The 138,798-nt window shown below is 39.9% G+C and overlaps 9 protein-coding genes, 1 long non-coding RNA gene and 2 pseudogenes across 11 annotated transcripts; 6 read left to right on the top strand and 6 right to left on the bottom strand.

Annotated features, from left to right (window-relative positions):
- Nucleotides 1-6,340: 6,340 nt before the first annotated feature.
- On the bottom strand, nucleotides 6,341-8,948 carry LOC115675646 (uncharacterized). Its single transcript, XM_056318211.1, is given in 4 exon segments — nucleotides 6,341-6,692; nucleotides 6,694-7,134; nucleotides 7,707-7,925; nucleotides 8,838-8,948. Coding segments are annotated over 4 exon segments (978 nt in total). The 3' UTR covers nucleotides 6,341-6,485.
- A 3,450-nt stretch (nucleotides 8,949-12,398) lies between these two features.
- On the top strand, nucleotides 12,399-17,565 carry LOC115675605 (uncharacterized). The gene is made up of 5 exons (XM_030598326.2): nucleotides 12,399-12,909; nucleotides 13,290-13,367; nucleotides 15,173-15,254; nucleotides 16,796-16,938; nucleotides 17,192-17,565. Exons 1-5 carry the CDS (start codon nucleotides 12,589-12,591, stop codon nucleotides 17,399-17,401), a joined length of 834 nt encoding a protein of 277 aa, XP_030454186.2. The 5' UTR covers nucleotides 12,399-12,588; the 3' UTR covers nucleotides 17,402-17,565.
- Nucleotides 17,566-21,337: 3,772 nt separating this feature from the next.
- LOC115675444 (long-chain-alcohol oxidase FAO4A) lies at nucleotides 21,338-56,538 on the top strand. The gene is made up of 4 exons (XM_056318609.1): nucleotides 21,338-21,372; nucleotides 49,309-49,636; nucleotides 50,378-50,647; nucleotides 54,585-56,538. Exons 2-4 carry the CDS (start codon nucleotides 49,316-49,318, stop codon nucleotides 56,442-56,444), a joined length of 2,451 nt encoding a protein of 816 aa, XP_056174584.1. The 5' UTR covers nucleotides 21,338-21,372; nucleotides 49,309-49,315; the 3' UTR covers nucleotides 56,445-56,538.
- Nucleotides 56,539-59,692: 3,154 nt separating this feature from the next.
- On the top strand, nucleotides 59,693-63,397 carry LOC115675443 (pentatricopeptide repeat-containing protein At4g19220, mitochondrial). Its single transcript, XM_030598097.2, has one exon. The coding sequence runs from the start codon at nucleotides 59,919-59,921 to the stop codon at nucleotides 62,871-62,873; it is 2,955 nt and encodes a 984-aa protein (XP_030453957.2). The 5' UTR covers nucleotides 59,693-59,918; the 3' UTR covers nucleotides 62,874-63,397.
- A 1,396-nt stretch (nucleotides 63,398-64,793) lies between these two features.
- On the bottom strand, nucleotides 64,794-71,286 carry LOC115675445 (ABC transporter E family member 2). The gene is made up of 13 exons (XM_030598099.2): nucleotides 71,138-71,286; nucleotides 70,873-71,012; nucleotides 69,378-69,463; nucleotides 69,201-69,298; nucleotides 68,980-69,097; nucleotides 68,807-68,896; nucleotides 68,094-68,398; nucleotides 67,809-68,004; nucleotides 67,539-67,724; nucleotides 67,163-67,432; nucleotides 65,886-66,131; nucleotides 65,389-65,523; nucleotides 64,794-65,304 (listed from the first exon to the last, which is right to left on the bottom strand). Exons 2-12 carry the CDS (start codon nucleotides 70,973-70,975, stop codon nucleotides 65,404-65,406), a joined length of 1,818 nt encoding a protein of 605 aa, XP_030453959.1. The 5' UTR covers nucleotides 70,976-71,012; nucleotides 71,138-71,286; the 3' UTR covers nucleotides 64,794-65,304; nucleotides 65,389-65,403.
- Nucleotides 71,287-71,822: 536 nt separating this feature from the next.
- Nucleotides 71,823-78,317, top strand: LOC115662732 (fimbrin-5-like; annotated as a pseudogene).
- An 18,901-nt stretch (nucleotides 78,318-97,218) lies between these two features.
- Nucleotides 97,219-108,400, top strand: LOC115668945 (isocitrate lyase-like; annotated as a pseudogene).
- Nucleotides 108,401-109,852: 1,452 nt separating this feature from the next.
- Nucleotides 109,853-111,461, top strand: LOC115662734 (uncharacterized). Its single transcript, XR_004003317.2, has 3 exons — nucleotides 109,853-109,970; nucleotides 110,173-110,263; nucleotides 110,858-111,461. It is a non-coding gene; the product is annotated as an uncharacterized LOC115662734 (long non-coding RNA).
- A 590-nt stretch (nucleotides 111,462-112,051) lies between these two features.
- Nucleotides 112,052-114,519, bottom strand: LOC115662731 (BTB/POZ domain-containing protein At2g04740-like; the record flags this gene model as incomplete). The annotated part of the gene is made up of 4 exons (XM_030584835.2): nucleotides 112,052-112,555; nucleotides 113,351-113,484; nucleotides 113,560-113,596; nucleotides 113,876-114,519. Coding segments are annotated over 4 exons (1,170 nt in total), but the record flags the coding sequence as incomplete, so codon positions are not given.
- A 3,537-nt stretch (nucleotides 114,520-118,056) lies between these two features.
- LOC115675609 (glycine-rich protein A3) lies at nucleotides 118,057-120,588 on the bottom strand. Of its 2 annotated transcripts, XM_056318401.1 has the most exons (4): nucleotides 120,466-120,588; nucleotides 119,081-119,264; nucleotides 118,928-119,050; nucleotides 118,057-118,555 (listed from the first exon to the last, which is right to left on the bottom strand). In XM_056318401.1, the coding sequence occupies exons 2-4, from the start codon at nucleotides 119,235-119,237 to the stop codon at nucleotides 118,311-118,313; spliced, it is 525 nt and encodes a 174-aa protein (XP_056174376.1). In that variant the 5' UTR covers nucleotides 119,238-119,264; nucleotides 120,466-120,588; the 3' UTR covers nucleotides 118,057-118,310. The 2 variants fall into 2 exon arrangements, with proteins under 2 accessions (XP_056174376.1, XP_030454190.1); XM_030598330.2 differs by having other exon boundaries at nucleotides 118,928-119,264.
- A 4,036-nt stretch (nucleotides 120,589-124,624) lies between these two features.
- On the bottom strand, nucleotides 124,625-126,278 carry LOC115675388 (upstream activation factor subunit UAF30). The gene is made up of 2 exons (XM_030598015.2): nucleotides 125,922-126,278; nucleotides 124,625-124,953 (listed from the first exon to the last, which is right to left on the bottom strand). Exons 1-2 carry the CDS (start codon nucleotides 126,141-126,143, stop codon nucleotides 124,828-124,830), a joined length of 348 nt encoding a protein of 115 aa, XP_030453875.2. The 5' UTR covers nucleotides 126,144-126,278; the 3' UTR covers nucleotides 124,625-124,827.
- Nucleotides 126,279-128,397: 2,119 nt separating this feature from the next.
- LOC115675560 (uncharacterized zinc finger CCHC domain-containing protein At4g19190) lies at nucleotides 128,398-133,626 on the bottom strand. The gene is made up of 7 exons (XM_030598284.2): nucleotides 133,353-133,626; nucleotides 133,164-133,226; nucleotides 132,504-132,658; nucleotides 132,275-132,391; nucleotides 129,903-130,104; nucleotides 129,292-129,406; nucleotides 128,398-129,213 (listed from the first exon to the last, which is right to left on the bottom strand). Exons 1-7 carry the CDS (start codon nucleotides 133,581-133,583, stop codon nucleotides 128,720-128,722), a joined length of 1,377 nt encoding a protein of 458 aa, XP_030454144.1. The 5' UTR covers nucleotides 133,584-133,626; the 3' UTR covers nucleotides 128,398-128,719.
- Nucleotides 133,627-138,798: the final 5,172 nt, after the last annotated feature.

Here is a 138,798-nt window from a genome sequence, read left to right as displayed (position 1 = left end):
TGCTCATTGGCAGAGTGAACTTAGATTCGGCTTCCTCTCTACTATCGCCGTACAAAGACAATCAAAGCATGATGAATAAACACAAATCTAATTGTTGGAAGAGCAAATCTTCGTAGTTCAGCGAGACGGCAAACCTATTGCGATCACCATCGAAATTGGAGATAGAGGACCCATACACGGACAGAACACGGGGTATCGAATCCACGAAAACATTATTAAACTCTCATATCTAAATCGGGAGAGAATAGTTCCTAGATTTAGAACTAAATCGGAAGAGTTCAAACTCTCGCACCTAGAACTAAACTGAGAGAAGAGAAGGTTCAGAAAAAATAATAAACGACTCAAACAAAATCAACAAGAGAGGAAGGGTAGGGTATAATATATTAGCTCAAGCCCTTAAAAGACGATGAAGAGTGAAAAGAGAGGCAGAGAGAAAGACTTTTCGACCGGAAAGATAACCTGGCGAGTTGCTGCACACTTTTGCGTAGTGACTTTTGCATGGATAGTTTGCAGATACAAAAGTACAGATGCGACGCCCATTTCCTCGGGTTCGCACCGAATATAGAAATTGGCCATGCAAATCACGAACCCCGCTCTCGCGCCAGCCAATGCTAAAATCACGTCCTTGGATTGCGCGCGGACCGAGCGTGACTCGGGGTGAAGCACCACGCCTCCTTTCTTTGGTCAAAAACTATGATGGGGGCCATGTTTTTGACCAGATTCTTCCTCATTATTTTAAACCCTAATTTGGTCGATCACTTTCCATTTGTCTTATATTTCCACCCCCCCTAGATATTTTTAATCCCACACTAATCTTACGGATCATATTAAATGTCGTCGTCCCCGACGCTCGAATGAGTTGGAACACAAGAAGAGTGTTTACATCTTGGCAAAATGACCAAACAAGGTCGTGCCTCGTGCTGTAAAATCGCACGCGTGAGTGTGTTTAAGTATGTGAATCTGCGGAGTTCGAGCCGTCGAAAATTTAGGAAAAATTCTCGTTTTCGATTATGTATCTTCGCGCTCTCTGTCTAATTGAGTTCTTGTACTTTTTATTTGACTAATAAAATCCTCCTCCTCCTCCTCCTTCTACATATTTTCTAATCGAGTCCCTTCGACATTTGAATCCGGAAAAATCCAGCTGACATGGCGATGATTAGACGATATCGAAATACTTTTCGTGTGAACATTTCCATGAGCGTCCCATGTTAATTAAATCTTAAACACATCATACGGCATCTACAATGGCTAGTTTTGTCCTCACACACATTTTGCATTGGCGTCCTGACATATTTGAGCCGCATCATGCTTTGGTAGCGTTCTACGGCCATGTCAGCGGAATTTGATAAGATTTGCTATCGGAGGGACTTGATTAAAAATTTTGCGAAGATCGAAAAATTAAAAGAACTGTGTTTTTTTTAGAAAAAGTGTGAAAGTACAGGGACGACAGCTACAACCCTTTCATAATGTTGTAGATATTAAATCGTATTCAATCACGGCTTGTAATTAAATCAACGCCTAGCTAGCTAGATTATCGCATGTAGATCCCGCCCTCGCTAACTCAATTGATAATGACCTAAACTTTAAACGGGACTCTGCATTTTGCAAGAGACAAATAATCCCATTCAATAATTTCGTCAAGATTCAACGAACTTTGATTACCTACTAATCTTGGATTAGGCATGGTCATTCAGCCTAGACAAGGGATTTTCAACTCTTTAACTGATGAGCATTTACAGTGTACTTCTTGCCCTCTCTTGCCGACTTTTTCCCCCTCTTTTGAGAACAAAAAGATTTTGATAGAAATCATACAAGGTAACAAGGTTACTAGGGGTCTCCCGTAGATCATTGGTTTCTAATTATAAGGTAACCTCACCACAGGAGAGGAACCGAAGCTCCTATAGAGAGCTTTTGCGGCATGCCCGTTTGATATACAAGGACGACGGCCTCCATCAATGTATTCCTCATTGTAATGTGTCGGTTCCTGCACACCTTATGCCCCCAAGTTTATCATGTACCTTGACAGTGAATACCTTCTCGTTGTTTTACATCCTAATAATCCCAAAGTCCGAACGAAGATCGAGGTTTTTAAGGACTTGCTCAGGTCCTCACATCTCTCACATTAGAGACACGGATCAAACCATGTGAAATTTGTATTTCGCGTTGAAAAGAGTATTTGAGTTCTTCTTGAAATTTCTAGCGTAAGGTCCCAAAGGTCCAGCTAGCTGGAGAATTACTTGACAATTTTCGTGTTGAATGTAGTACAGATGAGAGGCCTCCATTGGAAATTCAAATTCTCAGAGAGCATTATTTATGAGAAGAGATTCTCTTTGTCGTGGGACAGAAGGACACCAAAGTTTCAAACGTTAGATGTCCTCTTGCTACATGTGTACATGAGGCAATGGATAGCGGCAATGAATGCTAAGTTTGGCATATTATAGACTTTTCCGAGCCTTTTGTTCCCCTTTTGCAAATCAGGGATCGAAAACAACCAAGAAACGTTTCGTTGTTTTCTCATGTCACCAATGCATGTGGTCCGGCTTTGCTTGTACATGATTGGTACCTTAGTCAAACCGCGGGGGAAAGAGAGACACATGCCATAGGATCGGCAAAATGTGACCGACAAGAAGTCAGTCATTATGTGGACAAATACCCGCCTGACCCATTCGCGATGGATCGAGTCGATCGTAGCCATTGACTGTTCCATGAATGGGTCACACAAAACTTAGTAGTCCTTATCGCACCTAGTTCACAGAGCACGGTCTAGACAAGTAATTTCCAATTGTATAGTAGCATGTAAACAGATTGCTCGAGAAAAGGTTTTGTTGCGACGATATTTTACTAGGGATAAAGCTCCAATTTGAGAAGTTACATTGTAACATAATTTAGTTTTTTGTCCGTACCATCAAGTGGAAGCAATTTCACTTGTGGACCGCCAATTGGAGGACTTCTAACTTGCATCTTAACCCAATCTATAAGTTTAGTAGTGTATTTCAAAAAGTTGGGCCGATTCTAATCTCCTCTAATTTCGACCATGCATATGTACGACATATATGTGTGTATCCTATGAGACACGGAAAAGGGGCCGTCCCTATGCATATTCAGATTGGGTTTGCACGACATCAGCCTTGTCGGCACGGCCCATCGCGGTGCCGTCGTGCTGGGCTGAGGGTCCAAACCCCTCGTAATTACATCGTGCTTTCGGCATTAGAAACATATATTATATTGAGATGCATGTGTGAACTGTATTAAATAAATCTCACATCGGAGAATTGATGTGGCGTGGAGCAGTTAATATATTCTAATTGGCCCATCACTCATTAGTTTAAGCTTTTACGTAAATGTGATGTACTACTCTCGAGAGAGCATAGTATTTGGCATGGAAAGAAGCGTGTGCCAATGGCATGAGAGCGACAAAACATATAAAGAACTTAACAGTAGTACTTTATGTTCGATCGCGAATCGAATTCCACACAACGTGACTTTCATTTTCAACGCAAAAGTACACACAATTCGGTCCCGGTTTCATGAGGGCAATGCACAAAAGTTCCTTCAAATTGGAAATTCAAGTCTTCCTTTTGCACTTCTTTGATCTTAAAAAAACCTTCCTCGGAAAGATGTCAATCTTCACATTCACTTCACCAAGAAGCACGCAAGAAATTAAGCGGACGTCTTAATGGGGGTGAAAGTAGTTGGTGCGTCCTTGTCCACCCAAGAAAATTCCAACCTTATCCAACTCACGAGGCCACCGTTTTGCAGAAGTTGAAGCACAAAACGACTGTTCCCTCCCTATCAGCTGAAAGGGACTCGGGCCAAAGTGGAGACCTCTTTCTAGAACGCACGAAAGAGAGAGAAGAGAAAGAGAAAGAAAAAGGGGGAGAAAAAGTGGGGAGGTAGAATCACAAGAGACGATCTAATAGGATTGAATTTGATAGACCATGGCTCTTTACGCACCACCCACTAATGGTCCCCCTAAAAAATACAAAGAGAATGCAATAAAAAGTGAGTCAGAATTGATTGGGGGCGAGAGAAAATGAAAAACCTGTTGCCATGATCGTGTCACGATGCGGTTCGTGTCTGTAGAGACTTTGTTCAGGTCGGGATTGTCGAGGGATGCGCCCGCCGCGGGAGCAGGCATGTCGTGTGCGGGAGAAGTTGCTACATTGGGCTTCACTTAGATGGACAGACACCATCATAGCCATTAATCACGTGGGTCCCGTTCACGCGATCAGCGGATATGATGAAGTCGGTTCGCGTAGACAAAGTTTATGTAATATTTGACCCCATGCAGAGAAGCTAATGTAGCCTCTGATCGGTATCAGTCGACTGTGGGAGAACGTGGAAAAGACCATTCGAGTCTTGGGGACTAAGTTTAGCGGCTCGAGGACTGCTTCATAAGGAGGCAGCTAGTATATAACTTCTTGTGGAGTGTGAAACACATGAATGGTAAAAAAATTCTAAATGAACTGAGCGGGTCTTGTCTAGTCTCGAGTCGAATTGGCAAATTTAAGAAATAGCCACATTGATCACGTTTACTAGATCTACTCAAGACATTTCGATCAAAATCTTGAAAAACGAGGACAGAATTGATTGCGAATGTTGTGGATGTGGGCTACATTTTAACGGGATTGATAGATAAGAGCAACGTGCATGCTACGTAATCTATGAGACTAGACACGACAAACTAGCTAAGCTGGATCGTTTCTTCTTTTCGAATAAATAAAAGCAGGAGAACATTTATAAAGAAGGAAGTGAAAAGCATGTGCTTGTTTTGAAATTCCCAACTATACAACTAGTAGAGTTTAATTTGTTCCGACGAAACTTAATATTTCTTGCGATGACCAAGCTAATTTTCTGAATTTCTCCGCCTGTTAAAATCATTTAGTAGGGGTGAGCATGGTTTTATGATAAAACTGAAACCAGACCGATTCTTATGGGTCCGATATTAGAATATGCAAGATAGGTTCCAGGTTCCAAAAATTGGGGAGTCGGTTCTAATGGTAACTTGGAACCTTGAATAAGTCTTTGTGTTTTTCTTGTTCTATGTCTTCGCGCAATCCTGCGATATTCCATAGTGTCCGATGATAAATGTGTAATCTGGAACCATTAGTCTGAGCTTCCATTTCCAGCGATATTTATGACTGAGAATTTTACTTTGTTAACATTTCATATTTTTCATGTGTCTAAATATGAGTTATGTAAGTGAATCGTAACAGCAAATGGTAGTCATTAGAGTTAATGATTCATTGTAATCGTTCAATTAAGGATACAAATAAAACTTGAGTAGATCTCGAAACCGACCTTGGACCTTGTGACGGGATAGGTTCCAAATTCCAAAAATTTGAGAACCGATTTCGATTTGATACCTGGATCGACCCTGGAACCGCTCACCCATATCATTTAGTTCTTCAGTGACGTTTTATGGTGTAGAATGCACAATAGAATGCACTTGGTTGTGTGGAATCGAACCTGTGCTACTTGCGCACGCGAAACATCTCTATCTTTTTTATTAGAATGGAAATCCAAATCCACATATGATTTGATTCGCCACCAAGCCCACCATCACATTTCACCAAAAGTCGAAGAATATATAGGGCCTCCAATAATGAAAATGCAGGTAATCTGTGGGAAGTTTTTGAACAAGGTCTGAGAGAAAATACAGATGGGTTTGGTTTCAGATGCATTACTTGGGAATGGCCTCAAGTGCAGAAAAATTGAGTTTTTCTCTAGATTCATCATTCAAATCCAGTCAAGGACCATGTCATCTCCATTCTCCAGTCATAAACATAACAATCAACGGTAAAAGAATGCAACCAACAGAGAATATAAGGCAAAACAGCAATGAAGACACCTCAACACCTGCACTTAGTACCCTTTTCTTTCACAATACACACTTTGCCCCCCCTGGATTTCAAGAGTTTTGCACTCGACAGTTAAACATAATGTGTGCAACTGTGCATTATGAGCGTGGCGAAGGCGAGAGTCTTCTGCTAAATGTGCAGGCACTCGAGGAAAGATAAGATTTTACTTCCTGCAATGCCGATCAAAGATAAAGTTAGAAGAACTCAATCGATTGGGCTTCGACATGAGAAGCGAAAGCCTCTAAGTGCTTCAACAAGGAGAAATGAGTATGAGATGGAGTGTCAGGTTAAGGGTAGTAAAACACCGTAAAAATGATTTTGAATGAGACTGTGCAGAAAGATAAGGAGTTTTTAGATCTAAAAAGAGACTTCATCATAATAGAGAATAACAGCGTTAAATAGCAAAGGACTGATTCTGTAATCCGGAAAGGAGATATGTTGATATGCTAACACAACCAACTGACCACATTTACAGATACTAAAGTACATATAAAATGTTGAAAACCTGTTTCTTTACCGCGTTACAAGATCATCTTGTATATAGCGACTGTCAAGGGAAGCAAACAGGAACAAAAGTAAAGCTTCTCCAAAATGCACAAAATACTCTTAAAACACGTACTTTAGCTATTGGGAAGAAGCACCAAGCCACCTTATTGTCCGGTCCAACATACTCACAATTGCGGGGACTAAAATTCGAGCAAACCTTGGAAGAGTCGGATAAGAAAGCGCGCCGAGTATGAACCAGTTCAAGCTCAAGAGAGCAACTGCATCAGAAGCAGGTTTGTTTTTTATAGTGGAGAAAAGCTGAACCACACTCACCAGTGACATGCGCGCCAACAACAGTGAAGAGCGCCATCACGAGCGGCATGCACGGGTCTCCAGCTTCCCAAATTGTCATGCCGACCATAAAAGATAACACCGAACTGAAGAGACTCCGCTTCAATGCAACTTCCCTCTGCTGGGCGAGAGCCCTGTTCATTTCCATATCGGGCGAAATAAAGCAGTCGGGACTCGTACTGCTTAGTACGTTGAGCAGTGAGTCTATGCTTTTCCTGTCCCCTTCCCATGAATCTTGGTGCATCAAAAGCTCCCGAAAGAATGCACTGCTTCCATTGTAGCTGGATTTTGATGGCGGGGTATCATGAGGAACACCGTAGTTGTCACCTCTGCGGCTGTTTAGGCCATTTCCAGATTCTGCCTGAACTCTAAAGTTCCAAAGTTCCTTGCCCTGAATTTCCTTTAACCGAAGATTTTCAGTTTTCATACATGGAAGCTGTCGAAAAGAAACCCGATTAAGATTGTCAAGAAGCACATATTGAAATATAGGTCGTAGTATAGAGGACAAATAGAAGTGATTTACAAGAAGAGCATGTATCTTCCAAAAAAGAAAACTCTCTATTAGCACCAATCAACCAGTTCCGGAAACAAAATTCTTATACAACTGCATAGAATCTGGTAAACACTCAGACAAAACCAAGATCCCAGAAAATATTTCAACCCTATCGACTTCATTATTTCATATAACACAGGCTTGACCAATCCTCTCGGATGCAATGCAATTCGCCGAATCCACATGCATTGGGCAGGGCGCACCCACACATTCATAAGTCTATCCTGTCATTTGGACACCTCCAGCAAATCTCATTATATTTCACAAATTCTAGGGAACCGCTCTTGGCTCTTGCATAAGAGAGATTCTACTAGGATTCTTAGGTACATTCATATATGTATATGTGCAACCAGCATGTTGCCACTTCCCATAGTTCATAAATTAACGGCACAACCAGTGATTGAGAACTTACAAAAGAAATCAAAGCCAGATAACAAGATTTATTATGGAAGAACAATCAGGCCAATTGCTTCAACATTGAAAAGGAAACAAACCTCGTCCTCTAACACTTCAAGTCTTGCCATGGTCTTCTCACGCTCGTCTTCAAGTTCAGATAAAATGAATTCCAACATTTTCCGTTCTTTGACTGCTTTACGGTAACGCTCCTCGAGTTCTTTCCTCTCTCACACAAGATTTTCCAACTCCATCTGCATTGCTAGTAAATTTACTTCCAGCTGCAGAACAGAATAACTATCATCTTGAAAGGAGAAGGAAAGAGAAGATAGATTTGTACATGAAGAACTGGATGACAAAGCAATCTTTTAACACAACATACAAAAGGAATTGACCAATTTTTGTTCAAGATAGAGAAGATAAAGATACAAGGATAGGGAGAAACTGATCATCTAGCAAACACATATATGTACAGGAATATTATAATTATAAATATTTTTGATCACTCCAAATTACTTAAAATATCCTAAAGACGAGCAAAAACAACTCTATTTGATCATGTTCTTTTAAACCAGGAGTGTATTCAACCCAAAATGAGTCCAGACATTGTGAGACTGTAGCTGTATAGGAGGTCATTCTCCTACTTTCAATCCTATCTTCGAATCCAAGCATCTTATGCAACTGATCAACATGACTCTGCAGGCTACACTAATTGCAACTGCCCAAGTTTAAGTTCGATTATATAACCAGTGACTACAATAGTGAACAATTAGAGGAAAAATCAAAATCCAAGTAAAATTAGACGATGGGAATAATATGATAAACGAAAGAGTTGTACACTTCCTCTATACAACAAACTAATATCAATAATGAGAAACTGCAAAAGAACTCCTATTCCCTCTCTCTGTTTTCTGTGTAAGTGGAGCCTATACTTTGTTCCTGTTCTTTCTCATTCTTCCTTCCTCCTTACCGACATTTTCAGGTCATAGTGCAGCAGTAGGTGCATAATTTCTATAGCAGTCCAGCTAAAAACACCCGATCTCCTATTTCCTTTTTAAATTTGATATTACACTCAGCTAGAACTTCATGAATTCATGGCAGTGGTTCATGGAAAATGCAAGAAGCAAGCAATTAGTATGTGCACACGAAGATAAAGAAGCACATTTAACAAGGGTATGCTCGAATAAACAAACCTGCCTTTCCCTCTGAATAGCAGTCAAAATTCGGAATGAAAGAGTTATAAGAGCAACCATCCATAGAATCACTTTCCAACATATGTTCACATGCAATGAGATTGCAGCCATTGTTAGCTCCATCCAGGTGTGAAGGATAATCAAGGTAGTCTTCACTCCAAACAGGCATATTAGCTTGAGTAGGGAGAACAGCTTTGTCACCAAGATTATTAAAGTGTTCACTAGCTCCGAAGCTGATGTCATTGGACGATATGTCTTATTCACCAACACTTCCAACTCCCCTGCAAATGGAACGTCTCTCTGTTCCTGAGTGGCCTTTTGATTTTTCCAAGAGTAACCTTATGTGGCAAACTATGAGTGCGTATTTTCGTAGGTTTTTAAACAAGTACGCCATATACAACGGCCAACAAGAGGTGAAGAGAAAGAACTGCTCACCTAATGCACCATTTGCACCTGACTAATGTCAGATCCAATTGTAAACTTTCCGAAAATATTTAAGGCCCAAATGATTGTTTCTTCAAGCTGGACCACTTATGCTAGGTTCATAGCACCAGCCATGTTGAAAACAAGCTTCTCCCACAAGCTAAAACATAACACTTAACTGAGTACCTCCACATGTTAACAGTAACAGCAGCGCTCTTTGTTTTATTGCATCTCATCAATCCGTCCTCCATGATTTGTTTGTTCTAAACGCCAGTCAGTCTAGTCCCTTAACCCTTTCTCGAATCTGTACGAGAGTAATGAAGCATCCATGTACACTAAAACATTATCTGTCCCCGCAAACAAACTTGGTTAATTTAACTTGGAGCAGACGTCCTAGACTTGCCATGGTGGAGCACTCATGTAAGCCAGGACATTTGCATGTTCGAGTTCAAAATTTTGCATGCTAATTAGCGGAATAACAAATCTTTCATGTTTAAGGATTGTTAGAAAGCAATGGGAACTCTCTTCCTTGCATTTGCTTTTCCAAATACAAAAGCTATCAACGCTCTATCATTACTAGGTAGTTTACAAGTACTGCACTTTGGAACTGAGTTCCACACCGAACCTAAATGACAAATCATCCGTCTCTTGCTTGTGAGAAATAGCAACAATTCTATACACGACCAGCAAACAGATTAATCAAAACTTCTCAAGCAAGTATGTTGCAAGACCCCAATTATTATTCCAATTAAAACACTCAAAGCTATCAGCTGGATAACTACACGTAAAGATCAGTATCAACCCAGCGACATTGAATGCGAGCCCCCACACGTTCAACATGAAAATAAATGACAAACTTAAAAAAAGAAGGCCCACCAAAGAACCTGCCTCAAAACAGAGCATGCGCACTTTCACATCATAATTTCTTCATACGGGAGAGCCACACAGATTAGTATATAGGATTAGCCGAAGAAAAAGAACCCAGAAACGAGGATGGTGAGAGAATCATAAAAGCACAGGCGTAGATAGAATTTGAACACCCTAATGATAGATGCACAAGAAGTTGAAACACTCACAAGGGGAAAAGCAAAGCAGCAAGGCACAGGCAGGCTTTCGACTCCGAGAGAGAGAGACAGAGAAAGAGTAGTGGACAAAGTAGCAGCAGCGGCCACACAAAGCATCTGCATGAACGCCACGTCAAAGCAGGAGGCAGGAAATTTGGAGGAACAACGCCACGATTTGTTTTCTCTTCTTCACATATCCTCGTGTTTTTCTTTTCTTGTTCACAATTATTATGTCCATGTCCACATTAATGTATAAATTCGTAATTCTATATTTACTCTGACATATTTCAATTTCATAATCTGATCCATTTGGATCGACTTATGCCTTTTGTATTCTGCTTCATCTAATTCACACGATTTATGTTCTTTCATTTATTTATTTTTTATGAAAGAGCGCATCTACTCACTCAGGAATATTTCTAAGGTACTTTTTTTGCAAGATCGTTTACCATGATTCATTGTAATATCACAAATTTAATCTGTAACAAGTTATGAAATTTGTGTATTTAATTACGACGATAAATCGTAATATCGCAGAGTGCACACGGTTATCATAAGTGCCCTGACTACGGGCACAACTTTGCTGATGGAAGGACAAAAATACCCTCAACGACCCTATTTTTTTTTTTGCCTTTGCAGATTATTCATATTTAAGGGTGAAGTTCAAATTTTTTTTTTTCTGTAGAAGTGCTTGATTTCACAATCCTTGTTTGGAATTAGTTTTGGAACGAGAAGGGAGAGACTTGGGAAGAACGTTCGACGCATCGCACTCGTGATAAGGCTCCTTCGAGTAAGAGTTCGGCCGTTCATGACGAGGTGGTTGTCGAGCTCTTCCGTCGTGGATTCAGAGCTCGACTTAACCCCAAGTTACACTTCTTGATCAAGTGACAAGTTTTCTTCTATTTGATGTGGGATTCAGGGTGTCACGTAAAACTCTTATATAGCTAATATTTCAAATACGAGTAAACTTTCCTAAAAAACTGTCAATCTCATATGAAACTACTTTGTCAATGATGAATCTCAACGACATTGCAAGTTAGGGTGTCATTAATTCGAGTCGGTATAGTCGACCAATCTTCATTTATCGAGCTCCGAATCGACTCAGAAGAAGTGTTTGAAGCTTGATGAGACTAGACCGAATTAACCAAAAAAAAATTCAGCCTTTAAGTATAACTTTAGCTTGACCTCTGACTTGAGTGTTACTACTGCATAATACATATTCAATTAATAACTTCCATTGGATTTGTTGAGTGGTTAGGCACTTTGGTTTGAGGGCGACATATCCCCCACTCAAATTTCAAGATTTCTCTCGTTTGAGTAGCATACTAATCTCAAAGGTCACACCCACTAGAGTGTGAATTAATAAATTTGGATGGAAGGCTCTCGACATGCATGTACTGAACATGTTGCTCGTGACGAAAGATCTATTTGATAAAAGCAGTTTCGAGCCCGAGCCCGACGACACAGGAGGTGAGCTACCCGAACCGGCCCGAGAATGGAGCCAAATTCGAACCTTGGCTTGTAAGTGAATTGACTCGGAATGTACCCATACAATGCACCTACTTGACGTTGCCTGGTTGTACCGTCCGGGAACGAGTGGAGCTTCAATGTCCACGGGCACGGGCGACGGCCCCTTGTCGTGCCGAATCATGTCCATAATAATTCGAAGATGTCGCGTCGCACCCATCAACGTCGGCCACGTCGACCCTTTTGTCATGAGTCGCGGAAACTGCCAATGGGCCAAAACAATGCAGAGGGAAAATATCTTTGCGATGCGAACCGCCCCACAAAAATCACCCCGAAATTCGATTTCCCCCGAACGAAGATCGTTCTTAATGAAGTCAAACTCACGAGGCCATCGAGCGATATGGTTCCTTTGGTTGCTCATTTCATTTAATCATGCCATTTTTGTTTTTCTTTGAGAGTGGGAAATGAGATACTTCTTCGCGACTAAATTTCAAAATCACGAAATCGATCAAACATGGACAAATTGATCCTATTTCACTTACCATCAGCCAACTTACACAGGTATTTAAGTAGGCGATCTGCGAATATCAAGAGCGTGCAGAGAACGGACCGTCCGGACCGGATCACGTGCAACGTTCCGAAGAGCGAGACTGTTCCTCCGTCGCTTCGCTTTTGAACTCTGCACCGCACCGGCCGCCATTAGCGCGTCGTCTTCCTCTCTTCGCGACGACGCTCGGTTTGATGCCGAGCCGCTGATATTTTCTCCCCCCACTTCGCAATCCTCCCCCCTTTTTGCCATGAATCCGCTGCGGCCTCCGATTCCGCGGCAATCGGAAATCGCCCCGCGGTCGACCCTCCTTCCCTCGCCGCCGCTCCGGCGCTCGGGCTCGAGCTCCCATGGCGAAATGGTGCCCCTCTCCCTGCCCTCCCGCGCTCGGTTCCCGGCCGCGAGGGACGCCACTTCGAGGACCGGGGGTGCTTCGTCGGCGGCCTCCGCGGTGCGGCCGTCGTCGTCGCCTTCTCCGGCGATCGCCTCCGACGTCGGCGCCGGCTCCGGCTCCGGATTGTTCCGCGACTCCCCCGGCAAGTCTGAAGTGTGGGAGGAGAACATAGAGAGGGTGATCGTTTGATCGAGCCGCTGTCTTTCGTTTATTTCACGTGTCTCTGTGTGTGTAGAGGCTGCAGCAGTTTATACTTGCGATGCGCGAAGTTTTTAAGATTATCCTTTTCGGTACTGGTGCTTGATTGACGGCCAATTGTCCGGATTTGATTATAGGAGTTTTGAAAGTGATGAGCGCCTCGCAATTGGCTTTAAACTGTATTCTTAGATTGAGCGCTGTTGTGTGAAGAAGAAAATGAAAAGTTGGTCTTTATGTTTAGGAATCGCAATTCCGAACGTCTTGTTTGAGATTGGTTGCGACACTTTGACGCGACTGGAGCATGACGAATTTCGCACTGTCCTGATGAGATTTTGTTTTTCGCTCGTGTGAATGTGTAGGTCATATATGGATGCCGGTTCATGACGCTTCTCGGAGTATCGGGCTCTTTGGTAGGATCATTTCTATGCTTTATCAAGGTATGCAATTTCAAATTGAGTAGATTGCAATTTTACATTCCCCGCACAATCTCAACTCTAGTTTCGTTTTCACTTGTGGAATTTCGGATATTTCCTCTTACTGTTGGCTGTCCTCATTGCCTTTTGAGAATTAGTTTCCTCTGGGGGAAAGGAAAGAGGAGCAATTTACGAGAGGTTTTGGAGTATATATCTTCATTCGTATATAACCCTTCCCCATGCATACCAACAGTAGTTCTTTATGTACGCCAGACAATGGGAAAAAATCTTGCATCATATGGATTGGCTAGAGCACAAGTCTTTAGATAGATACAGATGTTATAGCCAATGATCTCAAAGCTGGATAACCCGGTGGACCAGCTGCTGCTGGTTCAACCGTTTCAACCACAACTCGTGACAAGCTCTCTTTAAATCTTTCGACCATAGCAGTTCGGGATAAAGATTGAACTGGGTTGTGGACTAATCTGATCTTATCTATTCTAAGATGGCTCCACAAGAGCCATGTCACCTTCACCATCTTAGATATGTACGACCCCATGGCTTGGTCATACCTTGTATCCTGTAGCTCTACTGGTTGAATTAAGTTTGCTAAGTGAGTGAAATAGATAATGCAGGATGGTTTTTATGCTCTTCTACTTAGTCTTTTGCTGGAATAATGGTACAAAGAGAAGGAACAGGGAAGATTGGCTCACATGCTTGCACCCCCATCCTCGGCCGGCCACAGCGGGGGGGGGGGGGGAGAAGAGAGAGATGGTGAAGAAATGGTGCATGGAGCCTTGTTCCCCGTAGAAATACAATCTATGTCCAAGGGGTTAGGCTATAGAAGACATAGAAATGGGAAGAGATAAGGTTTTGTGAGGGCGGTGGTACTATGATATTGCCGAAAGTCCAATGGCGATTTATTAATATAGAGGCACTTGACTTCAATTTGTGGGTCAGGTGGCAAAATGGCCAAAACTTCTGCTTGCAAAAGATAAAGACATGTTGAGATTCTAACTAAAGCATTGGTGATTGAAGAGCATGCTCTGGACTACGTACTGAGCGTTGCTCTAGTACATCAGTTACTTAGAAGTTGCATTTTTAAAGTACTAATGACCTCCATGGTCAAATCAAAGGACAGATTAAACAGTACTCATTCATCTCTGGTTCTTTCTTCGTACTAGTTCTGTAATATTTGGTAAAAGGATATGTAGCACTAGCTTGTATATAATGAAAGCAGGAGACTTTTGTACTGCTTTTAATGATTGATCGTTTGACTAGGAGGAAGAATAGAACCATTGCAAATAATTGAAAGATGTGTGAATGGTGAAATGTTAAGTATAATGGATCTTGCTGTCAATGCTATAGATAATATGTCTTCTTTGTCAAGTTGTGGCTGGCTAAGTCTTGAGAGTTTTCTTTTTCTGTGGAAGTTGAAGTAGCTACTCCATTTCTGTGAAATATGGATGGCTTTTATAATGTTTTCAAGCTGTGTGTGTGTTAGTAAAGTCTTAATGTGGTCTACAGAGATGAGCACTGGCAAATTTCTATTAGCAACTTCTTTGATAATAGAATTTGAGCGGTTAGACAGGTCGGTCAGAGTATTTCCTTCAGCAAAAGTGATTATATTGTTAGAATGTTTAGACATCTTTGTCCATGTCGCAGCATGTGTCGGAGAAAATGAAAATCAGTTAGCGGAAGGTCAACTAATTTTCATCCTACATTCAAATGGCTACAATTTAATAATCCCAAATTTCTTGTTATTGCTGAATCATTGTTTGAATGTCCCATCTGCCTGGTTTTTTTACACGAATTAGTGCCATGTGCAGGGATGTACTTATGTGACCCAGTCTTTTATGGATTACTTTGTGAATCGCAGCAAAGTGATCTTCTTGCTAGTTGAGGCTATTGGTGAGTGAAAAGTATCTGTACATACTAGTTGTCATTATTTTTATGTTGCTGTTATGGTACCCTCTCTCAATTGTGCAGATGTGTTTAACATATTTTGTTTTATCATAGTTTTTTTTTTTTATCTTAATCTCTGTTTTTTGCCTCATTTCTGTCCCCTCCGTTAAAAATAGACTGGTGAAAAACTCGCGCTTTGCAGCAGGTGTCGTTTTTTCTTTAGTTTCTATGGATATTCACTAAATTTTGCTGTAACGATCACCTCACCCTATCCTTTCATACATATTTGGTCGTACATAGATGTTGAGAATAGTTGTTGTGTCAATAGAAGATCGTGATATCGAATCACGTAAGTGAATTATTTCTGATTAAATCAAGAACTATGAAAGTTTTAATTTCCCTTTATTGTATAAACTGCTCTCGGTTGCTAGGATTGATCTCTCGCCCCTTATCTCATGACCCTATGAAGCTTCCCCAAAGGACACCAAATAATGAAATGAGATGAATAGCAGCAAAATATACTTCGCTAAATAGTTGGCTTCATGCTTAAAATTGTGCGTTGTATATGAAAAATATCCAAAAAATAAAGGATGTCATTTCCTTCAAATAATGGAAACTTGTCTAGCAGTTTATGGCAGGAAAATATAAATTAATTTGGAGAAGAAAGATGTTTATCAACAAAAGAAAAGGGAATGAAACAAACAAAGAAAAGAATTAAAGAATGTTCAACTTTTACCATACTTAACGTAATTCATAAGGTGAACAAGTGTCAACACCATACATTTTTAAAACCCTCGTTTATATAATAGTAACGCCTTGAGCGTGACATAAAAATAACAGCTAAAAAGAAAATCCTGTCTGTTTGCATGTTCAATATGATGTACATGTGGAGAAATTGATTGTGAGACAATGATTTTAAAGTTATTGTTGGTGTATGTGTTGCATAGTGTTAAGAAACCAGTGGTTTCATTTTAGGAATATGTTGTGTGTATATGGTGGAGTAAACAGTTTTGAAGATGAAAGTTAAAACAAGCCAGCATGGGATAATGCAAGAAGAACTCCTCTGAGAGCACGAGTACTTAAGACATGGTTAATTTGAAATGGATAATTTCTATTGTATCGTTTGGATAAAAGAATTTGAGTTGTTTGGCCAATGGCGTAACATGACATGAATTATGAAACAAGATGGATGAAACAGCTTGTAATTGGCATCCTGTAGCATTTGCCACTATAGTTTAAAGGTAGATACTTGATTGCCTTTAACTTTCAACTTTCCTGTATTCATGTCGAAGGTACATGATTTAGTCAACAAAACTATTGGTGTCTAAAAAGATCAATTTCAGGGTTATCATATGCTGATATTGTTGATATCGTTACTTTATCTAAAGCGATAAAACCTGCATAGTTGACTAAAGTACATTTTCCAGATGACCGTCTACTCTGGTCAAGTTTACATGGTTTATGTAAATTTGATTTCTTTTTGTTTACTGTTGCTGTTTCGGCTACTTCATGTAATGTGACATGCAATTATTTTTTGGCAATATCAGATGTATATCTTTTAGGAACAGTGATGCTTGTATTTGGAATGGGTCTGTACGAGCTCTTTGTCAGCACTCTCGACATTGCAAAGTCAGTGTCAGGGGAAGGAAACCAACAGAAGTCAAATCTTTTTGGTTTATTCACTTTAAAGGTCAGTATTGTTTTACATATTGGGAATTTTTATTTTTTGATGACCCAGGTTCCTTTCACACTGTCTCAGTTTGTGGGGACAAAAATTTAATTTCTGTAGGGCTAAAAGTGAATTTGTGCTATAAATTGCTACCTGTCTCCTATCAGTTACCAAGAACTAAAAGTAAAGATGGAAGTGATATGTTGCTGCCTTCCCCTTAGACATATGGTCGAAGCGATTCTTTGTTTATGCCTGAATAGCCTTTAATTTGCAGGAGCGACCGAAATGGCTAGAAATAAAATCTGTCAACGAGCTGAAAACCAAGCTTGGCCATGTCATAGTGATGCTTCTTTTGATCGGCTTGTTTGACAAGAGCAAGAAGGCGGCTATACATACTCCGGTCGATCTGCTTTGTTTCTCCGCATCTGTCCTCCTGTCGTCTGGCTGCCTCTATCTGCTTTCCATGCTCAACGGTTCTAAATGAGAGAGTTCTTGTGCATGGTTCAGTGACGGCTAGCTAACGGAGTACTTCTACAAGAAAGATGATGTAATTTTGTGGAATAGGGAACAATACTTGATGTACATGCTTGTATCATACTACCCGTTTATTCGGGGTATCGTACTGCTGATATGTAATGCTATTTGTCCTGTTCTTGCTGTTTTCGAGCTGTAATTTCTTTGTCAATTCCTCCTTAAAGAAGGATGCAGTTGGCATTTTATTTGTCCTAACTTAAGCATGCGCAGCGGTATAGGAGCTAATATGCAAAGAGAAACAACGATGTAGTATCTGATGGAGTGGGGAAGTTCGATAGAGAAAAGTACAATTAAAGCTCATGGCTTTTATTGCTAATGACATAGATGTAATTTCCATCATAATTATGTATGCGTTAGACTCCTACTGTGTATTGGGGCAATGTTTTATGTAGTTAAATCCCGAAGCTTGTAGTGAAGAAATTGTCTAGTGCAGTACCGTGGTTCTCTCTTTTCTGATTTTGAAAGGGAGATTGTCTAGTACCGTGATTTTCTCTTTTTTGATTTTGAAAGGGTTTTTCATGTGAAAATTTGCTTGCCTTCTTCTCTATATTTTCACTTCAAATATTCGCGATCCTAACAATATCCAGAGTATATACGTACCATATGATACCACAAAGAACAATCCTTCATTAGTTTATGTTAAATCTGAGTGGTTTTCTTTGAAAGCTCTGGACTTTCTCCTTCCCGTTGTATTCCATATTTGAGTTTTCAAGGAAGTGGCTGTGATATCACTTCGTTAATTCGATTTGTTTTGCAATCTCCATGCTCTTATATATACGGGTGCGCACAACAGATCGATCAGACAGGGAATCGCCCGATTCGGATCGAAATGGCCAGTTTTGGGTGGTTCTTGAGAGCACCGATCTAATTCCCAAGAGATTTTCGGTTTGATTCCCGGTTTCATGTGTGGTATTGCCCACTTGGACCACCCTTACCAAACTGGCTATTTTTTTTTATTTATATTCTTGAAAATCTGTAAAACTAAAAAATAAAAATAAAAACCCCTCAAGCCTCAAAGTACTCTCTCGCACACAGCTTGAGTCATTCCCTTTCTCAAATCTAAACAAAACCCTAATCCGTGTCGCTTGCCTCACCTCCCTCTAGCTCAACTGTCACGACTCGCTCTGTCTCGCAATCTCACTCTCTCGCTTGACTCTCGCCTACCTCTCTTGCTCTGCTTTTGGCCACTCCACTCTCACTCTCACTCTCGCATCTCATCGAAGTAAATGCTGTTTTTTGCTATTCTTTGTACACCATTTTGGGATTATTTTGATCTCTTCTTGGAATTTTTGTGCTATCATCTGTCTCGCATCTCATCGACTCTCACTCTCTACTTTATTCTTTTCGTAGCTTTGTGACTACCTGCCTCAACAGTACTCTCTATTTTTTTCTTTTTGTAGCTTTCTGACTACCTGCCTCAACAGTCTTCGTACGTCTCATTCATGCCTCGTTACCCAGTTTGTCTTTTTGATGGAAGATTAAGGTCCATCATGAATCACTTGGCTATTTCCTCAGAGATTCGCCCGTCTTTTTTCATTGTCTTCTCTTCCTTTGCCTTGTTTCAATGTTGAAAAAAGAAAGAAACAAAATTCCATTAGTCCACCTGGGAACTAGACTAGATTTTCCGGTCTGATTTCCGGTCCCAAAAATTGGGAACTAGTCCCACAGCTCTGATTCCCGATTCTTGGACGGAAACTGATCATTCCTTGTCACACATTGAGAAAAAAACAAAAGAGAGGAGACAAAGAAGAGTGCTGAGCATCAGTTGTTTTGATTAGTAATTGGGAAAAGGGGGAGATTGCTGATGCTTAGGCACTTAGAAATGTCTTACCACGAGAAAGGAGGATTTGCGAGAGGAAGTTTCAAAAGACAAATGATGAGCTTGGACGTCACAAGGGTAATGGACACTAGGAGAGAGAGATGAAAGTAAAAAAATGATGCTTCACATGTCAACCAAGGTTGACCATTGACAACACCAGGAAAGATTTCCAAATCATTAACCGGAATCAGTGCCTTAAATCCAATCATTTCCCCCCAATAAGCTCAACCCAAAACTACTGCTGCGAGGGTGTTTTTTATTATCAAAGATCAGATTATTGCACCAAATTATGTCGGCGACGGAAAAAGTCATCTTTCACCAACGATTACTGTTACAAAGGCAAAGGAGATTTAGTTTGCATTTTGAAGAAATTGGGCATCAGCTACCTGAAAAGTTAGGTAGCTTTTGCTTGTATATGTACGCTAGTCGTGGTTATCGGATGGATTATGACCTGAGTGATTTCTGATTTTTTCTTCAATATTTAGTGAGGTTTATGGACTTTTTGTTTGTGCAATTTACTCTTTGAACTATCAAAGTTTCACTTAATATAGTCCTTCTATAAAAAACTCTCACCGTTAGTTGACGTGATTATATTTTACTGTTAACTCGACGTTGATTTGCCATCCTGACGTCCACGTGACTTACATATGGATACATCCCCAAAAGAAAGGACAAAAAGGGAAAGGGAAAGGATTTGCTGACTTCGAAAATAAATGTGATAGCCCACATCATAATTTAGTCCAAAATATACTGACATGGTACATGGTAGTCGACATAAAAAAAAATGTACGATATGTGGCGATATACTTAATGGAAATAGTACATTGAATGAAAATTTGGAAGCTCAAGGATTAGATTGAATAAGGAAAAATTATGGGCTGCATTTTTATAACTTTGAAGAAAAGTTCAAGGATAACTTATATCACTACCTCCTTTAAAATTGAACTTTTTAAATTATGCTAGACAGCTGCCCAAGCTGTGGGTATGACCAGTATTACTTTAGTGCGGCCTGTCCATAGGATAAAAAATGCTATGCTCCTTTGATTGCTTTCCATATGTTTCCGATCATAATTATTCCTATGTTGACTCATTAAAATGCTGATGTCACAACTGAAATCAATGCATTTTGACAGATCACTATAAGCAACATTTAGTATTGCCACTCATTATTCAAACATTAGCATGACTCACAAGCGTTTATGCCAATGAAATGTCATACAACAAAATCATGTCATTCGATCCTTTCATTTCGATTCCATTTCTATATTCCACTTATACAATTCAATGCTTTCGACACGGTAATAAAATCATCCACTTAATATTTTTTGACTCAAATAAAATTATATATAAGAATGTCCAGGAAAAGGACACTAGAAGTATTATGATTTTCGCACGGCGCTCATTTCAGTGCCAAAACATTTTGAGCGATCACTTGAGTGCCACTTTTGTAAAAAAACGATAACTTAAGTGTCATCGTTGATTTGTATGGCTAGAATATCATATGTGGCAATTTTTTAAGATCATCTGTCCGACGTGGCTCGCCAGCAAAGTGAGTCAGCTTAAATTAACCTAAAACGATGTCGTTTAATACATGTTTGCCCCAAATTAAGGAAATTGGGGCAAAATCAATTATGTTCTTCAAACCCTAACCCTAACAAATGGTTCTCGTGAAGGGGCTTGGAGTGATGCATGAAGATGCGTCTGTTTGTGCAAGCAAGAGACAAGGGATCCTCTGTTTTTGCAAGCAAGAAGATGCCCATTTAATCTCTCAGATTGACGATGTGCTGTATTGAAGAAGAAGAGAGCGGAGAGCACGAGAAGTCGGCAATCTGAGGCCACCACACTAGATGATGAGTCCTAGCAGATCATGGATGGGTTCAGCAACATCTGGTTGGCCATTGGTCGAGCTATGTGCCTCTGCCAATGCGAGTCACGGTGGCGGCGCAGTCGTCTTCTCAAGGTTGTAGTGGTGTGACCATTACTAGCAGTAGGAGCTCCAGTAAAGATGAAGAGCAAATTAAACTGATCGAGGAGAGAGAGAGAGAGAGAGAGAGAGAGAGAGAGAGAGAGAGAGAGAGAGAGAGAGAGAGAGAGAGAGAGATGTAGGTTGTTTGTTCCTTTCTCCACACACACACACACACACAAGCACCAAGCGTGCGCATGCCTGCACTGCACTCGACACTTGCACGAGAAGGAACAGGATGAGCTCAAAAGCGAAAAAAGAAGAAGCTCAGTTCTTCAACTCTGGAGCAGTAGTTCATTGTCTGCAAAGTTCATGCTTTTGCTCGTTCTTCATTTTGAGAAAGCAGGCCTTCGATCTGCTCCATGATTATAAAATCCTTTGTTGAACTCGTACTTTAGAGACTCAGATCAAAGCGTGATGATCTTTCCAGATCTTTCTTAGATGAAAACGAAGAAGAGGGAGAAGAGAAGACAAGTTGGGTGAGTTAATTAATCATTTAAGAGGTCATCTTGTCTTTTGTCCACATTGGACATTAATTTTTTTTTTAAGAAAGCCACGTAGGATTTAAAATTTTATTAAGAAAAGCCACGTATTCGTCGATGGAGGCACTCAAGCAATAGTTTTTTTTTTTTTTTCGATTTGGCACATAAGTAATTTGGCGAAAAGTTTTGGTACCAAAACAAACAGTCGTACGAAAGTTAGGGTACTTCTAATTCTAGTATTTTTTTCTAGAATGTCGATTATTGATTTCTTTTAATCATTGCAATCAGTAGTGGGGGTACAACGTGGGACGCCCACAACACTTCTTAAGCGTTCCCATTACTTTACAAAGCCAGATTTTGATTTTGATCATCAAGATCGGATTCTGGACAAAGCAGCTTATCCACGATATTTAATATTCAGTAAAAGCTAACGTCAATGAAAAGGACATGTAGCACAACAGCAACATTAACCCATAAAAAAACTGGGAACAAAAATAATTTTTTTTTAGGGTTTTATTGTATGGTGCTCTTAGTCGTGCAGATACAAAACGAACGTATGCATAAGCTTTTTTTTGGTACGCATAAGCTATGCATAAGGCATGTGGATGATGTCACACACCGTCAATTCACTAACATGTCGAGAAAGTTATTACAAAAATTAGGACATTTATCAACTCAGTTTAGAAATCAATCTTACCTATTAAGAAAATATATTCATTGATCAGGGATAAAAATTCCATGATTTAGGTAGACACACCCTAGGAGAAGTGAAACGCAATAATTAGTTTCTTGAATATAAGATATGTACACAGCCATGAACTTTTTAAAAAAGAGGAATATATACTTGGACGATCTACTCTTCCATTTAACTATGACCCCCAGAACCTGCAACAAGCTAACTTCTTGGAGCGAATATTGCATAAATTAAGTAATACCAAGTCAATCTTTTGGCCCACAAACTTATAAAAAAATAATCTTTTAACCAAAATAAAACCAAATCAATGAAATTTTTTTAAAATTTACAGCCACAGTAGGTCGCACTGAAAAGACAAGTTACTATAATGTTTGTGCAATCTAATAGATTCTATCCACGACATCGTATGCTCAACATTCTAAGTTTAGATGGTATTTTTCACATATTATTTCGTCCAATATTATGCTCAAGATTCTAAAAAAGTAGGAGAAATCTTATCATGTATAGGGAAGAGAAACATTAAAGACCAAATATAAGGGAAAACAATTCAAATCAGGAACAAATGCTAACCAAATTCAATTTACACAGTAAACTCTACCATGCGCGTCACCACACTTCTCCCTTGCATATATGATATTGGAAGAAGGCGAGCTACTTGAAAACCCTAACTCATTCGACGGTATAGGACCCACGAAAAAACAACAAGAGAAAGAGGAAGGAAACTAATATTCCTTTCTAGGAAAATTTGTTTATTCTCCTCCATCACATAGCAATCTCCTCACAATGGCTATATTGAACAACACGGTAGGCCTCAGAGCCACACCGCATCATGCACCGACTTGTCGAGACCAATTTCCTCACGGTGCACCCAGTGGCTTGTGGTGGCCAACTTCTTCATGGAGCGCTCGGTGGCTCCTGATGACCGACGCCAGGGCTGTGTCCGGGAGTTGTTGGCCTAAAAGCCTCGGTCTCCGTCTTCTTGTAACGATTTATCACGTACCTACCAATGGAAGGCGGCCTAGGCTTCATCAAATCGGACTTTCCAGGAATAACTCCCGGTGGATGAAATATTTCGAGAGGCCTTGATGCTTGTGCGTGGTCAAAGTTATTGTGTACGAGAAGAAGAAAAAGAAGACAACATGATTCTATTGTGAAGGTTTTGCATGCCATGATATTTTGAAAGTTCGGGAAGAAAATGAAGAAGAGGAGTGAGGAAAATATGAAAAAGACTAAATTTTTTCAATCTTCCTCACTCATTTGCAACCTAAGCTTACAATGCTGGTTGCAGTTTGTAGCTTCGTAGAGAGTGAGCTCTATTTATGATGATCTTGACACGGACCCACGTGTAGCATTGTTAAGTCTTTCAAAAAGTTCATTAAAAGAAAAGAAAAAAGAAGAGTTTTGCACTGTCTTTGTCAGGTATTAATGAATTCTTGAGGACGAGAGAGAGAAGCGAGCATGGGAATAATTTCCATTTTTGGCAGGGGAGAGTAATCTTAACACATTCCATTTTTGAAAGAGCTTTCTCACAGCCATTCATTGAAATGCCCATTTCACTTTTTTAAGGAGCAACCATGGATTTTGATATGACTACACCCAAATCACTTTTCTTTCTCACTTAATATTTTTTTGCTTGAGAGAGAGATGCAGAGAGAGACAGAGAGGCCAATGTCCGCAACAGTTTGCATAGTAAGGTTTTATAAAGAAAATGCTTCTTCCACTAAGCTCGGTATGGATTTGTTAAAGCAACTGATTTTGCTCCTTCTCGGCGCACGGTATGCACATGTTTAAGGTTTGTCGGTTTTTGATATCTTCACATGAGGCGTGAATATCACTATAACATGAATGTTGCCCGGGGGTTGAGCCGCCAGAATTTTTTTATAAATTTAGCCCGTATTTTATTAGTAGTTTGGATTTGGGCCCATGAATGACTGTTTCCTATATATAATCTCTTTCTTTTGTAATCAAGAGTTGTAACAGAAAAGAAAGAAATGTGCTAATTTTAGTTGAATTCTCTACTGGACGTAACTCTAATTTAAGGGTGAACAAAAATAGAATCTTGTATCTCGATTTCTCTTTCTCGCATGTACTTTCTATTTTGTTGTATTTGTGCGCCTAATCCTAACAATGAAAAACCTAGTATCTATTTCATAATCTCTCCTGAACGATGAAATTCGATTTTCAACGCTTAATATAATTTTTACAGTTAAGAAGTGTGTAATGTTCTCTTAAATAAGGAAATGTGGGATAAAGATCCTCTCCCACGATATGTCTTTCTCACTACCTATTTCATGCACTCGATATTGATATGTGTTCATCTTATCTAGTCTCTATCACATAGAATACGAAATTCTAACCAACAGAACGACCTCTGTCTCTATGCGTGCGCGCGGCCATGATTAGATCTGCTCGCCGCGGTCTATTGTTGTGACCACATGGCGCCAACATCACGATATTGCTCGCTCCTCATTGTGCCCAAATATACTTGCAGCTCTATCTTCACTCTTTTGCTAAGTAAGCAAGTGCGTTATTCCAAATCTATGTAGACAACCAGGAGGATTAGACTTGGTACAAATCCTTGCAAGCTATAAGCTCATATGAAACTTCTTGTAGTGAAGTTCTCCTACATACCTACGTGAATCACTATATGAATTTCCAATTCCACCAAACCTCAAAATCTTGTTGTCTAGACAAACTCCCGTTCGTAAGATCATGCATTCTCTACAACACATAAATATGAGTCCTTGAAAAAATGGTCCTGCTATTTAAGGAGGAATTTGTGTCATGCATCAATGAATTCCTCGCAATCCCAATATGATGTATGGCAGCACACCAGATAACATTGAAAAAGATAGCTGGAATAGCTTTTTCCTTCATGTGCTAAATTTAAGCTGTTAGATGAATGCACGGTTTAATATTTTAAGGGAAAATTTTAAAAATGGGCCCAAAGTGGAGTTATTTTCTTAAATAAGGATTTGAAGTAGATCTTATTTTAAAAAAGGGCTTGAAGTGAATCTTGTCTTAAATAAGAGTCTGAAATGGCCATATCAGTCTCAAATAAGGACTTGATCTCACCGGTCAAAGGGCATTTTTGTCTTTTACTTTTTTGAATTTTTTTTCCTTTTACTGCTTTTTTCTTTTCCTTTTCCTTTTCTTTATTTTTTTCCTCTCTTCCCTTCACCGGCCATCGCCGAGGCCGGCGGAGGTCGCCGGTCTCAGGTGGAGGCCGCCTTCGTAAGCGACGGGCGAGGGCCGCCCTCGTTTGGGCTAGCAAGGGTCGCCCTCGCAGGCGGCGAGGGTTGCCTCGCCTGGGCCGGGCGGGCGAGGGTGACCCTCGCCAGATCCGGCAAGGGCGAGGGCGAGTGAGGGCGGCCCTCGCCCAACGCCGGCGAGGGTGGCATCGCCTGAGGTGGCATAGTGAAGGCTAGGAGGGACGAAGAAAAAAGGAAAAAGAAAAAAGAAAAAGGAAAAGAAAAGGAAAAGAAAAAATACAAAAAAAATATACTTATAATGTTTTTGACTAAAATACCCCTTCTCCGACAACGAAATAATCACCAGTCGGCCAAAGGTCCTTTTCTAAGACGATTTGGCCACTTCAGGCCCTTATTTGAGAAAATGACTCCACTTCGGGCCCCTTTTTGGAATTTTCCCATATTTTAATATTCTATTACTGTCCCTCGTGCTTAGTCCGGTTTTTTTGCCAAGTACTAAGGCTCCGTTCGTTTGGCGGAAAATATTCTCCTTTTGGAAAATATTTTCCCGGAAGTCATTTTCCTGGAAAATGTTTTCCCGGAACATAATTTTCCGGTGTTTGGCGACCAATATGAAAAAGTTTCGAAAAATATTTTTCACCGGCGACCGGCGGCGGCGCGGGCGGCGGCGGCGGCGGCCGGCCGGCGACCGGCGGCGGCGGCGGGCGGGTGGGCGCGACCGGCGGCGGGCGGCCGACGGCGGCGGCGGGCGGGCGGCGGGCGACCGGCGGCGACGCGGGCGACCGACGGCCGGCGGCCAACGGTGGTGACCGGCGATCAACTTCCTCTCCCACGGAAAATATTTTCCCTCCCATGGGCAATTTTGCCTTCAATTTGAGGGAAAATGATTTCCTTTTTGTGAAAATGATTTCCTCTTTGTGAAAAGAGGAAATCATTTTCCTCAAAACAATGAAGGATTTGGGGTAGGGAAGGAAAATGTTTTCCCACGGAAAATATTTTCCGCCCCCGAACACCGGAAAACGCGGAAAATATTTTTCGGAAAAATATTTTTCCGCAAACGAACATAGCATAAGTGTAAAAATATTTTATTGGGGAGGTAAATAGGGGCTTGAAAAGATTTGAACTCGGGATCTCCTACTTTGATATCATATGAGAATTTTGTAGGATTACTATCAACTGTTCCAAAAGTTTAACTGTTAGATAAATGTATGATTTAATATTTTAATATTCTATCATCAAGGATCTTTCTCCGAACATAAGAGAAATTTGCATGAATTTCCTCAAGGTTGAGACCTCTAGGGTCGTGACCACCACATGAGCTCCCCCTTTGACCAATTTGGGTTTAGGGTTTAGGATGGAGGGAGGAAAGGTGTTCACTGATCAAGGATTTAGGTTTTCGAGATATGTTCTCATTAAAGCTGAGGAGTATTTTGGTCAAGTGAGATAAGTTTTGACCAACTTGAAAGGATCTCAAACCGAATGATACAATAGTACGCACACCGAAGTCACTCATTATATGGAATTATCGAAATTGCATAGGAGAAAATTTTAAAATTAGGCCAAAGTCTAAGCCTATTCAAGAAAAGGGGTGTTAAAATATTTAAATATATATATAAAACTACTTTTTTCTTCTATGAGTTTAAACTTTTGAAATAATTGACAATGATACCTAGCTAATTTTCCCTTGTACAATACTCCCAATCTCCATTTTGCTTCGTGCAAGTGAGCTAATTTTCTTGTGTAGCTGATTTTTTCATATATTAGGGTTAAGTGCCGCCATGAGCACTAACAGACTGTTATATTACAACTTAAGGCCACAGATTAATAAATTTTTCGATTGACTAAATTGCTGTTGAAATCATGATCACTTGGCTCATCTTTCACGTGATCGGTCCAAACCTCGGTGGCCTAGACTCCGTGCGCATTCTGATTTTTTTTTCTCCTTCTAACTTTGACTTTATATTACGAAAAATATAACTATTTCGAAAAATATCTTCTAGGAAGTCATTTTCCGGGAAAATTACAATATTTTCTTATATTTGACTAAAGAAAATGAACTAGAAAATATTTTCCGCCGTTTGATATGATGGATTTTCCTGAGGAAAATAACCAAAAAAATTCAAAATTTTAATTATTTATAATTAAATTTTATTTTTGTTTTATTTAATTTTTTTGTTTTCTTTCTTTTGCTTTTTCCTCCTTCCTTGGCCGATGGCTGGCCACGACAATTGGCCACAGGCGAGGGACAAGCTTGCTCAAGGCCGATGAGGCTTGAGCTCGACGTGACTTGCAAGGCCTCGAGCTTACCGCGACTCGCCGACCTATGGCGAGGCCTCGAACTTGCTGCCAATTTTTGAGGCCTCAAGCTCACCGCAACCCACGAGGCCTCAAGCTCGCTGACCTTGCCGAGGCGAGGTGGAGCTTGCCTGAGGCCAATGAGGCTCGGTTTGCTGGAAGCTAACAAGCTCGAGCCTCGCCGACCTTGTGCGAGCTCATCCCTCACCTGTGGTCGGTCGCCGATTGTCGCGGTGGCCGGCCAATGGCCAAGGAAGAAGGAAGAAGAAAAAAAAATTAATAATTTGATTTTTTTAAAAAATATAGTTTTATAACAACAAACGTTTTATTTAGTAAGTACTCAAGCTCGAGTGCTGAGGACTCACGCTCGACCTTTGCGAACCTAGGCTTGAGTGCCAAGGACCAGAGGTCGAGCATCGGGGACCAAAACACAACATTTATGGACTTAGGCTTGGGTGTCGGGACAATGGGCATGGGCACCAGAGCTTTGAGCCTAGCCTCGATGGACCCAAGCATGGGCGCCGGGGCACTGGGGTCCCGAACTTGGCCTCGATGGAGCCGGACCTGAGCGCCGGAGACCTGGTCTTGAACGCTGGGGACTCGAGAACCAATGCTGGAGTTTTCGTAACCAAATAGAGAGTTTCAGGTTCAAGTGTCGATACTTAGTCATATATTGAAATATATTTACTGGTTTTTCAAAGAGAAAATCATTTTTCTGAATTTAAGCATATATTTCCGTTCACTAGAAAGACATTTTCGGTCGATTCATTTTTCTAAGCAAACCAAATGCTAGAAAATGAGAACTCGAAACAAACGGAGCCTATGACGCTTTATATATGATATTTTAAGACCGCATGGCTATTACCTCCAACTTACGATGATTACTCCGTCCTGTTGCGATCGAGCAATTACAAGAAGGGAACCCCTCGTAAGAGGTAGGCCTTAAAAAGAAAATTTTAACTTTTGTTGAAACTCAATTGCACGAATATATGTCTGTTAAAGCGCGGTTAATTAATCTGGAATGTCGATTGAGGCAGTGCATTAGGTTGCTTTTGTGTCAGAGCTTTTCTATGACTGGTAAGATTCGTGCGGTTCGCTTAACTTTATGCACTTTTTGTCGCAACAAAAAAGAAAAAGACATAGCGACAGGCTTCTTGGTGGTGCAATATGCAAAGCTTCCTCGTAAAATCATCTCCACCATCACCATCACCATCACCATCATCACCATCACCATCTGTCGCTTTCCGAATTTAAGTTTAAGGAAACCCTAACCTAAAGTCCTAAATAAATGACTTCCATTCCATAAAATACTTTAGAGTGTCCATTTCATAAATTACTGAATAAGATTTGAGTCAAAATTTAAATGAATGACTTGAAAATATTTAAATATTTGCACGTAATGAAAATGTCGGAATGTATATGTACCTAGTTTATGTACATGTACATAAGCCAAATCCATGGATTCTATTCTTTGTCATAAGCTGAAGTTTATGTACTTTAAATATTCTAATCTTTGGTGGCTGTGCTCGATTCGACTTGTGATATGGTTAAAATTCATATAGATCGATTGTTATGCCACCTTCAACGCCTGTCGTAAGTTAGTAAAAATGGGTAAACAAAAACCTTGTCTAAAAGAATAGAATGTTGAATATCTCCTCTGATCATTAGTGCAAATTCATCAGCCTGGATCATCTAGATTGATTTGCATAATATAATATGTTCTTTTCAAGATAAGAAATCACATGAATGATGTTGCACCACGCAAAGATGAAAATCAAGCATTTACCTATAGACTATGGTTTTTATTTTTTGAAAGCAAGAACGTAAGATTAAGCTCATAGAAGATGATCTATAGAGATAAAGATTAATGACAATCTTGATTAGTCTTTAGACAATTTTCTTCTTTGAGAAACTAGAATTATAGATTACTACACTTGTATACAAGAATCCGGTGTCCTTATGTTATTATATTGCTTATCGCGCTGCCTCAAGGTACATTTCCTTCCCCTAAATTAATGAGCAAAAAAGGAAAAGAACCCCACTAGGATTTCTAGGACAGAGAGAACTCAACTAGCTTATAGCCCCCACCAAGTATCTAAAGCTAACGTCTCCTTGAACTTGTACTTTACAACAAGGCATTGGATTCTCCGTGGTGAAAAAAAAATCAATTAGTTTTCAAACTGGAGAGCGTGTTAAAGATGCAACATACTTTTTGATTTTTTTTAATATTTTTATCTTAAATTGAAGTTTAACTTTCGATGTGGTTTTTAATTCGTACTTTGGGAAAGGGCTATGGAATACAACAGTCACATCAGCCAAATTATGGGTGATTAAACAAAAGATTTCGGACATTATAGCTAAATTAAGTCTCTGATTAAGTAGAACATGCATGTTGTTGAAGATTCTGCAAATGTTCACGACACTTCCTGTAAGGAAATGCTCATACGTAGTGACCTGCACAGCTCTTCTTCCATATAGCCGTAGTTCTGTAGCCAGCTCTTCAGGCTTCACATTGCTGTTGTCTCCACAATAAGTGGGAAACTGCACTTATATAGGCGGCGGTGTGTCGCCTCAAGTGCTAGTGTTGATGCTGATCGAGCTTGGTGGTGGTGGTGATGGCTTTCGAGTGTGGCAGCGGTTTGAAGGTAGCAGTGGGAGATGGCATTGAGACTTAAAGGTTGAAAATGCACTGTGCTTTAATTTTTAAGTTTGATAGAGTTTTCAATGAAGAGTAATGTTGTGAGTTGGAAAAGAAGGAGAAGGAAGATGAAGATGTGGTTGCGCCTGCATTGTCCAGTTGAAACGTCAATTGCCAACTTGGATAATTAACTTGACTAAAGATGCCCTGTCAACAACTTTTGTTAGTCAATTCAATGGAAGGATTGCGTTGCATCGATTTTGAAAAGTACAGAAACTACATTCGACATCAAGTTCAGGGATCTATCATTACTCCCTTGGTCTTAAGAGGCATCGTAAGTTTGGAGGTCACACGGACTCACACCTATCACTTTAGCAATGAATCTTTGGACCGGTTCACTTACAATGATAAATACTAGTTGAACAGTATTAAGAAACTCGAGCTGATGTCTCGTGCAGTTTAACAACAGCAGTTTCTGCACGGTCATCATACTCAAAAACCTGATCTGATCACCACCTCTTTTAGACTGAAAATGTGTGCAAAACTTCAGAGTCAAAATTATGTCCGTGTTATTTTCAAGTTAAACATTTTAAGTTTTGGAAACAAGCCCCAAAGAAAAGAGAACTTGATGCATTGCAATTTGATGTGATTAGGTGCGCCGAATATGCTGAAGCTAGCCAGGAACAAAAGAAGTTTCTCCAAGACATGTTTCTTCTAATCGGTATGGCCCTCCCATGGCCGTTTCGTATGATTATTGTGAATGCTCCAGTCAAAACAAATCAATGTCTCAATGCTCGAGATACCCTATATTCCTTTGACCGATTCACAAGGTCGGTTCGGGTTGTTCCTGCAACTTGCTCATCATATTATAAGCGACCCCGGGGAAATGGAGTTCCGATTCACAGCTTGACGCTTACTGGGATGGCGTCCAGCGAATGAAACGAGGTCTTTTCTCTGTTCATCCCCGTCAAAAGTTGTCTCTTTTCTCATTTGTATCCACAAGTTTTTAATTGGCCCCAACTGTCACAGAGCGCATCTAATCAAAGCAATTAATTGGCGAAAGCCATCGTCCATCCCCGACCCACCCATCATTAGTGGAAACGATCCCTTTTAAGGACGAGAAATGAGGGCTTAAATTAATCGAACTTAAGCAAACTGATGCTTTTAAAAATAAGTAATTATCTTAACGCCGTTGCGCTACGAACAGTCCGATCTCCGATGCAATGTGAATATCTTATCTACTTTCTTCAACCGAGGGGGAAAGCATCGCAGCCTCGAGAGCGGGCTTGCGTTACTGATGAGATGGGAAGTAGGTCAAGTGCCTGCATGTGATCCCACGTCCAACGTGAGCCAAGAAGTGACACGGCTCTCATTCCATAAATAGACCATCACCCTCTTATTCGGCGTGGGATTTAAAGAGAAATATTATATATGCTAAGATTGATTTTAAAAGTTGGTAAATAAAGTGATCGGGCAAATTGTGTTGTTGAGTGTTGATTATAGATCACTTATTTAATTGGCCACTTATAATTGGTCACATCACTTAGTATTTCAGGTTTGCAAACCAATCTTAGTAAATCTAAATTACCTGCTCCCCATAGTCAAGGCGAGGCTTTCAAGACCCCGTGAAGCCCGAAAGGCACTCTAGTCCTTGTTGACTCTGATGCCTTCGATCGAGTAGAATTAGTGGACGACTGTAAATGTGGAGTAAGAAACTATGGATTTGTTTGATCGACAACTTGGTAGTCAACAGAAGGATTTTCAAACTCGATCGAAGGCGTTAGAGTCAACAAGGAGTATTTTTTGGTTAGAAAACGAACTTCTGGCAAGACTCGTTAGAAAACGAGCATCTGGCAAGACCCCGGGGAGAACGTCTGTTATTTCATAACCCGCATTAACTGATCGAGAGTTTGATGCCTTTAAAGTAGGTCTCACTTTATTTAGTATTCCGAACTCATTGCGCTTAGGAAGGAACGATCGACTTTGCACACTTATGACATAATATATATTAAAAGTAACGTGGACTAAACTGCAATTAGCAAATATTCTTAGTAAAGCTCTTAGTATGTGCAACATCAATTAAAGAACAAAACTGCTACAAGCTATCTGTTGGGGTGCATAGCAAAAACCCAACTCTTTCACCTTGAGAGAGCTCAAGTCTAAACCTAGCAAAAATTATTTAGATAGGCCCTCATTCACTTAAAAGTTTAAATTAATGATTATGGGCCAACTAGGAATTAACTGCTTTACCTTACTTATCACATTTCCAATGTAGGGTTTCTTTCACCTTACACCCTCACATGTGCATCTCGATAAGTTTGCCTCTCACATGTGAGCCTCTTATATTAGGCTTGCTCCCCCTTACTCCATGTGTCCTATTGCACCCCCATTTTCTTAATGTCCACCTTGGCCTAGTTCATACTCGACCTCAATCACATTGGTCCAACCAAGTTCAAAAGAAAGTGGAGGCACATCATCCGCCACGTTGATTAGGGAGTTAAATGGGAGATTTCTTCCTTGAGTAATCACTAGGATCCACATTAAGGCTCCGTTCGTTTCGCCAAAAATATTTTCCAGGAAAACATTTTCCGGGTTTTCCAGTGTTTAGGGGGTGGAAAATAAACTAACCATGGAAAACATTTTCCCTCAATGAGCAAAACACCTTCAAAAGTGAGGAAAATGTTTTCCACTTTTTTGAAAAGAGGAAAACATTTTCCCCCCTCCTTCTTTCATCATTCATTATAATTATTTTTATATTATTTTTGTAATTCTAATTTTTATTATTTTCTTCATTTTTCTCCTTCTTCTTATTCTCCGGCGTGTCGCCGGCCACGGCGGCTGCCGGCGACCGGCCACAGGCGAGCTCGAGCCTTGCCACAGGCTGGCGAGGCTTGAGCTCGCCAGATTCCTGCGAGGTCAAGCCTCGCTGGCCTATGGCGAGGCCGAGCTCGCCCGAGGCTGGCGAGCTTGCGACCTCGGGCGAGGCTCGAGCCTCGCCCAACTCGCCCGACTGGCCTCGGGCGAGCTCGAACTCACCATTGGCTAGCGAGGCTCAAGCTCGCCTGTGGCCGGCCATTTCATACCGAACAATGGAAAATCTTTTCCGAGACTTTTTTAGATTTCAGCCGAACACCGGAAAATTATGCCATTTTCCAAGAAAATGGTTTCCTGAAAAACGTAATATTTTTCGCGAAACGAATGGAGCCTAAGAGTGAGCTACCCATCAATCAATGACGCTTTCACTGGGGAAGATCATCAAGAAAGAGCTCAAGACCGAGCCCATCAACATATTTAATTGGATCCACATTCACTCGAAAATTTAGTAACGAGGTGTGGGTCAAATAAGATACACTAATTGCACACCTTACAACTCCTGTATAAGATTTATTTTGCCCTCACACCGTTGTAAGTGCACGGAAACACTATCCTTTGATGACGTTCAGTATGGCTTTCTTGTGCTCGTCCGTGTAACCATCCGTCCAGCTTTAATCTATGGTCGTTCGTGCAGGCATTTGCGGGTCGTCACGCACAGACTGGCGAATCTATTTCTACTGATATTTTTTTCATGCTAAATGCTTAGTTAATCGTGAGCTAGGTCCAAACCTATAATATATAAATTAAGAACCAACAGCTAGTCCAATAATATCTTATCAGATGCTCTTTTATTCTGCCTGTCTGCTCCAACACAAAAAGTGTGGACTTTAATAAGGTTCCAAAATTCAGACAAAAAAAAAAGGTTCCAAATCGCTGCCGTCTTTAAAACTTTTAGCAAGACGACAAAGTTAAACAGGGAGTTCAACCAGAGCTTAGTCATTTCTAGCTTCTATTTTTATTTTTTTAATTTTCCCGTTTAGTGTTTTTTGTTTAATATTTCGCGGCCAGCAAAAAATCTCTTTATGGTTTTCCACCTCTCATTGCACGGGATCTCATTTGACTCGAGCATCGGAATCCCATGTTGTTGTCTGCTTGAAAAAGTTCGCCATCCTTGAATGCATAATCACTTTCTCTAGGAGTGTTAAGCAAGTCTATACAGAATGGCAAGGAAGATATCTGTATTTTAACGTTCCTCCTTGCATATGTTGGCAGCATGATGAAAAGCTTGATGCGTATAATCTCAATATGTTCTTGTGGAAGAAATTGTGGAAACTCAAGGACGCATAAGGGAGACCCTATAAAGGGTTGAAATGTGAGTATGGGGAATTGAACTCGAGACCTTCTGATGTTGTCGGGGTTGGTTATTTACGGAAGATGGCATCACTAGCAGGTAATGGGGTGCTTTCTTTGTGTTGAGAATAGGGAGGTAAAAGAAGTTGTGCAATTCAAGATAATTTTGTGGCTATAGAACTTACCTGGATAGGAAAAGTTAATGGTGGGGATTTTTTTTTTCTCTCGATATGGTGGGGATTCAGTTGTAGAAGCTTCTATAAACAACGGTTGAAAAGAGATGCAAAGTCGTCCAAGTATTAGACATTAGGATCAGATTTCGGCTTTTTCGTATTACGTTGTGAGTGTAAGACTAAGTCATTTCATGATGATGACAAGAATGTTGAAATATCTCGCATCGCTTAATTATAGAATTTATATGCTCTTTAAATGCACACGATTTATCTTCACTATAACTTAAGTATTTTAGTTGGACTTTCACATGAAATCGGGGGAGGTTACTAAGCTCAAATTTTTCCAAGCCACTACTTACCTCATCTCTCTAGTACATATTTTCACTCTTTAGTCTTAGGCCAAAGTCCAAACTACCGCGTGAAGGGGAGTGTTAGGACATATAAATATTAATTCAAGCCTTCATTTTTTAGAAGTATCACATATCGATTGATTGTGGAATTTATATGCTCTTATCTACATGCGGTCAACTTCCATTTACAGCTTAAACTTTTGTGTTAGATTTTTTGATAAAGATAGAGAAGTTATCACTTCGTGGTGGGATTCTTGTTGGTGGTTAGTTAATTAGTCATATTTTTCTTTTTGGAAGTTTTTTAGATTGTGAAAAATATTTATGATGTCCACAAGTTATATGCTCTTTGCTATCAAATCATTACTTGCTAAAACCAAATTTTAATTTTGATGCTCCCTTTTCATATAATTTAAGACCCCGTTATCTCATCTTAATATATATAAAGTAAAAAAGAACGTCAGCGTCGGTTGTGCCACGTAAGACGGTCGGCGTCCAAGCCAACGATTTCTGATTAAAATTAGTCGGATTGACTTAATTGGTAAAATGTGAAAAAGTTTTAAAACTCAATTGACAAAATTGAAAGGTTTAGAACTGAATTAGCCAAAGTGCAATAAGTTATGACTTTTTGGACAATTTTCCCCTTATTTGCTCGATGCAGCATCAAGCATTTTTAGTCATTCTTTCTTAATCAACAGTCTTCTTGGCAACCTTCGAAAAAGGGTTTAATCTCCCTTCCTCGCTTTCTATTTGCTTACTCGTCACCACACAAAATATTGGGATAATCATTTTAAAAACTACGAGAGAGTCATATAAGATAAAATGTCAAGTGCATGTTACACAATAACAACTCAAATGTTCGAATGCTAAAGTTAGAACAAAAGAGTAAAAGATAAAGTCGTTTCGAAAACCCATTTATTCGAGGCTTGTTATAGGATGATTGGATCAAATTAATCCGGAGATCGTTATTGGGAAGGTGACCGCTGATTTGGTATTATTATACAAGAAAAAGGAGTCAAAGTTTGGTTACGGTTCCGCTAAAACTTGTAGGTATCTATCTATCCTCGAGGAATATTTAGTTTCTAATTTTGTTTGATGATCTTACTCTATTTAGGCTCTACAAGACACGCCTAAAACCTCAGACTGTCCTCCTCCCAACTCTACTTATATTTATTGCCGTGTTATTTTCAAATGGCAAATGAAGTATTTCTTACGCTTTGTGAAGTTTTTTGTTGTTAAGTAAAGGAGGTAATCGAGGTTTTGTTTCTTTGAATTGGGCCATCATGGAGTTTTAAGTAGGGGTGAGAGGTTCTAAGTTCCTTATAGGTTCTACCTAGTGCCTGAAACTCACCATTGAGTACAGGTTCTTCATTTTTTGAAATCTAAAACCTACCCGTCGAAACGTGGAACCTGGAACCTATCCTGTCACAAGTTCCAAGATCGGTTTTAGAATCTACCCAGGTTCCACAAGTATTATTAATTGAACAAATGCAGTAAATTATCACATTTAATGATCACCACTTCCTACTACGATCCACTAACCACAACTTATATTTAGACATACGAAAAATATGAAACATTAATAAGTCATAAAATGAAAGCTCAAACTAGTGGTTTAGATTATATATTCATCGTCTAACGCCATAGAACATCATAAGATCACGTGAATACATGAATCAAGAAAAAACACAAAAAACTTATTTAAAGTTTCAAGTTCTAGGTTGGTAGAATCTGGAACCTGAAACCTACCCATCAAAACATGTTCTCCAATTTTTGAAACCTGAAACCCACCCTTCATACCTTGAAACCTGCAACCTACAGGTTTCCATCGATCAGGTTCTCGAATTTCAAGGCGTTTTACCCTAGAACCATGCTCACTCCTAATTTTAAGGACCGTGTCTTTGCCCGTTAGCCCCAAATTGTGTTTTGATCACTTGTCTCGTCTGTCAGCTATTAACTCGTCTTTTGTCTCGTTCAGAGCTAGCTCATCGCACCCAGTCAAATCTCAAGACCCTAACACAAAAGATTGGCAAGTACGATAGTGTATTGCTCTAAAGCCCTCTAGCACTAGGGGTGATCGGTTCTAGAGTGGGTCGGTTCCAGACCTGGAACCTGAAACCGACCCTTTTATAATCGGTTCCTAGTTTTTGGAACCTAGAACCTATCCTATTTGCCCTGGACCCTGTTTTGGAACCTACCTTGTTTTTTTTTGTCTAGTTCCAGGGTCTACCCGAGAACCTGTTTTTTTTTTGTTCCTTTTTTTGGTTTCATTTTTTCCAGGTAGCAAATAGGAAAACTTATAACTCAAATCATATGTTATAAGTTTGACTATGCAAACAATCTTAAGTATTCATACAAAAGCAGATTATCTTAGTCCCAATAATTTAATGGACGTGATAAAACAACATAGGTTCCAGTTGGATATGTAGTTTATTCGTTACAGAACAAAAATTTTAAGAAAAAGAAAATTGCTCTCTATAATGCTTACAAGCCCTTGAGTTAAACTATCCACAAATAATGATCACCTTTCTTATCCTTCCTCATATAATGCTTTGAATTCACTTGGAACCGGAAACCGGATTGGTTCTAACCGGTTCCCAAAAAATGGAACAGGTTCTCGGACCTGTTTTTCGGGTGGGCCAGTCTGGTTTATGGGTAAACCCGGTCCGGTTGCACACCCCTATCTAGCACGAACACAAACACAATGCTCAGATTAGTCAGCGAGGGGCTGGGCGCCAAGTCCTTCTATTCCTACTCAAGACGATATACCCGTCCTAGCTTCGTTGCGCACCTAATCCGAATCAAACCGGATTGACAGTTGAGACCATTTCCGCATTAGGCATGTCATCTCATATCCTTCTGTTTTACCACGCGCCAGCTGTTGAAATGAAAATTCTTGACAGGGTACAAAATTATTGGTTCGATAAAATGTTTCTGTCTACGGCACGAATGCACGGTATGTACTACTATTCGATCTTCATGAGTGTATAGGTAATTGGTGACATTTCACTGTCGCATTTAATAAGCAAAACGATGTCCACATGACTTTTTCGGTAGATATAGTAAGTTTAGTAGGGCTATTTGAATTGTCAAGTGAAGATTCCAAGTGGGGCACTCCTCTTCCTACTTTTGTTCTTCAACCATCTGCTCCGATGTTCGATGTAGGCAAAAGAGGGAAATACTCTCGTGGCATCGAATCTATGTGGACCGGATGAATTTGGACGGCCATTGTTTGTCGAAATTCTATGAGATCCAGGAACAAGATGTGCAATTAAATGCCCTGTCCAAGCCAAAGTGTATGCTCTATTGTGACTGGATTGTTAGGAAGCAGATGACTCAATCGTTAATTGATAGAGAGGATCTTAGTTAGAGAGTTGCTGTCAAATTGAAAAGCAGAATTGTCTTCACGAACGGGCCATAAAGATCGATCAGCACCACCGTCACCACCATGACCCCGCTCATGAAATTGATCTCTTCCTGCCCCCTTCGTGTGAGAAATGATTGTCCGGGGACTAGTCATGGCCACGGGCCGGTTTTGGCCCGGAACCGGCCTAGGTCAAACCCGGGACCGGCCTGTTGATCGGGCCCGTGGTTCGGAACCGAAACCGGCTCGTGGCCTACGGGCCCGGTTCCGGTTCCAATAATTTTGGAACCGGCCCGAAAACGGCGGTTCCGGGCCTGGTTTCAAAAAAAAAAAAACTTCTGCAGCCCCACCCCCACGTTCTCACCCCCACGTTCTCACCCCCACCTACGCCCACCCACCTCCTCCGGTCATAGTCCTCCTCCAAATCCCTCCGACTCCTTTACCCTCTCCCCTGCGCCTCCTCCGATCCTCCCCTTTTCTCCTCCGCCCGCCGCCCGTCTTCCCAGATCTGACCCCTGCCGTTGTCGCCGCCGTCGCCCCCGCCCATGGCCACAGTCGCAGCCGCCGACACCCCCTCCTCCTCCCCCCTCGCTACCCTGTGCCTCCTCCCCTTTTCTCCTCCGCCCGCTCCCCGTCTCCCCAGATCTGACCCCGCCGCCGCCGCCGCTGCCGCCCATGGCCGCAACTGCCGACGCCCCCTCCTCCCGACCCCGCCCAGCCCTCGGAGGAGGAGGACCCCCTGCTCCTCCTCCCCGTCCCCGCCCCCCTCCCCCTCCCGGTCCCCTCCTTCTCTCCCTCGCCGCCGCCCCTGTCTCCCGCTTCATCTCCTCGCCGCCTTGAACCCCGCCTCCGCCACCGTGGCCAAGGCCGCGAAGCCCAAGCGACGACCGACGGAGGACCAGGCCTGCAATTTTTATTTTATAATTTATTTTATTAATTTTTAAATTTTGAACCGGAACCGGCCCGGAACCGCCGGTTCATACATGGCCACAAACCGGAACCGGTGGTTCCTGAACCGTGGCCATGACTACCGGGGACTGATGGTGGCGTCTTTAACGAGATAAACTGTTAGATTTCTACTGAAACTTTCATAAAGTGGACCTCGGATGGGCTAACTATTCAGAGGAGCTCCCACCACAAATAGATAACGTCACCACGTCCTCTCTCTCTCTCTCTCTGTCTCTCATTCCATAAATAGTTTATTGGGGTCCTTGTTGTAATTATAATTTTAGATTAATGGCTCAACATTAGTGCTCGTGTAACCGTTATGTTCTAATTATTGCAATTAATTGTGGATTAATGGCCCTACTAATGTGAGCATAACCAACGAGTTCATGTCCCTTTAGTTTTCTGCAGTTATTTTCCCTCGTCTATAAATAGACGTGTCTTCTTAGTTCAAACAAAAGATAGAGAAATAAATCCTCGAAGTACTTCAAGAGCGTCTCTTGAGTTTTTTCTTCAACAATATTCCTCCAAGTGTGCCGGTTTCGAGAAGTGTTCGACAGAGTCATGTTCGTATAATGCTAATACAAACAAGTTCGAGGTGTTGTATCTTGGGAGGCATAGTTCGTGAAGCTGCTTAGCACCGTTGGCAGGAACTAATCGCCTTAAGGAGATTCGGCTAACCGTACCTCACTTCCTATTTTATTTTTGTTATTAAATTCTCAAATTTATTCTGGTTTCAACAAACAGTGTTACGTATCTTCCTCCAATACGTAAGAATTTTTCCAACACCTAAAGGTGATTAGCTTACTGTTTGTTGTTCTATCATAAATTCGTGATGGCTGATAACAATAGAGTACCCAATGATGTCCAGAATGTTTCTGGAGACGATCCTATGGTCATTTCGACTAGTGAAGTTCAGACCTCGTGGCCTGGTGTTGTGGCAGCAAATGCTGCAAGCCTTCGGGCTAAAACCATTTATGGTAGTACGGGTGCAAGTTGTTTGACTGGACTATTTTTCCAAACTGTATAGGCCAAATGGCTTATGGTTCAATTTCTAGAGGGATGGTTCAATAGGATTTGCCTAGTTTGATGGTACCACCTTCAGTGACACCGAATGAGAAATCGGAGAAATTCATTGGTGTGAGCTTTAAGCAATGGCTGCAGGAAGATAATGAGAGTTTGATTGATGTGGTGGTGTCTGAGGTATCTTGATGTCGAACAATACCGATTGGTGGTTGGACACAGGTGACACAAATCACATTTGTGTGGATAAACACATGTTCTCGTCTTACTAGAAGGCTGAGGAAGATGAGCTAATTTATATGGCTAACTCTACATCAACAAAAGTTGCCGGGAGAGGAAAGGTGATCCTGAAGTTCACCTCCGGCAGGGAGATCATCCTGCAAAATGTGCTGTATGTACCGGAGATCTAGAAGAATCTCATTTTTGGCCCCATACTTGTCAAGAAGGGTTTCAAAATTGTATTTGAATTTGACAAGTTTGTACTTTCGAAAGGGGAGATGTATGTGGGGAAATGGTACTTGTATAATGACATGTTCAAAGCCAATGTGGCTGTCATTGATCGAAATTCTTGTACCTAAAGACTATTAATAAAGAGAAGTCTTCTGTTTAGTGTTGTGTCTCCTTATCTATGGCATGGTAGATTATGACATGTAAACTATGGTACAATGAAGAAATTAGCAAACTTGGGGCTTATTCCACGGTTTGAGTTGGACGCCCATTACAAGTGTGAGACTTGTGTTAAAGCTAAGTTTGCTAAGAAATCTTTCAAATTAATTGAAAGAATGAGTGAACCTCTACAACTAATCCACAGTGATATATGTGATTTGAAATTTGTAGAAAGTAGAGGTGGAAAGAAGTACTTCATCACTTTTGTAGATGACTGTACTCGATTTTGCTATGTTTATTTATTAACTAGCAAAGATGAGGCTATGAGCATATTTATCAAGTATAAAAATGAGGTCGAGAACCAACTTGATAGACAAATCAAAGTGCTAAGGACTGACAGAGGAGGAGAGTACAATTCTTCCAATTGAAAGAAGTTGTGTGCTAGTTTGGGGATAATTCTCCAAACAACTGCACCTTACACTCCACAACAAAACGGAGTTGCTGAACGGAAGTATAGAACTCTAAAAGAGATGGCTAACGCTATGCTCTTAAGTTTGGGTTTACCTCAGAAATTGTGGGGGGATACAGTTTTAACTGCAAACTACATTTTAAATAAAGCACCCCACAAGAAGACAAGTAAAACTCCATATGAATTATGGAATGAAGGGTTGCCATCCTATAATTTTTTGAAAGTGTGAGGGTGCCTAGCCAAAGTGGCGATTCCTCCTCCTAAACAAACTCGGTTGGGACCTACAACGGTGGATTGTATATTCATCGGTTATGCTCAAAATAGCAGTGCATACAGATTTTTGGTTCATAAATTTGAAAATGTGGAAATCCATGCCAATACTATCCTGGAATTAAGGGATGCTGAATTTTTTGAGGATATATATTTTGCAAAAAGAAATCAGAGTGAACCTTCTTAGAAGAGAATTAAAATTTCAGAATCTGAAAATGAGGAAGTTGAGGCCAAAGAAGCCAAACTTCGAAGGAGTAAGAGGTCGCGGATTGAAAAATCATTCGGACCTGATTTTCTGATATACATGTTAGTAGGTGAGCCTCAAACGTTTCAAGAGGCAATGTCAACTCCTGAAGCTCCTTATTGGAAATAAGTTGTTGACAATAAGATTGATTCTATTCTAAGAAATCACACTTGGGAATTGGTTGATCTTCCATCATGAAATAAACCAATTAGATATAAATGGATTTTCAAAAAGAAGCGTAAAGCTGATGGTTCCATAGATAAGTATAAAGGAAGGCTTGTTGCCAAAGGGTTTAGACAAAAAGAGGGTCTAGACTACTTTGATACTTATTCACCTGTAACGAGAATAACATATGTTAGGATGTTGATTGCAATACAATTTACAGGTACATCAAATGGATGTGAAAACTGCATATTTGAATGGTGATCTCGACGAGGAGATTTATATGGAACAACTCGAGGGATTTAAAGTCAAAGGACAAAAACACAAAATGTGTAAACTTGTCAAATCATTGTATGGACTTAAACAAGCTCCTAAACTATGGCATGAGAAGTTTGATCGTGTAATAATCCAAAATGGATATAGAATCAATGAGTGTGACAAATGTGTATACGCTAAATCCACAACCGTTGGATATGTACTTATTTGTCTATATGTCGATGACTTGTTGATTTTTGGAGATAACGCTGAGGTTATCAAAATCACCAAGAATGATCTCAAGAAGAACTTTGATATGAAAGACTTAGGTGTTGCATATGTTATACTCGGTATCAAAATTCTAAGGAATTCTGATGGTCTATGTTTAACACAATCTCATTACATTGAAAGGTAATTGAGAGGATTAAAGGGTTCGGCATTAAAGATGTGAATAATCCTTTTCTTCCCCACCTAACTTTAAAAAAGAATACTGAAAACAGTATCAGGCAGCTGGAGTACTCTCAAGTGATCGGTAGCATCATGTACATCATGAACTGCACTAGACTAGATATTGCACACTCAGTAGGAAAATTGAGCCGGTATACTAGTAATTCTAGTCATGAGCATTGGAATGCTCTTTCGAGAGTGTTGGGTTATTTGCAAAGAACCAAAAACTATGTTCTGCACTATGGCAAATATCCCGCTGTCTTGGAAGGCTATTGTGATGCCAACTGGATTTCGGATTCTGATGAATCGAAATCGACTAGCGAATATGTGTTCGCGCTAGGAGGTGCCACAATATCGTGGAAATCCTCAAAGCAAACTCTAATAGCGTGCTCCATGATGGAATCAGAATTTGTTGCTCTAGATAAAACTACTGAAGAAGCAGAGTAGCTTCGACAGTTTCTAGAGGATATTCCGTTGTGGCCAAAACTCGTGCCTCCAATATGCATTAACTATGACAATCAAACAACGATTGCAAGGGCACAAAATGTGATATATAACGGTCAATTCAGACACATTCGTCGTGGACATAATATTGTTAGGCAGTTGCTCTCAAATTTAATAATTTCTTTGGACTTTGTGAAGTCAAAGAAAAATATTGCGGATCCGCTGATAAAAGGTTTGTCGAGAGAGCATGTAAGCTGCGCATCGAGGGGAATGGGGTTAAAAGCCTTAACTCAATAAAGAGGTTCCAGGGTGAAAACATAACCTAGCGATTACAGATCCCATGGACACAAATTTTGGAAACTCTAGTGGTGCATACTGTCTCCCACTCCTATGATACAACAGTGCTTCCTACAACGTTTAAAGGGTACGCTATGCGTTTAATGATTTCTATAGCTAGGAATTCAACATCCTAGTAAGGTATGGTAGTATACCTTCAATAGGAATGCACATATATGTGTGAAGCTGGCTGACTCTATGAAAATCTTTAAAGGCTAGATTTTCTAAAGCACGCATGAATCTTGAGAGGTTCAAGGCCGGAAGAATGAACGCAACTGAGAACCAATCTTGATTCGGAGATACTTTGTGTAAGGTCTATTGTCTGGGCTTACACCAATAACTGGTAGTTCAAGGCTTAGTCCACCGATTGGTTAAGTATGTCCGATAGACTTTCACTAAAGAAGGTTCAAAGCGAAAGCTACCTATCTTGATGCAGTTTATCTCCATAGGCACACTTGGAATTCTTCGAGTCAATCAAAGTTCTGTTGAGCCATTATGTGGGGGATTGTTGTAATTATAAGTATTAATTGTGGATTAATGGCTCAACATTAGTGCTCGCGTAACCGCTATGTCCTAATTATTGCAATTAATTGTGGATTAATGGCTCAACATTAGTGCACGTGTAACCGTTATGTCCTAATTGTTGCAATAATTGTGGATTAATGGCATAACCGACGAGTTCATGTCCCTTCAGATTTTTGCAGTTATTTTCCCTTGTCTATAAATATACATGTCTTCTTAGTTCAAACGAGAGATAGAGAAAGAAATTCTCGAAGTACTCCAAAAGCATATCTTGAGTTTTCTCTTCAACAATATTCCTCAAAGTGTGCCGGTTTCGAGAAATGTTCGACATAGTCCTGTTCGTATAGTGCTGATACAAACAGGTTCAAGGTGTTGTATCTTGGGAGGTATAGTTCGTGAAGCTGCTTAGTACCGTTGGCAGGAACTAATCGCCTTAAGGAAATTAGGTTAGCCGTACCTTACCTCCTGTTTTATTTTGTTATCAATTTCTCGAATTTATTCTAGTTTCAACAAACAGTGTTACGTATGTTCCTCCAATATGTAAGAATTTTTCCAACAGTCCTCATTGCTTAAATGCATGAGTTCTCTTTGAAGCCAAGAGGTCTTGAGCATGATCTGCTTTCGAAAATGTTTGATAGAGGCCAAAGATCTACAGTTAGATTCTCTCATATTCAAGTCGCTGATCATGACATGTGTGGACAAATTGCGACTCGTCGGGATTCTTGATCATGACATGTGTGGACAAATTGCGACTCGTCGGGATCAGTTCATTAGGGCCCGTTTGGCAACTTGCCAAACAGTAAAAATTTCTATTCTTTTGTTCTCAAAATCAGTTTGGGAACAGAGATCCGATTGTTAAATTTTTTGTGCCCAGGTACAATTTTACAAAAAATTGTTCCCAGAATCAGTTTTGGAATAGAATTAAGAAGCAAAAAAAAGAAGTTTCTTGATTCTGGAACAATTTTTCCATTTCTGATTCTTCTTGATTTTTTTCTTTTTTCTTGGTTTGTTGTTCTTCTTCTTCCCGGCCTGCAACCCACCTGCTGCTGCCTACCTCCGGCCGGCTGCTGCCACAGGCCAGGGCCGGCGAGGGTAACTTGCGGCCTCACCATGGTTGGGCGAGGCTCGACCTCGCCCAGATCTGGCGATGGCGAGGTCGGCCTTGCCAGATTTGGCGAGGTTGGCGGCGAAGGCGGCAGCGAGGGCCGCGATGCCCTCGCCGGTTGCTGGCGCCGGCGATCGGCCATGGCCAAGGAAGGGAAGGAAAAAAAAAAAGAAAAAAAAGAAACGAATATTAGAAAATTCAAAATATTATTAAAATATTATTAATAAAAAGAAATTTTGTGTAGTTACCAAACCCATTTCTATTCTTTTTCTATTCTAAGAATAGAAATTTTGAGCAGTTACTAAATGCCTTCAAATGCTTAGAAATTGTTCTCGGGTACGGAATCAAAAGGAATTATTTTTGAGCAAAATCTATTTCCGGGCACAGAATGGTTGCCATGCGCGGCCATTGATATGGCAAGTTGTTTGATTATGATGAGCACCCACCACTGAAGACAGTGGAGACTAAACTCAGAAGCCATTTGTTTTTTGCCATTAAAGAAAACGACAACAATTTCCCCAATTGTATACCAAGATATAAATTCCCAACTGAAAAGAAGTTCTGATTTTGAAGAAACAAATCAAAACTCCACCTGCCACCAAACAATGGGGCCTCGCTAGAGGAAAAATGAGGGTAGTCTTAGTCTTGGAGTAATTATAGTTCACATCAAAGGTCCAATCTTTTATTGTTCAACAGGGTAAAAATTCCACCTACTGTTCTAAAAAAAATTGAAATATTTTATAAAATGTGTGGTTTAATATATATATGTATATATATGTATGTATGTATGTATGTATGTATGATATCACTACTCCTCACGCGTAGGCCATCTACACGTATGAAACATGAATTTTGTCCAATAATGTATCAATGTCGTCCATGAATTTTAAATTTTTTGATTATCTCCCTGAACATCAATGTGAATATAAAGTCCATGGTGGTAAATCATGTCACGTACATACAAGTCAATTTGTGAGCCGCAACATTAAGTCGCATCTTCCATTATCAATAATCGAAAGGCTCACTTCAACTTCAAATTAGAATAAAGAATTTCACCGAATCACCTCTTTGTGAATAGCATATGAAAGATAAGATCGAGCGATGTATTATTGACTTTATATACATTAGGGAAACAAATGTGCCGACCCTTGTCCATCGGAAGACTCATTCACGCCGAAATATCGTCGAATCCCATTATGTCATTAGGCGCGGAAATTGCGGAAAACATCTTTAGACGACTCGAGCGTGACTTCATTCACTAAATTATAAATTGATATTGATTGATAGTTGCCATTTGCCAAGGTCACTCTCAAAGCGAGTTGCTCTGTATTTTATGGCCTCCAAAACGGTTGACAATCGTCAAGCGATTTATCCTGTTTAATAGAAAAAAAATAAATTAATTAAACGATTAGAAAATGAGTCGACTATATATATATATATATATATATATATATATATATTATGAATGCATGTTTATGTTAGTTAAAATTTTCTTTCTCATGTAAACCAATCCTTACACGAGCTACATATAGAAGACACGAACGTAATTGTATTAAACAGAAAATCGAAGACGTGGAAACTTGTGGGACGAACATAAGAGAAAGTGTTGGGATAACAACTTGACCCATTTGATGTTAAAAAAGATCTTTTACAGGAATGTTGGCCAGAGATTTCTTGTAACAATACTAGTAGGATCTGTGCTTCGATATCGCGTTAGATAAATGGCTTTTTTCTTTCCAAATCCTAAATTGTTAGAAAATGGATCGAAAACATGTGCAACATACTTTTTATGGTTTGATTAACTTTTGGTCCTCTCTTTTTTAATAATATTTTTGCTGCTAGAACCACCATTGTCTCCAGTTCAAAGCGTAAGCGTCAACCCATATTTTAATCAATCGCACCAAGGTCATTCACACATCCTCTTTCATCTCCAAGTTGGACGAATTGGGTATAGTTTGGGCCGGTAGAGCATCAACTGGGCATGAATTTGAGCTTTATGATAATGCAAGTGAATGAATAAATTAAGGCAAGAAATACCAACTTATTTGATTATAAAATAGTAATTTGTTTGACTCAAAGATTCAGCTGTAGCAAAGGCAAGCTAGTGGTCATCGCCACAACTTGCCTCTACAATAACCAATAGGGCCACACTGCATTCACGCATGCAGACACTGGAATGAGGAGATTCACCCATCGAAAGTCAATTTAATGAGGGGCAGTTGCAATGAGTTATTGAGTAGCAATTGGGGGCTACCTCCTAAATATTATTTTGCATATCAATGGATTTTCTAATTTAATTTGAGTAACCATCTCCGACAACGACCCAAGCTAGAATACGAATACGAATAATCAAGCGAATACATGTTAAGATAGATTGTGGTGGTGTTAAGTAAACAAAACAAATGAAGAGCGAATGTTTCGGTTTAAAATTTTATCATCTTAACCGGGCAGACATTGAAATAACGAAATTTTCCTCCGTTTTTATACATTTAAGCATACTTAATTACATGTACCCGGAAAACTATTTGTCTAAACTTGTTATGGCAACAAAGAATCTATATTTGGGGTTGCACAATTCATACTGCAAAGACGACGCATTACATTCTCTCATGCAATTATTAAGATAGTGTGGATCGATCCAAAGATGAAAGCTATCGATTTGGCTTGAGTTGGCTCAAACTTATAATTCAATCTTGTTTAGCTTCACTTTTCTTGAAATTGTATTCTTGCGTTCCGATTTGAGCTGGTATCCAAACGGAGCCGGATCACTACCTTACTTGTCCCTCGTATCTATTAAGGTGGGCTTTGTCGTCAACCCGAGAATGCGACGTGATTAACAAAGCAAGTGCGCTTTCCAATTAGATTTGCTCAAGAGCTACACTTAGGCGCGTTTGGCAACCGGCCAAACAGCAACTATTTCTATTCTTTTGTTCCCAGAATCAGTTTTGAAACAGAAATCCGTTTGGTAAATATTTTGTTTTTCTTCTTCTTCTTCTTCTTCCTGGCTTGTAGCCAACGAGGGCGTTGCGGCCCTCACCGACGAGAGCAACGGTTGGACCCTCGCTACCTGGGTGAGGGCCGCCTTCGTCGGATCTGTGTGGGCGACCCTCACCGCCGCCCTTGCCAAATTCGGCAAGGGCCGCCCTCGACGACCTTGGCGAGGGTTGCCCTCGCCAAATCCGGTGAGGTGGCGAGGATCCAGACCTCGCCGGCTCTGGCCAAGGAAAGGGAAGAAGAAGAAAAATAAAAGAAAAATAAAAAGAAAGAAATATTAAAAATTCAAAATATTATTAAAATATTATTAATAAAAGAAATTTTGTGCAATTACCGAATACATTTTTGTTCTTTTTTTAATTCAAGAATATAAATTTTGGGCAGTTACCAAATACGTTCAAATATTTAGAAATTATTTCCGGGCACGAAATCAAAAAAAATTATTTCTGAACAAAAATTATTTTCGAGAACAAAATAATTGCCAAACGTAATCTTAGTTTGGAGGGTCACAGAAATAATAATTAAAATGAAGGAGTCAATTGCGATGACAGAGTTCGTCAGGCCTCTTCGATTTTGCACCTGCCTCAATTCACACACTCATTTCCGTTGACGCAGCTTGGCTGTGATCCACAGTTCTGGTTCGTCATCTTCACCACGCTGCTCTCTCTCTCTCTCTCTCTCTCTCTCTCTCTCTCTCTCTCTCTCTCTCTCTCTCCAAGTGCAACATCTAATGCACACCAACTGGCTACTTGGCTGATACACGGGCTTTGAGAAGCAAAGATATAGCCCCTTGTTTTTGTTTCCCTCTAATGCGGTGCCTGCTACCATAAATTGACGACCCATTTCGCCATTTCTTCTCGCAAGCTTCTGTCGCAGAGACAGAGAGAGAGAATGGGGCGGAACGAGAAGGGAGACGCCAAACTGCGAGGCGATCGTGATCATCACACAGTGGCAATCCAGCTCGGCCACGACGAAAAGCTCGTCGGATCAGTAGGAGGAGGAGGAAGAGGAGAGAGACGACGAGTCAGTTATGTGAACTCTCTCTCTCCTCGTCAGATGGACACTCTCACCGCTCTCTGTGACACTTTCTTGCCCTCCATTGCTCAGCCTCATCATCCTTCCGACACCGCCTCCGGTGGCAACAGTGATGGGGACGAGGAGGTTGCTAAGTTTTATCAAACTTCAGCTTCCATGGCCGGAACTCCGGAGAAGGTAACTTGATTTTATGCAAATTTTGCTTTTCTTGTAGGCAAATGATTGGCCAATGTTGCGTCGCAGTATTTACTTACTAAACCAGACAGTTTGTGTAAATAGTCCGACAACATTAGACATTCGTTTGGTTTTTTTTCCCCATCGAGAAGGCATGCCATGTTTACTTTTTGGTTGAGAATGAATGGGGTTTTGGTCAATCACTGTTCTTGCACCTCCAAAATGAGGCATCCATGTTAGTACATCCTTCATTCGAGCTGTGGCCTTTCTCTGGAATTAAAATATTAAGCCAATTTTTGTGAAAATCTTGTGAGATTGATAACAATGTGTATCAAATGCACGCTCATCATCATCTCTGCTTTTGTTTCCTCTTCTTTTAGGCCAAAACACAACATCCTTCATTCTCTTCTCTTAAATTGCGTTATAAGATGCAGAAGAAGACCCTAATGAATACGCAGTCCAAAATCAAAATCTGAAATCTTCGTACTTACACCTTTTTTCTTTCTCGGGCTGTGCTTTCCTTCGTTCCGGGTCGACGGTCGGTGGAAACTTTCTCCCTCCAACCATTCTTCTGATCGGTGTGTTACCTATATGGTTTCCTCCGACTAGGAATGGATGAAAGAATAGGCCTTTGTATTCACGTTAAGTGTTTATAAGCAAAACAAAATAAAACCCAAACAACCATCGGCTTTGATATCCTAGCCTAAATGTAGGGTTTGTTTTTTCTTTTTGCTGTTCATGCAGCTAGGGGGGCTCATCAGTGAGAGGATGAAACACCCAAAGCTATGGATGCTCCGTCTCGCCTTGTGGTTCCTCTCGACATGCATCGGAACCTTCATATTGTGCGGCCGGAAATGCTTCTCAAGCCACTTCCCGTACGTGCAGAGATTCTCCGAGATTCCGCAGCGGCGAAGGGAGGAGATCGTGAGGCGGTGGTCTCGCAGCGTCTTCCCTCTGCTCCGGATATTCGCGCGTGCCCTCAAGCTTCTCACCCTCCTCGTCTTCTTCACTCAGGTTCGTACGCTTTCTGAATCCACATTCTTTTCACCTTGAATTGGGAGGGTTCAAATGGAGGAAAGCTTTCCAAAACTGGCCCCAGCACTTAATGCATCGAGTCGTGTCATTCTATCTGAAAGATGAGAGAAGTGGTTGAGTTGGTTCAATGACGGGACTGTCCTCATCATGAATATTAAAACCCTAGATATGATTAAGAAACCGTAACACTATACTTTTGCCTTAAGATATAATGCTAATCTACCCATCAACCGCAACTACAAGGTGAAAACTCGTTGAAAGTTGGAGTGAGGTTTCATAATCTAATAAGCGACACAAAGGTATATCATTGATTAATGCTTTGCGATTTGTATGGCTAATCAAATGAGCATTTTGAACTCGAAGACACCAAGAACATTTTCTTTTTCGAGTGAGATATTTTGTTCATATTGTTAAAAAAATAGATGTAAGGTGTGACGAAGAGAGAAGCTACCTGTCACCTTCATCGCCACGCTGAGCTGCATGCATGCACGCGTGCCACGTGCAGTTTGATGATGTATTTATCGGTATTGTTACCAGTTGAACAATTAAATAACTTAGGGCGTTTAAACCCTAGCAGGCTAGCACAAGGCGCTTATAACGAAGCATAAAGCTTCTGTGCTCTTCTTCTTAAATCGATGACCATTTGATGTCTGGACCAAAAACAAAGATATGACATAGCCCATGTCACGATGTTGACAAGTGTTTTGAGAGTATTATAAATAAAAGATTCAATATAAGTAATAATATTTGTTTTATAAAGCATTTATTACTTGCAAAGAAATATATGAAAATAAAATCAATTAGGTTATCTCAACGAAGACTTTTGCAAGAAATTTTTGCACAAATCCATTCAAAATTAAAATCACGAGGTATTGATAAGTACGAGCTATGTTATTCCTGGTGCGACAAGAGCTGAATATTTTTCCCATTGACAATGCTGGGAATATGAAAGTGAATTTATAAAACTAATATGCTAAGTGATATGATATATTTGTTCTTGTTAACTCTCGAATATGATCAATTTATTGAACTTAGCATTGCTCTTTTCCAATTTAATCTTTTTTTTCTTTTTCCGGCCATTGGTTTCCTATTTGTTTCTGTAACCTCACCTGTGTTCTGGAAACTGGTGGTGAAGCCGATCGGCTGGCGCAACACAGATTACTTGTTTGATCAACTAGCTATATTTATTTACATATAGGATGTGGCAAAAACACAAAAAATAACTATGTAGTTATATTTTGAACACATTAAATATTTAAAAAAATGATTACATTAGATCCGGTCCATAAGAGTTTATTGATAGTTACATTTTCACCTACTAGAACCCCTTCTGAAAAATATGTCGAATTATTCAATTTCAAAAAGAAACGACTAAACCTAGTTTAACTTGTAATTTTAGTCAATTATGTTTCCGTGAAAAAAAAAAGGAAAAGGAATCATCCTTCCACTCATCATTTAATTATTAATCAAGCAACGAGTAAAACAAAAGTTTATAAGCTAAATCGACTGTCTCGGAAATTAATCTCGCGCAGGAGATTATAGGGGGATGGCAAGATATGAATTCGGTCCATTCCAATTAATAAGGTGGGCTCTATCGTTTAATATAGAATAGGTGGGAAGTTGGTCGACAAGAGTAGATACACTTTAGGAGATGGAATCATGAATGGTCGGATAATGTTATCTGTCATCTCCAGAGTACGTAACAAGAGCATTGAAATCGATCGAGACTGTATAGTTAAAAAAAAGTTGGATTAGAACTAGGAGACGTGACATGGGAGCATTTTTTCTTGTCGAGGTGTCCATACCCATCAGCTTCACCAATAAATGCTCAAAACTGCAGATAATACTTGCTTCACCACGACTATTATAAACAGCTCATCGAATTTTTAGGAGAAAAACAGTGCTATACATAGTTTAAACATGTGGTACGTTTTAGGTATTATCATCCTTAATCGGTCGAAATTTTTTTGCTTGTATTTCCTTAACATAGAATGGTAACATATCATGAAAATCAGAACAACTTGATCCATATAGTGCGTGTTTCATACGTGTGGATGGCAATGATAAATTGTATTAATCAACCGCCACTTAATTTAAAAGGTTAAATCGTAAGGTGAAGTCTCGCTTTGATATACAAAATGTCATGAAGTTTTGAGCCGGCTCGAATCAGGTGTCCACACAATTTATGCCTCAGCCAGAGTAGCTCGTTGGACGAGAATGAGACCCTTCAATAAATTGGGAATTTTAAATCGAGAGTTCTATAGCTGGAGACACCAAAATGTTCAGACCCATCATCTGAGAACTCTGAAGAATTTATATCCCTCCGGGGAACAAAAAACTTAATGACTTACCATAAATGTTTCGGCTACAATTATGCAAGAGAGGGATGGGACTCGCACTCAATAAATTCATTAAAAAAACACAGGAAATTTTTTTTTATCTTATATAATGATTTTGAGTTGCATCCTTCTGTTTTTTAAGCACACGTCCATTATAATAGTCCCGGTTGCTGTTGGTCCCTATCAGTCAGTCAGATTGCCCATATGGCACATCCAAGGCTTTAATGGGGAATTTACCAAGGTCAAATCTATTAAATTTAGAAAATATTGTCCAAAAAGTCATAAACTTATTCTACTTTTGTCAATTCAGTCATAAACCTTTTAAGTTTGACAATTCAGTCCTAAACTTTTTCGCTTCTTGCAAATTGAATCTATCCGATCAATTTTGATCGGCCGGCGCTGACGAGGCCGCAGACAATCCGGCCAACGCTGACGTGACAATTTTTAAAGATATTTTTTTTGAATTTTTAATCTTTTTTTTTCTGCCCTTCTTCTCTCTGACCGGTCCGGCGAGGTTGACCTCGCCGGCCTCTGGAGAAACTCGCCCCCACCGACCACTAGCAAGGGCGAGGCTGGCCCAGCCATGGCGAGGTGACCTGCGACGGCACTGGCCGGCCTCGCCTTGGCTGGGCGAGGCTCGACCTCACCCAGATCTGGCGAAATTGAGCCTCGACCAGCCATGGCGAGGCCAACCTAGCCGTCGCTAGGCGAGGTGAAACCCAGCGACGACGGTCGGCCTCACCTTGGCTAGGCGAGGTCGACTTGGCAACGGCGGGAGAGGCTCGCCCTTGCCAATGGCCGTTGGGGGCGAGCTTCACTAGAGGCCGGTGAGGTCGACCTCGTCGGCCCCCGCCTATGGTCGGTCGTCGGACCGGCCAGAGGGAAGAAGGGCAAGAAAAAATAATTTGCCACATCAGCGTTGGCCGGACGACCGGCAGCCACGTCAACGCCGGCCGACCAAAATTGGATAGATGGACTCAATTGGCAAGAAGTGAAAATATTTAGGACTGAATTAACAAAAAGTGAAAATGTTTAGGACTGAATTGACAAACTTAAAAGGTTTATGAGTTAATTGGCAAAAGTGCAATACGTTTATGACTTTTTAGATAATTTTCCCATTAAATTTAGCTCCCCACTTGCTCTATCTCAACAAATGTTTTTGGTACATTTTATCTCAACAAATTGAATGCTTGAAAGTACAAAGTAGTAACACTTACATGACGGTGAAATTATTTATAGAAAAAAATAAAGTATATAGTGATTTTACGAGTCGTACGGTGAATATTATCTCTTAATTTAATATGATGGACATAATCAATCATAATAGCAGGAAAATGTAGCGGCATGGAAGCAAATGTTAATTTCTAGTGATGATTCGAATTGCGGGCAACCCATTTTCCGCTCACTCCTACGTGATTTGATCCAGTACAATAAATTAGCTGTAAAATAGGAAGATGGGTGTGTTTTGTCCCTCCTTTGAATGAACAATGGAGAGATTTTTTCTTCAGTGCTAATCATTCTTTCTAATCTGTGGGAATGAGGTTCTACGAGAATGATAAGTTTCAATTTGTTTTCAGGTCGATGAGAAGGATCGCAACCTTTCCTGGAGAGCGATCGGCTATGCTGGACCAGATCCAGAGTTCAAAAACTCCAAGAAATTAAAGCATACGTCTTGCCAAATCTCAGCAGATGAACAGCAAGACCAAGAACAAGCGACAGCCAAGAATGGTTATGAAGATGAAGCCGTCTTTGGACCTCTACATCGAGGTTTAATCCACATGGAGCACCCGCGAGACATCGTCGCGAATAGTCTCCAACAGTCCGGGTTCCCCGTCCTCATTTGTCCCTCGAATGATAATCTACAGAAGCGTTGTTTCCCATCTTTGAGCATCCAGTGCGATGCAGTGGTGATCGGTTCGGGCGCAGGCGGCGGGGTTGTCGCTGGCGTGCTTGCAAAGGCGGGCCACAAGGTGCTTGTCCTGGAAAAGGGAAGCTACTGTGCCAGGAGTAATCTCTCCCTGCTCGAAGGGCTGACCATGGATCAAATGTACCTCTCCGGTGGGCTCATAGCAACCGAAGATATGAGCACGGTGGTGCTCGCAGGTTCCACTGTTGGAGGGGGATCCACAATCAACTGGTCCGCCTCCATTAGGACACCACAGCATGTGATGAACGAGTGGTCGAGCAAGTATGATCTAGAGCTGTTCGACAGCAAGTTGTACCAGGAGGCGTTGGATGTTGTCTGCAAGAGAATGGGAGTTCAGTCGGGAATCAGCGAAGAAGGGTTCAACAATGCAGTGCTACGAAAAGGGTGTCATGAATTGGGCTATCCTGTGAGCAACATTCCTAGGAACTCACCCGCGGATCACTATTGCGGTTGGTGTTGCTTGGGCTGCAAGGATGGGAAGAAAAAGGGCACCGCGGAGACATGGTTGGTCGACTTAGTGGAATCCGGGAACGGGGCGATTCTCCCCGGATGCGAAGCCATCGAGGTCCTGCACACAAGGCGGATCAGAAGAGAGAGGGACACAGCGACTGGGGTCGCATTCGAGTTCGAGCATAACGGGATCAAGGAGGTCTGCATCATCGAATCCAAGGTCACCATTGTGGCATGCGGGGCTCTTAGTACACCGGCTTTGCTAAAGAGAAGCGGCCTAAAAAATCCCAATATCGGGAAGAACTTGCATCTCCATCCGGTGACCATGGCGTGGGGCTACTTCCCAGACACTAAGACGGCAGATCTGTGGCCGGAGAAGGAGAAGAAGAGCTATGAAGGAGGCATAATGACGGCAATGTCCACAGTTGTTGGGAATTTTGACAATTCCGGGTATGGCGCGGTGATCCAGACCCCATCTTTGCACCCGGGCATGTTTTCGGTACTAATGCCCTGGACGTCTGGCCTAGACATGAAAGAAAGGATGACCAAGTTCTCGAGGACAGCCCACCTATTCGCGCTTGCTAGGGATAAAGGGTTGGGGATGATCACAACGTCGAACTTCATTAGTTACAAGATAGATGACGGCGATGAGCAGAATCTGCAGAAGGGGCTCGAGAAGGTGCTGAGGATACTGGCAGCAGCCGGCGCCGAAGAGATTGGGACGCACCACAGCGGTGGGAAAACACTGAACGTGAAGCGAGCGAGCTACCATGAGTTCGAGCGGTTCGTGAAGGAAGAGAGCGCGAGGCCAATAAACGGCCTGTCAACACCGATATGCTCTGCCCACCAGATGGGCAGCTGTCGGATGGGGCCCAACCCAAGGAGCTCGGCAGTGAACCCAATGGGCGAGACGTGGGAAGTGGAAGGGCTGTATGTGGCCGATACCAGCGTTTTTCCGACGGCTCTGGGGGTGAATCCAATGGTCACCGTCCAGGCGATTGCGTATTGCACTGCACAATCGGTGCTCGAAACTCTCAGGAGGAAGAAGAGCAGACAGTGATTGTGATATACATAGTCGCATTCTTCTTTTTTTCTCTTGCTTTCCAGTTTCACCTCTTATCGCAATAAAGCTTTTGGTGTGCTACAACAGCAAATGAATTGTGAAAGATTGCCTTGCTTTCTTTCGCTATTTTCTGCTTATTCAACCAACCAAAACTCCCTGTAATTTGTCAGCCTAAATTAATTAAATCTAGCATAATAACTCCCGGCATCGTTGCAGATGGATTCCTAAAACAAAAGAATGCAACCTGTCGTTTAGGATAGCAAAGTTAGAGTATCCAAAGACACGAAAGCATAATTTTGATCCATAATGAAAACGAAGCAGAAAAGAAACTCCCATATTTTGTGTACATAATTTGATCGGAGGTTTTTTCTTACTTACTCGGATAACTGTCATTTGCTAGTATGAGATTGGAACGTCACAGTGGCTTAAAGGGACCACCGTTAGGCTGATCCGAGTAAACAAAGGCCTGTTGTATATCCAGAATTGCAGCTTCTGCAATGCAGACATTGCCATCATCCGAGTCCTGACACAGATTTCCGTCACTTTCAGATATTAGAAGTTCAGCCATTCTCAGATATCAGGAAAACAAGAAACCTCAAACCAAAACTTTACAGTTAAGTCAACCGGAGATCAAACTTAAAATCAAGCAGCTTCTTTTTCAGCTTCATTTTCTAAGTTACACACCAAAAAATGTGCATATTTTAGACCGTGAACTCAACAGCTAGAACTTGTTCAGTTCTTCTGAGACCACCCATTGACAAAGGTGTCCAATTTACTTGCTGTGCCTTGTCTGGTAAGTTTCTTTGCTTAAGCAAAAAAGAAGAAAAGGCAAAGTCTAGCAAGTTTGTTCATTTTATCGGCATGTAGGTCAGGCACAATTAAAAGATTCGCCAGTTTTTTATGGCATGTACTTACTTCTATTTCGAGTTTAGCATGGTCTTTTGGGCTATACTTCTGTGATATCGAATGTCTTTCTATACATATGTAGGTCAGGCAGAATTAAACGTTCTTCAATGTTTGAAGGCTATCGCCATTTGAGTCTAATGAACACTTTTGAAGGGTATTTGGAACAAGCATGATGCAGGACTCCACAGTAAAACATTAACACTTGCTATCCTTCCTGTCATACTATGAAAATCATATTGTGGTCTAACAGTTCAACGGTTGAACTCTCAACTTTAACAGGATTATATGATTACGGTTCACCTAAATGTTCACGATCCGACCCAGCCACGCTGGTTTCATCTACAGAAACTGTTTGATTTTGCAGGTCAAGGGGGTCGAATAAATCAAATCATGTCTATCTCTCCTCTCTCTGTCTCTGTACTTCGCAGTTCATATTTCTCTCAGCGGATCATGTCACCATGTTGTGCAAGGACTTTAGCCTCATAAAACAGTCTCAAAGATCAGTACCCATATTTCCAATTTGCACATGTTTTGGTGTGCCCTGATGGAATGCAATTCTCTAGCCGCATTGCCATCATCCATTCTGCTTCTGGGCGATTCCAACGAGCACGAAAGGCTGTTCCGTGGTATTCCGACCATGTGCTCGAGCATTTTGCTACCTGGTAGGTGTGGCCCGGCTCTGGTACCTGCTTGTTGATGCACCCGATGCAAGCATAATACTCAATCAAAAGGAGAGAATCGAGAAGGTGAGTCTCTCGCTTGGGCAACACTCTCCTAGTGAAGTCATGAAGGTTCAGACCATGTCTGAGCGCAGTTGTCTGTCGGCCTCTTCCCCGTGAACATTTCGAGCAGGAGCATCCCGAAACTAAACGAGTCTGCCTACGTGGTCGCTTCATTTCCCATGCCATACTCTGTAATTACACAATCCGGCTAGCGAAAACTGATTGCCAAAGTAGCCAAGATCATCACTATTGGAAAAGCTTTGGTTGAGTGATATATAATGCCGATGGATAAAGAGAAGAAACTCTAACGATCCGGTCCAGTAAGGGCGGGGAGTGGTCACAGGAGCAAAAGAGCTTGAATAAAGAGTGGCTCCTGACTTTTAGGATGGCAAAGGGCTAAGAATGAATTGAATTGCACACTGAATAGGGAGAGAGCCTGCCTAGGACATTTTTACTTATGAAGGCGCATTTTGACGTAATGGCAAGTGGGATGAATGATCTACTGGGAAAGTGCTTGTATGCCAAAAGGCCAAAATCGTGAGATGGATAATCTTTCGAGTGAGTTAATTCAGGTATGTCACATCACGGAAACAATCACGATATCACTTCAATTAAGAGTAACATTAGAAAATAGCTAATGGTTCCCCTCGATTTAAACGTGTCGGAGTTATTTGATTCGTTCAATAAATATATCATGTTTGTATTAGATTTGAATTGTTTATAACAAAATCATGGCGCAAAAACGAAATTGATAAATTTTTCATTGTTAATCTGATGAATTGTAGTAAGGGAAAATAACACAAATAGTCCCTGAACTTTGACTCAATGTGTAATGTGATTCATAAACTTTTATTTTATTCAGTGTAGTCCATGAACTTTAATCTAATGTGTAATGTTATCCTTGAACTTTTAATATGTTCAAAGCGGTTCTTAAACTTTTTATACATGTTCAATTTAGTCCATGAACTATTTAATACATAGAAGGATCTAGATTAAACATTTACTAAAAGTTTAGGGACAACAATGAATATATTAAAAATTCATGACCACATTAAACAAATTAAAATTTCAGAAACGATATTGCACATCTGGCCAAAGTTTATGGACTATTTGTGTAATTATCCCCCGTAGTATTATCGTAAAAAGAAAGAGAATAGGAGGAAAAAAGAGTTAATATCACGAAAAATCTCAAACTGGTACACCTGTGACAAATTTATCACAAACTACTTTTTTTATCACGAAAAACCCCAAACCGGTACACATGTGATAAATTTATCCAAAACTAATTTTTTGACCACAAAAAAGGCCAAACCGGTATATTTGTCATAAATTTACCTTCCATTAAATTGAATTAATACCATGAAAAATGTACACATGTGACAAATGGATGCTAAAATCCCAAACTGGTATACTCGTCAACTGTCACGTGTCATCCAACTCAGAAATCCGATAGTAAAATTTACGGAAACTAAAGGAGGGTAAAATTATCGTAAATGTATCAATTTGGGATTTTTGATTATCAAAAAATAAATTTTTGATAAATTTATCACGGGTGTATCAGTTCGGGATTTTTTGTGATATTAACTCAAAAAAAAAAACTAACATTTGCCAATTGCGCTCCCCTAAGAAGCGCCCTTACTTCAGTGGCGCGCATTACCGTTGTTTGGTAGACCTCGGAGAAAAAACACGAGGAGGAACATGTTTGTCCGACCGTTTTCCTAAGTGGGTCTCGTGCGAATGTTTCTTGTTTCGTGGTATCTATCCACGCTCTTTGTGAACTCACCTGCATATATTGTTGAACAGCCCATCTCAGTCGAAATCATTGACCAGCGAGCCATGGTTTATGGGTCGCCGGGGCTTGTTCCTGAGTCCGTTCCTTTTGAAGGTTCTCGCTCGGTCTGCACGAGCACGGCTGTCTGAACGCACCTGCTCGCCGTTCGATCTTGGAGTCTCCAACTTTCGTCCGTGCGAAGCGAAGGCAGCGGTCATAGAAGCGAAGAAGGCTGCTGCTGCTGAGAGAACATTGACTAACTTGTGTTTGAGGACTGGACTCGCGCGCTCAGTTCCTGACAATGTTAGTTTCATCCGCAAATATGATTTGCCACCCGGAATCCGTGCTTCTCCCGTGCTTAAATCTCGCCGTGCGTTGGTGCAATCTGTCAGTTTCTCCTCCGTCCGTGTCCCGTTCGACGAAATGGCTGACCGAGAGTGGCATTCGCGAGATGGCCGCTTTCGCCGAGTTCTTGGCTTCGTCAAAACGTCCGCCGTGGGAGGTGACAAAGAAGGTGTCCCAATTGCCCACTGTTCGGCCCTCAAGATCGGGGCTCTCGCTCACTTGCCCATCGCAACCTCTCTGCTCATGGCCTACTCAAGGGCTGCGGACCCGAGTGCTTTACGCGCTTTGTTTGATGAAATTCCCGATAAAGATGCGATCGCTTGGAATGCGATGATCACTTCCTTGGCTGACAACCAGTGGTTTGGTCGGGCTCTGGATCTATTTGCTGAGATGATGGAAAGTGGAATTGGTTTTGATTCCACTTCTCTTTTAATAGTTTCGTCAATATTCACGCGCACGAATCAGTTGATTCAGGGTCGTGTCGTTCACAGTTTAAGCATGAAGTCAGGGACGCTATCCGATTATTCGCTGTGTAATGCACTTATGGATATGTATGCAAAATGTGGTGATCTAAGCTCATCAGAGAGCATTTTCGCCGGTATCGGTTATAGAGATGATATTGCTTGGAATTCGATACTCAGTGGATGTCTTCACAACAACAATCCTAAAAGGTGCCTACTCTACTTTAGAGAGAGAGCACTGTATGATGAAATGGGGGACAGTATAAGTCTCTCGTGTGCTATTTCAGCTGCAGCTTCATTGGGAGAACTAAGTTGTGGTAGTACTTTGCACGCTTTGGCAATCAAAAATGGTTACGACAAAAGCCCCTGCATTTCAGTTTCCAACTCTCTTATTGCATTCTATTTTCAGTGCGGACACATTGAGGATGCCGAGGCTATGTTTAGAGGAGCAATGACTCTCCATGATGTCGTTTCTTGGAACACAATAATTGACGGTTGTGCCTCAAACGGAATGATTCTGGAAGCTTTTGATCTTCTTCATGAAATGCAATCAACAGCATCCGTCCAGCCTGATTCAGTGACTCTTCTTACTCTAATTTCAGTTTGTGCAGATGCAGTACTACTGATAGAGGGAAAAGCACTTCATGGCTACATTACGCGCAGAGGGATGGGACTTGATCCGCAGGTGACCAACAGTCTTCTGAATATGTATTTGAGATGCAGTGCTGTGAGGAAAGCTGAGATTTTGTTTGATTCCACTGCGGAGAGAGATTTGATCTCATGGAACACAATGATCGCTGGGTATTCCCAGAATGACCTATCTGAGAAAGCTCAAAGTTTATTAAAAAAAATGCTTCTATGGTGCTCAGGATGCAGCTTACCTACTCTATTAGCCATTCTTCCTTCCTGTAATTCCCCTGAATACCTCAGATTTGGAAAATCGATCCACTGTCTGCAGTTAAAACTTGGATTTTCACACAATGTTGTTGCTTTAAATTCCGTCATGCACATGTATGTCATTAGTGGAGATATTAGAGCAGCGTGCAAGTTATTGACGACGCATTCAGTTCATGAAGATCTCACTTGTTGGAACACTTTCATTGCCGGCTGCTCAAAGAGTGGCTTCTTTTGGGAAGCTTTAGAAGCATTTAACAGAATGAGTAAACATAATGTCTCTTTTGATTCCATCACGCTTGTCAATGTTTTATCAGCTTGTGGAAATCTTGAGCGGTTTCTTGAAGGGAGATTGATCCATGGGCTTGCTCTCAAAACTCCTATAGGATCAGACACCCGTGTGTGTAATGCACTTATTACTATGTATGGACGATGCACAGATATTGCCAGTGCAAGATTAGTCTTCAGTTCCATTAGTAATAGCAATTTATGTTCATGGAATTGTCTGATTTCTGCCTTGTGTCAGAACAAGGCTGCTAAGGAAGCAGTTGAACTCTTTGGACGTCTTGGATTTGAATATGATGAGATCACCGTAGTCAACATTCTCTCAGCCTGTACACAGCTTGGCATCATGCGGCTAGGAACACAAATTCATTCTCGAGTTTTCAGATTAGGGTTTCATGAGAATTCTTTTATATCTGCAGCTCTCGTTGATATGTACAGCAACTGTGGGAGATTGGATGTCGCTTGTCAAGTATTCAGAAACTCACCTGAGAAGTCCATTGCAGCTTGGAATTCTATGATTTCTGCCCATGGGTACCATGGTAATAGTAAGAAAGCACTGAAACTTTTCAAGAAAATGCGCGAATCCGGGATAAGAGCGACTAAAACCACTTTTATAAGCCTTCTATCAGCTTGCAGTCATGCTGGATTAGTTAGAGAAGGTCTCTGGTATTATGAGCATATGGAGGACAAGTATGGAGTTGAACCTGTTACGGAGCATCATCTTTGTGTGGTTGACATGCTTGGCCGTTCGGGAAAGCTGTTTGAGGCTTATGAACTTATCAAGAAGATGAAAACTCGGCCCCAGCCAGCCATTTGGGGCGCTTTGCTAAGTTCCTGCAACTACCACGGCAATATAGAGATGGGAAGAGAAGTTGCAGAGCTGCTCTTTAAATTGGAACCCGAAAATTCCGGGTATTACATTGCACTGTCAAATATGTATTCTGCTGCAGGGGGATGGATTGATGCTGTGAAGTTGCGTGAATTGATTCAAGAGAAAGGATTACGGAAGCCAATTGGGTACAGCCTCGTAGAGATTGGTTAATAAGGATGAACATCCACCAAACGTGACGGAACCACAGAGATGCAGGCACCATTTTGCATTGCATCTGCTCTCAATTTTTATTGGCACGTGTTTATATTGTTAGGGGTGACATAGGGTGTATGCCGTAAACAGTCAAATTAGATCATGTTCGCTTTGCAGAAAGATATTTCTAATAAGAATCTGTTTGTAATGAAGGGGCAGCTAATTTTACAATGATGCAGCAGCATTGAAGTAGGCGAATTAAGGAAAGGAACATGTAGCCCGTTCGTCGAACTGAACGGGGGAACGCAGAGAAAGTGACCTTTCCGATCACAAATAGGAGGAAAGAAGAGTGCAGAAGTTCGACCGACGTTACTTAAGCTTTAGAGAAAATCAATTCGATATGAGGCCATAAGGCTAGCGATGTTTTGTATGGCACTAAATGTTCGGCAGGTGAAACATTATGCGCAAAGTAACACTGCATCTGATATGTGAATGCGTAATTGCACCTTTGGCACTCAAGGAATGCTAAGGTTTGAAATGAATTCAATAGAAATAATTACATGTGACACTGACTGACGATAAGATTAGAGAAACTCGTTCGAGATAGTTTAGTCATATATAATGACCCTTTGGATGCTCTAGCGAGATGTGATTAGTCGAAAACTTAGGTTAAAACACGCGGTGGAATACTTAGAAGTCAAATGAGAAGATGAAGTATACATACAGAGTACCTAATACTTTGTTGGCTAATCTTCTGTAACGCCCCAGGTCTACATTGTATAATATTGTCCACTTTGAGCCCACTAACCCTCACGGCTTTAAAACACGTTGTCTTGGGCAGAGGCGCGAACGCATCGCCATCCCTCTCCCAAGCCCAATATTGTCCTTTTTGAGGCGCGGACGTACCGCCATCCCTCTCAAGGCTTTGTTCTCAGCACAGCGGAAGCTTATGTGAAACGCGTTTTAAAGCCGTGAGGGTCAGTGGGCCCAAAGTGGACAATATTACACAGTGTAGACTCGGAGTGTTATAGGCGGTATCAGAGCCGACTCCCGATCGCGTGTGGGGCCATACCGAGGGCACTGTGCTCGTAAGTGGTAGAGAGTGTGACGGCCCAGGCGGCGGTGCGCGGGGAGGAGGGATGGCGGTGCGTCCGTGCCTTGGTCCTCGGACGTGCGCAGGGAAGGAAGGAGGAGCCTCTCTTGTCCCACATCGCCTAGGGGAGAGTCCTGGACTGGCTTATAAGGCTTGAGGGTTCTATATCTGTGTAACGCGTTTTAAAGCTGTGAGGGTCAATAGGCCCAAAACGGACAATATTACACAACATGCACATTTGTTAAACAACTGGGATAAGGAGTGCAAGTACTCGAACTTTTGTATGTTGTACAATCGAATACCTAAACTTTCTTGTTGTTCAATGAACTACCTCAACTTTTTAAACTTAGCTTAGTGAGAAACTTTGAATAAGTTGTCATACCATATGATTTTTGCTAATGTGACTCGGTTACTGGGCAAAATTTAAGCAAGATTAGTAACGTAATTCACTTAACTAGGTGTCGAGCGAGATTATAAGATAGAGTACCAACGTGGGCGATTTTAACCATCTTATTTGCCTGTGTTAATGTTTCTTCTTCTTCTGTTTTGCAGTCGAAATCCTTGCTAATGTTACATCACCTCGGAAGACCACATTAGATGCCTATGTGAATACTAAATGTTATTTATGCCCAATAAAAGAATACTAAATGTTATTTAACGGCGTCAATGTTCATTTCTCTCCACACATTTGAAAGTTGGGCTACTCGATTGAATGAAAAAAATTAAGTGCTCAATTAAAAATCAAGGTACTTGTGGTGTCATAGTCCCGAACGATATCGTCTTTTCACGGCTAAACCCACCAGTCACACTTCACGTATCAAAACAGAAAAAACGAAACCCCACAAACCAACATTCAAAATGCAAAATCTTATAACGTTATCAATTCATGCATACCCACAAACAATCTGTGTAGAACATAGAAAAATGACAACTGCAGAAACTACAAGTCCAAAAAATCAAATAGGTGCACTTTATTTCTCTAGCGAGAATGGCCGTTCTTGGGTGTCAGCCAAGTACTGCAAAGTAGAAGCACTTGTTACCCTCTATTACTCAGATTCCCGTCTTTCCCCGTTTCTCTACAAATTTCAAACACCAAGCAAATAATTTGATGCAACAAGTAATGATAAAACCAAGTTGCATTTTTTTAAGCTATATATCATCAGACAACAGAAACAAAAATGGTGGACGGAGAAGGCATATTGAAGGGTCAACTGCATTGAAGCAGCGTCCTTGAAGGGGCTCGCAAGCTGTTTAAGAAAACAAGCATCAACTCTTGGATGGCACTGTGGTTTCCATTGTTAGTCCTGCACTGCCACATCACCTTCATGTGCTCTTCAAGCTTCAAACAACCCAGAACTGCAAATGCAGAACCAATAACCAAAATTTAAGTTTGCAAGTGCAGGGCTATCTGATGTTTGAGCACGATCGATTAAGACAAACCTGCCGACAAGGATATTAATCATCCAAATAATAGTAGGATCCAGCCGATTTCTGCTCCCTATCCTTGGTAGAGTCTAACTTATTGATCCTCGGACGAAAATTAGTCGGGTCCCGTCTGAAAGTTATATCCAAATGCTGCAAGTGCATAAATTAAACATGAACAAGAACAAATCAGCACATTCCCTTTTTCTTTCTTTATTTTTTTTGGTGGAGAGTGAAAGCATGCAGAAATTATGTACTTTAAGAAAGAAGTATCAACCAAAATTGGAAATGTCAAAAAGGAGTAGACGCAAAAAATGAAAAGTTAGCCATATTGAGATTCTGCCACTAAACTACGACCTTACTTGTCTCTCATACCCAGCAACAAGTGACATGTTGATGTCGGTAAATAATACCACTCACATATTTACTATTCCTCTTCTCCTCTAAAAGATTTTGCCAGTGATATTCACAGTTAGTATCAGGCATAGCATGAAAAGGTGGTAGGGAATACTTACAGATAAGAAAAGATTCATCCCGGTCAACAATGACTGAGGAGAATTGGCAATACAATCCACTGAAGGCCTCCCCTCGTACACTATCACTCTATCAGCCAAATAAGTTGCCATAATGAAATCGTGCTCAACCACGAAAGCAGTCTTCTTTGCATGGAGGATGAATCTCTTGATAACTTTCGAAGCAACAATACGCTGCTCGGAGTCAAGATATGCACTTGGCTCATCTATTAGGTAAATGTCTGCCGGCTGCATAAATTAGACAAGACAAAGTATTACACCATTATGCATCTACATTCCCGTGGTTACATTATTCATACTGCATTGACAAGAGGCATAGGAACTCCCAATATTCTCTAAAATAATCACTCATTTTTAGGTGCGTATCAAAGCTTTCATAATATACAATTTAGAAGAAGAAGAAGAAGAAGAGGTTGGTGTGTGTGTGTGTGGGGGGGGGAAGCAGCCAAAATTATATAAATTCGAAACACCAGCATGTGCGCCTTAATGAATATGAGTTAGCCAGAACTGACTAAACTACATCTACTACTTACAATACAACAGCCATATAAAACAGGTTAGTCAAGATGCTACAAATTTCAGGCTGGTATCCAATGAAACAACTTGATCTCTGCCACCATCCACCAGATGTTAGTTATCCACAGATCAGTAATATCTAAGGCTTTTTGGATGTTTCAGAAAATGAGCAGAAACTTTGAACGAAAAAACTGCATAAGCAATACGATCCACAGGACTCATTGTTAATGCTTCTTTGGTACAAAGCATAAGATGTTTACCAAATTATAGTTTACTTACTTAAGTGACAAGCTTTACTGCTTAATTGCTACCAGAAAATGTCAAAATGATGTATGTCAGATAGGGTGGAAACTACAAACTATCATGCCACAACGAAACCAAGAAATAGGTACGATGCAATGGTGCACGGGCCATCTACCCTTCTTAACACTCCCAAAGGAAAGAAAAGAGAGAAAATCTGAAAAAACATCAAGTGAAAGAAAAACAATGCAAAGGAAGATGTCCAGAAATTTAATGCAAAAACTTTTTAAAACTCAAAGCAAATGATAAGTTGATTCCGATGTCCATATTCAGGAACATGATATACATGTGCCCAGTGTGAAAAAACATTTCCTTGTAAAGCTCAAGAAAAACCATGGCACTACCTCTGACAACTCAAAAGTTGCATTCTTGTAGGATTTTATCTTAAATAAACCCTGTAAAGGACCCATCAATGAGATTCCATCACAACTAAGAAGATTTACCTTTCCAAGACAGAGACACAATGCAACTCTTTGCAACTCTCCGCCAGACAGATTCACGACTTCTTGATCCATCAGTTGTTCAATGAGAAGAGGCTTCATTACATCTGATACAAATTGAGGATGCATATAAGAATCCCGTATTCTCTGGTGCAGCAAATGTCTAACAGAAGCTGGAAATTTGGGACTAATCTTCTGAGGCTTGTAAGAGACATTAAATTCAGGTATCTCCACATCGTCTCCTTCAACGCTGTCAGGTTTCAGCAAACCAGCCTACAAACCGCAACTCCTTCGCATGATCGTCGAATAACAGTATGTAATTGGTATGCTAGAAGCAACTGAAGCAGAGCATGCAACTAAAACAAGAAATATTCATTACCAGCATCCTAATAAAAGTAGTCTTTCCAGTCCCATTCTCCCCCAGCATTACTATAATCTGTGAATCAGTAAATTCACCCTCCACGACCTTTAGCTTGAAGTTTCCCTGAATTTTCGTCATAGTGGGGTATTTGTACCGTGCATAAGTCTCGACATCCTCAGTGGCTTCCTGTGGAGTCTCAGCAACCTAGGAAGAAAAGCAACAACCAGAATTATACAAGTCTGCCACACCAGAATGAACTATATCCACGTGAAGCGATAGAATTGACACCTTGAAAGTAAGAGACTCGTCACGGAACCGCAGATTCTCAGTGGGAACAAATCCAGCTAGGAAGATATTTATTCCTTCTCTAACGGAGAAGGGAAGGGTTACAACTCCATATGCACCAGGTTTCCCATATAGGCAGCAAATAAAGTCTGATAAGTAATCGAGGACGCTAAGGTCATGCTCCACGACAATTACATAGCTGAGAAGCATCAACAGAATACCACACATCAAGATGCAGACAAAACAAATTAGAAAGCAAACAAATTAAATTATGAAACAAAGACAAACCTGTTAGGCCTAAGCAAAGATCGCACAACTTGGGCCGCTTTGAGCCTCTGTTTCACATCAAGATAACTTGAAGGTTCATCGAACATATATATTTCAGCATTTTGTATTGCCACAACAGCAATGGCAAACCTCTGGAGCTCTCCACCTGATAAATCACCAACATTCCGATCCTTAACCTGATTCAATTCGAGGTCAGCACAGAGTTCCTCTTTCATATCCCTTTCATCTTTTTGGTCAAGCACCTGTCCCACATTGCCTTGAACAGCCTTGGGAATATGATCAACATATTGGGGCTTTATAATAGCCTGTATATAGGGAGTACAGTTTAGCAGGAGGAAAACGCAATATGCAGCGCTAAGATCGAGACAAAGAAATGACACACTCAGGATAATCCCCAGCATAAAATATTCGGAATGACAAGGAATGCACCAGTAGTTCACCAGAAGTACAACCCAATCTAAGAGAGTAAAAATCTTAGGGGAAAAGAACTAAATGACAAAGTCGCAAGATTAGTACACTCAATTAAATAATTCACAATGAGTTGCTGCAACTAGAACCTGCCCCAGATGAACTTTTTCAAGGACATCCACAGTTTACTCTGACAAGTTCTCTAACCTGAACATTATTTCTCTAGCTGCATTCTATTAAAATATGCATCGCTATAATATGTTATAGACATAGAAGAGAACAGTCAGAATCAAATCCATCCGCACCTTCAAATGATCCTCCAAAATCCGGGTGAAATAATTTTGCAACTCAGAACCACGAAAGTATGTCAAGATTTCCTGCCAATCAGGAGGATTCTGCAACAGAAAGGGTCCAGGATGTCAGCTAACAAAAAGGAACCTAGAAGCAGCAGAAATATGTACATCTAAAGACATCATACATCAAAACGACCCAAGTTTGGCTTCAGTTTTCCAGCTAAAATTTTGAGGGCAGTCGACTTTCCAATCCCATTTGTTCCAACCAAACCGAGAACCTGGCCAGGCCGCGGGACTGGCAACCTGTAATAAGAAATCCCGTGACTCTACCATAAAAAATAGCAGAGAATCCAACCCATGAGGCAACTAAAACCACAATTTCAGACCAACTGCAATTGGTGGCTACCTGTGCAACTTAAATGTGTTTGGTCCATATCGATGGGTAGTATCTTTATCCAAATCTTTTGGCAAGTTTATAATCTGAATTGCCTCAAAGGGGCATTTCTGTAAAATTAAATCACAGTTCAGTGAAGTTGACCACAAGCGCAATGAATTTAACAGCAAACACAACACCATGACACACCTTGACACATATACCACATCCTATGCACAATTCTTCAGAAATGAATGCAATCCTTGACTGAGGAGTAACCTCAATACACAGTTTACCTGCACATGAACAAGCACCATAGGAGTTACATACTATGCTAATTCACCACGGAGAGACATGACATGTTCAAAGTCAGCACCAAAACTACGCATCTCTACATGCTTGATCCTAAGAAATCATAGAGGCACAGCAAGCCAGGAATTCTCATATAATTCATTCCCTAGGATTACATTTGCAAGCCATTACTATTAGCCTAAGAGCTGGAAGTAAACCCATCTAATGTTATAGACATAATTAGAATCATCATGTACTTCCAGAAAGAAAAAACAATTGATAGCGAGACTTTTTCCAGCCAATATATTACAATGGAGAAAATGCTTATCTCAGAAATAGATCAGCAAAAATGCATTTGTTAGGGATTATAAATGGCAAAACTGCAATTTTTTGCTTTCCTGCTAAAATCTAAATAATTGTTCAAACGTTAAGAATTCATGAAAAATTCTATGTCAACCTAAGCTTCAAAATTTGTAAATTTATAAAATGCTTCAGGTGTGGTTGAATAAAAGTCAAACTGCGTGCACCCCCAGCCCCTTCTGTTGCAGTTGCAGTAAAAGTGGAATCCATTAGATTAGGAAAGGAAGATGCATTTTCCTAAGAAGAGAATCGAGCAACTTCTAGACTTTCTGTGGGAAGCCCATATCTTATTTTAGAAATTCATGATGACTCAGTAGCTCATTCCTCAAAACATTGGTGAGAAGTAGATGAACCCGAAATCAGTAAATTTCATAGAAAATTATCCAAGTTCAGAAAGTCCTAAAGTTGTACGAATTAGTAAGGCTCGTAACATCTAATCTTTGACAACTCATGATCTGCAACACTCTGCTCTTTTATTAGTTTGATTTAACCATGTCTGCAGGATATGACATGGGTGTGGGTTATGGTATGGGCACACTTCATCTCCAAGTAGCTCATGCCATTCTTCATCTACAGCAATAGGGATACTAAATATATAGTTGCAGATTATATAAATTGTATATACTTCTTACTGTCATATCCACCATTTACCATTAAACTATACCTCCTAAAACAAATATAAAAAATTAATTAGACAAAAAGTTGCAACTCGAGCAAGTACAGACTTCCAGCAGCTAAAATGATAATTTTTCCTCCAAAATGGACCATAGACGGACCAAAAACAGAAGATCATAAGCTTAAACCGATTGAATAGAGAATTCTAATGAAAAAGGGCTGAACGAACGGTCCAGAACTACAACTCCAACACAAACTCGCCCGGAAAACCGAAATTGAAGACTTTCACCAATCGATTACCAATCATCAAAGCACATAAGGATTCCAATCAAAATCCTCGATCAAAATACCATCCGAACTCGAACTCGCATCACCTTCCGAAATCAATCGGCAACTTTTCACAGCTCGCGCAGGGGGGGAAAAAGCCAAAAAAAGGTACCGGTTTTGACGACGGGGCAGCTCTTCTTGCATTCCTGGCGGCACTTCTTGGGCTTGCACCTGTCGGAGCTTACTATAGCGATACGCGTGAGCCGATCCGCCATCTCTCGCGCACGGCAGTCCCCTCCCTTAAGACGCTAGCTATATGATGAATCGGCACCGATCAAATCATCAGTAAGTAAAAAACCAGGAAGCCGGCAAGAGCCGAGACAGCAGTACCGACAAGAAGACGAGACCTCGAGCTCGAAAGGGAAGGCGAAATTTACCGGCGAGGCTGAGAGAGAGGCGACGGCGACGGCGACGATGATGATGGAGGAGCAAGACGTGCGTGTGCTGGGAACGTTTTCCTGGCGTGGTGCCAAAGCTGAGCAGAGAGATGCGCTTCAACGCCACCACCTAGGGTTTTCTCCTACTGGGTCCGACCCGTTTCCTTTCTGACCCGCTCCGGTGATTTGCAACTTTTGTGGTGTCCAATAATAGGGGTTAATACCACAAAAAATCTCAAATTGATACGTCTGATAAATTTACCTCAAATTATTTTTTTGACCATAAAAAATTCCAAACTGGTACACCTGTGATAATTTTACCCCGAACTATTTTTTTAACCACCAAAAATTCCACACTGGTACTCCTATGATAATTTTACCCAGAACTAACTTTTTTACCACAAAAAACCCCAAACTGGTACACTTGTGACAAATTTACCCTCCGTTTGTTTTCATTAAATTTTATTATCGAATTGCTAAATTTGATAATACATAGTAGTTGACGTGTGTACCAGTTTGGGGTTTTACCCCTCTATTTGTCACAAGTTTATCAATTTGTGATTTTTCGTAATATTAATCCAATTTAATGGACATTAACAGAGAGTAAATTTGTCACAAATGTACAAGTTTTGGGTTTTTGACCTCCCAATTGTGCATTCATGCATAGAAGATTTACCCTTCATTGATGCCTAAAGTTTTGTGATGCAGTAAGCTCATCAATGTAGCTGTCCCTGGTACCATAGACGAGAGAGCTATTAACACCAAAATTGTCCTCAATCCATGGGAGAGGAATGAGAACCATACTCTTTGTCTCAATTCTGCAAAGGCCATTGGCTGCACAGTTGTAAATATTGGTACACAGGATCTGGTTGAAGCAAGAGTAAGTTAAACCTAGAGCAGATTCTAATTTTGTTCTTAGCATAGATTTGTTTCACTTTTGAAATCTTATTGTTCTTTTCTGTCTTGATTTTCCAGCCCCATCTGGTTCTTGGTTTGATTTCTCAAATTATAAAGGTAATTAACTGGATGTTATTTGTTTATTTATTGTAAGGTGAATTTATGTATTATCTATAGTCCAAGTAATCAATTCTAAAGTTGGTCATTTTCTCGGTGCCTATATCAGATCCAATTGTTGGCTGATCTCAACCTGAAGAAAACTCCTCAACTTGTGGAATTGGTGGATGACAGCCAGGTGATTGAAGTTTAAGGTTCCTTTTGAATATATCGAGCAAGGAAGCTTTGTACTGAAATTATTATTTTGTTGTTGCATTCATATTGTTGCAGGATGTAGAGGAGCTACTGGGTTTACCACCTGAGAAAGTTTTATTGAAATGGATGAATTTTCATCTAAAGAAAGCTGGGTATGATAAGCAGGTTACAAACTTTTCCTCCGATGTGAAGGTAAGCAAGAGTTTACTAGTATTTTTTATGCGTAGAATAGAAACTGCTAAACCTAAGATTGGAGCATCATCACAGATGTTATTATTTCATCAGCTTAAATTCGCAAATGATCTTGGATTTCCGCATCTTTACTAGAAAATGCTACAGTAAAGGTATCCTGAGTTGCTAGTGTTCTTTCCAGAGCTTTTTTCTTCTGCTCATGTTAGCGCAACTGGTAAGTAGACTGTAGACCTGGAAACAAGAAAAGATCACTGTCAGAAATGAGCCATGGTGTATTGTCTGGTTCTCATAAAGCATGTTTTAAAGTTATTTTTGTTTATGTTCTTGTCTGACTCTTTAAACCCATAAATTTTCAGGATGGTGAGGCTTATGCTTACCTGCTCAATGCTCTTGCTCCAGAACATGCTAGCCGCTCCACTTTGGATGCAAAGGATCCCAAGGAAAGAGCAAACATGGTACTTGAGCAAGCAGAGAAATTGGAGTGCAAAAGATATCTCACGCCTACTGATATTGTGGAGGGTTCACCAAATCTTAATCTTGCATTTGTGGCACAAATATTCCAACACAGGTGCCTTATTTATCAGTTTCTTGTATACATTTTGCTCTTCTTCAATTATTTAGAAACAGTGAGATTGCTTAAACCTATGGTGATGGAGTGGGAATTGGTGGGGATGACAAGGTTTTGATAATTGATTGGATCGGGTCTTAAGTAGTGTATAGGGAATAACATAATATGGTGATTGTGGTTTACCTGAGGCCTTATGATCAGTGAAAACTGTGCTTTTTTGCTACTCCATAGTTAACACAACTAAATGTGTACTTATCTTTCTGCATTTTTTGGTGCTGGATCTTCTATTCCATTTCTCCATGATTACACTGTGTAACGTGTGCTTTCTTTACTTCCCTGTAGTCGACACAACTAGATGTTTACATTTCCCTATTTGCGTTCACCTGTGCTGGATCTTCTATTCTAATTTCTCCAAGATTCCACTGTGTCGCTTGCTGAGCCTTGTAGTGGTTGAGTTACTTTGGTTCTCCAGCGAGTGTTAAAAATATCAACTTTGAATTTTATTTTCCTATCAAAAGATAATCAAACTTGGATTTCCTGGCTCTGCCATGTGTTAATCTTATGAGTCAAATTGCAGTAAAGCCTCACTGTTTGAAATCATATCAAATCTATCCTAAGACTAGACTCCATCCAAAAATTGTCTTTCATTTACCTTTTTGCCCTCTTCTGCCTTAAGTATTTATAGCATTGCAATTAAGACTATATTATTTTAGAGGATCCTATTTTTATTATACCAAAATTTTTTAGAAATATTTAGATTATGGTTGATATCAAGCCTGATAAATATTCTTCTGGAATTATTCATATTTCAAATCATTCTTCCTAAGATATCCTCCCTTGAATGATAAAACTAGATATTTCTTCTTTCTCTAGGGGCAAAATCGAAATTTGGGAAGGAATCTAATGAAATATTATCTCTCACAAGTGGTGCTTATAGACCTGGGATAGATGTGAAACAAATTTGAAAGGTTGGGCATTTTTCATATAGGATTAAAAGGTTAAGGATAAAACTGAAAATCCTTAAAAGATTGGGATTTATTTTGTCATTTGGCCAATTTTATATGAAAAGGTGAGAATGTGGAAGTTCAAAATTGATATTAAGACCATATTCCACCTTTTGAGAAAGTAATACACGACAAAATCAATCTTTAACTTCGCAGGAATGGCTTGTCAACTGATACCAAGAAGATTTCCTTTGCTGAGATGATGACTGATGACACGCAAACTTATCGTGAAGAGAGAAGCTTCCGCTTGTGGATTAATAGTCTTGGTACTGCCACATACGTCAATAATGTTTTTGAGGATCTTAGGAATGGGTGAGATTTCATATTTTCTTCTCTATGATATTTACTTGTGGAACCTTAAGTAATGTCTAAAATTTCATTCAGATGGGTTCTCTTAGCTGCCCGACAAGATTTCGCCAGGATCAGTTAATTGGAAGCATGCCACCAAGCCTCCTATAAAGATGCCCTTTAGAAAAGTTGAGAACTGCAACCAAGTTATCAAGATTGGAAAGCAGTTGAATTTCTCCCTAGTGAATGTAGCTGGAAATGATATCGTGCAAGGAAATAAGAAGCTCATACTAGGTTATTTCCAACTTTTGATTTTCTTTTTCTTATTAACTGAATTATCTTTCAACGAAACCATTTTGTATGTTTCAGGCTAGTTTTGGTCTTTAGGTTGTAGTTCACATGATGTTCTGCTGGTTGGTGTTTGTAAAATAACTATTAGAAGTACACAGATTGGTCGTTGGTGGAGCGGAGAGAAATATATATGGGTCATGCATTGTTTTCATGAATTCTTTTTGCCACAAAACTTGAGGTGAAGCTAAGGAAGATTCTTAGCGAAATATGGATTAGGGAGCATCTTTCAGTATTTCTTCATTTTTCTCTTTGTAAATATTCTTCCCTCACTACCTCAACATATCGCATACTGATAAAATCTCGTGGGTGAAGACTCGTAGTATTTCTTCATCCTTTTTGCACGTCTTTGGGAGTTAAAATCATATTCTTCCTTTTCTAATTGGCCCTAGCTGAACTGGCTTCTTCAGTCATTTTGCTCTTCCTCTGGTGGAAAAAAGACTTTCTCGAAAATGTCTTGTCTCCTGTTTGCTTTACAGTTCCTGTTATCCAATTTGCAATTTTTGTCTTCATTTTTTGGGTAAAAGTACATCACAAGTGCCATAATTTGTGTACGGCGATCACTTTGGTGCCGTAACTTTTTTTCGGATCACTTTGGTGCCAAGTCGGAGCAAAAGAGATCACTTTAGTGCCAATTTGGCCGGAAATCCGACGTGGCATTTTTTATTAATTTTTTACGCTAACGTGGCTCGCCGGTGGCTGAGTCAGCGTGTACAGTCAGCATTTTTAATTTTAAATAATTTTTTGAGCGTGTACAGTTAGCATTTTTAATTTTAAATATTTTTTTTTCATTTTTTTTTCTTCTTTCCTTTTTCTTTTCTCCCCTCGCCGGCCGGCCACCGGCGAAGCCCGAGAAGGGCTGGGCAAGGGCAGCCTTTCCCATGGCCGGCGAGGGGCGGCCGACCCTCGCCGGCTACGGGCGAGGCGGCCTCGCCGGCCCAGCGACGGCCGCCCTCGCCGACGCGGGGCGACCGGGCGAGGAAGCCCTCGCCGGGCGGGCGAGGGTCGCCCACGCTCGACTCAAGCAAGGGCGACCCTCGCCCGCCCGGGCGGCGTCCCTCGCCGGCGCCGCCGCGGGTCGCCCTCGCCAGATCCGACGAGGGCGACCCTCGCCCGCGTTGGGCGAGGGAAGCCCTCGCCGGGCGGGCGAGGGTCGCCCTCGCTGAGTCGGGCGTGGCGACCCTCGCCTAACGCCGGCGAGGGCTTCCTCGCCCGACGCCGGCGAGGGTCGCCCTCGCCGGATCTGCGGCGAGGGCGACCCTCGCCGGCGTCGGGCAAGGGCCGCCCTCGCCTGGGCTGGCCTCGCCTGTCGCTGGCGAGGTCGGCCGCCCCTCGCCGACCATGGGCAAGGCCGCCCTCGCCCAGCCCTTCCCGGGCTTCGCCAGTGGCCGGCCGGCCACCGGCGACCGGCAGGCGAGGGGAGAAAAGAAAAATGAAAGAAGAAAAAAAAAAGGAAAAAAAATATTTAAAATTAAAAATGCTGACTGTACACGCTGAAAAAATTTATTTAAAAAAAAATGCTGACTGTACACGCTGACTCAGCCTCCGGCGAGCCACGTCGGCGTCAAAAATTAATAAAAAATGCCACGTCGGATTTCCGGCCAAATTGGCACTAAAGTGATCTCTTTTACTCCGACTTAGCACCAAAGTGATCCGAAAAAAAAGTTATGGCACCAAAGTGATCGCCGTACACAAGTTATGGCACTTGTAGTGTACTTTTGCCTCATTTTTTGTGTTGAATCTAGATCCTCCCGTTATATTGCAGAAGCAGCTGTATTCCTTCATCAGAATCATTAAGTTTTAAGGAGTGCTCTCATCTTTTCTCCGAAATGGAAGTGTTTCATGACCTATAAGCTAGGATGCATTGCTAACTCCTTGTTCTTGGCATCTGCAGCATTCTTATGACAATTGATGAGGTTTACTATGCTCCAGCTTCTGAAAAACCGTAGATTTCATGCGCAAGGTAAGGAAATAACTGACGCTGACATTTTGAATTGGGCAAACAGAAAAGTTAAGAAGGCAGGTAGATCATCCCAAATGGAGAGCTTTAAGGTAAAAAAACCAGACAACAGCTCGCATTAGAATCGAAATAATCATAATTCAAAGTTTGAAATTTACTATTCTCTTTTGTCCCTATTAGGACAAGAACCTTTCGACTGGGATTTTCTTTCTTGAGCTTCTTAGTTGTGTGGAGCCAAGGGTGGTCAACTGGAGTCTTGTCACGAAAGGGGAAACTGGTAGTTCATTCTCATTCCTCATTTAGATATGATATATTTACATTTACACATTGTATATTGCGAAATTGAATGTTGAAATTGCTATTTTCTTGGGAATAAAAATAACGGAATGGATTACATGAGTCACATTATTCTACTCCATCAACCACACTAGTGTATTTCCTGTGGACCATGGGTAATGATATTTCACGCTTTATCTGCAGATGAGGATAAGAAGTTAAATGCCACATATATAATCAGTGTTGCTAGAAAGCTCGGGTGTTCCATCTTCTTGTTACCTGAGGACATTATAGACGTACTTCCACTTTGATAAACTTTAGATATGCAGTTCACATTACTTGTCCAGGAAAAAAGTTGTTCACTTTCAGTACTAGTTATGGTTCAGTATTAATTTTTCTGCTTCTTCAGAAATGTCTCTTCTGACTGCTGTCATATGGTTCTTTATTTTTTTGTGCCTGAAAATGATTTGTTGAGCATATGATATGACACTACCCTGAAGTTTGTCTCCCCTTTTCTTTTAGTTCTTCATTAGGTTGGTTTGTAAGTCTCTGGTGGCAACTGGGTCATAAATGCCTCGTTTATTTCTTGACAGTCTGCTTAGAACTCTCAGAAGTTTGACAGTACGCGATGATAACACCTAAAATGCTTGTTTACAACTTGTATTAGTTAAGCTTTGATTAAACAGACAGGGCTTCTTTGTTTTTCGCTTCGTCATTTGGACAAAGTGGCTGATCTCACTTTGCCAGAAAACTGAAAATTGTCTGCTTATCTTGCTAAGTTTCCCCCCACATTATATAATATACAGCTGCTTTGGACTTGCCAAGTCGAAAACACTATCGGTTAGCATTTCTTGATGTTATTTTCAATTTGCCATGAGGACAGGTAAACCAGAAGATGATCCTCACTTTAACAGCGAGCATCATGTATTGGAGCCTGCAGCAACAGGCAGGTGAATCCGAGATGGGTGAATCCCCTGATCTAGATGCATCTCCAGTGAATTCTGCAAACGGCGAGAATGACAAAGTTCTGGCCAGTGAGATCTCCGACTTGTCCGTCAATGACGCTGCTTCAGATGTCACGCATTCCCCACAACTTGGAAAGGATGAATCTTCTCAAGAGTTTGAAAATACAGAACCATCACCTAATAACAAAAATGGGGTTACTATTGAGGGATCCCCTTCAACTGAAAATTAAAAGGCCTCTTCTCATGTGGAAGGGGGAGGACGCGAAACAGAATGATGATAGCTGTGACTATTATTCTCTTCTTCTTCTTCTTCTTCTTGGTTTTTCTTTTTAAAGAGAAACAATTTACAGATGAGTTCTAATTTACACAATAGGAAATGCTCGAATGTTGATGTTTTTTTAATGATTTTTAATATTTCTTTTCTTTTTTTTATTTCTTCCTCTGCCAGCCAAGGCGATGGCCGGTGCCTGTGGCCGGCGACCGGCCGAGGAAGAAGAAAATGAAAAAGAAAGAAAAGGAAAGAAAATAAAAGAATAACAACTAAGGCTGTGTTCGTTTGTAGAAAAATATTTTTCCAAAAAATATTTTCCGCGTTTTTCGGTGTTCGGGGGCGGAAAATGTTTTCCGTGGGAAAACATTTTCCTTCCCCACCCCTAAATCCTTCATTGTTTTGAGGAAAATAATTTCCTCTTTTCACAAAGAGGAAATCATTTTCCCCCAAATTGAAGGTAAAATTGCCCATGGGAGGGAAAATATTTTCCGTGGGAGAGGAAGTTGATCGCCGGTCACCACCGTTGGCCGCCGGTCGCTGGCCGCCCTCCGCTGCCGCCGCCGCCGCCGGTGAAAAATATTTTCCGAAACTTTTTCATATTGGTCGCCGAACACCGGAAAATTATGTTCCGGGAAAACATTTTCCAGGAAAATGACTTCCGGGAAAATATTTTTCAAAAGGAGAATATTTTCCACCAAACAAACGGAGCCTAAATAACAATTAGTATTTAAAAAAAATAAAAAAAAATAAAAGTAAAATGTGTTTGGTGAAAGAAAGTGAGGTGAAAGAAGATATGGAAAATGTTTTCCGAGCCTTGCTCGAGACTGGCGAGGTGAGGCTAGGCTCGGCCTCGCCGGCCTTGGGTGAATGAGGCCAAGCCTTGCCTATGGCCGGTGACAGGCCGAGGAAGAAGAAAACGAAAGGAAAGAAAAGAATGAAAGAATAAAAAATAAATAAAAATTAGTTTTAAAAAAATAAAAGAAAAAATAAAAGTAAAATGTGTTTGGTGAAGAAAGTGAGGTGAAAATAGATATGGAAAGCGGAAAACATTTTTCTCACTTTTGAAGGTGTGGAAAATGTTTTTCTTGACTAGTTTATTTTCCGTGAACCAAACGCCGAAAAATCTGGAAAACGTTTTCCTGGAAGTTGTTTTCCGGGGAATGAACGGAGCCTAAATTGGCAAATCGTCAAAAGGTCTATGATTAAATTGGTACAATTGAAAAGTTTAGGACTGAATTGATAAAATTGAAAGGTCTAAAATTGCATTGCCCACCGTACAAAAGGTTTAAGATATTTTTCATAATTTTTTCAGGGGTAATTTCTTCCTTAAGAAATTTAAGAATTTTTATATCGTACACTATTGCCAATGGTTTTATCATTTCCATTTTCAGTTCATCTCCCAATACATTTAAATGCTACAGTATTCAAATATATTTTTAAGATTTAGAAATCATTAAATAAGATCTTTTTAGATTTGAACAGTTTTTTTAAACAAATGCGCTCAATTTTACGCGTGCGGGAACATATGTATATACACACACATAGGTATGTCATATTCATACCCACCAAAGTGATTTCATTACCCTCTTCCAAAACCATCCACTCGACAATGGCAAGGCATTATGGAAGCTTCATCTCTGTGTTGGCTTTTAAGAATAACTCGTTCAAATTCAAAATATTTTGAATTAGTCAATTCTTATCTTAATTAGTTATTACTATAGTTATTACTATATCTCATGTAGTTATTACTCTAACGGACTAATTCAAAATTCAAAATATTTTGAATTAGTCCATTCTTATCTCATGTAATTATTATAACAGTTAGTAGACAAACTCTATAAATACAAACGCTAGCTTCAAACTTTCCGGTGATTACTTTCTATTGTGGAAAACCCAATTATTTCCATTTCCAGTTATTTGTCTGCCCCACTCCAACCATCACCCCCACAGGCTCTAATACTGCTGCATTAAACCCTGCATATGATGAATGGATTCGAAAAGACTAATTTGTTCTTAGTTGGATAATATATTCTCTTTCACCTGATGTCCTATCCTATGTGGTTGGATTATCTATTGCTGTCGATGTCTGGAAGTCTCTACAAACTGCCTTTGGATCTCTATCACATACAAGCATTCTTCAGTTTCATATGCAACTCCAAAATACGTTCGAAGGTGACAAGTCTGTCTCAACTTATCTTCGCGAAATTAAGTACATTTCAGATTTTTCTTACATTATAGCTGCCTTGGCTACAAAACTTGATCCAATAACTTTTCCTAAACTCCATTGATTGCTCCTCAGTCATGAGTTTCGAATGAAATCTGCCACGATGCCTGTAAAGGCAAATGTTACCACTAACATCCCTCCATCATCCACCCCTACTACTAAACCGCAACCGATTTCCAATTTCCAACTTTCTACCACCCAAAATCCTCAAAACCGTTGGCAAGGTATTTGGCGCAATTATGAAAACCCAAGCAATTGATCTAAAAACAGGAAAGACCGATGCCAAATTTGTCAGAAATTTAACCTATGGCTGCAAGATGTTATTTTAGGAATTCGCAGTCAAAAAACAGTGCACCTCAACCTACTGCTAATATAGCTGGGATTCTTCCTACCCCATTGTAGCAAGACTTGTTTTCAGATACTGTAGCTACTCACCATGTGACGCCTGACAACACCAATCTTCAGAGCTCTACACCAGATAACGGTAACGAATCTCTTCATGTAGGTAATGGAGCAGGTTTAGATATTGTTAATGTTGGTTCTTCCACCCTCAAAACCCCCATTAACAAATCTTTTCATTTCTCAAATATTCTTCATCCCTACCAATACATGTAATATGCTTTCTGTACATAATTTTACATGTGATAACAACTACTTCTTTTAGTTTCATCCATTTCATTTTGTTGTGAAGGATCTGCAAACCATAACACCACTACTCCAAGGTTTGCTTAAGGATGGACTATATTGGTTGCCGGGTCTTTATACCATATCTCCATCCGCCAACACCATCTCACTTGATACTTCCTCCACTGCCGCTACCTGGCATGCTTGAATGGGTCATCCCCAACAAAGGAAAGTTCGCTCTTTGATTCGTTCAAACAATTTGCCATGTTCTACATTTGATTTCAATAAATGTGCTTCCTGTTTGTTAGGAAAATCTCATAAAACACTCCTACCCCTCACTCATAGCATTAGTAAAGCACCTCTCGATTTAATTTTTACTGATGTATGGGGACCTGCTCTAATTAATTCTGTTTCCGGTTATAAGTATTTTGTTCTATTTGTTGATGAGTTTTCCAAATATACATGGTACTATCCTATTCAAAATCGGTCTATGGTCCCGTCCATTTTCAAAAAATTCAAGATCATGGCTGAGAAACAATTTGAAAAATCCATCAAAACCGTACAATCTGATTGGGGTGGGAAATACAGAGCCCTGAATAAAAAATTTTCGAACAATGGAATTCTCTATCGTGTAGCATGTCCATACACTCACGAGCATAATGGAGCAGCTGAGCCAAAAATTCGCCATATTGTTGATACAGGCCTTATGTCACGCCCCGAACCCCATCGAGCTCGCGACATCCTTCTTTGATCGAATTAGTGCGACGTCCCAAGAACGTCGCTGACCCAAATGAACCCATCAGAGTTTAATCGCGGCGGAAACAACAAACACCCAGACAATGATTTACCAGGGGTACTAGGGAGAATAAATTGCCAAACCACCAAATCACGTATTATACCTCGGCCCAAGTACAATATCCATTTACAATTTAAACTTATGCCACAATCGCCATTTACAAACCACAAAGCAAAATATGCACATTGAACAACTAAACTGCAAACCACCGATATCACAAAAAGATTAGTAGCCTGAATAAGCACTACACCAAAAATGGGACATTTCCAAAGTCTTCCTCAGCTCCAAACTAATCCCTACGCCCTCTAGATGGCGTCCACTTTGACTCACTCTCTTCGGAATCCTCATCCGAATCCTCATCAGGCACATGCTTATCCGACGACTCTGATTCGACCTCAATCTCGATCGGGTTATCCTACAACATCATGATCAGAGTGCATAACAGCCCCAAAACGCTGCGACGGCGGCGGAAGATTCATGACTTGGGCGGGTGCTCTGAAATGGTTTGGTTGAAACAACCATGAGACACTTCTCTATAAGTTCACAACCTAAACCTTACATAGGCTATCACGTATTCCAGACAAGTCCAGACACCGAATCAAGCAACACACAAACAACGTCCACACAATCGTACTCACCTGATTCTCAATACACGCAACCTGCACGTTAGACTTACAATAGCACTATTCCACTCACATGCATGTTCTAATGACATTTCATGCATTTGTTTCCGTTTCATCACATCTTTTTCCACAACTCTCGCCAGTGACCCGCGTTACAGTATACGCCTCAGGTCCACTGCGACCAACTCATCACAATACTCCACGGCACGCGTTACAATACACGCCTCAGGCCATGTCTCTTGCCCGCGTTACAGTACACGCCTCAGGCTCAACATCCATTCTCCTAGTGCACAACCCGCGTTGAAGTACACGCCTCAGGTTGGCAGTCTTCCGGTAATACCGGGCATCGTCCCGCGTAGTTGTACCGCCTCAGGACGGAAATGTTCCCACGATCGCACATGCCACACCACACACAATTTCTCGTTGATTCACACACTTAACACTCGCTTGCCAAACAAGTTGGCCAATCACACGTGGCCCGTGCACGCATCAATTCACACACAATTCTATGCTCAATAAGCATCCAATATGGCCATTTGACAATTAATTCAATTTGACCCGAGCATGCACATAACAAAGCACATTTCAATCCATCAAATCACGGTTCAATAAACACACAAGGCCACTCATGGGCCCACAAACACAGCCACGTTCATAGGCATAAATTCGACATTTCCAAGCATATTAAACACCACAATCCAGCCATACTACCACACACCAAACCGACACCATTTGTCCTTAAATCGAGCCCTAAGCTCGCAAATTCCATCCCACAACGTCCGACACTCTATTCAGTCTCACTCCAGCCTCGAAACATCCTCATTTCATCCTCAAATCAACTCATATAACACACATTCAAGCATAAATTCTGGTCACGAGGCAGCAACTAATCAACCTCGACACCCCCACCATTCCGCTCATAAAAATGAACATCCAAAGAATCGGGGTAAAATTGGGCAGTTTACACAGTGACCGAAATCCCATCAAAATAAATAGTAAACGAACTTCAAAAATTCTAAATTTTGGATATATCATAAAAAGACATCTTGATAAACATTTCTTATGAAGAACACGAAATCCGGTTCAATCTGCAACCATGCCTTTTTGTCCCTCGAAGTCAGGCCAAAATCAGTTCGCTCTAACAGACCGTTTTGTCCTCAAAATACATTTCTTTCAATACCCAAATCACCTTGAAAAGCCTTGAAATTTTTATATGTCATAGAAAAGAAAGTCTCCAACAACTTTTGTGAATAAAGTTTATTGAAAATAGCTCTGGAAAATTTTATAAAAATTCGGTAAGACAAGAAGGTCGGGATGAACAGTGTTCCGGGCAGTTTCCACACGGTCTGAAAATGGGTTTTCGTGCTACCCAAATGACCTCCAAAAATTCCAAATTTAAAATATGTTATACTTCAAGATGTTAGGAGCAACTTTCATGAAGGAAAATTCCTCAAATTCGGCCCACAAAATTTTCTACAAAAATAGCAAACCGGACGGGTACAGTAACCGCGAATCCGAGAATCACACCAACCTCAAGGATTCAAACCCGAATTGATTTCTACCGAATTTCAACCGCCAAAACTCATTCCCAGATGTCTAATCCAACATGCAACAGCCACTAACAGCCATGATCAGCCACCAACAACCACGATCAACACCCTAATCAACCCCTAAACTACCCTAAACCGCGTCTAAACGAGTCCGATAATACCCGATGTCCTAGGCAAGGGTTAGATTGCGACTTACCGGACTCTAGACTAACTCGGCTAGAGTGGAACGGGGCGGCGATCGGCGCGGCGGCGCGGCTCGGCGGTGGCGACGGCAAGCGGCGGTGGCGAGCGGTGGCGATCCGGTCGGGCGGTGACCGGCGTGCGGCGGCTCGGCGAGGGGAAGGGGCTGGTTCGGTGGTTGAGGGAGAGAGAGGTGCCGTGAGATGAGAGAGGGACGAAATGAGGAGAGAGAGAGAGTGGGTCTTAGTCTTAAATGGTCAAAATTTGACCAATTCCGGCAAATTACCATCTTGCCCCTCTCTAATCTTTTTAATCAATGGCCGAGATTCGATCTTATCCTGAAATCAACGGTCCGGATCGAATCTTTTCCAAAATATCCAAGGGCAATTTGGAAATTTCATAAAATTCCAAGGGCAAAAATGTCCAATCAAAAGGTTAGGGCAAAATGACCAAAATGCCCCTCCCTCATAAAACATGCCCTTTATAAATTCTTAGAGGTAAAATGGTCACTTTCCTCATTTCTCATCGAAATCGAATTTTTCTGAAGGAATCGGGACAATCCAAAATTACACGTTCCAACCGCAACGTCGTCCCAACGTCCCGTTGTGACTTTTTAATTTTCCGATGTCCAATTTGGGCTCAATTAAATAATTAAATTTTATTAAACGCAACTCGAGCGTTTCTCAAACTAACGGGTGGCTCGCTGGGGAAATTCGCATATTCGACCCGTGACTGATAATAAATCGAGTCACGTGCAAGTTCGTTCGGTTCATGACGATTTCGGTTGTCATTTAAATCGCGAGGATCTATCACTAGATCCGAGGGGCACGATCGTTTGGTATAAGTTCAGGGTCATTCGTCAATTCATTTTGTGGTCCAGCGGAATCACCCGCGATCCCCTACTATGACAGTGGCGAACTGACCCCTAGTTATCCTCATATCGGCTAACAGTGGCTCCAAATATTACCTCGGAGATTTTATGGTCGAAAATCAATTCACGATCGAATTTTCTCTTCGTCGTACGAATTTAAATCCCCCATTAGCCTTTCCCTAATGGTTAGTATCCCAGGGATGATCAGTTCCGGGCGAGAACTAACTACGAGTACATTCATAAAATCCAGTATTTCATAAATCCCAAATGGACCAATTTTCAGGATGTCACACCTTACATTATTGGCTCATGTATCTCTTCCTCTTAAGTGTTGGTCTTACGCTTTTGAAACCACAATTTACCTTATTAACAGATTATCTACACCACTCTTAAACAATATATCACATTTTCAAACACTTTTCCATCAACAACCGGATTACAAATTTTTAAAAATATTTGATTGTGTTGTTTTCCCTTTATTAAGGCCATACAATTTGCATAAGTTTTTACTCTTTTCTACTCAACGTGTGTTCTTAGGATATAGCCCATTGCATGTTGGTTACCATTGTTTAGATTACAACACTGGACGTATGTATGTTATTGAAAATACTTTTCCATTCACCACACTTGGTTCACACCATTATGAAATACCCTCACCATCTCATCCTTGGTTGATGATCTCCACGGCTGGTATGTCCTCCTAGGCGAACCATGATGTTAATGGTAATACCCTACCTTCTACCCACCCTCTAACACCTCTCCACCCACTTTTGAAGAACCATCACCGACATTATCAAATACTAATACTGCTTCAACGTCTAACACATTGGTTTCTAGTCTGTCTAATGTTGATATAGGTTCTAATGAGACTCTTTCATACGCCTCCCCACAGCAAGCTGTTATGATACCTTCACAACCGGTTTATTAAAAATCAAGAACCCATTTAATGCGGCTGCGTCAAAACCCAAAGCCCAACACTAGATGTCCATTGCTAGATGTGAACTTGACTGAAATAAGTTCTAAAGAAGAGCCACAATGCTTCATTGAAGCTAATAAAGATGAAAAATAGATGGACGCGATGCTCTAAGAATTTAATGCTTTGTTGCATAAAGGAACTTGGGTTTTGGTTGCACTGAATCCCAAAGCAAATGTCGTGGGCTCTAAATGGATTTATCGAGTCAAGACACGTGCAGATGGTTCGATAGACCGGTACAAAGCCCGCCTAGTGGCCAAGGGCTACAATCAACAGGAGGATATTGACTATCCCGTTGTTAAAGTAACCACCGTCCATACAATTATTTCATTAGCTGTGACAAAGAACTAGAAACTCCGGCAATTGGATGTTAGCAATGCATTTTTAAATGGTAACTTGACTGAAAAAGTTTACATGACTCAGCTCTAGGGCTTCATTGATAAAGAAAGGCCAAACCATATATGCAAGCTAAAAAAAATCCTTATACGGATCGAAACAAGCACCGCAGGCTTTGTTTCACTGGTTGAGTATCTTTTTAGAATCACTGAGATTTATTGGATCAAAAACTGATACTTCCCTCTTTATATTACATCGGCCCAATTTCTCCATTTACATGCTCATCTATGTTGATGACGTTGTTATTACAGGGTTTAACCCGACATTTATTCAAGATACTATCAACTGCTTAAATAAAGAGTTCTCCATACAGGACTTGGGAGAACTTAATTATTTCCTAGGAATTGAGGTGATCAAACATCCATCAAGGTTCCTCCTGTGACAGCAGAAGTATGTTGCAGATCTCCTCCACCGAACTAGAATAGATGGTGTTAAACCGATTCACACGCCCATGGCTACAAATACCAATTTAATCAATCAGGTAAGCCACTTGAATATGCTAGTTTGTACAGGAGTACCGTAGGAGCTCTTCAGTATGTCACCCTGACTCGGCCAGACATCTCTTATGTGGTAAACAAAGTCTGCCAATTCTTGAAAGAACTAACAGAACACCACTGAAGTGCGGTAAAACGAATCCTACACTACTTAAAGAAACCATTTCGCATGGATTGTTCATCAATTCCCAATCCACCATAGAACTCCACACATACGGTGATGCGGACTAGGCCGGTTGTCCCACTGATAGACGCTCAACAAGAGGTTATGCAATTTATATTGGTCAAAATCTAATGTCTTAGTCAGCCAAAAAGTAGCATACCATTGCACGTTCCTCAACCGAATCTGAGTATCAGGCATTGGCAAACGCCATAGCAGAAGTAGTATGGTTGCAATCATTGTTACAAAAATTGGGCATCTCTCAATCAAAACCCCCTATCCTTTGGTGCGACAACCTAGGGGCAACGTATCCTTATGGTGAATCCACTTTTTCATGCTAGAACAGAGCATATCAAGGTAGACTTTCACTTCATCCGCCATTTAGTGTCACAACGCAAACTTGAGGTTCGCTTCATATCCATACATAACCAAATAGCGGATATCTTCACCAAGCCTCTTACAAGGTGTTGCCATGATATGCTCAAGTCCAAGTTGAAGATCATCCGAAAGACCACATTCAACTTGCGGGGGCGTGTTAAGGATAACAATGCATGACTCGTTCAAATTCAAAATATTTTGAATTAGTCCATTCTTATTTCATGTAATTATTATAATAGTTAGTAGACAGACTCTATAAATACAAACGCTATCCTAGAGTTAAAGAATAAGCGAAATTCAAGCTCAAACCTAGACGTTAATTCTTACATTGGCATCGCATTTTGGCTCGTGATTTGCGGTGCTCAAGCGAGAATGACGACGGCGAAGCGCGACACAAGTGAAAGCGCCCATGCACGTTTAAGTTCTTATGAAGAATGGGTGGCATTATATTGAGAGAGTCGAGTGTAGGAAGCCATCGATTATGTCTATTTGTAAAAATGCATTTTCATTTACAAAAAGACTGAGATACATTTTCATTTACAAAAAGACTGACAATTTGTAGCATAGCCGACATGTTCACAGACCGACTGCTCTTCCACTTCCGATGCCCATGCGTACAAACCAGCCCATTCACACAGCCAGCCCTTTCTCCTCTCTTATGCATGCTCATACAAAGGGCACGACCAAGCAGCAACACAGGTGGAGGAGACGGCGTGAGGCAAGCAAGCCAATGTGGAGGAGGCATGCATCCAGAGTAGATTGGCAAGAATTTATGTAAGCATTATCCATTCTAATATTCACTTAAAGGTTATTATAACACTGCAGCATCTGCATGGCACAACATAGTTGCTACAGCTTCCATTCCATTTTTTAGGTGGGCATCAACCCCAAAGGAGATCCTCATCCGGCTTGGGTACATGGAAAATTTATTCCCTCTCTTCCTACTGACATCCAAAAGGAGACACAGAGAGAAGTTAAAACGGAGAGAACGAATTTGCTTGCAAAAAGAGACGCACGAACCTTCAAAAATGGACGACAAAAAAAAACCTTCAAAAATGGTCTCGCATCACGCTCTTCAACCATTTTCTTTAGTTTACTCTCTCACCCCCTCTCTCTCTCTGGTACGCTACGCACGAACATTCAAAAATGGGTCTCACAGATTCCTTTTCTTCTGTGATCCGGCCTTAGAGCTTCATGCTCGTCAACCATTTTCTTCAGTTTACGTACACAGCACAGTTGCTGCAGCTTCCATTCCATTTTTTAGGGTGTCTATCAACCCCAAAGGAGACACTCGTCCAACTTGGGTAAATGGCAAATTTATTCTCTCTTCCTACGGACATCCAAAAGGAGATGTAGAGACATAGAGAGAAGTTCAAACGAAGAGAATGAACTTGCTTGCAAAAAGAGATGCATGAACCTTCAAAAATGGAAGACAAAACAAAAAACCCTTAAAAAGTGGTCTCGCATCACACTCTTCAACCATTTTCTTCAGTTGCTCTCTCTCCCCCTCTCTCTGGTAGGCTACGCATGAACATTCAAAAATTGGCAAAAGGACACTATAAGTGCCATAACTTGTGTACGGAGATCACTTTGGTGCCATAACTTTTTTTCGGATCACTTTTGTGCCAAGTCGGAGGAAAAACGATCACTTAAGTGTCATAAGTTTTTTTTGGATCACTTCAGTGTTAAAATTTTTGAAAAACGATCACTTAAGTGCTAAAATTTTTTAAAATGCCACGTCGGATTTCCGGCGAAAAATTGTGTACGGCACCGGAGTTGGCACTTAAGTGATCGTTTTTAAAAAATTTTAGCACTAAAGTGATCCAAAAAAAACTTATGGCACCAAAGTGAGCGCCGTACACAAGCTATGGCACTTGTAGTGTTCTTTTGCCTTCAAAAATTAGTCTTCCAGATTCCTTTTCTTCTATGATCCGGCCCTAGAGCTTCATGCTCTTCAACCATTTTCTTCAATTTGCTCTCCCGCCCTCCTTTCTCTGGTAGGCTATACACGAACACTCAAAAATGAGTACCGCAGATTCCTTTTCTTCTATGATACAGCCCTAGAGCTTCACTCTCCTCAACTATTTTTTTCAGTTTGCTCTCTCTCCCCTTCTCTCTCTCTCCAGTAGGCTACGCACTAACCTTCTAAAATGGGTCTCGCGGATTCTTTGGAACATTTTGCTTGAGATATGAGAGCTATTAGAGGAACTATATTGCTAAGCGTTTGATGTGGCTACAATTTATGAACCTCAAGAGTGAAACCTTTCATTGGTCATACACCCTTTTTTTCCATAGCTTGAAATCTCTTTATGCTCAACTTAAAGCTTACAGTTGTTACCAGGACCAATTTGTTCACTCAATTTTTTCTAGTCTTTTTTAAGACTATTACCTCTTTCGGGATTTGGCATTTATATGTTGAAATTTGTGGATACAAATACTTATAAACATAGAAACTGGCGAAATGTTAATTACGACGAATTAATTATCAACTACTCTCTATACCAAATTCTCCCTCTTCTCCCTCATCAATGTTTGCAATGTGGCGAAGGAGGATCAAGCACGAAATCCATAATTGACAGCATTTTGCATGCCTTCACCATGCTTTAACCCGATTCGTGAATCGGCCGGCTCCCTCCCTCGCGCCACTCCACTCAACTCGCTTTCTCCTCTCCCCCCACTCTTCTTCTACTACTAGAAGAACCTATCATCAATGCATCACTTTCCTTTTACAATCTAACCAACCACTTGTTTTCTCACCTCCACATACTACTCATGTACGTCCGACCCCAACCCTAATGCCGCCGAGGATGACGGGAGGGAGGACCATGGCAATGGCGAGCAATCCAGTAAACTTCCCGAGGACCTGGTCGTCCTTACATGCGACATGTGCCAGGTCCACCTATTGGGGACCACATATAGGACTGAGGTCAGTGTTGTGAAAGTGCAAGCTCTAAATCATAATTTGTGAGGTATAATCTATGTAAGTTTAATGTTTGTGCCGTGATTTTGATTGTAAAAATCCCGTCAACTGGTAAAAGACAATATCAGAAAGCTAAAACCACAGGTGTTTTCTATTCATGCTAATCGCTTACATTTGCAATTCTTTTTTAATGCTTCTGAACAAACTCGAGTTTAAGAATCGTTGGAGTGCAGGCCGTATTTTTAGAGTTATGCAATGTTCAAGAGAGGTTACTTAGAGTACTCGAAAGCGAATTTTATTATGAACAAAAAAGCGACAAAGTGTGGTGCCGTTGTTATACTGGGAGATCTCCCTTATGAGATATTGTCTTCTTTTTTTTCCTTTCTTCTTAAGGTGTTCTTTTCCCAACTTAGTTCATGTTCTTTAAAATCCTATTGCTTCTCTCTTCCACATGACTACCATAGGCTACCATGCAAATTGTATGGAGAAATATGCCATTCTTGGAAAAGATAGAGTTCCGTATTATTTCACGTGTATATGAAATGGTAAGATTCATTGCGTTAAATCTTATTAATATTTGCATCATGTTAGTAATATTTCGATTTTTCTCCAATAGCAGAAACCTTAACATGTTATTGGAGATAACTTAAAGGCAATTCCAATTTGAGCTAACAATACAACCTTGAGGCGGTGATTAGGTGGTTTGAGAACTATGAAAAACATTTGTTGAGTATAACAAGTTCAACTTTAAACATTGACCGAAATAGTTTGTAGAAAACAAATGCTCTTGCTGCTGTTTGATAAGTCGTGATGATAAATATCAGGCAATGCAAAAAGAGATGCAGAGAGACGCAGAAATGACCAACACTAAACATCGGTCTCACAGGATTCCTTTGGAGCATTTTCAATGATTTGAGACGCAAAGAGAACCAACCCTCAAAATCGGTCTCACGGGATTCATTTGAAGCATTTTCTATGATCCGACCCTAGAGCTTCACTATGCTCTTCAAATTGATTCTAGAAGCTATTTGGCTGGATCTCCTGCTCTAGTGTCTTTCTTCGTGTATGGATTTGTAAACTGATGTGTATGATGCAACACTCACCAATGGGGATGACTTCACGTTGGATGTCTCTGTTTTTTATAATTTGATGTTGCCTTCGTAACTGATAGGCAAGCAATTGTCTGCAAATGAAACACATCACTGCCCATAAGTATATGTTACTGCCATTAAGTTTAAATTCTAAGTACCTCTACCTTCTTAAACATTACATATCAATCTAAATGTGCTTGAGACATGAGAGCTATTAGATGAACTATGTTGCTGAGCTTTTGATCTGACTACAATTTATGAACCTCGAGAGTAAAACCTTTCATTGGTCTTATATACTTTTTTTTTTCCACAGCTTGAAATCTTATTATACTCAGCTTAAAACTTGCAGTTGTTACCGGATAGAATCAACTCGTTCACTCAATTTTTACTAGTATTTTTTAAGACTATTACCTCTTTCGGGATTTGGCGTTTATATGTTGGAATTTGTGGATACAAATACTTATAAACATGGAAACCAGCGAAATGCTAATTACAACGAATTAATTCTCAGCTACTCTCTATATCCAATTCTCCATCTTCTCCCTCATCAGTGTCTACAATGTGGCGAAGGATGATCGAGCAAGAAATCCATAATTGACAGACTTTTGCATGCCTTCACCATGCCTTAACTCGGTTCATGAATCGGTCGGCTCGCTCCTTCACGCCACTCTACTCAACTCGTTCTCTCCTCTCCCCCTCTCTTCTTCTACTACTAGAAGATCCTATCACCAATGCATCACTTTCTTTTTACAATCTAACCAACCACTTGTTTTCTCACCGCCTCATACTACTCACTTATGCCCAACCCCAACCCTAATGTCGCCGAGCATGACGGGAGGGAGGACCGTGGCAATAGCAAGCGATCTAGTAAACTTCCTGAGGACCCGGTCGTCCTCACATGCGGCACATGCCAGGTCCACCTATTAGGGTCCGTATATAGGACTGAGGTGAGTATTGTGAAAGTTCGAACTCTAAATCCTCATTTGTGAGGTATAATCTATACACGTTTAATGTTTGTGCCGTGGTTTTAGTTAAAGAAATCCCGTCAACTGGTAAAAGACATGATCAGAAAGCTAAAATCACAGGTGTTTTCTATTCACACTAATCGCTTGCGTTTGCAATTCTTTTTTAATGCTTCCGAACGAACTCAAGTTTAAGAATCGTTGGACTACAGGTCGTATTTTTAAAGTTATGCAACGTTTGAGAGGGGTTACTTAGAGTTCCTGAAAGCGAATTTTATTGTGAACAAAGAAGCGACAAAGTGTGGTGTCGATGTTATACTGAGAGATCTCCCTTATGAGGTATTGCCTTCTTTTTTTCCTTCCTTCTTAAGGTGTTTTTTTTCCCAATTTAGTTCATGCTCTTTAATATCTTATTACTTCTCTCTTCCACATGACAACCACAGGTTACCATGCAAAATGTATAGAGAAATATGCTACTTTTGGAAAAGATAGAGTTTCGTATTATTTCACGTGTATATGAAATGATAAGATTCATTGCGTTAAATCTAATTATTATTTGCATCACGTTGGTAATATTTCGATTTTCCTACATTAGCAAAATCCTTAGCATGTTGTTGGAGATAACTTAAAGGAAATTCCAATTTGAGCTAACAATATGACCTATATGAGGTGATTAGGTGGTTTGAGAACTGTGGAAAATATTTGCTGAGTATAACAAGTTCCACTTCAAACATTGACTTAAATAGTTTGTAGAAAACAAGTGATCGTGTTGCTATTTGATAAATCGTGATGATAAAGATTAGGCAATGCAAACAGAGATGAAGAGAGACACAAAAATGACCAACCCTCAACATTGGTCTTGCAGGATTCCTTTGGAGCATTTTTGGTGAAATGAGACGCAAAAAGAACCAATCCTCAAAATCAATCCCGCAGTATTCATTTGGAGCATTTTCTGTGATCCGACCCTAGAGCTCTACTATGCTCTTCGAATTGATTCTAGAAGCTATTTGGCTGAATCTCTTGCTTTAGTGTCTTTCTTCGTGCATGATTTTTAAACTGGTGTTTAGGATACAAGACTCACCAATGGGGATGACTTCATGTTGGACATCTCTGTTTTTTGTAATTTGATGTTGCCTTCGTAACTGATAGGCAAGCAATTATCTGCAAATGAAACACATCACTACTCATAAGTACATGTTGCTGCAGTTAACTTTAAATTCTAAGTACTTCTACCTTCTTAAACATTACAGATCAATCTAAATGTGCGTGAGACATGAGAGCTATTAGAGGAACTATGTTGCTGAGCATTTGATTTGGCTATAATTTATGAACCTCAAGAGTGAAACCTTTCATTGGTCTTATACCCTTGTTTTCCATAGCTTGAAATATCTTTATACTCAGCTTAAAGCTTGCAGTTGTTACCGGATAGGATCAATTCGTGCACTCAATTTTTCCTAGTTTTTTTTAAGACTATTACCTCTTTTGAGAGTTGGCGTTTATATGTTGGAATTTGTAGATACAAATACTTATAAACATGAAAACTAACGAAATGCTAGTTACTACAAATTAATTCTTAGCTACTTTCTATAACCAATTCTCTCTCTTCTCTCTTATCAGTGTCCGCAATGTGGTGAAGGAGGATCGAGCAAGAAATCCATAAATTAATAGCCATTTGCATGCCTTCACCATGCCTCAACCCAGTTCATGAATCGGCATGCTTGCTCCCTCGCACCTCTCCACTCAGCTCGCTTTCTCCTCTCCCCCTCTCTTTTTTTACTACTAGAAGAACCTATCACCAATGCATCACTTTCTTTTTACAATCCAACCAACCACTTGTTTTCTCATTGCCGCATACTAATCATGTACACCCGACCCCAATCCTAATACCACCGAGGATGACGGGATGGAGGACCATGGAATTGGCAAGTAATCAAGTAAACTTCTCGAGGACGGGGCCTTCCTTACGTGCGGCATGTGCCACGTCTAGCTATTAGGGACCACAAATAGGACTGAGGTGAATGTTGTGAAAGTTCGAGCTCTAAATCATAATTTGTGAGGTATAATCTATGCATGTTTAATGTTTGTGCCGTGGTTTTGATTGTAGAAATCTCGTCAACTCGTAAAAGACATGATCAGAAAGCTAAAATAACATGTGTTTTTCTATTCATGCTAATAGCTTCCATTTGCATTTCCTTTTTAATGCTTCATAACGAACTCGAGTTTAAGAAACGTTGGAGTGCAAGCCATATTTTTAGAGTGATGCACGTTCGAGAGAGGTTACTTAACGTTCCTGAAAGCGAATTTTATGTTGCGAACAAAGAAGCGATAAAGTGTGGTGTCGATGTTATACTGGGAGATCTCCCTTATGAGGTATTGCCTTCTGTTTTCCCTTCCATTAAGGTGTTCTTTTCCCAATTTAGTTTGTGCTCTTTAAAATCCTATTACTTCTCTCTTCCACATGACTGCCACACAGGTTATCATGTAAAATATATGGAGAAATATGCCACTCTTGAAAAAGATAAAGTTAGGAATTATTTCACGTGTATGGAATACGAAGATTCATTGCGTTAAATCTTATTAGTATTTGCATCAAGTAGGTAATATTTCGATTTTTCTACATTAGCAAAATCTTCGGCATGTTATTAGAGATAACTTAAAGGAAATTTTAGTTTGGGCTAACAATACAACGTAGAAGAGGTGACTTGGTAGTTTGAGAACTATGAAAAATATTTGCGGAGTATAACAAGTTCAATTTCAAATATTGGTTGAAATAGTTTGTAGAAACAAGTGTCTATGCTGCTGTTTGATAAATCGTGATGATAAAGATCAGGTAACGCAAAAGGAGACGCAGAGAGATGTAGAAATGACCAACCCTCAAAATCGATCTCATGGGAGTTTTTTGGAGCATTTTCAGTGATATGAGACGCAAAGAGAACCAACCCTCAAAATTGATCTCGTAGGATTAAGTAAACTTAAGACATAAGGAGATCTCCCTCATGAGGTATTGCCCTCTTTTTTCCCTTCCTTCTTAAGGTGTTCTTTTCGCAGTTTAGTTCGTGCTCTTTAAAATCCTATTGCTTCTTTCTTCCACATAACTACCACAGGTGACCATGAAAAATATATGGAGAAATATGTCACTCTTGGAAAAGATAAAGTTAGGAATTATTTCATATGTGTATGGAATGCTAAGATTCATTGTGCTAAATACTATTAGTATTTGCATCACGTTGGTAATATTTTGATTTTTCTGCATTAGCATAATCATTGGCATGTTGTTAGAGGTAACTTATTGGCATTTCCTCTTAGAGGTAACAATACAACCTAGAGGGGTGAGTAGGTGGTTAGAGAACTATGAAAAATATTTGCGAAGTATAACAAGTTCAACTTCAAACATTGGCCGAAACAGTTTGTAAAAAATAAGTGCTCATACTACTAATAAATCGTGATAATAAAGATCAGGTAAAGCAAAAAGAGATGCGGATGTCTTCAAATTCACAATTATATTGGGTGAGTCGCTCATCCGGACTTCAACGGCTTAAATACACGCATGTCTTCAAATTCACTATTTGTTTGGAACTAAATCTTATCAAATTAAAATGATTCTCTTTAATGTTCAGCTAAAACGGGATTTTCGGTCACGTCGAAAATGGGATCACTAGGATCACCGGGTGAGTTGCTGGTCCGGACGTCTCTGTTTTTTGTAGTGCTTTCGTAACTGTAAACACATCACTACCTTCTTAGTCTCTTTAATGAGAACAAAGGCAAATAACTTAGATCACTTGATGTAAATGGTTTCTGCCAGCTCATGCTTGAGGTATGATTTATTTAGGAACTGACCGATGTAATTTTTTTACTTTAAGCTTGCTGGCGGTCTCTTCTAATTGGAATGGAAAAATCTACACATGAAGTTTTGTGACGATGCATCAGTTTTTATTGTTCGTTTCATTGACTTTATATCGTCCTTGTAAGTTGTAATCTGTATGCCAGCAGTAGCAATAAAACATATAAGATATTGAGACAATGAACATCCTGGAATGAAACCTATGGGGGCAGTCATGTCGGTCAGCTTTTCTTATCTTATATCTTCAGGTCATTGCAAGAGTTTCAAAGTGTGTTTGCAAAAGGAAAGGAGCCAGAAAGTCAATTTATTTCCGTTTTTCCTTTATAGAATATAGTTTTTTTTTTGTTGGACTTCATAAACTATAGTTTATTGAATTTGATCCAATTAATTTAAGGATTTTAAAATTATCTTAAATTGTCGACTTTATGAGTTTCATATGAAGTTATTGAGATCCTCATACCCCTTAGGACTACTAATAGTATTCAAATTTTTGTGTATTCCTTATGTTTTAGTGCACAATGATTTGGCAATGCATCTCCATAAATTAGGTAAAAAAAAATATAGTCAATCAGGCATAGACTATTAAGTTCAATCAGGTTATTTTCTTGAATTCAAAAGCTCAAACTTGTTGAGAGGTGCCATTAAGATAAAATTGATAATTGATAATGCTAGTTACTATGAATATTTCTCAACAACTCTATAACCTATTAATATGGAGAATGAGGATCAAGCAAGAAATGCAAAAGTTGACCGTTTGCACGCCTTCACCTCGCCTCAACCTAGTTTGTGAATCGGCCGGCTTGCCCACTCACCCTACTATGGTCAGCTCGCTCTCTCCTTTCCCCCCTCTCTTCTTCTACAGCCAGACCATGCATCAATTTCCATACTATTCACATGACCGAGGGAGGACGATGGCAATGGCGAGGACGTGGTCATCCTCACATGCCGCACGTGCAAGGTCCGCCTTTTAGTGACCATACATGGGACTGAAGTGAATTAAGTGTTGTGAAAGTTCAAGCTCTAAATCCTAATTTGTGAGGTATAATCTGTGCATATTTAATGTTTGTGCCGTGGTTTTGGTTGCAAGAGTCCCGTCAACTGGTAAAAAAAATGATCAGAAAGCTAAAACCATGTGTTTTTCTTTTCATAACTTGCATTTGCATTATGCTTCATGAGGAACTTGAGTTTAAGAAACTTGGAATGCAAGCGATTTTTATAGAATTATGCAAGAATCGAGAGGATATACTTAATGATCCAGAAAGCGAGTTCTATATGGCGCCATAAAAGGCATAAAGTGTGGCGCTTCACTTATTCTGGGAGATCAACTCTTTGAGGTATTATCTTTTTTTTCCCCTTCCTCGTATTCTTTTCCCAATTTAGTTCGTATTGTTTAAAATCTTATTGCTTCTCTCTTCCACTGTCACAGGATACGGTCCATAATATGTTGAGAAATATGCCACTCTCAGAACGTATAAATTTAAGCATTATGTCACGTGTGTATGAAGGAATGGTAAGATTCATTGCATTAAATTTTATTAATATTTGCATCACATTGGTAATATTGATTTTTTTTGCATTAGTAGGAATCTTGGGAAACTGATTTAGATAACTTTAAGGAATTTCCCAGCGAAAAGAAGATAATTGTTGATGAACGAGATTGGTAAGTATTCTTTCATGGAATAGATATGCCCTAAGCATTAATCATATACTATTTTTAGTGATTCCCATTTTTTCTTTTAGCTTCATGTCCAACCGATTGCAAGATAAGACGAAATTACATAAGTCAATCGTGGTAGTTGTTGGACAAAGCCATCTAAGTGGCATGTAGAAAATTTTAAAGCATTAATTTTAATAATTGATTATTTCATACATTTTAATTCATGTAAATGTCTTTACTTGTCTGAAATCCCTAAATTTAAGTGTGTTGCTTGAGGTATGATTTATCTTGTTCACGGTGGACGTCTCGGTTGATGTTGTTTTCGTCGATGAGCTGCAAATGAAACACTACCCTCTTAGTCTCTTTAATGAGAATAAAGGTATAGAACTTAGATCACTTGATGCAAAACGATTTTTACCAGCTCATGCTTGAGGTATGATTTATCTCCTCTTGGGCTAAATCTTCTATTCAATCTTTGTTGATGTTGCTTTCGTTATGAAACACATCACTATCCTCTTAGTCCCTTTAATGAGAACAAAGGCATAGAACTTAGATCACTTGATGTAAATGGTTTCTACCAGCTCATGCTTGAGGTATGATGTATCTCCTCTTAGGCTAAATCTTCTATTCACGTCTCTTTGGCTAAATCTCCTATTCAAGTTGGATGTCTCTATTGATGTTGCTTTCGTTGATGGGCTGCAAATCAAACACGTCACCACCTCTTAGTCTCTTTAATGAGAACAAAGACATAGAACTTAGATCACTTGATGCAAATGGTCTCTACCAGCTCATGCTTGAGGTATGATTTATCTCCTCTTAGGTTAAATCTCCTGTTTACGTCTCTTTGGCTAAATTTCCTGTTCATGTTGGACGTCTTTATTGATGTTGCTTTCGTTGATGGGCTGCAAATGAAACACATCACAACTCTCTTAGTCTCTTTAATGAGAACAAAGGCATAGAACTTAGATCACTTGATGCAAATGGTTTCTGCCAGCTCATGCTTGAGGTATGATTTATCTCCTCTTAGGTTAAATCTCCCGTTCACGTTGGATGTCTCTGTTGATGTTGCTTTCGTTGATGGGCTACAAATGAAACACATCACTACTCTCTTAGTCTCTTTAATAAGAACAAAGGCATAGAACTTAGATCACTTGATATAAATGGTTTCTGCTAGCTCATGCTTGAGGTATGATTTATCTCCTCTTAGGCTAAATCTCCTATTCATGTTGGACGTCTCTGTTGATGTTGCTTTCATTGATGGGCAGCAAGTGAAACACATCACTACCCTCTTAGTCTCTTAATGAGAACAAAGGCATAGAACTTACATCACTTGATGCAAATGATTTCTGCCGGTTCATAATTGAGATATGATTTATCTCCTCTTAGGCTAAATCTCATGTTCACGTCTCTTTGGCTAAATCTCCTGTTCACGTTGGACATCTCTGTTGATGTTGCTTTCGTTAATGGGCTACAAATGAAACACATCACTACCTTCTTATTCTCTTTAATGAGAACAAAAGCATAGAACTTAGATCACTTGATGCAAATGATTTCTGCCAACTTATGCTTGAGGTTTGATTTATCTTCTCTTAGGCTAAATCTCATGTTCACATCTATTTAGCTAAATCTCTTGTTCATGTTGGAAGTCTCTGTTGATGTTGCTTTCATTGATGGGCTGTAAATGAAACACGTCACAACCCTCTTAGTCTCTTTAATGAGAACAAAGGCATAGAACTTAGATCATTTCTTCCAGCTCATGAAAAAATTCATGAACACCGCCTTTTTCTGTGAGTGCATGCATGTGCATATATATATAAATATATATGGAAATGGAAGTTTATGGTGTTATGAAGTTATAAATTTTTACGGATCTCAATTTGAGCTTTTGGTTTGCCCAGAATGAATTTTTGAAGTTTGCCGCGCGTTCTAGACTTAAGCAAATAGTAGTTTCGGGACTGATTTTTCTTCGGTTTTCGGTTAGTTATTGATTCGACCAAATGAGGGTTTTGTAGTATATCGAAAGAACTTTCTTTGGACTCTACGTTTGCTTGAATCGGAGTTCGTGAGAGGAAGTTACGGCTTGAGCAAATTTGTCACGCAAGATAAGGGTAACGGACAGCAATTTTATCCATTATGGGCAAGCTTGCTATTGACGCGTAGGTGTCGTTTTATCAACAAATGAGCGTAATTTTGTCGAGTCGTTCGCTAGAATATCGATTTACTCTATTTTTGATACCGTTTTTCGATTAATTGTTAGGTATTCGAGTGCATCGGCTCGAGTAACTATTATAAGTTGGTTTTTTCGACTTTTTCAGGTGAGTGATACTATTTCTTCTTTGAATTTGTAAGCTCATGTTTAGAAAATGATATGTTATAGATATCTTATCATATGAGAAATGGCATTTTGGTCGTATAAAATTAGATCGAGCATTTACTGCCATTTTATGTATTTGAAATGGAAGATTATCTTTGATTTCGATTTGAATTTATTGAATGTAAATAGGTTTGTGAAACTATTTTGCCATTTTGGTACATGTTGCCGCTACAATTAACTTTAAGCTCTCACTAACAAAGTGTATCAAGTACGCACTTAGGAAATATAGGACTTTTTCACTTTTGCACATTGTTGAGAGGTGGCAATTCTATAACCAATTCTGTCTCTTCTCTCTCATCAGTTACTGCAATATAGAGAAGGAGGATCAAGCAAGAAATGCAAAAGTTGACAGCCATTTGCATGCCTTCACCTCGCCTCAATCTGGTTCGTGAATCGGTCGGCTCGCCCACTCACCCCACTATGGTCAGTCGCTCTCTCCTTCTATAGCCAAACCATGCATCAATTTCCTTTTACAATCCAACCAACCGCCGCATATTACTTACATACGCCTGAGGATAACGGGGGGAAGACGATGGCAATGGCAAGGAGGTGGTGGTCCTCATGTGTGGCAAGTGTGACGTCTACCTAATATGATCATACATATGACTAAAGTGAGTGTTGTGAAAGTTCAAGCTCTAAATCCTAATTTGTGAGGTATAATTTGTGCATGTTTAATGTTTGTGCCGTGATTTTAGTTGCAAGAATCCTGTCAACTGGTAAAAGACATGATCATAAAGCTAAAACCAGAAGTGTTTTTCTTTTCATGACTTGCATTTGCATTAATGCTTCATAAGGAACTTGAATTTAAGAAACTTAGAGTGCATGCTATTTTTATAGAACTCTGTGATGATCGAGAGGATGTAATTAGTGATCCAGAAAGTGAATTTTACTTTGCGGCCATAGAAGGCTTAAAGTGTGGCACTAAACTTATATTTGGAGATCAACTTTTTGAGGTATTGCTTTCTTTTTTATGTTCTTTTCCTAATTTAGTTCGTGTTGTTTAAAATTCTATTGTTCTCTCTTCTACTACCACGGGATACCATCCATAATATATGGAGAAATATGCCGTTATGGGAATATACAAAGTTAGCAACTACTTCACATTTGTATGAAGGAAAGGTAAGATTCATTGCGTTAAATCTTATTAATATTTACATCACGTTGGTAATATCGGTTTTTCTGCATTAGCAGAAATCTTTGGAAATTGATTTAGATAACTTAGAGAAATTTCTCAACACATCGAAGATAATTGTTGATGAACGAGATCGGTGAGTGTTCTTTAATGGAATAGATCTTCCCTAAGCATTATTAATATATTATTTTTATTGATTATCATTTTTTCTTTTAGGGTAATGTCCGAACGATTGCAAACAGAAGTAAAAAGTTATAAGTCAATTGACACAGTTGTTGGACAAGGCCATCCGAGTGGCATGGAGAAAATTTTAAAGCGGTTAGTTTGAATAATTGATTGTTTCGTACATGTTAATTCATATAAATGTCTTTACTTATCTAAAATCCTAAATTTAAGTATGTTGCTTTATGTTAGGTAAAGGATCTTCCAAAACTTCTATTAGAATAGCTTGCCATTCCGCAAACTTACACGAGACAAAGCAGCAACTGAGATGAAAGGCCCTTATTAAAACTTCGACCTAATTTATGAGTATTTTCAGACTTAATTTGCAAGAAATAGTTATTGGTAAATCACTTGATGAACTTCAAGGTTGCTCACTCTAGTGTAAAGGAGCTAAAATAGATAATATGTTATCTAATATATGCTAATTCAATACTGAATTTTAGTTTTTTTGTGAGAATACCCCACATTCAAAGTTAAGGGCATTTGGTTAGTGGTGGTAGACATGACATGATAATTATAATGGTGTTCATGTATTTGGCTGCACATGACAAAAATTCATGAACACCATCTTTTTCTGTGAGTGCATGCATGTGCATAAATGGCCTGGGATCATAAATGAACATAAATGGCCTGGGATTCTAGGCCATTTATAAAGTGGCCATTTATATATATATATGGAAATGGAAGTTTAGGGTGTTATGAAGTTATAAATTTTTACGAATCTCAATTTGAGCTTTTGGTTTGCCTAGAATGAATTTTTGAAGTTTGCCGCGCGTTCTAGACTTACGCAAATAGTAGTTTCGAGACTGATTTTTCTTCGGTTTTCGGCTAGTTATTGATTCGACCAAATGAGGGTTTTGTAGTATGTCAAAAAAGCTTTCTTTGGACTCTAAGTTTGCTTGAATCAGAGTTCGTGAGAGGAAGTTACGGCTTGAGCAAATTTGTTACGCAAGCTAAGTGTAACGGACAGCAATTGTATCCATTATGGGCGAGCTTGCTGTTGGCGCATAGGTGTCGTTTTATCAACAAATGAGCGTAATTTTGTCGAGTCGTTCGCTAGAATATCGATTTACTCGGTTTTTGATATCGTTTTTCGATTAATTGTTAGGTATTCGAGTGCATCGGCTCGAGTAACTACTATAAGTTGGTTTTTTCGGCTTTTTCAGGTGAGTGGTACTATTTCTTCTTTGAATTTGTAAGCTCGTGTTTAAAAAATGATATGTTATAGATATCTTATCATATGAGAAATTGCATGTTGGTTGTATAAAACTAGATCGAGCATTTACTGCCATTTTGTGTATTTGAAATGGAAGATTATCTTTGATTTCGATTTGAATTTATTAAATGTAAATAGGTTTGTGAAACCATTTTGCCATTTTGGTACATGTTGCCACTGCAATTAACTTTAATCTCTCACTAACAAAGTGTATCAAGTACGCACTTAGGAAATATAGGACTTTTTCACTTTTGCACATTGTTGAGAGGTGGCAACTCTATAACCAATTCTGTCTCCTCTCTCATCAGTTACTGCAATATGGAGAAGGAGGATCAAGCAAGAAATGCAAAAGTTGACAGCCATTTGCATGCCTTCACCTTGCCTCAATCTGGTTCGTGAATCGATCGGCGCGCCCACTCACCCCACTATGGTCAGCTCGCTCTCTCCTCTCCTTGCTCTCTCCTTCTATAGCCAAACCATGCATCAATTTCCTTTTACAATCCAACCAACCGCCGCATATTACTTACATACGCCCGAGGATAACGGGGGGAGGACGATGGCAATGGCAAGGAGGTGGTGGTCCTCACGTGTGGCAAATGTGACGTCTACCTAATATGACCATACATAGGACTATGGTGAGTGTTGTGAAAGTTCAAGCTCTAAATCCTAATTTGTGAGGTATAATTTGTGCATGTTTAATGTTTGTGCTGTGATTTTAGTTGCAGGAATCCTGTCAGTTGGTAAAAGACATGATCATAAAGCTAAAACCAGAAGTGTTTTTCATTTCATGACTTGCATTTGCATTAATGCTTCATAAGGAACTTGAATTTAAGAAACTTAGAGTGCAGGCTATTTTTATAGAACTCCGTGATGATCGAGAGGATATAATTAGTGATCCAGAAAGTGAATTTTACTTTGCGGCCATAGATGGCTTAAAGTGTGGCACTAAAATTTTATTTGGAGATCAACTTTTTGAGGTATTGCTTTCTTTTTTATGTTCTTTTCCCAATTTAGTTCGTGTTGTTTAAAATTCTATTGTTCTCTCTTCTACTGCCACAAGATACCATCCATAATATGTGGAGAAATATGCCATTATGGGAATATACAAAGTTAGCAATTACTTCACATTTATATGAAGGAAAGGTAAGATTCATTGCGTTAAATCTTATTAATATTTACATCACGTTGGTAATATCGGTTTTTCTGCATTAGCAGAAATCTTTGGAAATTGTTTTAGATAACTTAGAGAAATTTCTCAGCACATCAAAGATAATTGTTGATAAACGAGATCGGTGAGTGTTCTTTAATGGAATAGATCTTCCCTAAGCATTATTAATATATTATTTTTATTGATTACCATTTTTCCTTTTAGGGTAATGTCCGAACGATTGCAAACAGAAGCAAAAAATTATAAGTTAATTGACACAGTTGTTGGACAAGGCCATCTGAGTGGCATGGAGAAAATTTTAAAGTGGTTAGTTTGAATAATTGATTGTTTCGTACATGTTAATTCATATAAATGTCTTTACTTGTCTAAAATCCTAAATTTAAGTCTGTTGCTTTATGTTAGGTAAAGGATCTTCCAGAACTTCTATCAGAATAGCTTGCCATTCCGCAAACTTACACGAGACAAAGCAGCAACTGAGATGAAAAGCCCTTATTAAAACTTTGACCTAATTTATGGGTATTTTCAGACTTAATTTGCAAGAAATAGTTATTGGTAAATCACTTGATGAACTTCAAGGTTGCTCACTCTAGTGTAAAGGAGTTAAAATAGATAATATGTTATCTAATATGTGCTAATTCAATACTGAATTTTAGCTTTTTTGTGAGAATACCCCACATGCAAAGTTAAGGGCATTTGGTTAGTGGTGGTAGACATAACATGATGATTATAATGGTATTCATGTATTTGGCTACACATGATAAAAATTCATGAACACCATCTTTTTCTGTGAGTTCATGCATGTGCATATATATATATATATATATATATATATATATGAAAATGGAAGTTTATGGTGTTATGAAGTTATAAATTTTTACGGATCTCAATTTGAGCTTTTGGTTTGCCCAGAATGAATTTTTGAAGTTTTCCGCGTGTTTTAGACTTACGCAAACAGTAGTTTCGGGACTGATTTTTCTTCGATTTTCGGCTAGTTATTGATTCTACCAAATGAGGGTTTTGTAGTATGTCGAAAGAGCTTTCTTTGGACTCTAAGTTTGCTTGAATCGGAGTTCGTGAGAGGAAGTTACGGCTTGAGCAAATTTGTCACGCAAGCTAAGTGTAACGGACAGCAATTGTATCCATTATGGGCGAGCTTGATGTTGGCGCGTAGGTGTCGTTTTATCAACAAATGAGCGTAATTTTGTCGAGTCGTTCGCTAGAATATCGATTTACTCAGTTTTTGATACCGTTTTTCGATTAATTGTTAGGTATTCGAGTGCATCGGCTCGAGTAACTACTATAAGTTGGTTTTTTCGATTTTTTCAGGTGAGTGGTATTATTTCTTCTTTGAATTTGTAAGCTCATGTTTAGAAAATGATATGTTATAAATATCTTATCATATGAGAAATGGCATTTTGGTTGTATAAAACTAGATCGAGCATTTACTGTCATTTTGTGTATTTAAAATGGAAGATTATTTTTTATTTCGATTTGAATTTATTGAATGTAAATAGGTTTGTGAAACCTTTTTAGAAAGACTCATGAGAAGTTCTTCACTTTGATTGTTGTTTTTGAAGGTTTATATATCGGTTTGCGAAATGGTTTATGAAATGATTTTTAGATTTGGTTTTGTGGATTGTAAATGATATCGTTGTGGATAAGTATTTGATGCTCAGTATCTCTGTGAACCCAAGGGTTGTGGGTATGCGCATACTAGTTTAGGATATCCTTGTGGGCCGAGCCACCGGCTTATAATAGTTGGAGACCTTGTCAAGGGGGAATCTTGGTCGCCTTTTCACATGGCGTTATCGGTGATCATAGTTAGATTTCTAAGCATGAGATTGGCCAATAGAATGGACCATTGGCGTGTTGGTGTGTGTTTTTCGACAAGATTAACCAATAAAATAGACCATTTATTTCTTATTTGATATTATTGTTTGAAATGGGCAATCCTATTGTGAAAATGTTATGTTAAAGTAGTATATAACGTATTTTGACCTTAAAGTTTGTTATATGCCGAAGTTGGGTTAATTGAGCTTTCATTTGATCATATAACTATGTGCATAGTGAATGCTCAATCTACTTATAAATAATGTATTAATCACTGAGCCGTGGTAGCTCATTCCTCTCATCCTACTTGTTTTTCAATTTCTTCAGCGAACCGTAAGTAGGGCACGAGAGCTTCGGTAGCGAGGAGGACCTTTTTTTTGTTAGTATGAACTTTTTGGTGCGAGTTATATATAATTGTGGAGCTTAAGTGTTAGCTTGTTGCTGGTTATGTATTTAGCCTTTTGATGGATTGTAGATAACTTTGATATTGTAACCAGATAAACTTTTATCGGATGACCGTGTCATGCCCTTGTTCTTCTTGAATTAGGAGTGTGACAAATATCATGACAATGAAACTTTACAAACTACATATTGAGTCTTAATACGAACTGCTCGACATATTATACCACTCGAGATTCTTAAAAGCTTATGAAAATGGTCAACATCTTTGAATAGATAATGGAGGAAGAAGGGAAGTTTGAAGCCGAAGTTGTCAAGGTGCAAGCATGGTGGAACTCCGAAAGGTTCAAACTAACCCGGCGACCCTACACCACTAGAGATGTCCTGGCACTACGGGGCAACCTGAGACAAAGCCATGGTTCGAATAAGATGGCGAAGAAGCTCTGGAGAACTCTGAAGACCCACCAAGCCAACGACACGGCCTCCAGGACTTTCAGCGTGCTCAACCCCGTGCAAGTGACCATGATGGCCAAGCACTTGGACACAATCTACATCTCTGGTTGGCAGTGCTCGTCGACCCACACCTCCACCAGCGAACCGGGGCCAGACCTCGCTGACTATCCCTATGACACCGTTCCCAACAAGGTCGAACACCTTTCCTTTGCTCAACAATACCATGATCGTAAGCAGAGAGAGGCGCGGATAAGCATGAGCCGAGAGGAGAGGCCCAGGACCCTATACGTTGACTATCTCAAGCCGATCATAGCCGATGGCAACACTGGATTTGGTGGCACGACAGCGACTGTCAAGCTGTGCAAGCAAGCTTTTTGTTGAGCGCAGTGCAGCTGGAGTCCACCTTGAAGACCAAGCCTCAGTGACAAAGAAATGTGGTCACATGGCTGGTAAAGTGCTCGTTGCGGTGAGCGAACACATCAACCGGCACGTGGCTGCGAGGTTGAAGTTCGATGTTATGGGAGTAGAGACTGTCCTGGTCGCGAGAACCGATGCAGTTGCAGCGAATTTGATCTAGACCATTGTGGACACTAGAGATCACCAATTCATATTGGGTGCCACCAACCCGAGCCTCCGAGGGAAGAGTTTGGCCTCACTTTTGGCAGACGCAATGGCAGCCAGTAAAATTGGCCGCGTGCTTCAAGCCCTCAAGGATAATTGGCTAGCCATGGCACAACTCAAGACATTTTCTGAATGCGTCACAGACTCAATCAAGAACATGAATGCCGGGGAGGACGAGAAGAGGAGGAGGCTAAACGAGTGGATGAACCACTCTAGCTTCGACAAGTGACTCTCGAACAAGCAAGGCTGTAAGATCGCGGAGCGACTGGTGCTCAAGAATCTCTTCTGGAATTGGGACTTGCCTAGGACCCTAGAAGGATTCTACAGGTTCAAGGGCTCAGTTATTGCGGCAATAATCCGAGGATGGGCTTTCGCGCCACACTGCGATCTCATTTGGATGGAGACTTCAAGCCCCAACCTGGTGGAGTGCACAAAATTCGCTGAGGGCGTGAAGTCAATGCAGCTGGAGATCATGTTGGCGTCCAGTCTCTATCCCTCGTTTAACTGGGACTCTTCAGGAATGACAGACAAGCAGATGAGAGAATTTATCCCAAGGATTGCCAAATTAGGATTTTGCTGGCAGTTCACACTCGCTGGCTTCCACGCCGACGCGCAGGAGATCGACACGTTTGCCAAGGATTTCACAAGGAGAGGAATCCTGGCCTATGAGGAGAGGATTCAGAGAGAGGAGAGGAACAATGGAGTGGACACACTGGCTCATCAGAAGTGGTTTGGTGCTAATTATTATGATAGGTACCTCAAGACTGTCCAGGGAGGCATCTCCTCCACAGCTGTTATGGGCGAAGGCAAGATGAACACCTTGTAACTCCATTATCTCTGCATCCTAAAATAAAGCGCATTTAACAATTTAATTTGGTTTGGTTCACATGACTGTCATTTCTCATGCTGATAAGAAATTTTGTGACATGTAGGGTTGACTGAAGAGCAGTTCAAAGAATCATGGACGAGGCCGGGGGCAGTGGGGCTTGGAGAAGGAGCAGTCGTGGTTGCGAAGGCGAAGATGTAGGAGAGCTATATGTGGCCATTTTCAATTGGGGGTTTAGAGGGATCATTGCCCAGTTTCTCTATTTCGTGGAACTGGAGTAGAATAATAATGGGTGGGAAATAATTTACAATTAGGTCATTTGAGTCATTATGGGCATTGTTTTTTGGGGCCATAATGTTGTATGTCAGCAATCTTTTTCAGCTCTCTTCTGAACTTTTGGTACTGGTGCTGCTTCAAACTCTGTTTATGTTCATTGTAATTTGCTCAAGTATTTGAATAAGTCGCTTTTTATTTTAGCACAAGTATACATAGTCATATATGCTCACAAAGAATAAGAAATCATCTAAATGTGGTGGAAAAATAATATTAAAGCAGAACAATAGCATAATGCGCAGTTCCACAAGCTTCATCTCCACTTTCAAAACAGAGTCCTGAGAAATAGAAAGAACAGAATGGGAAAAAAAAGGTTGCCGCGCCGCACCTTGTAAAGACTTGTCATCTTCTGTCACTTTATGCCTTTGCAGTGTATTGAAAGCTTGAAATATACTGATGTGATTACTTTATCCATGGCTTTAGGATTGAGAATATGACGGTGATTGCAATGACTAGGAGCAAGATGATGGCTATAGTCATGCACTTTATTGACTTCTTTTGCAAGTTCTTGGCAGTGTTGAGAGCGTCTGTGCCCATGTTCACATGGTTCACTGCATTAGTCACCTGCACAAAATGGATATACTAAGCGCGGTAGCATCAATCGCTTTTAAGTAGTTTCATTAGCACTTCCCTTCACTTGTAATTTAGGACTTCAATTTTTTTTTGCGAATGTGATCCCATCAAGCCAACAAACCTATTGAGTATATCTTAAATTCTTTATGGGTTTGGGTCAACGTTAGGGGTTAAGGACAACATAAATATTATTTTTCTCAAGTTATTAGGTTAAGAAGTTGAGACAAAAGGAGTCTTTAGTTTTTTAGCCACCTTTTATAATCCTTAAATTTCTATAGTGGATTTTTCTTTTCCTCTCTCCGTGGTTTTTCCCGCAAGAGTTTTCCATGTAAATATGTCCGTCTTTTTTTTCTTAGTTTTAATTTCATTATAATTTCCGCATCAGTCATAACAGTTTGGCACATGACTAGTCTCTTTTATCTGAAGAAATAAATAGTCCAAAACTTAAAAGAACAAAGCAGCCTCATAATGAGTACGGTCTCTAGCAACAGACACATGAACCATATTATTAACTTCTATCGAACTTTTCCTTGGTTCTTTTATCTCGAAACTATGCTCCAGCTTCTGAAGAACCTTAGATTTCATGCGCAAGGTAAGGAAATAACGGACGCCGACATTTTGAATTGGGCAAACAGAAAAGTTAAGAAGGCAGGTAGATCATCCCAAATGGAGAGCTTTAAGGAAATAAAACCAGACAACAGCTCGCATTAGAATCGAAATAATCATAATTCAAAGTTGAAATTTACTTTTCTCTTTTGTCCCTATTAGGACAAGAACCTTTCGACTGGGATTTTCTTTCTTGAGCTTCTTAGTTGTGTGGAGCCAAGGGTGGTCAACTGGAGTCTTGTCACGAAAGGGGAAACTGGTAGTTCATTCTCATTCTTCATTTAGATATTATATATTTACATTTACATATTGTATTTTGTGAATTTGAATGTTGAAATTGCTATTTTCTCTGGAATAAAAATAACGGAATGGATTACATGAGTTACATTATTCTACTTCATCGACCACACTAGTGTGTTTCTCGTGGACCATGGTAATGATATTTCACGCTTTATCTGCAGATGAGGATGAGAAGTTAAATGCCACATATATAATCAGTGTTGCTAGAAAGCTCGGGTGTTCCAATTCTCGTTACCTGAGGACATTATAGAGGTACTTCCACTTTGATAACTTTAGATATGCAGTTCACATTACTTGTCCAGGAAAAAAGTTGTTCATTTTCAGTACTAGTTATGGTTCAGTATTAATTTTGCTGCTTCTTCTGAAATGGGTCTCTTCTGACTGCCGTCATATGGTTCTTTATTTACTTGTGCTCGAAAATGATTTGTTGATCATATGACATGACACTACCCTGAAGTGAATCATCTGTCTCCCCTTTTCTTTTAGTTCTTCATTAGGTTAGTTTGTAAGTCTCTGGTGGCAACTGGGTTATAAATGCCTTGTAAATTTTTTGACGGTCTGCTTAGAACTCTCAGAATTTCCACAGTACATGATGATAACATTTAAAATGCTTGTTTACAACTTGCTATTAGTTAAGCTTTGATTAAACAGAAGGGCTTCTTTGTTTTTCACTTCATCATTTAGACAAAGTGGCTGATCTCACTTTGCCTGAAAACTGAAAATTGTCCGCTGATCTTGCTAAGTTTCCCCCTCATTATATAATATACAGCTGCTTTGGACTTGCCATTTCTAAAAAACTATCGGTTAGCATTTCTTGATGTTATTTTCAATTTGCCATGAGGACAGGTAAACCAGAAGATGATTCTCACTTTAACAGCGAGCATCATGTATTGGAGCCTGCAGCAACAGGCAGGTGAATCAGAGACCGGTGAATCCTCTGATCTAGATGCATCACCAGTGAGTTCTGTAAACGGCGAAAATGACAAAATTCTGGCCAGTGAGAGATCTCCGATTTGTCTGTCAATGATGCTGCTTCAGATGTCACACCTTCCCCACAACTTGGAAAGGATGAATCTTAGCAAGAGGTTGAAAATACAGAACCATCACCTAATAGCGAAAATGGGGTTACCATTGAGGGATCCCCTTCACCTGAAAATGAAAAGGCCTCTTCTCATGTGGAAGGCGGAGGACGTGATACGGAATGATGATAGCTGTGACTATTATTTTCTTCTTCTTGGTTTTTTTTTAAAGAGAATCAATTTACAGATGAGTTTTAATTTACACAATAGGAAATGCTCAATTCATTTATACTTGTAAAATGCAGAAGGTGAAGGGGTCCTGTTTGTATCCTGCTCGTGACAATTTTCTTTACATGACTATTCTGATCATGCTGAAGCCATATTTGATGCTTCAGGATCAGTTAGAAATTGAATGAAATTTGTTCCTGCTCTCTCTGTGTATCTGAAGATGACAGTTTGACAGTTCCTTTCCACCTGTATGGAAATGCATCTGTGCTCGGGTAGTCTCTTCATGGAACACTGCTGTTGCTTAGTTAACATGATTGGGAAAAACATTGTTGCATCTTTCAACAGTTTGCATATTCAAGCAACAGTGTCCAACAGCTTTCAATAGTTTGCATTTTCAAGCAACACAGGTAATTGGACACGTAAAAGCGGTTTACAAGGAAGTTAGATGCGCCCACGTGCCTATGCACACGCGCTTATCTGCACAATAAATAACGAATGTTGACGTTTGCAAAATCTAACTGGAACTTCAAATACTAACCACTCGAGATTCTCAGAGGCCTATACCTCCTTCATTCTCTGCATGCTTACTCATTACATTGTTTTAACAATTCTCTCTGCACGTATACACATTTGTAGACATACAAAGCTGTTGAAGCGCTTACATGCCCAATACATACCTAATTGATATAACCATAGACAAATGCGTCATCAAAATTTGTCCAAAGCAGTTCTTGCTCAGGAAATTCAGAAGGAAAATGCAGTTCTCACATTGTAATCTAAAAAGAGTCAGAGATGCAAATAAAAACAAGAACTAAAATATCACTCCAGTTACAAAATTTCCACACTATCCGACGTCTTTTATTTATATCATAGAAAAAATGATTACAATCTACATTTCAGTTTTCTATTTGTTTAATGTAAGAGGAGAAAGGAGGATCTTCATTATGCAACATAACCATGATCATCATCGTCGCTTAAAGTTTCAGACTTTTCCTGTTCAGCCACAAGCATGAGCATTTCAAGGCGCTTATCAAAGAGCAATGCACTCTCATCTCTCTTGTCTAGTTCAGCAGCTTCAGCTTCAAGCCACTTCTCACGTAGGTCATCTAGCAGATTGGCTTGGTCAGTATTTGCCACAGCTCCAGGAGCACTTGGAACAGTGGTTCGAAGCGAAGAATCCCTAGAGGGAGGTGGCAAAGTCAATAACATTGCTCGGAACTCACGAGTGTCCGCAAATGTCTCAAAGTTACAAGCCATTGTATCTAGACAATACTCTCGCATCTTCAGAACTCCATACCTACACATGCAGCATAGATGTGAAAAAGAGAACTCTCATCCAAGACTCGGGCCTGTTTGATAAAACTGAAAACCAAGTACTGAAAATATAAAAATTGGATCTTAAGTGCTAATATCTTTAGTGCTGATGATAAAAATAGAACATTATTTAATAATAGCTGAATATAGAGTACTGAATAATGTTTAACACAATACCAAATATGGAATGATGAATATCATTGGTAGGTTTTAGACTTTTAGCAATGTTATAAGCAAGATTTTAATTCCTTTTAAAATGCGTATTTTTATCAAAGTAATTAAGTAACCCCAACCTTACTTAGCAAATTAAGAGATTTTTTTTACTTAATTGAATCCTTTAAATCAAGACTAATTATAATTGTTCAACGTGTTTAATTTTATTAAAGTGCTGAACATATAAATTTTCAACACTTAATAGGACATATCGAACAGGCCTGACTACATAGTTTCAGCCACCTATTCCAGCATTAGGCACATTGCTTTTCTCGTTCATTTTAAACTGACCATGACAAAACATCCTCTTTCACTAGATAGACAATGAAAACCACAAAGGGATTTGAATGATTCAGCAATTTGACTCTTTAAATAGAAAAAAATGCCCAACTATCATGAACTTCAAGATTTATTAGCAATATTCAGGGATTTAACTAGTTAATTAATTGAGTCAATATGCCGTAAACTTGTACATTTCAGTATCTGTGCCTTGACATATATGAAATTATAGAGCAACCAATCAAGGAAATAATTGAATCTGGAGACATATCTGTGCTAAACTTACATGTCTGATAGCATCAACCACTGGCACAATTCAGCTGGCGAGGCCATTTCCAGGTGTGGCAACAATACATCAGCCACAGCACGCTTCAGAGGGAAAAATAGATATCTAGAAGCAGCACCAAACATTTCCTCTGCCTGCAAATTAGTTCAGTGAGTTCCAGCACCACGAAATAGGACCATCTACCTTCAATCAACTAGTATATGAAATACCTCATCCGGATCTACTTCCTTTAAACTATCTGTGTATCTGAACCATCAACGAGCATGTATAAGTTTCACTATGGTGAAACTTGAAGATGAAAATCACTGAGAGAATAAACTCATTCAAGTTAAGAATTTATGCATCATAGTACTCTTAAAGACAAAAAGGGGTCCCAACTCTTAACAGTGCACCAAACTGGGCTAGGACTAAAGAAACAGAGCTTATTTGGAGAAGAACTATTGAGACCACTACCAAAAAACCGATCTAAATACTGAATGGATGCAAACAGAGATGCTCCACTGAAATACGTCGTCCGACACTTACATATATTCAATCATTTTCTCAAAAATCTCCATGCTTAAGTCATGTTCTTCAATACATCGAAGTGTGGCTGCAGGCAACATATCTTTCTCATCCTGTACATCCCTCATATGGGATAATCTTGCTCTAAAATATTCTGACCTCGATGCTAAAACCACCTGATGGCAACGAAAAATCTTTTTATCAACTCTAACGCAAACATCTGCAAGATCGTCGACAAAATCATTTATCTTCAATGCACCAATAGAAGCAACTAAATTATGAACACCATTCTGCATGTTGTGCTCCGAGGAAGAATTGGCAAGGCAAATCTGAAGAATCCAATTCATAGCAGCAGGAAGGCGATCCTCCTCAGGAAGGGACAAACCCTGTAAGATGAATCGCTTTTGAGAGTTATCTGCATCCCTCAATGATTTGTACTCCGCGTACTTTTGATGGATCAATTCGTTCTCAAGAGTTGTTTCCAATGACTCCCATTTGCAGACTTTGCAGATCCTAACAAGATCTTCCATGTCCTCTTCAGAGATCTCTAGTCTGTCTGAATAGAAAAAGTGAATAAGGCTGTAAAGTGCAGGATACGACAACCTTTCCTTGGAAAATCTAACTTCTCTGCGATCTTTCCAATCTGATTCAAACAAAGAAAAGAAAAAATTGAAATAAAAAATAATTAAAAATTTGAATATTTTTAAAAAATTCAAAAAAAATTTTGCCTGAGATAAAGTCATGAGATTAAAATTAATTTCCAATGAAATCCAAACATCAGAAAGTGATTTCGATCGTGTATCATCAAACAAAGGAAAACAAATTATATTCCTAGAAAATGCTTTTCGGGAAATCATTTTAATTTATCATTAAGTTTTCCGCAAAACAAACGCACTCTTAACTTTTTTTTCCCAAAATAGATCACTCTAGAAAATATAAATCCCAAAATAGATTTCTATCAAAATTATTTGGGGCAATGACACAAATTATCCCTAAATTTTAGCTAAATGTGCAATGTGGTCCCTGAATTTTTAATTTGTTCAATGCGATCTCTAAACTTTACCCTAATGTACAATGCGATCTCTCAACTGTTCATTTCTATTTGATTCCCATGCACTCTCCGGAGAAAAAGATATATAAATTCCATCACATATTTATTCATCTTCTATCTTTATCTAATGCACTCTCTGTACTGCTGGGAACAAAGAGGGACGTAGCAAAATACTGAGTCTTTGCATGGCCCGAGTCTTGACCTTTCGTAGGTGTATTAGCATTAACGATTCAATATCGAAGCGTGCAGATCACATCTGAGGGTATGTGTTTGCCAAATGATGATAACAACTGATTGCTTTAGCTTCTTTTTCATGTTGTTAAAACATCCTTACTTCACGTATGTCCACGCTATTTTCGACAAAACTTTCGGCTCTCGCACATTTTCAGATACAACGCGATACCACAACATTATGATGCATGCTTTGTATGTTGATTACATGGGGCTCCACAATAAACAAGAATTAGTGCATTTTTGTCTATTGACGTGCCTCTGTCAACAGATAAAAAGAACTCTTTTAAAGGAATCATCTGCAAAACTTTCGTGTTTTTGAAACCGCTCTTAAGAGAACGCCTTTTCATGTAAGAAATCTTAGAAGTCTATATTTTCTCCTTTGATACTAGAATTGATTGTGGGTTTGAACCTCGCTAGGCTCTCCTAGACTCTTTCGAGACCCAGCATGAAATGCCATTGAGGAACTTAGACAATCGACTCTTTTAACTTGTCCCAGCACAATCATCTCGAGTCTCAACATAAACTCATTGGTTGTCTTCTGCCTGTTCCCATCTATGGACAAGGTATGATGAGTATTGGAGGATGATAACCGTTTGAATTTGGAGTATCAAGAGGTCAGTCACTTTCTTTGGATTCTCTAACATCGTATTCGTACTAATGAATCCCGACAAGAACCTAGCGCTTCTTTTCTGAGGAGAAGAAGGGCTAATTGGTAAATAGTCTGCCCATAAGATAACTCTTCTATTTACGGGAGTGCTTTAGTTCATGCTCTACTTCATGCTTTGTTTACTTCTCCTCTTTCCTTCACTGTGCTCAGTCAACGGTGTACCTTATACAAGCAACTAACTCTTTAGTCTCGGTTGGTATCGTTGTCCAATGCATTCTTCATTCCAATCTCGGGCCTCAGTCTCCAATCCTATCTTTCGTGAGCAGTGAGGAATAGGATCACTTTTCCTTTCAGTCTCGAAGCAAGCTTTGTGTGGTAGAATCCCTTCTTTTCTTAAACCAGTCCATTAGTTAGTCTATAATCTCTTTCGTGCCGTCAGTAGGATTGAAAATCCTCACTTCATTCAAAATAAAGAAATGGAATAAATAACCTTTCCATGCAGATAGTTTGTTTAGAAACAATACTTCTAAGTAGTAGCTTGCCGTCTCAAACATATGGGTCACTAACGGTCTAACACAAGGAAAAAGAAGAGAGAGTTCAGGGGTTTCTCATGAGCTAATTTGATTTTTCCCATAGAGAAGCAAATTTGGTAGTCTAATAAAGTGAAAAGTACCAAAAAAATCATAAACCTATTGTATTGATATTAATTCAGTCATAAACATTTCGATTACATCAATATATTTCTAAACTTTTTCATTTGTGTCAATTCAGTATATCCGATCAATTTAGGCCAGAAATTGCTAACGTGAACGTCAGTCGTTCTACATGACACGACTAACACTGACGTTGACATTTTTTTGTATATTTTTTGTGATTTTTTAATAATTTTTCCCTTTTTTTCCTTTCTTTTTTTTTTCTTTCCCTTTTCTTTTTCCAGCCACAAGTCATGGCCAACGCCAGCGACAATTGGCCTCGCTAGGTGTCGCCTAGGCGAGGGTGAGGCCAACCCTCACCCAAGCGATGCTCGGCGAGGCTGGCTAGGCTAGCCCTTGCCCTGGACTCCAGGCCTGGTCGAGGGTCCAGGCCTGGTCGAGGGTCCAGGCCTGGGCGAGGGTCCAGGCCTCGCCAGATCTGGCGAGGGGGGCCTCGCCAGATCTGGCGAGGGGGGCCCTCGCTGGCACTCACCCTCACCGGCCATGGCTTGTTGCTAATGGCTGGCGACCAGCCACTACCAAAGAGAAAAGGGAAAGAAAAAAAAAGAAAGGAAGTAATTATTAAAAAAATATCTACGTCAGCGCTGGCTATATCACGTAGGTTCGTTGACATCTATGTCAGCGGTTTCTGACCTAAATTGACCATATGCAAAAGATTTTGGATTAAATTGATCAAATTGAAATGTTTAGAACTAAATTAGTATCAATATAACATATAAATGGCTTTATTTATACTTTTCCCGGTGGATAGGGACCTTCATTCATAAATTTAGTAATATCCCTGCCTAGTCTTGGCAACCTTTTGGGAATTTATCTCTGAAGTGACTTCTACGTGGTGAGGGGACCTAAATTGACTTGTACTCTTTTTTTTTTTTGCCATGAAATTGACTTGTACTTAGCAATCACATGTTAACAAAAAAAACCTGAAATCATATCTCTCTCTCTCTCTCTCTCTCTAGTGGCTGGAAGGTGACGGCGACCTCATCTGTTAGCCGGTCCTAGTTATTTTTGCTTTTGTTTGTTTGAATTTCTCCCTAGCAAAATGATTAATCAACGTTTTCTTTTCTTTCCAAATATTAAAATTTATAATATGCACATAGTCGCCAAGTTGCTGCCATGTAAGGTCCATTGCGGCAGCTAATCCTCACATCAACATTCTCAGTTAGGCTTTTTAACAGAAGGATTAGCACTAACAAACAAATATATAGCTTAAGGACTTCTTGCATAGGGAAAAACATTCCGAGCAGCATTCCACAGATCAAAAAAGTTCAGAGATCTCTCGTGTCAGCATCATTTCGTAAATGTCTCTCCTGTTTTCCCAAATTTCTCCCATTTTTATTGGCCGGCAATTATGTCCTGAAATAGCTAGTGACCTATATCATTTATAATGAAAACGATGCTTAATGAGCCAGTGTACCTCACAGTGTCACTAGGATTGTTGTACCGTTGTCTACGGCTACATCGTTTCACATCTCGAATACTCATTTTGGCGATTGACCTGAACGGCCACAACAACAAATGCTATCGAAAGATGCATTAAGCTGACCTCACTTTCCTCGAGACATCGTGAAGTTGATGCGAACGCAAGCATTTGCCGTAAAACAAAGGGAAAAGCGGCTTCATTCGGGAAGAACTGGGCGCTCCCCGCCGGGCAACCAGCTTTTGTTAGAAAAGGATGGTACATGTACAGGTAAAGTACGAGAAGGAAATAAAAAACGTCGACATATCCAATGTAGAGATCAGCATCCATGTTTGAAAAGCAAGGTTTATTCAAAGAGACCATAGTCTAGTCATCGGTTATGCATAAAAGTTTGAGGCATATATTCGCTTCAACTTTCATCACACGGTTAATCACTTCCACTTCTTGAACTTCCCTCCAAACATGCCATGCTTGCCATGCTTCCCAAACTTCCCATGCTTCCCGTGCTTGCCGAATTTCCCTTGCTTGAACTTCCCGTGGCCGAGGCCATGGCCATACCCGCCGTAGGGGGCGCCATGCGACATGTGATGAGCACCATGAGACAACTGGTGGGCACCGTAAGCAGCTGCAGCAGCAGCAGCTCCTCCAGCTAAAAGAGCCCCCATACCTCCGTGCCCTACGTTAAAACGAGATGAGAGGGAAACCCCATTATATCGACTATCTCCATGCGTCGCCAAAAATTAACATTTCAATTCCAATCAAACTCACAACTTCAAGACCTGAAGAATCAAACGGGACATCGATATGAAATACCATGATACGACTAGAGCTACCAAAAGAACAAGTCGAGCAATTCTGATTATGAGCAAACTCTCAAGGGCCATCTGATATCGATTTCGGGTTAATCTAAAGTGTCACTACAGTAAAGGTGCTCCTTAAATAGATAACCCAAGGACAGAAGCATATATGACGATGTAAACATGACAAACTGAGAAGGAATCCTGCGATTATGCAAATATGAAGTAACCGAGCAAGATCAAAAGTATACCTGAATGGTGCGCAGCGGACGGGCCAGAATGGCCTGCGGGGGGATATCCTTGTGGGGGATATCCTGAGGGCGGATAACCTTGCTGAGGATAACCTTGCGGAGGATATTCTTGCGGAGGATAACCTTGCTGAGGATATCCTTGCGGTGGATAACCTCCTTGAGGAGGGTATCCTTGAGGAGGATAACCTTGAGGAGGGTATGCACCAGGTGGAGGGTACTGGCCAGGAGGATATCCATGGGAACCGCCAAGCCCTAGCTGGCTGAACAGCCCTTTGTCAGATTCGTCGTGCTTGTCCTTTCCGCCTCCCATTGTTTCAGAAAAACAAAGTTTGCTTCACTGCCAGGGGAAACACAATCTCTTGAGATAAAGTAGAAAATTACAAACACAAGAAATATCACCTAAGCAGAACGTTGGCGAATTATTCGCAGTTTAACAATCGAAATCCCCGAATGGAATATCGTGGCATCAATACAGATTGAAAGATAAAGCAGACGAGAGATAATATGAAACAATTACATAACTTGGCCCTCCAGAAAAGATGAGTACTGATGTAATGCTACTTCTAACAATGATCAATGACGCGCAACAACATCCACAAAATGGTCAGCGCATTTTTATCATGTGATCAGCCAGACACAACTTCATCGAAGAATTAAGGGAAAGCTAGAATCACATTAAGTAAACCAACCAAATAATATGCCGACCAGTGAGAACTACTAGAAATTTAGAACCCAAAATCCAGAATGTCGGATCATAGGCGTAAGCCAACACCGCAAAAAGAAATCGGAGAACCTATTCCAGCGTGACGAATGCTAAAAAAAACAGAGACAACTTCCCACAGCTAGCCTCTATTTCGCAGATCGGAAAATCTACCTCGATCAAGAGAGCGAGTTAAGCACCCACCCCCTGTTCATAAACAACATCCTAGACATTTTCTCATGTGTAAACCCCCGTTCTCTCACTTCCCAATTCGTCAGAAACAATATCACAATTCCATTAAAAACAGGGCTCGGTCGATAATCGCGATTGATCTGCAAAACTCCAACCGGTTGAAAAGAAAACCGATCACGTAACAAGCACTCGACGACCCACCAGGTCAACTCTACGATACTCCCCCGACTCAGCGTTAAAACCCAAAACATCCTTTTTGTCGTACACCTACATTAACTCAAGGAATGGCCCTCACACAGGGCGGATCGGATCGGATCGGATCTGATCCTCTCCCTCTCTACAAACCAAGGACCTAATAATCTTCGAGACCCACAAAGCGAGCCCAAAAGATGCATCCGTTCGGTTTGACAAATCTCATCGCTAAACACAGGGTGACCCACTCGAACAACAAACATGCAGAATCTCTCAAATCCGAACCACCACCCTCTAGCCCACCGCCGATGCGGCGATCAACCGCGGAATCACACAACCGGACGCAAAAATTTTCGCCAAGAACATTATTGCTATAAGGGGGGGCGGATGACCCAAAGAACCTGAGGATCGCCATGAACAGAGAAAAGGGGAGATTTTTTTTTGCCCTTCGTACCTGTTGGAATTCGCAGCTGAAATCGCTCTCCGAAATCGGGATGGTAAGAATGAGGAACAGATAACGGCTGGGGCGTATATATAGTTTATTCTTTTCTATGAGGCCCACTGATGAGAACGCGTCGGAAATACGCGTAAACGACGCGTCTCCGAGCAATTTTTTTCTTTTTTCTTTTTTTGGCATGGGATGCGACCATGGCGCGCGTGTACATTGGACGGTCCTGGTCTGGCGGATAAGAAAAATCTCTTAACTCTTAAGAAATTGGTTTGACCGTCAATTAATTATTCAAGAAATATGCTCCCCGTATTGCGGCTATTGATGTACGTTTCTTACTTAGTGCTATCCACGAAAAATGCGAGAAAGCGTGATGTTAAATAGCAATTTTCATTATTGTGTTTCAATTAGAATCGTATATCATTCTCGTTTTATATAAAGTACTTTCAAGTTTAGAATTTAAAAATAATGGAACTGATTTTTTCTTTATGATAATACAAATGGTTCCTGAACTTTGGTCCAATATGTAATGTGGTATTGGTCTCTGAATTTTAGCTCACTGTGTAATATCATCTTTGAACTTTTAATTTGTTCACTATGATCCCTGAACTTTTGATACATGTTCAGTCCGGTCCCTGAACTATATGAAAATATTCAATGTTGTTCCCGAACTTGAATTAATAGAAGGATAACATTGAGCATCTTCATATAGTCTTGGGACTAATTGGAACATATATCAAAAGTCAAAGGGCCACATTGAACAAATTAAAAGTTTAGGGACCATGTTGCACATTAGGTTAAAATTCAACAACCACATTGAATAAATTAAAAATTTAGGGATTATATTACACATCAAATCAAAGTTTATGGACTATTTATGTCATTATCCTATCTTAGAGCATAATTACTCTCAGTCGATTACAGGAAAAAGAAATGAAGTTTCTCTATTCGTGGAAATGGCTACATTAAGTAGAAGTACAATTATGTAAGAATGGTCACCGATATCTACACACACATTTTTTTTTTTTGGTAAGGATATCTACACACACATTTTATATATTCAAAAGTAACATATATATATATATATATATATATATATATATATATATTGCTTTTGATCACATCTTTATCATGTGTAGATGGGCTAATTAGCATATTTGGGAAATTTTTTCCTAAACTCAAGGACCAATCAATCAGTACAATAAAAGTATCCATTCTATAATTCCTAAACTTCTTTTTACACTACTTGAAATGCTAAATAATCGAGCTAAGAAACCACTTCAAAATCGAATAAACTATATATAGAAAAATAAGAAAACTCATTAAAAAAATCTATGAAGATTCTTATCACTTAAACACTAATTATAATTGTACTCATTTACCTTGAAACTCAAAAGAAAAGAGATGTCACAATAAAAGAAAAAAAGGTAGGAAATATACTATTCTACCTTGGAAATTATGGAATAATCAACAAAATTTCCTAAGAAGGCCACATCACCATTTAGATAATGAAAGAGAATCAAGGAACGGCCTTAATGATTATGTTTTTCCGTTTGAATATTCACTTTGTCTCCACTTAGCATTATATTAGCAGAGTATGATTTCTCTGGATAAGTGCAATTGAAATTCTCAAACTCGTCACGAAAATACAATTAAATTCTAAAAATTTTCGATTTGTGAAATTAAGTCCGAAAATTTATCCAATTTGTTCGATCAAGTACTTTTGTTAGCTCCATCCAACTTTTAATGAAAAATGCCGATATGGTTTTTTTAATGTTTTGGAGACCATGTGGCAATGGTTAGCACCAAACGGATGCCATGTCAGCAAAAAAAGAAAAATAGGAAAAAGGAAAAATTACCTCAAGAAAATGAAAAACACGGAGAGAGATTGATCGTTGGTCTTCATCGGAGTACCAATCATTGGTCTTTCAACCAAGTAGCGGCATTGGCGAGGTTCAGTAGCTCTAGCGCATGGTGGTGGTGCCTCACCACCACTTCGCGAGGGCGGGCCAATGCTCGCATCAAAGTTGAGAGGCCCGGCCACCCCTTGCGTGGTGGTGGCAAGCTGGGAGAGAGCTTGGAGGCCCTTGCCTGCTTGTGGAGAATGCTATTGGCTCTTGCGTGTGGTCGGCGAAGGTGGGAGATGGCGCCGCCCCATTCAAGCAACCTCGGCCACCGTGAGAAACCCCCAAGCGATCATCTCTCTATCTTCTCTTCTTTCTTTCTTTTTTTTTTTTTAGTTTTTCAAACTGCATAACGTTCATATTTTTCGTCACTCAAATTGGATAGAATTAACGGATGTACTTAATTGGACAAATTTTACTAATCGAAGAAGTCTCAGGACTTGATTGTTCAAATTAAAAAAATTTAGGACTTAATTGCTTTTTTCGTGACAAGTTTTTATTGCTTCAGTTAAACTTACCCCCTATATATTTCGACCAAGGAAAAAAACTTACCCCTATAATATATGGAGGATTCCATGGAAATTTGACACTGAAATCATTTTTGAATATGTTTTATAGCATGGAGAGCTCAAAGGAAGGTTACCGCCTCTAACGCTTATGAAAGAACTCGACCAAGAAAGATTAAAGCTATCAATGCATTAATTGGTACAGTCAAAATCAAACATTTCTCAAGAAGCACTCTTGAAATTGAGTTCTTTAATGTGAAAATACGATAACGTTAGAATGGATGGACATTGTTGACTTTTGGGAGTTTCCCCAGAGAAAAGGGGAGATATTCACTTCATCATCTTGTATTAGCGAAGAACCGCCCGTTGCAGACTCTCAGACTTATCAACACCTGCTTTCTCTGAAAAATTCAAAGTCGTAGACACGATCCCAAGCTACATTCATGGTCAAAATCTTAACAGGCTAAGTGAGATAGTCGGTCGAGTTGGTTAAAGGAGGCTTACCCCCCGGTGGAGTCCTGCTTGGTCACGAGTTCGAATTCCCGAGTCGATATTAGGTCTGACGAAATTCTATTTCGTCCATGGTGTAGGTTCCGCTCGTGTAATAGGCGTCAGGATCACTCTGGCTTCACTTCAACTCGCAGACGGTGATGCAACGAGGGGCTTGCCAATTTTCGGGGTAAAAATTAGACTTCTTGTTAATTCCATCCTAGATACCAATGTGAAAAGGTTTATGACTAAATTAGTCATATTGAAATGTTTAGAATAAAATTGGTACAAATACAATAAATTTAGGACTTTTATTTTTACTTTTTCCCAGCTTATGACAATTGAAGAGCAACAATGAGGCGGACGAGCTACTATGGCAATGGCCTGGGGTGGCAGAGGCGGCGATTAATCACAACGACGAGAAATGGCTCGATCGTGAGCCCAATTAGTCGATGCCTACACTTCTCCCGTCGTCGTTCGGGATGAATCGGGTCAAGACAAGATCTCCTCCTCCTTCAAATCTCAAGTTCTCGTCGACATCCAGGGGCGACGAAGGGCATAAAGAGATTGGATACAAAGCGGTAGCTGTCCCTTGTTCAGGTATGCAATTTACCTCAAATGAAGTCGAATTAGTCAGAAATGCCACGTTTTGTCTTTTGCCCACGTTGGACTTCAATTTTTTTAAAAGGAGCCATGTAGGACTCTTTGCCGGAAAATGTTGCTGGAGACACTTAAGTAGTCATTTTTTTATTCGATGTAACAAAAAGTTTTGGCATTGAAAGTATCGTAAGAAAATTATAGCTCTTCTAATATTCTATTACCCAATTTCTACAGAGAGTTGGCAAATTTATATATCACTAAGCAGTAAGCAAGACAAATAAAAGATGGTAAGCTAATTAAAAAATTGATAGTTTTTTTTAAATGAAATTTTTGTAAGTAACTTAAATGAGTTTTGGTGAACTAAAACTAGTTGATAATCCAATGTAATTGTAAGTCGCACAAATAAAGATTTATAAATTCATACAAGAGTTGATCAATTCGAGGCATTTGTAAGAAAGACAAAGAAAAACTTGGTAAACATAACAAAAATTGACAAGTTAAAAAAGAAAAAAAACAAATCAGCTGCCAAGTAACTAAAACGAGAATCAGCATCAGCATTTATGTTTTCGTGTATGTCTCCTGATTTTTGGATGCTCGAGTTCTCATCCTTTCCGCAAGAAAAATAAGCAGCAGTAAGTATTCTCGTGACAGAAGATGGAATCAGACTTAGCAAATGAATGTTAGCATTGCCATGACTAGAGCAACCGAACTCAAAATGCTTAGACAAGCAATGAGCTAGTAATTGAAGCTGTCTAACCCCCAGCAAAGATGCAATTCAACCCCCTTTTCATATCTCAAGCAGTCTACAAAGTAACAATCACATTGACCAGACATCGACGTAGAACAATCTAACCAGGCCGAGGAAGCAATCATTGCACTCTGACAGGTTGTGACGATAGCAGTTTAACAATCTCCGAGATACCCACCCTGTCTTTCCCTTCCAAGATGCTCTTTAACTTCTCTTCGCAAAGAAGGTCCTTCTTGATTCCAGGATTCTGCAGGTAACATGACAGTGTCAAGCTGAATAAATAAGAACTCCAACATTCTAAAGGACCAGAAATGGAAGGTAAGCCGAAGAGGTAGTGTAGGTATATAGTCTCATCACTAGTATGATCATGTGAAGAAGAGTAAAGAGTATATGGTAACACTGATGTAGTTCCAAGTACTTGTCAGGTGTCGGTATGAAGTATCATTGCAACATCTGTGGCAGAAAACTTGCTTGTTACTTACATCCTACAGTCTGCGGTAAGAGTCCCACGTAAGCGAAATATAAAATCCATTTCAACAGAACTGACGTTCCTCTTGAGTTTTTAGCTCAACAAGATTTTTCTGCACAGGAAAAGTCTCAAGGACACGATGATCCACTGAAACTAGTGCACCAGACAATGTGTGGCGACTAGAGCAACTCCGATGCTAACCCGAGGAATTCAATGAATCCCAACAAAAAACAATTAGAAAGGAATACAAGCCAACTCCATGTGCCACAATTAGTGAACAAGATGAATGAAAGATTCCATCAGCCAAGCAATTTATACCGAGGGTCACGTAAATAAAGGAACCAAATTCTTAGTCTCTACTGCTTAAAACCCCCAGCCTAGGACTTCACGAAAAACCATCAATCTAGGACTTTGCAAACATATTGACGACGTCCTCTGGCTCTGCACCATCAATTCAGCTCCAAGGAGGCAAATCTGGCTTCGTTTCACAAGACCGATCGAGATTCAGCATAAGCACCACATGATTATCACGGACCGCTCGGTGTGACATTTCAATCGATACAATTGTTTCTTTCTAAAACTCCAACAACAAAAAAAAAAAAAGCTTCTTTTTCTTTTTCTTTTTATTTTTCAACAATCTCTTTCCGTATCTGCGCTCCTCACATTCTCACAGTAAATTCATCGAACACCTGGAGTGCTTGATGAACAAACCCAAACCGAATTAACACGAGAGAGAGGGAGAGGACCTGGCGGGTGTGGAGCTTAATGAACCGGGAGACCAGGACAGCAGTTTCGGATCGAGAAACCTCGGGGATGCCCATGAACTTGCCCAGCTCCGAGGAAGCCGACGGTTGCTGCGCTTCTTTTCCCTTTGACAGATCCTTGGCCCGTGCCAATCCCCCGGAGGTAGGACGGAATTTGGCGCTGCCCCCCTTCGCCGCCGACGCCAATATCCTCGCGACCGCCATGTCTGCTCTGCTTTTGATAGCTCCCAGCTCCTTTCTTCGGTTTTCCGATCCTGCCGTGCGATTTGCGATCTATCCTATATGTCCCGGTCACGCTCGAGGTGATTAGGAATATTACGCACTTGTTAATCGCTCATTAAGGAAAGATTACAATTTTAACGCGTCGTCAAAAATCGAAATTCGTTTATAAAATATATATTTGGTAGGTATTCGACATTACAGAAAGGTGAAGAAGTTACGAATATGCCAACGAATAAAATCTTACTCCATATTTTAAGGGGAAAATATCACCAAAAACCTTAAATTATGCCACTTGTGATAAATTTACCTTGAACTTTTTTTTGTGACACGAAAAACCCCAAATTATGCGACTTGTGACACATTTACCCCATAGTACTTTGGCCCATGGGCATTTTCTTCTTTTTTCTTTTTCCGTTTTTTTTCCTTTTTTTTTCTTTTCTTCTCCGGTGAGGGCTGCCCTCACCCGACGTCGGCGAGGGTCGCCCTCGCCAGATCTGGCAAGGGCAACCCTAGCCTGAATCGGGCGAAGTCGCCCGACGCCGGATCTGGCGAGGGCAACTCTCGCCGGCGTCGGGCGAGGCTGCCCTCGTCGAAGAAGAAAAGAAAAAAAAAAGGAAAAAAAAAACAGAAAAAGGAAAAAGACAAAAATGCCCATGGGTTAAAGTATTGTGGGGTAAATGTGTCACAAGTGACATAGTTTGGGGTTTTTCGTGTCACAAAAAAAGGTTCAAGGTAAATTTATCACAAGTGGCATAGTTTAGGGTTTTTCGTGTTACAAAAAAAAATTCAGGGTAAATTTGTCATAAGTGGTATAGTTTGGAATTTTTTATGGTATTTTCCCTATTTTAAAAAGTCACAAATCAAGTGTGATTATTATTGATTGTGCATCTATCGATAATAATTTCATTATATTGACATTCACTAATCGCATGAAAATAATTTATTTGCAAAACTAGGAGTTACTTTCTCTAAGAAGAAAAAAGTATAATATGTTCGTAATTATTAGGGAGCGAACTTATAAATGTGTTGAAAGTTGTCTTTTGCAATGAAAAATTGTTACTATTGTGACAAAAAGTTATTGGTCGTATGTAACTATCTATTGACTTTTCGATTATGAAAAGTTATTAGACACAATAAAAAAAGTCATATGATATGATTGCTTACTTGACTTTTAATATGAAAACTTATCAGTTAGATGGAGCAGTTAGCACTAATTATGTTAGATGTGGCTTTCCTCCTCAAGTTACCATCACATCACAAAGATTTGGGTTTGTTTGTCTAGATTTATAAAAAATCAAAATATTTCTTGAATTCTAAAAACCTATATATATATTGTTAAGATTTCAAGTGCTTAATATTAAAAGATTTTCAAAGTGCGCAGACCACAAGATTTGAAGGAAAAAATAAAAAATAAAAGTCACTTCGGACATATACAATATCCAAACATGTATCCCGAATTTTTAATTTTCAATATCGTCAAAGTGGATTGGCTCAGCTAGTAAGGTTAGAACTCTCCGCGTATCATGCTCAAATTCGAATTCTATTGTCAACAGTCCCCTTTGATAACCTCAGCATGAGGTAACCTCCTTCCTCCTAAATTTTTTTGACAAAAAAAAAAATTACAACACTTATTTGGGTTATCAAACAGACCGTAAGTTGTTGAAGACTACTCTTTTCAATTGAAAATGTTAAATAGTAGCCCTATCTTAGGCCACTCGTTAACTCTTATTAAATATGCCTTGAAAATCGAAAATTTGCTATTTCAAGTAATTAGCTTCCTTAAAACGTGTACTTCTTCAATTTCCAAAACTTCTTGAAAAAAGTGCAATTAATTTGAGTTAAGTTAATCAGCGTCTAAGTGTACTTATTGACAAAACCCTTCTTCAATATGAAAATTTCCAATAAAAAAACCCCTCAACTTGAAAGGATTACAAATTTCTACATACGTGAACCAAACTGTCTGACGGTAAGCTCCTCTAGTAGAAACAGTGTCGACAATATCGATCAAATTTTGGTTTGACGGTCTCAACTTTGGACCATTTCTGCAAGGCTTTCTAGTCTTAAAAACTGCTGGAGAGCAAGACAGACACGATTTTTCACTTTCACCAAGAATCCCGTAATCAAGGATGGTGGAACTTTACACTTCATCTTACCTTTCTAAGAAAGTCTCTATAGACCTCCTCAGCATTTCTTTAACCACAACAGAGCCCAGATGGAGACTTTCTTGCTCGCAGAATGATCACTACAAGAAGACTTTTGATTATGTAAAGCGAATCAAATACATCATAAGATGGTGGTGATACAACTCGCCGTATCCGCTCCAAGCCCACGTCGCGGAGAAACCATAAACCAGACAGCTTCGAAAGGCCCTCGGGATCGGAAGCAGCTATTCACAATACAAGAGTATTCGCTTCACATTTCCTTACTTCATCGATAACCCACAAGGCTTCCCAGAAAGTGTCTATCTCATACCCACTCATTCCCAGTGCGAAGCAGTTGACCATAATGAAATCTTACTTGAAAGTGTTTTGAGTGCAGGGTGCAGGTAGTGACAGGCACTAATGGTGACGGTGTCTACTTCTCTGCTGGCTAGCAGAATCAAAATCCCCAGACGAATATGAATAAGAATGGTCCCGCGCCCGCCTGCTCCTTTCATGTCTATGGCGTTTATCAACTCCTTTTTTTTCAGAATCCCTCGAGTGCGACAGCTTCTTTTTGCTCCTTTTACTTCTGTGACGCCTATCAATATCATCCTCGGATGAATATGGATGCTTGTGCCTGCTCCTTTTGCGATGCTTCTTATCATCTTCTGAATCATCAGAAGAACTCGATTCAGAGTGATTGTGCTTCTTTTTATGCTTGTTCTTCTCCTTCTTGGACTTTCTCTCCCCATAATCAGAAGGTGAAGAGGATCCATCTTCTTCAAAGTCCTCTCTACTATCAGGAGATGACTGCCTTCTGTGCCTTCGCCTCTTCGAGGATTTTTGTTTCTTCGGTTTGCTTGCAGGAAAGCTAGACAGCAGATCCGGAATATTACTGGTGCTAAGAAAACCTATGCATTAAAGATGACCATGATTAGCATGACATTAGATTACAGTCTGTCACTGTTTTGCTGGTGGGAAATTTGTACCTCCATACTCGTCGAATATGTCCTCAGCGACTATTTGCTGGTTTGGATCATCAGGATTAAAACCTCCACGTGGGGGACTCATACCAGGTTTCTGTTTCAGTTCCCATTTCAGAGGCTGCAAAGCCAAAGGATGATGTTATTCATAAGAAAAAACATAACCCACTCCGTAAACAGTATAATATCATGCTGCATGATTAATTCTGACCAAATAAACATGAGATGAGCAATGCGGTAGATATATCCTCAATGAACCCAAAATGAAGGTTATGTGAGTGCACAGAAAAAATGAATTCTCAAATCAAAATAACAAAGGCATTTCATCAGCTAGCAAGAACAAAAAAAAATGCATGATGACAGGCCAAAAACTGAGATTATTTAAGATTATTTAACAACCGTATTTCACTAAAATTTGAAATTATTTTACATAGTATCTGTCCAGTTAGTGAGAAGGGCCAGAAAAGATAAATGAAGCAGAAGCAAAAGCATCTCACAATATTTATAAGTACTACGATATTCCTGGCAAGACGAGACTTACAAAGTTGATAATCAAGAAATGGAAATGTCAACAACTTTCGGATAATTCCAACACAACCTATAAAATTTATCCTGACCTCGGCCGGATCTGTGTGGGCCAGGATGGCAGTCAACGGATCATCTCTTTTTAGTCGACTCTCTTCATTTGGCATTATAACATCCTTCAATGGGCATTCACGATCACCACTTTGGTGACCAAAGTTCCCACATCTCAAACATTTGACATTTCGTATTTCAATCCCAAATGGCTTCACCCTTGCAGGAGCACCCGTTTCGAGCCTGTAAAATACAATTGGAAAGCAATATGCACATGAAACTGGTCCGGATGATAGGTTAACTTCTTTTGCATGAATAAATGCTAGAATAATCACAGCATAACATGCTATAGAAGATAAAGCTGAGAGTACTTGACATACAAGCGAAAATAAGTAAATCAATAATGACACATCCAAACCTCCACCTACTAATTAGAGTCAGAAACATGGATCCTCCTGTGAACCTATAACCTATATAATATGAGATCTTATGTAAGAGTTGTAAGACTCAGTCTCAGACACTTGAGAACCTTCGTTTGGTTATAATGAATTTCTTACTAGTATTCCAAGAGGCATTAAAATCTCAGTATAAACTGAGGAGATCTGCTTACTTCAAAAGCTCCAACTGTGGAAAAGTTCATGTCTAAAACAAATGAACCTCATTCCATGGCTGTGGGAAATGAATTATGCAATAATCAACGCTAGCACAGAGCCATGCCGCATTTATGTACGTGAAGGAATTAGAGAGCTTTATGAATATGCTCCACAAGAACAGTTGCTGATGATGTAGATTCAAGCATTGATCCAAGGAGAAGAAACTTAAAATCAGGCTAGAAATGACAGTGTAACCAGTATGTTCAGTTTGAGTTATCCGTTTTTTTTTTTCTCTAGAACTTAAGCTGTCTGGAACAGTGTTGTTAAATTGAAATGAATTGCAAACCCTATATTCCGAACCCTGAACCAAATCGAATCATGAATCGTAATTTTCAGTAAAAAGTTGTAAAAAAACTCCAGCAAATATGCATTTCTTACAAAAACTAAGCCATTAGTTGCCAAAAAACACATTAAAGCATTGTATATAAATATTGTTGAAAGAATTATACCCAAAACTGACACTGCTCTATTGTCAATTTCCAATCTAACTTCTAACTTCTGAAGGCCATAGAGGTGCAAAATGAAATAGTCCTAAAACACTTAAAAGAAAAAAGCAAACTGTCAACAACACTTAAAAAAAACCAACACACACAAAAAAATAAAAAACACTATTATGGTCTGCTGAAGCCAGCTAAGAGACGAGACTAATCTTAAATAACTCAAGCTGTGACTGTTGTCCAAGGCATACGATTTACACAAGCTAAATGGAGGGTCAGAGGCTTGCAAAGGCTGGCATTGTTGCCAGTGGTGGCAACGGCCGGTTTAGACCCGGTGACGGCTGGTCTAGAGCTGACAACGAGTAGTCTAGCAGCTTTACAAGTTCCTTTGCTAGCCTGAGGCCTGAGAGAACCAAGGTCTGCTGGCGTGTTTGCAAATTTCTTTTTTTTCCTGTTCCATTTTCCTTACAGTTGCTTTTTTCAAGTTTCAGCTCATTTTTTCTCTTTAGAACCCAATACTTTTGAGCCCAACCTCTATCATAAAACACAACAGAGCAAATTGTCATTTTCCTCCTAAATCGTAGAGTATTGTACGATTCATCTTGGACCGTGCAATTCGCTTACGATTCATGCACTCTGATAATTCATGAGTGTGAGATGGATTGATCAAAGGGTGAACCGAACCAAATTGTGCGATCCAGATCGTGCATTGGGCGATTTTTGCAACATTACTGGAAAACTGACCCACAATGCATATCATGCGTTTATCCTATTATTCACCCTTGGCTGTAAGCCAAACCTTACACAAGGCACGTATGATGTGAAAGTAATTACAGTTTAACAGCATACATGAGGAAATGCCTAGATTTAAACCCTTAACCTACCTGAAGTTTGAGTATCATTTATATTTAACCGTTTTTCTCAACAATTTGCCGTCAGGAAGTAGTTGACTAACATAGCAAAGTACAGCATAAGCATGCTTACAAATCATCTAAACCAATTTTGCTGAAATCTTAGTACTAGTGAATACAACATGCTACGTCCAGCAACACTTTGACCTGACCATTGCAAAGACTACAAAAAACAATATGAACCAGGTCAATTCAGCATTCTAGCATCAAACATGGGGTACGAATCCTATTATCAAGAACAAGATTGCTGCTTAAATATCTCTCATGGTGTTTTATACTGATGCGCAAAATCATTACCTAAAGCGGTGCCATCAAATGGAAAAAGAAGACTCTCCATTCCAGAAACTTGCTACCCTACTTTCATGGCAAGACATTGCAATTGAGCTGAAACAAAGCAAGTATGAAAAGGTACCGTGGAGCATTTTTAAGGATCCCAAACTCCTCTTCTGTTGGCAGAGGACGCCCGAAAACATCTTTTGGCCTAGGTTTTTTCTTTTCTTCAGCAGGGTGATCTCTTTGCTCAGGAGGCCTGCCAGTCATAAAATGGAACTTGTAACAAACATAATAAAGGCATGTGCCAGTCCTCACCAATAACAAAAACAAAAAGGAGTCGCCAAGTAGAGTATGCAGATGCATAGTACATTGAACTGGAGGCTCCACAGATAAGTGGGTCCTGAGTTGGGTTACTCTGCTCCTGCCTTCTCCGTTCATCCTCAATTTCTGCAGCTTTGGCACTTTCAGCATTGAAACCTGGTGGTCTAACATACATGAAGCTAACAGCCTTCATAATCTCCACCTACATTATTCAAAAGAAAAGATAATTATAGACCCCGAAAATAGCAGGGATATGAATAAGGTTGCGCATTTCTAATCCTCATCAAGATAAAATTAGCATACTAGTAACCATCTTATAAAATATTGGCCACCAGACATTGCAAAGTAGGTGTTGTTCTCACTGTCTGTCAAGTGTCCCTAGGAAGTAATGGGTGGCTAGCATTGCTTCATTCATGTCTCTCAAGTGTCAATAAATTCCCTTTCAGCCTCTTCAGAAAACCCAATCAAGACCCAAGGTCAAACCCCCGATTCGAGGGAATTGTCCCGTATCAGAACGAGAAACTAAAGGGGACATAGCATAACAGTTAACTAGCCAAAGGATAGAAGGTTGTAACAGCCTGTGCAACAAAACAAGCCTAAAAACTGGAGCCGCATAGTATTGCGATAATCTACACCAACGATAACAGGACAGTAATGGCAATTGGAAGCCATTACACAATACGAAACGTAAAGGGCCAAAACCGTACCTTCTCCTTCTCTTTCTTGGAGATGAGAGCAGCCTGGCGAAAGAACTCCTGCTCCTGAGCATACTGCAGAAGAAGCGACCAGCCAGCCAACCAGCCAGTCAATCAATCAAAATCACACACAAAACAAATCGGAAAAGCCACGAGGCGAACAGCGAGGGAGTGGGAGGGAGGGAGAGAGAGCGGAGAGACCTCGCGGGCGACATCGTCGGCGCGGCGCTCGCGCTCGGCGTGGACCTGCTCGGCGATCCACTTGCGGCGCTGGTTAGGATAGGAGAGGGGGTGCCAGGGCTTCTGGTTGAGGTAGGAGTGGCTCCACGCCGTGCCCGCCTTGGTCTTGTAGTCGACTTCTCCTCCTCCGACGATGGCTTTGTCGGCGAACCTCTTGCTCAGCCTCAACCCTTCTCCCTCTTCTCCTTCCATCTTCCTCCCTCGGTCTTTCTCTGTGATTGTTTTGATCCGTGCGGGTGCTCTCTCCAGAGCTCAAAAGGGTCGGATCTTAGCCGGGCGAACCCGTTTTTAAAAACGGGTCCCTAGATCGCACCGACCCGCAAATCCTTGATGAATATATACATAAATATTTTCGAAGATACTCAAAATGACAGGATCACCGGTTCCGGTCCGGTTCCGGGCGGTCCCGGGTGATCGGGGCAGTTCCCGATTTTTTTGCACAACCCCTAGACAGGATAACAAGGGTAAGGAAAATTTCAAATAAATGCATAAATTGAGATTATTTTTTTAATAGAGGATTGAGAGTAAATTTTATTTAGAATAATTGCATAAAGTGAGAAACTCAGTTTTAAATAAGGGCCGGACTTCGTCAGCCGACCGGCGAGCATATGCGAGTCATATGAACTTTCTAGCTATCGAAGTAGGAGCACTTCGGATAAAAAAAAATCTGGATAAAAACTAGCAAATCCCTAAAAAAAAAAAAGTCCAAATTGCTTCTTCTTTCTTTCCAGTTCGTGGAGCATTCTCTGTTCAATCAAAGATTTCGCCGAAGCATGGGTCACTTTTGATCTCCACTCACGTGCGACCGAGGGTCGGGATTCTCCGTCACCTTTCCTAAGGTTCACAGTTATTTTGGGAAAAGTATCAAAAAAAATCTTAAACCTATTACATTTGTGTCAATTTAGTCATAAACCTTTTTTTTATATAAATTTAGTCATAAACATTTTGAACTAGTGCCAATTTAGTCATTCCGAACTAATTTTGGCCGGATATTACTGACGTGGACGCCGGCCAATCTACATGACATTGTAGATGCTAACATGGACAATTTTAATAATTTTTCGATTTTTTTATTATTTTTTTCTATCTTCCTCCCTTTGCTCGTGACTGGCCACCGGCCACAAGCGATGGTTGGACGGGCTGCGGCGGCCTTGCCAGATTTGGGGAGGGAAGCCCTCGCCTGGCCGGGGCTTGCCCAGGCCACGCCAAGCCTTGCTTGGTCGAGCGACAGTGACCCTTGCCCAGGCGAGGGTAGGCCGCCCAGCCATGGCCGGTGGCCAGCCATTGCCTGTGGCCAGTCACCAGCAAAGGGAAGAAAGAAAAATATCAGAAAAAATAATAAAAAACTCAAAATATTATTAAAATATTATTAAAATTTTCACATTAGCGCCGACGGTGCCACTTAGGCCGGTTGGCAACCACATCATCAATATCAGGCTGAAATTAGCTGGAAGGATTGAATTGACACTAATTCAAAAAGTTTTGGACTAAATTGGCACTAAAAAAAGGTTTAAAACTAAATTGGCACAAATGCAATAAGTTTATGACTTTTTTGACTTTTTTCCTCGGTTCTCTTCGATCTCCACTCACTTTCAACCGAGGTCGATTTTATTGTAATGGCTGCAGCTAATCCTTCATTCGTCAAAGAGAAGGCGATTGCAGCTTGTAGAAGCAACATGTCGACAAGGTGTAGAAATCTCGTGGAGCATCACCCCAATCGCAGAGAGGACAGTGTTGGAAGGAGGAACATTTTTGCTATTTTAGTATTGCTTTGGCTTGTATGGTCGGATTTATGGGTGCGTTCTATCTCATTTTGTTCAAATCGATGCATATAAGTTGCATTTTCTAATAGTAAGAGTATCCACTGTGCATTTTTTAGATGGATTTGCTGCTGTCATGGTCCTACGATTGGGGTTCATATTTTGCAATTTTTTGATCTTTCGTTTTTCTTTCATATATTTTATCGTTATCGGTTAGAGCTCGTCGTAAAAACCGGGTTTAGGCATGTCATGGAACTGTTGAAATATTTATTAATACTAAAGCCAACTCTGGATATAACTTTGTTTCGATCTGCTAGAAAACCTTTTGGTCCCTGTATATGTTTGGCCATATACTTTATCCCCATTTGTTCTCAAAGATCACTTGTAAGTTTACTGCATTGCAATTCTTACTAAATCATCCCAAGATCCCAAAAAAGGCCAGCAAGTATACTGGCGATTATACTGTTTTAGTAGTGTACTGGAGAAAGAAAATTAATCTCAATATCTCCCATTTTGTCGAGTGTATCATACTGTATTATTTCCAGGTTTAGTTCATTGTTGATCTGGCCTTCTGTACTTGTATCAATTAGTTCAAGAAATATCATGATCACAACCATTAGGGGTAATTAGTTTTAAGGTAGGTAGGTTCCAGCTGAAGTTATCGTGTTAGAACCGGTTTCCAGTTTTGAAAATCTAGAACCTACCTTATAGGTCTTGGAAGCAACCTTTGAATTCCAAGATCTATGTGAAAACCTGTTTTTTTTTATATTTTTTTTTGTTCTTTTTTTTGGGTTTCATTTTTTATAGAAAAATAATATGAGCAATAAATTCAAAAAAAAATGAACAATAGAATTTCCTATCCACCAAAAGCAACAATTTATAAGATGAACATGTACCATTATAGATGATAAATTGTTCAAAACACATAATATAAAACATGAATTACAAAACTTCATTCCTCATTCAGTTTAGGGTTTTTTGTGATGTGAAAATTAATTTGAGGTAAATGTGGCACGAGTAAACTAATTTAGGAATCGACCCAAAAAAAAAAACTAATTTAGGACTTTCGGTGATATTAATCCTAAAAAGAAATATGCATGACTTACCCAACTCAAAATTTTCCGCATTATCAATGCACTCTTCAGTATTAATCGGCATGCAAACGACTCTCAATCAATTTTGAGTGCAAATCAAAACTTCCACCACTTTAGAGTCAAAGAATTCCAAAGCTAACAACCACATGACCCGATGTACTAAAAGCCAACTCTGAAGCAATAGTAGTTATGAGGATTATTGATAAAACATACCGAGCCATCAAAGATAGTATTTTATACTTTAATCAATACTCTGCCATTATCCAAAGATCAAGATTAAGAACATCATCACTTTCATCTTCAAGTTACCGATCAAGCTCAGATTTAATATCATCATACACTTTTTTATTCGAGTGAAAAAAAGGTTTTCCACCAAGCTTTGATGTCACACTACTATTAGTACTCATACTTTGACCACCAAAATTTCGGTTACTAGAACCAATAGAAGATTGCTCATAAAATCCATATGAATGCTCCAAGGCATTCTTCACCTTATAATGTATCTCATTAATTTTTGCTTCATCATCACAAAAATGTCCATAACATAACTTCACAAAATTCTAACTTTTTGTACAAGCAAATGCAACTGCAATCATCACCATCATATTTACTTTATCCAAACTACTATAATATCTGTCAAACTTTTCTTTCATTTTTCCTACCGATAACTTGAAGTTTAGGATTCGAAGAATTCGCCACATATTTCAAATATTCATACACAAGAGCTATCCCCTCAAAATAATCATATGAAGTAACATATGAACTCCCTGAAATCCGATTGGTGACATCATAAGACTATTTTAGAAATTTGAAAAGAATAATGACATTTTCCCAATCGTCATTTCTTGGAGATTAGTGTTAAGCTCATTTACAAAATACAAATCATCTTCTTCCATCTTTTCAAATGCTTGTTTGAGTCTCTGACAACATGAGATAAGTGTAGTTTCATCTAATGGCAACATCAAAACATATTGAACCCTTATAAGTGATTAATTCACTCTCGGTATAAGATTGTAATGTTTTAGCTCTCGTGGGAGAACTCTTCACATATCTAATTACATTTCAGATACATTTAATAAAGTCACGTACTTCAATTAATCCATCTCTTATAATCAAATTTAGTATATGAGGGGTGCACCATCTTAGATTAATAACATTTCTCTTGAAAATTTTTCCTTCATATAACCAATGGCATATTATTTGGACTATCATTATCCACAGTTATTGTTGACACCTTCTTCTTCTTCTTCTTTTTTTTTTTTCTATTCCCCACTTTTGGATTCATTTCTCCACCATTTTCCCAATCTTCCTACTCTTATGACTATGCAACACCACAAAATTGAAGATTCTTTTATGCAATTTCTGGTTTTTAGCAATAAAATTTTCAATGTGACATAAATAGTTCAAGTTTGAATCAAACTCCATATATCAATCATGAGTGCGATTCTAGACTTAAGCTTACCAAAGAAAGTCTTCAAACAAATCCTTTCACTCAAATACAACTTCATGAAATCTCTAACCATCGTAAATCATAACAAATGTTGAACAAGAGGTTGTAACTTGGTGACAAATCAGACACACTCAATAGGGGAGAAAGGTTGTTCATCAACTATGATCATCTGACTAAGCATGTGCTTACAACGATCTTGATCAAATTTCTACATCGTTAAAACACTACCACTACCACTATCAGTATCTCCCCCTACCTTGCCAACCATGTTTATATTATATGGTGCAAACAATTTTTGCATCTTATCTACATAGTGAAAATACTTATTGAACTTTCTCGAGTGCTTCCATATTGCAGACGTACCGAAATCAACAGAGTACACATACTTAGCCCCACAATGAATTCAATTTACCTTATATGTTTTTGTTGTCTCCTCATCTATGATTCTCGAAAAATGATTAGAAACTACAATCGAGTGATAAATGTTATATCGTGTTAGTAATTGTATAAAATCAATAACATGTTGGATTTTTAAAGGTTAAACTATCTTTGACCCTTCGTACTCTAGATGAACACGGGTGTCTTTCATGATTTGAAATCATGTTGGATTTCCTTTTTATCTTGAAAAAAGTCAATTGATTCCTCCAAAAGCACAACAAAATCCTCAATGACTTTAAATGAAAATATTCAATATTTTTTAAGACTCTTGAGATGTTAAATTATCAAATAAGAACTTGAGATCAGGTGCTACACTTTTTTAGAAAGAAGCAAGTTAGAAGTCTCAATCCTCTTAGACAAACACGAAAACAAAATAAGAAAAAACCACGGCCCCTTGACAAGGGGGGAAAAAGACAATTTAATAATATTAAAAACCCACAAACTTTAGGTCAAGTTCCAATTATACTTTAATTTTTTTTGTCTCATAAAAAATCATTAAATTTTACTTAAGTCCAAAATCTGCCCCCGTTGAATTTCTCTTAAAAATTGAAAGATTAAAAACTCCAGAGCACAAGTTGTTCAAGCATCCCGAGCCAAGTGTCTCGAGCGAGCTCTTCGACCACAAGAGATGGAAGACTCCCGAGCACGAAAGATTGAAGATTGAT

The sequence above is a fragment of the Syzygium oleosum genome, unplaced genomic scaffold (assembly GCF_021117445.2).
Source record: "Syzygium oleosum isolate NSW1041296 unplaced genomic scaffold, Sole_v2.1 Sole_v2.15, whole genome shotgun sequence".
Classification (NCBI taxonomy): Eukaryota; Viridiplantae; Streptophyta; class Magnoliopsida; order Myrtales; family Myrtaceae; genus Syzygium; species Syzygium oleosum.
The sequence above is the reverse complement of the archived record's forward strand: the minus strand, read 5'-3'. Positions and strand labels throughout refer to the sequence as shown.

Excerpts from the sequence above, each read along its gene's own strand:
- LOC115675605 (XM_030598326.2), top strand. The coding sequence starts at position 12,589 with ATGAATCCGCTGCGGCCTCCGATTCCGCGGCAATCGGAAATCGCCCCG. Across the intron at positions 12,910-13,289 it reads GGGAGGAGAACATAGAGAGG|GTCATATATGGATGCCGGTT; the intron begins GTGATCGTTTGA and ends GTGAATGTGTAG. Across the intron at positions 15,255-16,795 it reads CTTGCTAGTTGAGGCTATTG|ATGTATATCTTTTAGGAACA; the intron begins GTGAGTGAAAAG and ends TGGCAATATCAG.
- LOC115675443 (XM_030598097.2), top strand. The coding sequence starts at position 59,919 with ATGGGTCGCCGGGGCTTGTTCCTGAGTCCGTTCCTTTTGAAGGTTCTC.
- LOC115675388 (XM_030598015.2), bottom strand. The coding sequence starts at position 126,143 with ATGGCGGTCGCGAGGATATTGGCGTCGGCGGCGAAGGGGGGCAGCGCC. Across the intron at positions 124,954-125,921 it reads TTAAGCTCCACACCCGCCAG|AATCCTGGAATCAAGAAGGA; the intron begins GTCCTCTCCCTC and ends TGTTACCTGCAG.
- LOC115675445 (XM_030598099.2), bottom strand. The coding sequence starts at position 70,975 with ATGGCGGATCGGCTCACGCGTATCGCTATAGTAAGCTCCGACAGGTGC. Across the intron at positions 68,897-68,979 it reads CAAACTTGGGTCGTTTTGAT|AATCCTCCTGATTGGCAGGA; the intron begins GTATGATGTCTT and ends TTTCTGTTGCAG. Across the intron at positions 66,132-67,162 it reads TGTGTCTCTGTCTTGGAAAG|CCGGCAGACATTTACCTAAT; the intron begins GTAAATCTTCTT and ends TAATTTATGCAG.
- LOC115675444 (XM_056318609.1), top strand. The coding sequence starts at position 49,316 with ATGGGGCGGAACGAGAAGGGAGACGCCAAACTGCGAGGCGATCGTGAT. Across the intron at positions 49,637-50,377 it reads TGGCCGGAACTCCGGAGAAG|CTAGGGGGGCTCATCAGTGA; the intron begins GTAACTTGATTT and ends CTGTTCATGCAG. Across the intron at positions 50,648-54,584 it reads TCCTCGTCTTCTTCACTCAG|GTCGATGAGAAGGATCGCAA; the intron begins GTTCGTACGCTT and ends ATTTGTTTTCAG.
- LOC115675560 (XM_030598284.2), bottom strand. The coding sequence starts at position 133,583 with ATGGAAGGAGAAGAGGGAGAAGGGTTGAGGCTGAGCAAGAGGTTCGCC. Across the intron at positions 133,227-133,352 it reads CCGACGATGTCGCCCGCGAG|TATGCTCAGGAGCAGGAGTT; the intron begins GTCTCTCCGCTC and ends CTTCTTCTGCAG. Across the intron at positions 132,659-133,163 it reads CCAAGAAAGAGAAGGAGAAG|GTGGAGATTATGAAGGCTGT; the intron begins GTACGGTTTTGG and ends TGAATAATGTAG.
- LOC115675609 (XM_030598330.2), bottom strand. The coding sequence starts at position 119,237 with ATGGGAGGCGGAAAGGACAAGCACGACGAATCTGACAAAGGGCTGTTC. Across the intron at positions 118,556-118,927 it reads GTCCGCTGCGCACCATTCAG|GGCACGGAGGTATGGGGGCT; the intron begins GTATACTTTTGA and ends GTTTTAACGTAG.